The sequence below is a fragment of the Pelodiscus sinensis genome, chromosome 8, assembly GCF_049634645.1.
Source record: "Pelodiscus sinensis isolate JC-2024 chromosome 8, ASM4963464v1, whole genome shotgun sequence".
Classification (NCBI taxonomy): domain Eukaryota; kingdom Metazoa; phylum Chordata; order Testudines; family Trionychidae; genus Pelodiscus; species Pelodiscus sinensis.
Genome location: NC_134718.1, coordinates 58,313,008 through 58,438,704, shown reverse-complemented (window position 1 = coordinate 58,438,704; position 125,697 = coordinate 58,313,008). Strand labels below are relative to the sequence as shown.

The following is a 125,697-nucleotide window of genomic DNA, read 5'->3' as shown; positions in this document are numbered from 1 at the left end:
GTGTAACTGAAGTAATTATTAACTAAACCTGATTGTCTGAACTTTGATAAACAAATTCCATTTTGTTATTTATTTGTTTTATTACAGTGAAATGGTTTGTTTTTTGGCGTGTCTATATACATTTGTGACTATATTTAAAAATAAAACATCAATTGTATTTTACTGTGAGGGACGAACATGAGAAATATTTTAATTAAAAAAAATAAACTCAGAGGCTTTCTGCTTCTTCATGTTTGAATTAGGTTCTCAATTTTCAAACCAAAAGCAACATCTTCCCAATGTAGCTCAGGCTTTCATGCCTTCTTTGCATCCACTGTCCACTCCCTGGCTCCCAGGATTTAGCCCTATAAGAGCTTCCAGTAAGAGGTCTAAACAACCCTAAATCCTCCACCAAGGAGAAGGGCGGATTCTCTATCTCCTGGAAAATATGCTTGAGCCAAAGCAAGTTATTAGGTCCAACACAGGAGTAACTAGATAGTATTTTCTAGCCCAGAGGTGGGCAGTTTTTAATGGGGGGGGGGCACTCCAAGGTTTTGGCAAATGGTCCCAGACCACATTTCTACCGAGGAGGTTTGGGGTGTAGGATAGAAGTTGGGTGCAGAGGGAGCTTGGGGTAGGTGACTGGGGTAGAGGAGGGGGTGTGGTGTCATAGTATGATTAAGGGAGGGGGTTGTGGTCTGTGGCAGAGGCTTGGAGTGGGGAGTCCAGAAGGGAGTACAGGTGCAGGAGAGGATTCTGGCCTGAGGGAGGGGGCTCTAGGAGAGGGTGCAAGGTCTGGGAGGGTGTTGTGACCTGGGGGAAGGGAGTGAAGAGGGTTTGGGTGACTACTCTTAGGGCAAAGGAATGTAGTGCAGGGTCAGAGAAAGAGTATGGGTGCCAGAGAGGATCCTGGTCTGGGGGAAGGGTGGAGGAGGGAGTGCAGGATCTGGGAGGGGGTTGTGACCTGTAGGGGAGGGATACAGAGTTTGGGTGATGGCTTGGGGCAGGGAGGGTTCCAGAGGCAGACTCTGGCTGAGAGGGGCTTACCTAGACAGCTCCCAGCCAGCAGCCCTGCAGGAACATGAAGGCTTCCGTCACAAGTTGCTCTATGTGGCTCTGCTAGGAGCATGGTAGAGAAGGGGAGGGAGGGAGGAGGCTTATTTGGTTGTCTTTGCTGCCAGCAAAATATCTCAGCTCCTTTTGGCTGGAAACTGGCTAATGGGAGCTAGGAGAGTTTGCTGAGGTGGAGTGGGGGGTGAGTGAGAGAGCACAAAGCCTCCCTTCCTCACTCCTAGAATAGAGCAGCCACATTTAAAGGGCTGCAGCTGTGCTGTGGTTAAGGGCCTCAGCGAGGCAGCTGTGGGCTGGATCTGGCCTGCTGGAAGCCTCTTGCCCACCCTGCTCTAGCCTGTGTGGTACAGGTTAGGCTAGATGATCTGTTGGTCCTTTCTAGCCTTGAATCATCACTTACTAGGGTTTTAAAATCCCATTTAATTGGTTAACTGATTAAAGGGAGGGAGGGCTGCTCCAGCCGAACCAAAGCAGACCTTGCTTGCTATGTGCCCAGGGCTGCCACAGATAGGACAGGACGGACCAGAGCAGGCCCCAGTTAACCTTTCACATCTGTCACTTACTCTGCCTGCCAAAGTTTCCTGCAATATTTGGAAAAAAAAAATCAGACACTTCAAGGAATGCAGGCAGATGCTCCCTTCAGAATGCTATGGCATTGGTGCACAGTGAAGGAGGAATTAATTTACAAATAAGACACCTGATAATTTGTGTGCATTTTGCAGTTTTATTCCCCCCGTAGTAAGCTCCTAGGAACAGGGACATTTATGTCTAAAGCCTATGTACATACAATGTGGTGTAGATGTTTTGCAAATGACAATCGCAGAAGGAATGTGCTGGAAACCTATCACCTTTTGCGTGGGGCATTTGGCAGATTCATACTCCTCTGTCTAGCTTTTTGGTTATCTTTGGTAATTTAGGCACTGACTTGAAGAAAACTAATTTTTCTGCAATAGGATATCTTGCTTCAAAGCCTCCATTTTCAGGAGCCTGTCTGCTTCTGAGGTAGCAATGTGTGACTGGCTTAGTGATTACAGCCTGAGGGAGGTCTAGGCTTTGAGCATAATCAATAGCAAGATGCCATCCTAGGATGGGTTGTGCAGAGCAATGAGCGAGGGGAATCTGGAAACAAACTACTTAAGTAGACTGCAGAGTCTATGGCTTGACTTGACACTTGCACCTCTAGCCTAACACTCTGAAACTGGCAATAGAAGTGACGTTTTTCAGAGCTCAGTGGTCTGTTAGTGGTGGTTTTCATCATTAGAACTTGCACAGTAAAGAGAAGAAAACACTGAATGAGCTTAACTCATATCTTGCTTCATTGTACTTACCTCAGGCTACTTTTTTTCTCTTCAAATACAGTGTAAGGTGTATGTAAACACCTAAGTGGATTCATATTTTGTTTATCCTGTTCAGTTTAATTTTTTAAATATTGCAGAATGCTGGGTTTTTGTTCAATCCATGTTAGGTGGCAACTGTGTGTGTGTGTGTGTGTATAGTCTGCTACTGGGAATGCAGTAGTGTAAACAGATAAACGATGGCTCATTGGTTAACCTTCACAATTAAGTGCTGTCCCTTCCCTCTGTGCTGCTGCCTGGGGGGGGGGGGGAGGAGGGGGGAGGGACTGTATATAACTGAAGGTTAAAAGCTGGCTCCCTGAATACACCAACTCCTGCAGAGCCACCTCCCACCCATGCATGAAAATGAAATTTTCAGCAGGGTACATATTTACCAAGATAAATGCATTTTAACATCCCTAATAGCCACCCATGGTAGACAGTATTAGCTCTGGGAGACTTGGAGGGATCAGTAACCTTTTGGGTGTGTGTGTGTGTGTGCGTGTATGCAAAGAATACACATAGAACAGACACATACTGAGCTAGTAAGTGGCAGGGAAGGGAGAAGTGACAGTGACAATCTGTTGTCCTTTGGGGTTTTCCGCTTCTAGAAAACTTGTATAACTCACCGCTTAACTTTTCAAAGCGCTTTGTGCAAACAAGCTTTTGTCATGAAAACTTACAGAAACTTATTGTCTGCTACAAAACAGGAATCCTCTGATCTAGCAAGCCACTTTGAAGCTCAGTTTCAGACAAGGGTCTCAATGAACAGCATTACTTGGAAGGTGATATACAGGTGCTGTACAAACTTGTTCTCAGTGCTGAAAATGAACTTCATTTCAGACTTTCAGCACATGCAATTGTCTACAGCTAAGCAGAGAATTCAAGAAGGTTGTCTGACTACATGGTACATATATATGTAGTGTGGAGAAGTTTCTGAGCTATCCCTAACCAAACTGATTGTTTTAAGCCTTTTTGTGAAGACTGGAGTGAATCTATGTATTAGACCAGTAGAATAAATATGACCTCACTTTGTGTTGTCAGGAAAACTTTTGTCAAGTTAGTTATTTTTCCCTCCTCAGGTCTGCAAAATTTTGAACAAACCTTATCTAAAATATTTTTCATTAGACTGGCAAAAGCATCAGAACTACCATTATCACAACTTATTTAATTAGCCCCAGAAATAATATTTTTTTTCTCAGAAGTATAACACATGGCAGTATAAGCATAAAAAGGGAGTGCAGGTGGATGCTGGGTTTTTTCCCAAGAATTGAGTATCCAGAATAACTGAGCAAATGGTATTTCTACAATAGCAAGTTTCTTAGAAATCATTAATAGCTGAATAGAGACTGAAAATAGTAATAGTGAAAGAAAATGTAGAAGAAGCTTTTCCCCCCTCAAGAAAAAGGGCCTTGTTACCATTTACCTAATACTGTGTTTCAGAAAAGCTTGTTGCATATTTACTCTGAATAGCATCTCTCTGCTTCAAGAGTTGGCTTGAGTAAATTCTACCTTGTGCCATGGTTGACTCATGAAAAGCTCATACTGATGATGTATTGCTATATACAGGCAGTCTCCGGGTTACGTACAAGATAGGGACTGTAGGTTTGTTCTTAAGTTGAATCTGTATGTAAGTCGGAACTGGCGTCCAGATTCAGCCGCTGCTGAAACTGATCAGTTTCAACAGCGGCTGAATCTGGACGCCAGTTCCGACTTACATACAGATTCAACTTAAGAACCCCAGGCTCCGCGGCTTTGCTCTGCTTTGCTCCCCGTCCCCCTGGTCTGCAGACCACGGGGACGGGGAGCAAAGTGGCGGAACACACGGGCGTGTCTGGGCTGTCCGCTGCCCTTGTGCTCCATGGCTTTGCTTCCTCTCCCTGGTCTGCTGGAGACCAGGGAGAGGGAGGGCCCTGTTCCTAACTGCGGATCCAATGTAAGTCGGATCCGCGTAACTCGGGGACTGCCTGTATCTTTAAATGTACAGACTGAGAGCTTAGCCTATGTAGACTGTCCTTGAATAGCTGCTGCATGTTAAACTGGTTTCTGTTCAACAGTGACCTTTAACTGGATGCAGGTTGCATCATTGCTCTGCAAACTCCATGGATTATCTAAACTTAAAAGGCTGGGCCTGCAATTGAAACTCTTATTTGTCCCAGCTAAGGAGGATTAGCAGCTCTTTATAGATGGATGTGCTTTGACCACATGCCTTCAACAACTGAACCATTCATTGCATCTCTCTACAGGAGAGGTAGGGAACCTGTGCCCCTTGGCTTGCCTAGATCCAGTCGCCTAAGGCTCAAGCCTTCCCCTACTCCCCAGCATTTGGGCAGCCTCTGCTGGCACTCCAGACCCCCCCCCCCCCCACTATGAGGGATGGAGCATACAATCTGCTTGCCTAGGGGGCAGTAGCCCCTGACTCAAAGGTTCCCCCCCACACACACACACTCAACATTTTTCCAGCTGGGTGACAATGACCTCTCACTATGAACACTGCTGGGGGAGGTAGTGGAAGCGAATACAGACACTTAGTGCTTTAAGGAAAGATGTCTGTCACCTTAATTTTAAATTAGATCAACAATAAAGATGGGTGGGCTAGGAGTCACTCTTGAGAGTGCAATGAGTGAAAATTCATATTCAGGGTTATGTAGGTGAAATACACAATAGGCTCTATGTGTATCCTGTCTTTCCTACCCACTTACAGGAACCTGCAGTAAAGTCAAGTGATCTCATTCTTTTCCACAAAGTGTATTTACATCATTATAGTATCTACCCTTTAGGACAGTTATAAGTTAGGTATAAAGTTATGTGTATATACACTAGTAATAGCACTAGAATAAGCTGTCACTTTTATATTCAAAAGTAAATGGCTGATACAGCATATGCATGGTGGTCAATAACGGCCACAGCTCTTTAACTACATAAAATTTAGCCCTCACTCATGGCTGAGTAGTGCTTACAAGTTTAATTGATCCCCATTTAATCTTTCTCAAAGTGCCACAAGGGGATGTCAATTGCCAGGTGAACTTACAAGATAGACTTCATTTTGTAACTATCAATGAGAGGTTGTGAAGAAGCTACAGCAGTTTCTTAAACTACTGGATTGGTTGTACAAGAATAAAAAGTGCAACTTCTACCACTGTCTTGATGTTATGCATTGGAAATGCCATTTGCAAAAATCAAAAATTACTACTGGGCCTAGAGGGACTAAGGAATTTTGGCTTTGTTTGATCAGAAAGTAATACCCTTTGCCTTTTCTGCTGCTGAAGATGGCATATGGCTTATTCATTGCTGCATTCTGCCTTTTTTACACTTTGCACCTATGTCAGGAAGTTGTTGAAACATAAGGGTTACGTCTAGACTGGCAAGATTTAGTGCAGATACTCTAAATGCAAGAGTTTTTGCATTTAGAGTATTTGAGTAAAAGAACATCTATACTGGCATGTGCTTTTGTGCAAAAGCATCCATGCCAGTGTAGATGCTCTCTTGCACAAGAAAGCTTTGCTGGCCATTTTAGCCCCCGAGCGGGAGCATCAGCGTATTTGTGCAAGAAGCCTTGATTTCATACAGTAGAAGGTCAGTGTTCTTGCGCAAATACTCATGGCCAGTGTAGACAGGTGGCAAGATTTTGCGCAAAAGCACCTGCTTTTGAGCTAAATCTTGCCAATGTAGAGACAGCCCAGGTGGTGTTTTTACTCTTTGGAAGATGTTTTGAAGAGATTATCAAGTGAGCCTATTACTTCAGGAAGCAATTGTGGTAGTTAAACAGGTTTTCCTTCCCCCCACATGTAAGTCCACTTCCCTCACAAAAAACCCTTGTCACAGGATTTAAATACAGCTGCTGTGTTGCAAGAGCAAATGCCTGAGAGACAGCCAGCAGTTTAAGACTTTTACGCAAAGAGCTGCAACCTATATCAGTAAGGCAGTTGAGTTGACCTTTCCTAATGTAGAGTTTCTCCTGTGGCTCTGGAACCTGTGCCCACACTTGACTTCACAATTAAGTGCACTTACACAATGTCAGTATTAAACTTTTAATATCAAACAATTTGCTCATTGTTAATTCTCATTACAAAACAAGTTCCAAAATTTCATAAAATCAGTGAGTTTCAGCATAAAGACTAAATGGGTTCCGGTTTCAAGGGTAAGTGTCCATAATTTTTTTGGTATAAGTTATCTACAAGAAACTGGTATAAACAGTATCCTATTCTTAGTGCTGGCTTCACTTAGACAAACCTTTCATGTTCATAGTCACAAGTAAGCATAGTAGTAGGAGGGAATTAAAGTTCATTTCCGTTGACACATTTCTGTTGCTGGAGCCTGGCTTTACATAAGGCTTCCAGCTGTTTTGCTCTTAGCCACCGCTCCCTTGACAGTGTTGTCTGCCCAGCACTGAGAGAGAGAAACCTGAATGGGCAAAAGCAGAAGTTAATCAGAAATCAGAGCTACCTTCTCTTTCATTGCAAAGCTCAAAAGGAAATAGCCCTACTATCAAAGGAAGTTACAGGACTGTCAAGCAGCTGTCAGTCATCAATTGACAACATCTAACAATTCCAGCAGTAAACTAAAATTAGGAAATGGCATTTAATTGCTGTGACTGGCAGCAAAGCCTCCCACATTCTCACTTCAACCTTCCAGTGAGGTCCTAGGGGTAGGCTAGAATACTCAAGAAGCAAAGGCTCCCAGGGGTAAGCAAGCAGAAGTCTGACAGTGGAGTGGAGGACACAGTCTCTCACTGCAGTGGTCACGAAATAGTCTTGGTTCTACAACTAGCAGTTAATCAGCATATCTATGGGAATGACCTTAACTTAGCCCTATTCTTCCTGCTTGTGCACTTTTCTTTACTTCCACACTGAAAGTGTGTCAGTGGGAGGAAGTTATATCCAGCTGTCACTATTGAAAAAGCAGGTTCACTAGTTTGAAGGCTGCTCACCTTGCTACAAGCAGAGTTCTGTGAAGGTCATCCGCTGTTATGCTCTCAGGGTCATTCTTACGCATTTCTACGAAGTCTTCTTCTACGGCCTACATTAAAACAATACATTGGTGCTTCTTGCAGTGAACACAACATATTGCAATAAATGAGGAACTTGAAAAAAGCCACTGTGATAGGGCTACAAGAATAGTATTTCATGTTGCCCTGAAATTATAAAATTCCTACAAGACTCATACAACTTCAGGCAGGGAGGCTAGGTTGAGTCCTGTTTCCAGGGAAGTGAGTATTTCTGACTGAAAGGCAATAAAATAGTTACTTTCTACTTCAGAAGGTGTCTTAGATTCAAGACTCTGATCTTTCAAAGGATTTAAAGCTTTCACTATTATCTACTTTATAAACCATAGTCTTTGTGCCTTTTGCTGAAGTGCTTTAAGCAGCAGCAAACCTTCACAACAGAAACCCACCCAAAAAAACACCTCCCAGAGCGCTCAGAAGAGTCCAAGCCCACCCAAAAAACCACCTCCGAGCGCTCTCAGTAGAGTCCAATACTACACAGAGTTAAGTACAATTACTGATAGTCCACTGTTCCAAGTGCCACAGAATTACTTCTCCCTAGTAGAAATCAACGTTTTATATAGTAGGTGTAAGTGAAGCCTTCCATACCTTGGTAACTTCATCAGAGATGCTGTAATCCATCAGCCGCAGCAGGCTTAAATAGATGCGGAATTTGTTGAGCATGGATGGCAGCACTGCTGTGAGAAGGCTGTTCATATACTCCTCCATGTTTGGTGGAATTATTTGTGGCTGTAAATGGACCTGGCAGTCTGACTGAAAAACAAGAATTGCACATCATCCCTATCCCCACGCACAGCTGGCCTGTTGCAGTAGGATAATTATGATTTCAATACAATGGTGGAAGTTAGTGTCGCACACATTATCAATGAAGATCAGATAAAATCAATTTAATACCAAGCATAGCAAATGAAAAGCTCTTTCCTGAAGAACTCCCAGTCTGACATCTCACTGTTCATCTTCCTGCTTTGGAAGAGAACACTTTCTCTTTGAACAGACATCTATCACAATTTTAAGAGAGGAAAGGCTCAGTATATAAAGTAGGAAGGAGGTCGTCAGTACAACAGTGCTTACTCATACATAAATACAAGCCATTCATAGTTTTTTCGGTATGAATTTGAGATGGTTCTTTCTTCACTACAGCCAGGAAAGGCCTGTTATTGCATGGGAATGAGATTTCTACACACTAAATCTGCATCGACAATCTGCTTTCATTACCAATGCTATGCCTACACTCTAATTTTTCAGCCTCTTGCAGCCAAATATACAGCAGGCACCCCTAAGACAGAGAAATTTTGTTGTACCTGTCACCGGACAGTTCCTTTTTCAACCCACTGTCACCGAATACAGGTATTCTAGATGCATTGGCTGGAACACTGGAATCTGTGTCATTGCCTGCCCACACAGTTCAGTGCAACAGGATCATTTGCCTGACATCCCTCACTTTTGGGATTGCAATGCCCTGTTTTCATTAAGTAGCTATCAACTGTAATTATCCCCCAGTTCAAGAAGATCTTGCCATACCGGTAGGAGTGAGCGACCCTCTGACGTGATAAGTACATTAATGTTGCATGGGAATTCCATCTGGTGGTAACTGAAGTCATAATCCACCTTCTGCCAAGTTATCAGGTTACCCAGTGCTGTCACATTATGTACACCTAGAAAAGCAAGGAAACAGATGCAAATAATCACCAGAGTAGAAACTGACTTTTCATTCAGGGTTTAATTAGCAGTTGGCAGAACCTGTAACTTGGTCATAATGGAAACAGGTTTGTTACTTAAACTCAGAGGTGCTAACAAAATCAAGAGCCTCTGAAGGATTTCAGGCATAAGAGATGACCTGGTCTAATAATCATGTCATTTATGGGAAATATTTATGCAGAAAATTCACTAGAGGGAGTACACTGTGGTTATATGGGCAAGTGAGTAATTTAGGCCATCCCAAATTAATAGGGCTAATGCTTTATTCCAAATTGCACCATTGTGCATTCTGGATATTTCAGAAATGCACTTAATGTTGACTGACTGACATTTATGGCTATGAAGCAGTAGTGGTCAAACTGTGGCTCATAAACCCTACATAGCTCTTTTACAGTTAAAGTGTAGTTTTTGATGGCCCCATTCTCCACCTACTAGACTGTTAGGAGGAGTTTGGGATTTCTGCCAGCAGCCGGAGGTATTGGAACAGTTTTTTTTCAAGTGAGGGTGCTGAGAACCATTGAACCAGACTATAAACCCTGTATACAATGGAAACCACGTCAAGTGGGGCGGTATGGCAGCACTCTCCCACACCTCTAATTCCAGCCTCTGTGTCAGCAGGGACGGGGGACCTGGGACTTCAGCCCCATGGGAGGAATCTGCCGGGACTTAAGTGGGAGCAGAGCTGAGCTCCTGAGCCTGAAGCCCTGAACCTTGGCAGGTGTACTGTGGCTCTTGAACTTGTGAAGACAGTCGTATGTGGCTTGGAGGGTCAGTAATTTTGGCCATCCCTGCTATAAAGTCTAGGGACCACAGATAGCACTGGCTCAACTGGCTCTTCATACTATAATAAAAGGCTCAGAACCTTAACTCTTCTGTATCAACCTGCCCTTCCCCCAGACAAACAAATCACACATGCAAATATTTCAAGTCATATCCCAAGACTACACAAGATCAGGAGTCTTTATCCAGCACCACTAGCAAAGGCACAAAGCTTCTGTTTGTAGCCCAACTAGCAATCAGATACTGGACTCAAAGCTGACATTTTAATTCAATGAACTGGCTGAGGAAGATGCCCATTTTTCCTAGCTTCAAAAGGCCCTTTGCCGAGGCTACCTTCTCCAGCAAGTTTAGAAAGTTAGTTTTTTCCACCCTTTGTGACATTAGCCAGGCAGGAGAAACCTTTTAGCATGGAAGGAAATGCAGAGATTGCTGGGAGTGACATACCCTATAGCCTCAAGGATAACCCAGCAATATTTGGGACCCAGATCCTGATTATATGCATAGTAATGCACTGCACTGGCCCTCAACAGCTGGGCTGGTGAGTGAAATTTAACAAATATTTCCATACAACATTCATAAACCACAATCTGTTCTCTACAACTGGCTGCATAGCTGCAGCAAGCTAGATTGTGATAGTGTTACTTTGAAACAGCATTTGTAACAGCAGAATAATCACTGTTTTGCCAAATGTTACTCTATTACAAACCACTCTCTAAAATGAAGAAGTCCATCACAGAAGCCTAGTATGGTGTCACTATGCCTTGGTAAAGTCTTAAAGGCCACATAGCTTGGTGGTCTGGCGATGAGTTTGAGAGACTTTTTATTGTCACTGTTTAGATTTTACACCTGAAGGTCTCTAGTAAACAGAACATTAAAGATTGTCAAATACCACATTGCACTACACATGGTAACACAGATCTAATGGCTTATATGAAAAATGGTGGTTTTAGGGATGTAAGCAACTAGTCGACTAGTCCTTTGCTGCCTGAGGGGGCGGGGGGCAGAGAGGAGAGGGGAGAGCACGAGCCAGTACCCCTCAGCACTGTCTCCACAAGGGGTAGGGAAGTAGTGGTGACCAGGCACAAGCCAGGAATCAGCTGATTCCTGGCTTGTGCCCAGTACCAGACTCTGCTTTTTAAATGTATTAAGAGCCTGTTGGCTCTTAATAGATTTAAAAATCAGAAGTGCGGTGGTGGTGGTGGGGACCCAGCGCGAGCCAGGCCAGCTGATTCCTGGCTTACACTGTATCCACCCCACTGCACACTAGCTTTTTAAATGTATTAAGAGCTGATGGGCACCAGCAGCTAACCCTGATGCAGCTCCCCCACATATTGACCAATCAATGGAAAAATCCATTGACTAGTTAATTAACCTATATTTAACATCCCTAGGTGGTTTGAGATCCTAGCGAACTGATACAACATCCAACACATTACCACAACTCACCAAGAACGAATGGGCACGGGTACAACTATTCGCTCACACTAAAAAAGGATCTTGTTCTGGGTTCAGGTCCTTTTGTAGATGAGGGATAACTTCTATTGTGTTTGCCCCCCCCCCCCCCCCCACCCTCCCACTGCTCCCATTCTATGTAAAAACAGTACTTCACTGTGCACAGCTGGCAAACCAGCTTTGAACAAATTCTCTACATTGCTTCCCTCCATTTCTTTGCACATTACTTTTAGACTAATACACTGGTACTTTACTTTTGGATAAGAGATCAAATCACCTTCTAAAATGCAAATGGAGAAGAATGCCTCATTGCATAAAAGGTGCATTAGATTGGCCAACTCAAAGGAGGAACAGCAGAAAAATTAATCAGTTCCTCTCTTCTGTTTACCATCATTAGTTCTCAAATTATTGCTAGTTTTGATTGAAATCAAACCCTTTTATTTTAAAAATTTAGTAAGATGCTTAAAAATACAAACCAGAAAAGACCAAAAATTGAAACTTTTAATTTAGATTGTTGAAATAGTGAAATCCAGCTGATAAATCAGATTTCACTGAACAATAACATCTGTGCCAAATGCTTTGCATCTTATAGTCCAGCAGTCATTAACTATTCTTTAAAAGGATGGCAAATTGTGCTACATTTCTTTCTTTTGGCACTGTTTCCCTCCTCATTACCTTAGTTCTTAACCGTTATCAACTTGAAATCTAAACTTGGTTACTTCAGTTAGAAAAACAGACATTTAAAATGGTCTATATTCTGTCGGTCTCGTCTGTTCAAAATATGCAGATTAATACTTAAAGTTCCCTATTATTCCACTGTTAACGCTTGTAAAGATGATGACAAGTGATCAACAGCTACGGACTCACTAGACAAGTGGTTCCCAAACTTTCTGGCATCACGCCCTCCTTTTTGATTTTTGAAGAACCCTCACATCCCCCTTCCCAATAGCAGCAAAACTTATCACCTCGCACCCTCCCCCTGGAATTTCTTCACGACCCCCAGTTTGGGGACCCATGCACTAGAAACATATCTTAATGGTGCTACTTAAGATCATGAATCAGGACTGTTCTTGATGTCACAAGCTCCAGGAAAGATAAGGTACAGTTGATTAGAGTGCTTCTTTTAACACATTCACCTTTACTTACTATTCATCTGTATTCCAAATCAAAACTGCACCCGCTTGCTTTTACAGACACATTGCTTTTGGTCTCTTATCTGACCTTGTGCCCAATCTGATGTTCCCTACCTGAACTTGAAAGATGGGGATGGGAAGGAGAGAAAAGTGAATAACACCCCAATAGTATGTCCCAGCTACCTGCCTGTCTCCCAGCTATCAAATATCTTTTCTTCAAAGCTCACCTTAATCATCCCTCTTTTTGTAGGTTATGATTCATTGCTGCATATGTAGGACTACAAGCAAGATAAATAATTCTTCCACTCTACTCAACACTAATAAGGCCTCAACTGGAATACTGTGTCCAGCTGTGGGTACCACAGTTCAGGAAAGATGTGGAAAAAGTCCAGAGGAGAGCAACAAAAAGGATTAAAAGCCAAGAAAACATGACCTAGGAGGAAAGATTGAAAAAACTGGGTTGTTTAATCTTGAGAAGAGAAGATTGAAGGGGAGCATGATACATTGTTCTACAGGCAGTCCCCAGGTTACGTACAAGATAGGGACTGTAGGTTTGTTCTTAAGTTGAATCTGTATGTAAGTCGGAACTGGCGTCCAGATTCAGCCGCTGCTGAAACTGATCAGTTTCAACAGCGGCTGAATCTGGACGCCAGTTCTGACTTACATACAGATTCAACTTAAGAACCCCAGGCGTCCCCAAGTCAGCTGCTGCTGAAACTGATCAGCGGCTGATTCCAGGAAGCCCGGGGCAGGGGCTTCCTGTAGTCAGCCACTGGTCAGTTTCAGCAGCGGCTGACTTGGGGACGCCTGGGGCAGAGCAGCTGGGGTGCTGCTGGGTTGGTCCAGTAGCGCCGCCACTCCTCGGCACTACTGGACCAACCCAGCAGCACCCAAGCTGCTCTGCCCCAGGCGTCCTGATTCAGCCGCTGCTGAAACTGACCAGCAGTGGCTGAATCAGGATGCCTGGGGCAGAGCAGCTGGGGTGCTGCCGGGTTGGTCCATTGGCGCCCAGAGCGGCGCTACGGGACCAACCGGCAGCGCCCCTGCTGCTGTACCACGGGGGCAGCGGGACAGCCCAGACGTGCCGTGGCTGTCCTGCTGCCCTCGGGCTCCGTGGCTTTGCTCTGCTTTGCTCCCCGTCCCCCTGGTCTGCAGGCCAGGGGGACGGGGAGCAAAGCAGAGCAAAGCTGCGGAGCACGCGGTCAGCTGTCAGCTGGCCGCGTGCTCCGTGGCTTTGCTCTGCTTTGCCCCCCGTCCCCCTGCAGACCAGGGAGACGGGGGGCAAAGCAGAGCAAAGCCGCGGAGCACGCGGGCAGCGGACAGCCATGTCCGCTGCCCGCGTGTTCCGCCGCTTTGCTTCCTCTCGCTGGTCTGCTGGAGACCAGGGAGAGGAGGGCCCCGTTCGTAACTGCGGATCTGACATAAGTTGGATCCGCGTAACTCGGGGACTGCCTGTATATAGAACAGGACAAGTAGTAAGGGACTTAATGCAATTTAAGAGAGATTTAAGTTAGAGATTAGAATAGACTTCCTGTTAGGGATGGAAGGAACTAGTTGATTGGGTAGTTTGGTAGGAACTCGACTGGTCGCTTCCCCCCACACTTGCTGCCTCTATCAGAGAAAGGCAGCAGGGGGGGGACCACAAGCCAGTGCTGGGGGAAGCCAGCTTAAAAACCAGTTCCCACCCCCAGCACCATCTCCCCAGGGAGCAGGGGAGGCAGGGTATGTCTAGACTGCATCCCTCTGTCAGCAGAGGGATGCAGATTAGGCAGGTCAACATTGCAAATGAGGCAGGGATTTAAATATCCGGTGCCTAATTTGCATAAAAATGGCCACCACATTTTGCCGACTCAGCACTTTATCAGCAACAAGAAGCAGTCTAGAGGGGTATCTGTCAAGAAAGCAAGCCTTTTTCGACAGATCCCGTAAACCTCCTTGCAGGCCCCAACTGACAGATCCTGTAGGGATAACATATCAATGTATTGAAAATGATTCCCCCAAATGGAAGTGACTCCTCATAATTTGTTCCCCACAACTTAAAGTGTTTAGATTTATTATTAATTCTTCTTATTATTATTTGTTAAGATTGTTAAATGTTTAGATTTACTATTATTATTGCCCCTTTAGAATATAATGTATTAGGTCATGTGACTTAGAACTGTTAAGAATATAATCCTATGTAGCCAGAAACAGCCCCCCCTCTGTGTCCCAGGGCATGCTCAAGCTTGTGCAAGGGGCTGCTTGAAATTGACATTGCAGAGATACATTGTAACAATGCATTGTCAAGCCACTAACACTATGGTAGCCAAGCCCTGTAATTGACTAAGGGCATTGTTACATAATTGACACCCTTCTCTTTAAAACATTGTAACTTTACTCAGCACTCAGAGAATGTTTTAAGCAATACCACCCAGAAACTTTTGTAACTACAACTTTTATTATTATACAAAATACTGTATGGGAAACATTAATTAGGGAATGTATGTAAGAGAGAGAGTGTGCTTGGACGATGAATGAATGGTTCTGAGAGGTGCCAGCCTGAGAATACAGCAACAAAGGGCTGAAGAAGGCGTCAGGTGCCAGTGCAACCAAAAGGTGTCAAGTGGAGAAAACCAAGTACTGGAGATCCACCCGATGAGATCACTGATGAGCACCTGGCAGCCACCCTGGAGACATCAGCATGATGCAGCAATTTCCATAGACTGGCATGGGAAGAAATTCCTATAAGAACTGGACTAAAAAACTATGGAATCAGAGTCCAAGGTTCTGCTGCCAGCCTACCAGGAGCTTCAGATGCGCATCTGATCAGGACTTCGCTCCCCACTACCATCACTTGTGTACAGAGTACCTGGCCAGTATTCTGTCACAAGCAACTTCCAGGCTGGTAACTATAACAAATACACAGAACCTGAATGAATGGATGAATGAGTGTTTATATGTATATGGGTTAAGTAGTTAAACAACGTTGTTTGCTTCTATCTTCTCTTTATTTTTTTATTATTATCTTTACAATAAATGTGGCTTTTTGCCTTATCCCCCTCATAAGATCCTGCTTGCTTTTATTTGGTACAACAATCCCCCTCTAGACTGCTGCTTTTTGCCAACGAAGTGCTGAGTTAGCAAAACGTGGTGGCCATTTTTATGCAAATTAGGCACAGGATATTTAAATCCCTGCCTCATTTGCAATGTTGACCTGTCTAATCTGCATCCCTCTGCAGACAGAGGGATGCAGTCTAGACATACCGGCAGGGAGCAGCGGGGAAATAGCGCAAGCAGGGATTGAAACAGTCCCACTCACACTGGTCCCACTGCTGCACCTCTCCTTTTGGAATGTTCAAGAGCCGCCTGAGGCTATTGTACATTTCAAACGTAGAGGCACAGAGGAGAACCCGTGTGCAGTGGGATAGCAAGCGCCCCCCTTATTGACTAGTCATTAGCTGATTAATCAAAATTTAACATCTTTACTTCCTGTCAGGGTGGTTAAGCCTGGAATAAATTATGTGGGGAGCTTGTGGAATCTTAATCATTGGAGGTTTTTGAGAGCAGGTTAGACAAACACCTGTCAGGGATAGTAAGATAATACTTACTCCTATGCCAAAGGACTGGATTAGAAGGCTCAGAGTACCTTCCAGGCCTCCATTTCTTTGATACACAGAACAAGTCAATGTTTACAAGAAGAATTTTGGAAATCCATATATACACAAATGAAAACTTCTTGCTCCTACACAGTAATAGGGGTTTTGTTTTTTATTTTAAAAAAGCTAAGTGTTGTAGTGCTCAAAAGAGTCAGCTATGTAGCCAAGGCTTGTTCTGTCTTCTATTGAAAATGTATGATAGAGATGGTGGAAATACAGTTCCCCACACTGCTCCACTTATGATTCATCCAAGATCTGGAAAGACCACTTTTATGAGGCAATAAAGTAACTTAGGATATAGCTTCATTTAATTCCTGGCCTTTTCTAGTGAGTGCAAGAAAAGTCAGGTGTTCTTGCAATACAAAGGCCAGTGAACTAAGAAATCAGACAACAGTATGTACTATTTGCGCCCTCTCCTATATTTTAAATGCTCACGTAACGGGAAAAAGATTCCTAATTACCTACGTACTTCTTACCATCTATAGGAGCTCTACCAATTTCTACCTGAAACAGCATATATACGACTTTAAATCAAACAAAACTATCCAAATGTTTGTTTATAGTAAAGCAGTAGTAAGAGAAATAAAATGCAACCACCTCACTGAACAGTCAGCAGGCACCTCTCGATAAAAAGATCTAAGACTGAAAATCTAGTCTGAGACATGAACCAGTTGTGGTATCTGTGGTCAAGGTGGTTTCCCCCACATAACCTAATGATCTGTATCAACAAGTTTAACTATTACCACATAAACATCACCATATGTCTTAATACATCAGCTCAAAGTTCTATAGGCTGGACAGGAACACAATGCGTTGCCTACCTGTTGTGTCCAGCTGTCCTTGCTCAAGCAGGGTCTCATCTATCACAAGGGAAGTGTTACTGGCCAGTTGCAATACTCCGCTCACTAGGCGGTTAGCTGTGTAGTCCTTGTGTGGAATAAATCGTGAGTGATTCATGTTTTCTATGGTCATTTGCAGACGATAGGACTGGGAAGTGCAAGGAAAATTGTTAGCTAAGTAGACAAGTCTCCACCTGCCTTTGTATGTAAAAGTATCCTACTTTAACAGGATCAGTAAGTTTAGAATTCTGTACTATGTACAAAATTGGACAATTAAATGGAATACAGAGTGAACACATGTAATCAGAAGTTCCAAAACTATTAAAGGAAACCAGAATTTCAAGGGCAAAATAATTTTATGGCAAGTTAAATTTTTAAAAATTATATACAGCTATGGGAATAGCATTAATAATGTGCTGCTGTACTGCAAGTTACCAGTCAATATGGTCCCTGTTCAAATTATTGTTTTCACTGTGCAAAATACCAGAATATCTTCTAGAAATTTGTGGTTGCTGGAGAAAGAGGGGAGAGGGAAGAAAAGAAGGGGAAAAACCTAAGGTCTCTCTAGGATGAAAGTTGAATCTACATTTTAGTTGTTGGCCTAGAACTTTAACCAGGCAGAAGGAATCTGCCTCAAACTGAACTTTCAGCTTTGTTTGAAAAATACAACATTAGACCCAAAAATCACTGCACAATCATAAAGACATTAAAGCAGTGGTCCCCAACCTTTTGGGGCTGCCGGGTATCCGGGGGCAGGGCCGTGCATGCATCACGAGCCTGGGGCGCAAGAATGGCTTGCACCAGCCCTCACTCGGCGGGCGCACATAAATGCCCTGGTGGGCACCGCATTGGGGACCACTGCATTAAAGTATACTAATGTTATTCTTACTGCTGGAACAAGCTGCTGGATAATGCGGTATATGTGCTCTGTGAAGATGCTATTTCTTGGACAGCCACTCAAATTGACTGTGAATTTTCCCAGAGGAAGCACATCTCTTCTCGCATAGCTAGACCAAAAAAATAAAAAAATAAAAAAATAGATCAGCTGAACATTTAATACCTATTTATAATCAAAACACAACCATAAAAAGAGCCACAAGCTTGTGTGAACTATCACCCTGGTCACTTTCCTTATACAGTGTCCCTTTTCTCACATCCTTGTTCTCTTTCTTGGGGACAGTAACTGTTTTCCTGTGTGTCTACACAAAGCTAGAATATATTGGGTGCTACTGTCAACAGATGATGGCTGGCACATGTGAAAATGAATTTTACATCAAGATCAGTGACAGAACCATGAGAGATTTAGGAGAGATTATGACTAATGTAACGGGGTTTACAACTTTCCATGCAAGGCAGGAAAGGAATAAGGAGTTTAAACGGAGTCTTTTTCAGTTTGGAAGTGACAGAGTGCATATATAGGAACCGGGCTATTGGGGAGAAAGATGACTAGAGCAGCGTTCCCAAAAGAAAGGGGAAGATTTTACAGTTGGTTGCTTCATATATAGGACTGCGTGCACACCAGGACTGAGTGTGACCTAACTGGAAAAGATAAACAATTCAGAAGGCACTGCAGTCTGTAGAGACTATGAGAAGCCTGGCCAGAAAACTGAGGCTGAATGCCACAAAAGGGCAGATTGGTAAAATCTGACTATAACAACAATGAAAACAGAAATCCAGTTAGACTATAAAATGTCCTATTTACACAAGCATGCTTTATGCCACTGTGATTGCTTGGCCTACCATGTATTCATACTGAGTACTAGGGTAGAATAAGTTATTTGAAAAATGGCTATGTCATTGGGCAGGTATGACACCCACAACATTGTTGGTGTTCTGTGCTACACACAGTCTGTGGGTTAGAGGGGTACCCCACACTGAACAGGGCTCCCCATCTTTGCAGACAGGCTCCGCAATAGTGTGGAAGAGAAGGTGGCAATAGGTCACACCATCCTTACAGTAAATTAACTTTAACAATAAAGGTTTTGACATATGTTGCCAATCAAAAATGCTCTTGGGAGATATTTCCCGTGTTGAAATCAAAGGGGCTATATCAATTGGAATGGTAATATATAGGGGTGTTGAATTTAATTTAATCAACTAGTAGATGGAATTTCTGTTGATAAGCAGGGGAGCTGCAGTGGGGTGAGCCACAGTGGGGTTAGCCCCAGGAGCTAGCCCCGCTGCGGCTCTGCCTTTTAAATGTATTAAGAGCCTGCCAGCAGGCTCTTAATACATTTAAAAGGCTTCTGTGCGGGGAGAGGGGGGGGAGAAGAGAGAAGGGGTCCTGGAGTAAGCAGGGAATCAGCTGTCCTGGCTCACACCAAATCAGACACCCCCTCCCCCACTGAACTTCTGCTTTTTAAATGTATTAAGAGCCAGCAGGCTCTTAATACGTTAAAAAAGCTGAGGAGCAGCGTCTGGGACTGGGAATCAGGAATCAGCCGATTCCCAGCTCATGCCTGGTCCCCGTTACTCCCCTGCCACCTTCGGAGATGGTGCTGAGGGGAACTGGCTGTTAAGTCGGCTCTCCCCAGCACTGGCTCTAGCTCCCCCTCCTTGCTGCAGCAAGGAAGGAGGGGAAGTAACTAGTCAAGGGACTAGTTGACTATCCAATAAGCTTATGCTTATCGGATAGTCGACTAGTTGCTTACATCCCTAGTAATATAAAGACCATAGATCCCTATAATATTACATCCCTATAATATACAAATTAAATCTCTATAATATAAAAAAAAAATCATAAAGCTTTTGTCAATGTACAGAGAGCTCCATGTGCAGCCCAGAGAGATAAATAGGCTGAGAACTACTGCTCTAAACTCTTAATGGAAATGTAGCAATAGCATATCCTGCTCCCACACACAGATTAGATAGGAAACAGGACATCCTCATTGGTTAACTATGTATCACTTGAGGATTTTACTCTAATCCAAGGACATAATTAAAAAAAACAATGGTGAACAGAGAACAGAAGTGGGAGGGAATCTGTTAACTCAAATGCTCAAAAGGTATTAAGCTTTGAAATTAGCCTTGTTTTAAGATCTATTTGGACCTGTGGACAATCATCTCTGCACTTGTGCCTAAAATAAAAGGGGGTCCTCAATTGGAGCCCCTTTGGGCACTGTAGGAATATGAATAATATTTACACCAACTCTACTGAAAATGTTAGAGACTGGCAAAAAATAGTAAGTTAATATTTTTTTAAATGAGCATATTAAGTATTCTCAGCTGGCATCTACGTACTTACACTGTGGAGATGAGATGCAATATAAGGTATTCAGCAGCCAGGCTGTCTCCTAAGAGTGCATGAGTGAGGAATCCAAGCAGCTCTGCTCTAACTGGTGAAAGTTCCATCATAAAACTAGAAACAACTGACAAGAAATCAAAGACAAATGTCAGAAATGCCCCGCATCTCTTCACACTCCTCGAAATGAGGCTTACCTTCTGGCACCCCAATCTCCTGCCTGAGATCACAATCCCAAAACCCTGCACTCCAGTTCCCTGCCCTAGTTCACAACTGCCTCCTTCACCCAAACTCCTTCCCAGACTCTATTCTTCCTCCTGCACCCCATCCCTTACACCAAGCTCCCTTCTGCACTGAATTTCCATCCCAGATGTTGCACTCCTCTATTAATACCATGGAAGAGTGCGGCCCTTGACCACTTTCCAAAATCAAGTGCCCCCCCCCACCAGAACTAAAATGCCCACCTGTGGTCTAGACCCCGTGAAACCTGCTTAAACCAGCACTGCTAGGCCTGCCACAGAGCCTAGACCTGAGAACTCTCAAGGCTGCCAATGCTCATGTTTTAGTTTTAAACCATGAATCTGTTCACATTAATGAATTTTTTTTTTAAAATCATAGGAGTGGTCTTATAAAATAAAAATTCACTTGCCACTTTTCCTTATGTTAACAATGCTGGAAAAATCAGTAGACAAATCTCAAGACATTTACCAAAATTAGTAAGTGAATGTAGCAGCGGCAGAGATTCGTAGATCTCGGGGTGTGTGTGTGTGTGTGTGAATTCCACTCTGTATGTATTCTCAGGTGTGTGTGTGTGTGTGAATTCCACTCTGTATGTACTCCATTTATTCCTTGGCCTCTGCCACCTATGAGCTACCATAGCTCTTAAAATTACTATCAAGTTGAGTTCTATATAGACATACACATGGACACATCTTAAACTCTCGGGAAACCATATAAGTAAGAATGTGTATTTTTGGTTTTGAAGCCAAACACATAAACACCACTTTCAATTAAAAATCTGAAAGGGTTCCCAAGCTGATACTGAGCCGATCATACTGAGAGAGGCAGCATTTACTAACACGACAAACTGATTCATAACTGTATGCTGCTGCTACATTCATGTACTCATTTTAGTAAATGTAACTTGCAGATTTATGCATTTTTTCTTCCAGCCTAGTTCACAAATTGAGTGCCACTATGATCATAAAGAAAACCCTTCTCCAACACTGCCACAGGCTCCTAGGGGAGAAGATAATGAAAATAAGAACAGGAGCTATATTCTAACAAACTGAAATGTGGTAAGTCAAAGGATCATCAAATTTAGCTTCATACTTTTCTTTGCTCTAATCCTCAAACTGTTTTTCTGATATAATATTTAGTGTTCAATGTTAAGTAACTTATTTTGCATGTTCATTTCATGGAAAAAAAAATCAAGATTTTTAATGATAAAATAGAAAAGGTAGTGTATGTAGAAGAAAAATATAGTTAATGAAATTAGAAAAGTTCAGAAAAATATAGTTCAAATAATTAGCTCTGGCTAGAAATTAAGATTATTCTCAAACATTAATAATACAACTCTTATTTATTTCCCAATAATGATGTTTAAGGAGATGCCCTTCATCTCAGATGGAAGCAATGTAGCAGTCACCATAGCAAAAGCAGGATTTTTTAAAAATTAAAACAGGAATATGAGAAGGAATTGAATCCTAATAATCAATTTGCTGAATAACTGCTGACTTGAATAGACGATCATCTGCTCAACATTCTCTTAGAAACCCTTTCAGATTTTTAACTGAAAGTTTTATTATATACTGGGTTCCAAAACCTACGGCTTTCTAAATGCTTGAGATGAGTAGTACATACGTCTATATAGGTCTCCACTTAACAGTATTTTAAGAGCCCTGGAAGTTCACACACAGAGTTCAAGAAACTCATAGATGGAGAGGAAAAATTCTAATAAGAAAAAACAGAAACATGCCAGTTTGTGGTGAATGTTTAAGAACAATCAAATGGGCAACTAGCCACATACATTTTCTTTTAAACTTAGCTTCTTTCACGCTCCTTGAGAGTACAGACATTCACTGCATATTTTATATTCACAAGGTCATAGTTTAAGTACTTCAAATTTGCCTGCTTAGCTAACCAAAAAAAAAAGTACAAGCTTAAAAAAAAATAAAGCAGCAACTCATTTGAAAATGAATACATCTTGCAATTTGTGTTTTAGTAAGTTGAGTTTTCAGACTTACAGAATAAAGTCTCTGATGATGATTAAACACTTATTACCATGTCTGAGGCAACTCAGTATAAAGTAATGCAACTCCCCCATTCCTACCTACCATTGCTGCATTTTCCTGACAACAAACAGTTACTTGTTTATAGTAGGGAGGAGTACAGTGCAGTCCAGAGTGAACTAATCTGTGATAAAGCAAGGTTCCATTTAGCAGTTCAGATACTTACAGCTTTTACTCTCTTCTTCATTAAGGCAGGCAGGCAATAATGGATTAATGTGCTGTAATTTCTGTGCCAAAATCACATGGATTCTGGGAACTAACGAGGCAGGAGGACTACGTACTCTCTGTTCTTCTACTGTGTCCATACACTCCATAGGATCAAGTGGTGAGGAGTTCTCCCTAGTAAATGTCACAATTAAACTGAGCTTAAAAGACACTCTATGCAAATTCCACTCGTCAAAATGAATTTGGAATCTATGCTACTAATGTTACACAAACACAAGTGACATCCATTCCTTGCTTCAGTTTACTGTAGTCTACATTTATACTACTATAAATTAGTGTTGAATTATAAAATCTCAATTGAAAGATCTTAGATATTTATAAAAAGACCATAAATACCAAATACAGTAAACTTTCGATAATCTGGCACCTTTAGGACCCAGGGGGTGCTGGATTATCAGATATGGCAGAGTACCAGAAGGGGGGCTATGAGAGGTCTGGGGTGGGGTCAGCAGGGAACTGTACAGCATGGGAGAGGGCGGTGCTGCGGAACCAACCTAGCAGCACCCCAGCTGCTCTGCCCCCGGCTTCCCCAAGTCAGCCGCTGGTCAGTTTCAGCAGCAGTGGACTTGGGGAAGCCAGGGGTAGAGCAGCTGGGGTGCTCTGCTCCAGGGATTCCCCAAGTCCACCGCTGCTGAAACTGACCAGCGGTGGACTTGGGAAAGCTGGGGGCAGAGCAGCTCCAATTGTCCAGCTGGCCAGAGCACTTCCAGGTTCCAGTTGGTGCCGGACTATCAGGAGTGCTAGACCACTGGATGCTGGACAATTGGAGTTTTACTGTACATGAAAATCTTATGAACTGACAATAGTTTTGTAAAGGAAGCAAATTCCTAAATCTTTCCATCATTTAAATGAGCCCTGCCAAGTATTCTTCATGGTAACAGGTTTCTGTTCAGCAGGTATCTAATGTAGATATCAACATTTGAAAAAATAAAGCAACTGTGTCAAGTAAAGTCTATCTTGTGTAGCTACAGACTTCCACAAGACTGCCAGATTATCAGTCTTGGACACTTCAAAATTTTCTATGCAGCCACAGAACATGTAGTGCAGATGCAAACAAAAATTCCCATCAGCATGCCTCAACCTTACTTGGCAAAACCACCCTTTGAGAAAACAGGTGGTGAGAAAACAGTTCAGAGCTGCTGACTATTCAGTTTTCAGTCTGAGACGTTCCAAAAGTAGCTCCAATTTTTTATTTTAGTCTTTCAATGTAAACATTGGAATAAAGAGACATCAAATAGCAACAAATTTCAGTCACTACCATCTTGAATTGGATTTGCATCAGAGACAAAAGTGAAAGGCTCTATTAACCTACTACTTCACAATCCATTTGATCAATTTCATGGCCAGAGGGTTTTAAAACTGGTCAATTTAATATTTTCAGATGGCAGTATAATTGCAGGGGCCTGACATAAAAAGGAGCGGGAGGAGTGGGGTTCACAAAATTATTGTTGGGGTGGGAGCGGAAATTGCAGAATTACCACTCTCACTTCTGCTACCTGCAGAGCTGGACTCTGAAGGCAGAACAGCTGCAGAGCTTTCTGCAGCAGGAGGAGGTGGATCTGATCTCCCCTATGCTGCTGGGACTGCTTCAGCCAGGGCCAGGCAGGGGAGCAACTGGACTTTCTCCTCCCCAGAACAGCTGCTCTGGGAGGGAGGGGGAAGAGGGAGAAATCAGAACCACCTTCACCTGCAGAAAGCTCCATAGCAGTGCTGCCTTTAGCTGGAATGAGTGGGAGAAACTACGGGTCAGCCACAATCTACACGGGTGATGCTCCCAACTCCAACAATCCTTGCCTTCCCCCCACCATGGTACAAAACCCCATTCTATAATTCTGCTGCCCACACCCAACATCACTCACTATTCACACCTAGCAATTACTTCCCTCTCTCTCAGCTCCTCCCTTACCCATGAGACTCCCTTAAGCCATAGAGGTACTACTGAAGGGTGCAGAAATTCATTTCTGTATTGTAATTTAATAAATTATTACTCAAAGTTCTGTATTAAAAATGCCTAGTATGGAATCATAATTATATTGTGCAATTTGATGAATAATGTGTAGAATTTTGCAGAATTTTAAAATATTGTGCGCACAGTTTTAATTTTTTTAGTGCACAATTCCCCCAGGAGTAAATATCTTACTCTTCAAAAGTGGCTAATATAATTCAAAGAAAGAAACAAGGACTCCAAGTGGACAGTCATAAAATAACATGTCTTTTAGGGCAGTTTTCTCCCAAATCGCATCAGTTAGGCTACATCTAACCTACATCCCTCTGTCGTCAGAGGGATGTAAATTAGACATTTCAAAAGTGCAAATGAAGTGGGGGTTTAAATATCCCACACATCATTTGCATAATCGCGTCATGGCACTGTTTTGAACAAGCGCTATTTCGAATCTGAAACCACTGTTTGTTTGTTTTTTGACAATGGGGAGCTTTTTTGAAAGATCTTGTACTCCTCAGAATACAGGATCTTTCGAAAAAGCACCCCATTGTTGAACAAACACATCTAAACGCATTTCAGTTTCAAAATGACGCTTGTTCGAAACAGTGCCACAACACAACTATGCAAATGAAGCGCGAGATATTTAAAAACCTGCTTCATTTGTGCTTTTGAAAGGTCTAATTTACATCCCTCTGACAACAGAGGGATCTAGTTTAGATGTAGCCTTATCATGGTGTAAGCCAACCACTACCAGGCTTTATATTCTTTTTATTATTTTTTTTAATCTAATGTTACTTTAGACTTTTTCTATAGAGTTGTCTAATCATTTTTTTTCAGATTTTACTAACCTCTTGATTTGTCTACCTACCTAATCTGTGGCAGTGAGATGTACAGATTAATGGTGCACCACATTAAAAGAAAACATTTTCCTTTAACATTTTAAAATCTGTTGTCTTAATTTAATTGGAGGCTCCCTTGTCCTTGTATTCTGAAGGTAAATAAGAACATCTGATACAATTTCTTTATACCATTCAGTATTCTGTATAATTCTATTATGCTCCTACTTATTTCCTAAGTTAATGGTCTTAATTATTTCATATTCTCATATGGAAAGTTTTCCAGATCAACTCATTCTTATCTTACATTTGGCTATACTTTTATAGGTATTCTGTAACTATTTAAAAAAATTTTTTTTTCAGCCAATTTACTTGGTCTTGAAATAAGTTTCTGTAGTCAATTTCCAAGAATTATCTAGCACTCGGTGGAAAAAAAAAATACATTTGCAGTCCTCTCATGCTATGTCTAGACTGGCATGATTTTGCACAAATACTTTTAATGGAAAAGTTTTTCCGTTAAAAGTATTTGCGCAAGAGAGCGTCTATACTGGCATTTGCTTTTGCGCAAAAGCATCCGTGCCAGTGTAGACGCTCTCTTGCGCAAGAAAGCTCTGATGGCCATTTTAGCCATCAGGCTTTCTTGCGCAAGAAATTAATGTGGCTGTCTACACTGGCCCTCTAGCGCAAGAATACTTGTGGAAGAGGGCTTATTCCTGAGCGGGAGTGTCAGAGTATTTGCGCAAGAACCACTGATTTTGTACATTACAAAGTCAGTGTTCTTGCACAAATACTCGCGGCCAGTGTAGACAGGCGGCAAGATTTTTGCGCAAAATCATGACAGTCTAGATGCACCCTTAGAGAAACTAACTGTAATATTTCATTAACACTTGACTCCCACTTCATTCTGAAGTTCTTTCAAATCTCTTAGTGAATACCAGGTAGTCCTGTCCTCTTTATAGTTTTTTCAAGCACTAATATTTGATACCTCAGTTTGACAGTATCTCATCAGCATTACCCAACAACTACAGATATTTCCCCAACATCCTCTGTGATGAAAACTGATGCAAAGAAATAATGTAGCTTCTCTGAAATATCTTTATCCTCAATTTTTTCCTTTATGTAATGATTCTCTTGAAGGATTCTTGCTTCTGATATACTTAATAAAAGACTTTAAAAAACAGGAAATTCCTTAAATGTTTTTCAAATTATATTAGTCTTTTGAATATGCAACTTAATTTTATCTACCATGGTTTATTCTCCTAAAATCATGAACTGGTAAGTGTTCCAACACTGCCCCCTCAATGGCAGAGAATGAAACCCAGGCTTAGTTTAGAGATCTTGAGCACTAAAAGAACTGGTTACGCAATAAGGAGCCTTTCACCATTGATTGAATAGATATGAAAAATGAACAAACATTACTCTCCATGGTTTTGAGGCACATTGGGGCAGTCTGGAAAATATGAACAGCCATTGCTCATGCAGTACTTGTTCTGTGGACAAGGACTTCAATTTCTAGGGCTGTCAATTCACTACAAGCATTATATTCAATGTAGGCAAAAAGCATTTTTAGATTAATACCCAGACAAATGGTTAAGTACTTCCTTAATTTGAAGGGTGAAACCATTCAAGAGCACTTTGCTTTTTAACTTCATAAATCCCTACAGATTAGAATAAAAAGCCCAAGTCTTACCTCTCTTCATTGTTCATTACACTGAGTACTGGATCCACGGACAAAATACCATACACTTCAAGAATATCGTTGACTTTGAAACTATCCCATCTCTCATAGACCTGCCATGAAGACAGCATGATAAATCAAGGAGGCAGACAGAACAGAATGTATTACAAGAAGAAGGACAGCATGGATTGTCAATCAGACAAGAGCAGAAATTTCAGAAAACAACTGTAGAATAAAGAGATTCTGTGCAGTGAGGCTGTATCTTCTGGTCCACGTCAGTTTTTAAGAAGCTGAGATCAGAAAAAACTCTTTCAACTTTTGTAGGACTTATATTATCTAGTTTCTTCTGCCAAACCACCATATTCTGCACTTATTAAAGGATGAAATGCACTAACTTTAAAATAAGATTTCTGAATAATATGATATTAAATATAGAAATAACAGATGAGTTTTACTGCTTGCAGTTTTGTAGTCAACATTAGTTATTAATCAAAAAGAAACTTTCTGCTAGAGAGCATCTTCAACCTATTGAAGAGTTCATGAATTAATATCATCCTTACTGAACTGACAAACCTTTTTGCCAAGTGCAGCTATGATAATGTGCTTTAACACCTACTAGCACTGCTGTTATCAACTCTAATATCCCTTATAGGCAGTGAGGAGGAAAACAGGACAGTAGTTATTTGAGGAAAAATTCAAGATAATATAGGCTTCTTACTGAAACTGATCTGGATTCAGAGTTTTCTCTCCCACACCCTAATCTATCCCCTCAGTGAGAAAAACATACTTTGGTAATCACCGCTGTTGTCTGATTACCTTTACAAGACATGCAGGGCCCTTTTCTCCTGGCAGCGGAAAGTTTAGATCCAGTGGAGGGGAGCAGTTTGGGGAGATCAGCTGATGTCCTGCAGAAGCTTCCGTTTCTAATCGCTTTGGCTCTCCACACCCCTGGATATTCCCTAAATTCCCTGCAACATGAAGAAATGACAACCTTCTACAGCTTACTTAAGCATGACAGCAAAATCTAAACAATTTTTCTTCCTTCAGAAACTAATACAGAAGCATGCTGAATTGAAAAGGGATCCTGAAAGAATAACAAATCGGTAGTTTCTACCAGCTGTTACTCTACTGTCCCTCAAATATAAAAGATTTGTATATCTATCACCAAAAATTAACACCATTATGAATATGTAGGATTTTAGGCATGAAAATCTGTTAGTCAAATCAAATCTCCTTGTCTATCTTTAAGCATCATATTGTCACTTGCAAGGCAAGCTACCATTTGTGTAGAGCTGTGGAAATACTGCATTTTGCACCTTGATTTTCTAATGCAAAGATAAAATGACATTCTGTAACTGCTTACTTCAGACTACAAATATGAGTATTTATTTTGAAATCTATTACAGACATAAGAAAAAGGTTTATTTTAAGTTGTACACTATTAGAAAAATATTTAAAACCTTAAAATCTGACAGCTCAGCTGACAAATATAACACCAAACAAAAAACTTTAACAGATTCTGCAGTACTTTGGATTTTAGGCAAGGGCAACAAGTACTATACACCAGGGAAGGCACTGCCTTCCCCAAAAGACAGAGGTGGCCCAACATATACCCTGGTCACCAGGGAAAGTTGGGGCCATGGCATGGCTGCCCATCTGCTCCAAGGATCATATGGCTCCTCATCCTTCCAGGATTGGGGGGTGGAGGAAGGAAAAGCTGGCCACAATAGGCGCTGGGCTTCAGTGGGCATGGAAGGGGCAGGACCTTGGGCTTGCCTTTCCAGACCAGCCATTCACCCTGCACCCATAATTTTAGGACTTGTTTTTCAGGGAACTACAAATGCCTTATATTCCTTATTTTCCCTTTCAAGGTATGGTGGGCTCAAGATAGTTCCAGGTAATACCAATAAATTACATTCCTTTAAAAAGCTGAGTATAGGAGGACGCAGTTACAGGAGATAGAGAAGTAAGGTGGGCTAGATCTTGAGACTTAAATTGTTCTTCATAGTAAAGCTGTCCCCAACAGATATTTAGGCCCCCTTTTTGGTAAGTGTTTTCTGTACAAGTAATAAGAGACAATCCCTATTTCAAAGAGTTTACAATTTAAACTGACAATTCAATTGTTTTATCCACTTTCTACACATAGGGAAAAGCGACACTGAGATGAAGTGACTTTAGAAGTCTGACAGAACTGAAAATTAAACTGTGCCAGAAGCCTTTCCTTTCTTCACACAATAGTCACTCTACTACTGTTGCCACCAAAAAATACTAGTTTATTTTGTAAAGCAACAGAAAACAAATAATATAATATACAAGGTAACATTAGTCCTGGGCAAATTTACAAGTTAAACAGCTGGTTTTCCTATTTTTTTCCATTCACCGTTCAACCAGCACAATGATCAAGACAAAGACAACACTAGTAAACCACCATGATACATAAAAGTTCATAATGGTATTGAAATAATCAATCAATAGATCAATTACCACCCATATGCTGCTCTTTCTGTTTAGGTGGATGCAGCTCCATATCTTCATCTTCCTCATAACTCCTCTTGTGGCGACTTGGAGTGTAGGATGTTGAAGGGCTCACTCGAGCCTGACTTGCACTAATATATGCGTAAAATTAAGAATTAAGGACTTATCCTGCTAATATGAAAAAAGTCAACCAGCACAAGCTGCATTATCCCAGCTTTCTGGATAAGGTATTATTACAACAAGTGTATAAATTATGCCTCATCAGGGAACTGCACCGTAGAATCACAGAATACTAGGACTGGAAGGGACCTTGAGAGGTCATTGAGTCCAGTTCCCTGCCCTCATGGCAGGACCCAGTACTGTCTAGACCATCCCTGATAGACATTTATCTAACCCGCTCTTACAGATCTCTAGAGATGGAGATTCCACAACCTCTGTAGGCAACTTATTCCAGTGTTTAAGCACCTTGACAGTTAGGAAGTTTTTCCTAATGTCCAACCTAAACCTCCCTTGCTGCAGTTTGAGCCCATTGCTTCTTGTTCTATCCTCAGAGGCCAAGGAGAACAATTTTTCTCCCTCTTCCTTGTGACACCCATTTACCATAGCACATTTAAGTTAATAACTATCTTATCTTCTCAAAGTACAAGGCCCTTCAAACAAATTTATCATAATTCAGATAATTCAGGCTTGAATAAAGGATATTTCTTTCACCCACGCTGACTCTCCAGGCACTGGAACACAGTAGAAGGTCTGTCTTTCCAAAGTGACCATTTGTGAGGAGTTTAAATCAATTTCCTGTTGAGGCTAGGATATCAATAGATCATAAGGTTCAGATTTTTAACATTGACCATATTTGTTTTTAAGTCATTGCCTTACTCTGTCAGTAGAATTATGTACTTAGCTATGATGAGGTAGAATAAGTAGCTTCCTAATGAAAAAAATTACTATTTAAAGCACAAAAATTCAGACTATAAAAATGTAAATATAATCCAGTAGCACTGTTAAATTGCACTCTATACAAGTTTTCCATAGTGTTTCATCTTCCAGACCATATTTTTGGTGCAATAAGGAAACATTCTTCTGCAACTTTTGCATGAAGTTGAGTAGGATAGGACTTACTCCATTATTTGAATACATGAATAGAAAAATGTTGGTGCTTTCCACCCACTTTAACCCCTGTGGGAAGAAGCAACAATAATTGTTTAAAGGATTCCCTACTGTTGGTCAACAATTGACATGACTGATTCTATGGTCTCAAATGCAATCGCATGAAAAATGTTGAAAAAGTCACCTTTTAATTACTCTTTCAAGAATGTAGGGAAAGAAAGGGTGATTATTATTAGTTACTTGATCTCTACCACAAACTCACACTTGTGCACTACAACAGTAAGAATGGCTTAAGCCAGCAGAACCTGCTTATAACCACAAATTCAGATCCATTCTACATTACAAAATGTAAGCCTCAATTTGTTCTCAATACTTTCTAACTGCAACCCTAGTACTAATAACATTGTTCTATTAAAAAAAGTAAACTGACTTGACTATCAAAGTACTCAGAGTATATTCCTTTAAGGCAACATGCTTTGCCAGTAGTTTTAACTTCTTGATGGGATTACGGGCCAAAATTTTATTTCTTGGCCACAACTAATAACATTCGTATGCAAAACTAGTTTTAACTGACATGGAGATGGCTCAAGATCCATGAATAACAAGGAATGCTCCCCGGGATTCACTTTGAATCCACAGAACTATATATTTCCAGGAATTGAACTGAAGGATTGAAAAAAAATGATTAATCCAGCACATGTACAATACTTTTTATGAACTGCATTTTACAGACAATTTTTATAACACTCTTGGTTTCTACAACTTTGAAGACAGAAAAATGAAAATAAAAGATAATGACAAAGAAGTAGGTTCAAGTCTTATCTATATTGCTCTCTAAAAATAACACCAAGTGGCAGAGATGATATCTGGTTGACAAGGATTTATTTTAATTAATTAGAAAACTCATTGCATATTTTCTTGGAGGTCATTGTAGGGAGAAGGAGAAGAGAATGAAAAGCTTAAATATGTTAAATTAAGGGCTAGTTTTAGATTATACAGCATTTTCACAACTTACCCCACATTCTGCTACATCTCTGTATTTACCAAAATGTAAAACCTGCCAAATAAAACAGTATGATAATTTTGTTCCTTTCAACATTTTGAATCACATCAATTATTACTGATAACAGAAACTAAGTAAATAGGCTAAAGTCCATCCAAAACATCTGTGCAAACTTTTACCACCTGAAGATTTTAAACAGAGAAGTGATTCAGTTCCCACAGATCCCGCAACACACGTTATAATTGCCACAATTTTATCTACTTGTGGCAAATCATAACCTAAAATGTAGTAAAATGTCCCTCATGCTTCTTGAGTTTGTTGAAATTGAACTAATGTTGAGTAGCCTTTGAATACTCAAGAGGTTCAGTTCAGTAAGACAGAGAAGGATAGAGACATGAAAAGTTAGTCCACCCCAAACATTTACCCTAACAGTTTATCAATATTTTACTTACACGTGTTTTAGTATTTGGATCAACTGTTTCATAGACTCCCATGTAAAATTCGGGATCAAACATGTCTTGAACCATGCAACGGAATTTCACTAAACTATTGGGCTTCAGGTAATGGAGGGGGACATCATTCAGTGATGGTATCTTTAAAAGAAGTATGAACAAATATCAAATGAACAGGAAATTTTATTTTAAACATGCAATATAAAAGTTATAAGTACCATGAAGGAAATTATATAATGCAGAGAGACCATACCATATTTTATTTATTATCCTTAGATCACCTAGCACTCATTATTCATTTCTTTTCCTTCATGACTTCACCACTACGAATAAAATTATTCACTCTAGTCCACTCACCAAGTAGTCAATTACAAGAAATTTTTACTTTCCTAACCCAACTGTGTAAATTACATTTCCATCTGAATGTTTCGTACTATTGTTGTTACAGACCACAGTTGAGGTTACTGTAATTAAAAATGTATTTGTTATCTTGTTCCAGTTTGTTTATTTTGGCCACTTGACAGCTTTGTGTATAATTAGTTCACAAATTTGGTGATATAAGTTGTGCTTATATCCGGCTGCTGTTGCATCAAAGCCTGGGAAAGAGCAAAGTTGAAAGTGAAGCTGAACAAGAAGGAAGGAGGGAATGGAGGTGGGCCTATTTTTGGTAGTGCTGCTCTTGAAACTAGCAGGGGCGTAGGAAAAACACTGTGCAAACCCTTTACAGAATTTTACAGACATGCTGTTTAAAGGGCATTTTATCAGAAAGTTTTTTTAATTATCAAATTTAAAAATAAGTTAAAGTTGATAGTGTTTCTTGAACCAGATTTCACTTTCAACTGATGTCCCTTTTTGACAAACTTGACACCTGACCCTGTCCTATTTCAAATTGTTTTAAATTTAATTTAAATTTATTTTCTATACTTTGTAACATCTCTGAACCATCATACTTTTACAATTTTTAATTTTCTAATTGAATAAAATTCATAAAGTTATTCTCTCAGAGAGGCTGGCCCATTAGAAGGAAACAGGTAGGAGCCCTACCTATGACACAACTAACTCTTCTCCCTAGGTTGGGAAAATTAAGGCCATGTAACGTAACCAAACCAAGACTCTTAGACAAGGGAGCGGCCTCAGCAGTGAGATATCAGGAGAAGACTCAGAATTATGCAGAGGCTGAGAGATGTAGAAAGCAGAAGAATTCTGTAGGAGATCCTGAGACACCAAGGGAGAAAAGACTACAGCTAGCTAGGACTGGGAATGGCTTGCCAAGGCAGGAAAGACTCCACATAGAAAAACATAGGAATGGATTGATGAAGTAGGGGAAAGGGTGACTATATAAACTTTGATATATGAACATTCAGCATACTGACTCATAACTTTTGGACTTTGAGGACTTTAATTAATGATGATAAGAAGCCAGCCTGGTTAAGGGTTAACTGGATAAGGGTTAACTGGTTACCTGGTAAGCATGTGGTACGGTGTGCTCGGCCCAGCTTGAGCAGCCCTCCACCACAGGATCATGGTTAACCAGTTAACTTTTTAACTGGGATTTTACATACCTACTTATTAGCTGCAAAAAAGCCTTAGTAAAATTACTGAGGAGCCCTAAAAAGAGGTAAGCTAATGCAGAAAGACTCCAGAACCATCCCATGCCATGACACAGTGACTCACCAGGTCTGGCTACCTTTATCTGGCCAACACAAGGGTAAAGTTTCACATACTGCATACAACTCTTCTGATTATCAAAACATCCACAGTTCCAAACAGCCACGAAAAGGCAGTCAAAACACAGGGTTCCTTTAAGGTAAAGGAGGCTTTACCATATGGGATGACAAAACAGGAAGGAGAAAAATGTGGGTTGTCCAGGAAAACCAAATTCCACATTATATGAATGACACCAGCACAAGCTTTATCAGAAGTTTATTCAGTTTTGAAAAATCAAGTGTTGGTTGGATTGTCAGTTTTGGGGGGGAAATATCCATCTTAAAATATGAGTGGCATCAGAAATACCACCATGTAAAAGTGAAAACTTTTAACTAAACATCGAAACGGGTGTTTATTCTGAATCAGATCTGCTTAGTTTAAAATAAGTATATATGTAATATTTTATTACCTTCAATCCTTTTACTATTTTTAACTCTACAGGACTAATATACAGAGAGAGGAAATTCTATTCCAGCTTGTGTATTAACAAAATTGTTCACTAGTTTCCAGTTGCAGAAACTGTAGATGCACAAGGCAGTAAACTATTTTCAGATTCCAAGCTGGAAAAAAATATCTTTTTCTACCATTAGAATGGGCAGATCTGACCTGAAAGTTCCCAAAGGCCAATAAATATAGAACTCAGTGTCAGTTTTAGTCATCTTTCATAATAGAAACATACTATGAAGACTCAAATCATATTGCACCTTACACTTGCAGATAAGGAGAATGTAGTACAGGTTCAACCTCTCTAGTCTGGCGTACTCTTGTCCGGCAATATCCGTGGTCTGGCATGATTATACTTAGCCAGATATCCACTTATCATGGGTGCGGCCAAGTTTTACTACAATCCCATGCCTTTTTTATACTCACTAGTCTTGGCTCTCAGTGTTCTGTGCTGCTTTTTAGCTCTGCTTTCCCCCTAAATGTGTTCTAAGAACCCAGTAAGCAGTGGAAGTGTTGATAATGTTGCTCAACAATATTGATCTTCCATGGTCCAGCAAATTCTCTGGTTTGGCACTGGTCAGATCCTAAGAGTGATGGACTAAAGAAGGTTCAACCTATAATCAGATTTCCAAATACAGCACAGGAATTAGGATAGCATTAGAGGGTGCATGCAGTTAGTGGGAGGTGTGAATTGTTTTCTTCCACCACCAAACTGAAAGGCAGTAGTTATAACAGCTAGCTCTCCAATCAGTTGAAATGTCAAGTATTGCAATAATAGATCATGATGAGATACTAATGTTGCAGGCAACCATAAACATTTGCAGTACAAAAATCTATCTCCAATTTACAAGTCAGAGCAGGTTTTTATGCCTATACAAACGCAATAGAGAATAATATTTGTCAGCTACTGCCATCTAATGGAGCACATTTAGTTGGCATTCAGCAGTTTAGGTACTGATTCAAAGTGCACTGAAGTCACTTTCATTAATTTCAATACACTTTGGATCAGACCCTTATATGTTTTACTTTAGTTAGGTTTTCACATTTAAATATCTGTAAGATAAACCAAATTTTGGGCTTAGAATCTCAACAGTGTCCCTTTCAGATAAGTACGAGCAAGTTCCACACACAGATTTCTTTAGAAGAAACTTGCCGCTATAACAGAGAAGCAAGAAGGCAGGAGTTGGAAGAATGGAAAAAACTCCAAACAATTTAACCAATTTTACCCAGTTAGCTGCATTATTTTCTTTTAGCTTCTCTCTAAAGTATTCGGTCACTTTCTTCTCCCAGTCAGGACTTGGACCATTTTGAGCTAGAAAACAAACTGCATTAAGAATGGCAATAGTACAGTACATTCAACTTTTATTCAGCCTGATAGGCAATCTGCTGATGTGAACTGAATTTTAAGAGGACTTTACTCCTACACAACATGCATATTATAACAGCCTTGATACCATTTGTATTTTCTTATCTTTCTGTAAGAACCTTAACAGAGATAAAAGGCAAATATATCCACTGCATAGGTGGGGGGGGGGGGGGGAGGGAAAGCTCAGACGCCAGAGATTTAAAAAACACTGAAGACTGCAAGGAATATCGGGGACTGATTATGTGTTACTTTTCTTTATCACGTGAATTATGTAACCTTTTGTAAGTGTTATTTCTGCACAAGCTCCTATTCCAGTAATTAAGAAACTATGCATTATGTTTTGGTTAAAATTAAGAACTTTTTTTGGCATGTTCTTCAATAGTATTATTGGTAGTTGAGAACAATATACCCATCACTACAAGGGAGATATAACTTAAGTTTAAGGTCATTAGAGTGCTGGGCATCAAACAGAGCTGAATTTTTTTTTTAAAAGCAGTTTCAAATACTAATGGGCTGGTATTAGAATTCATTACAATGTTTATAAATCTAGACAAAAACATGTTTTAGAAACATCTAACATGCTATGGTTCTGTCCATACTAGCTCACCAAACTGTTACATATACCTCCTTAGCAAGGACAGAATTAAAAGTATAGCTTCTTAAGTTTCAGTCCAATGTAGACAGGAGCCCAAATTATACATGATGTACCTGTGTTTCAATAGGAAGTCCTTGAAATTACATCCTTTCTAATCCATCTCAGCTGCCTCTATTTTTTTTAGCTGCAGATACAGGGGAATCTAGCTGCCTTCACTCCTCATCTTGGTACACACTTTAAAAATCTCCTAGTGGTCATCTGAAGAAGTGGGTTGTGCCCACGAAAGCTCATGATACCATCTACATGTTTTGTTAGTCTATAAAGTGCTACCAGACCATTTGTTGTTTTTTTCTCTAACAGACTAACTCGGCTACCTCCTGAAGCTAGTGTTCAATGACTTCCTGAGTTGCTTCCTCAGCAAAGTTTTTTTGCATAGTGAGTCCTATTTTTCTGTATGGTGAAGGAGTCTTTCAACCTTCTTTCTATTTGAGCTCATGGGAGAGTTTGCAGAGTGATTCAACAGATTCAAATTCAGGAACTTTAGTCATCACTTTTTAACATCACCCATGAACGACTTGTCTTACTCTTGCAATGCTTTCTTTCCCCAACACTATAATCTTTCAAGACTTGTAAACAGGAAGAAACTGCATTCTGAACGCATATTTTTCAGGGGAAAAATTGACACTTTTGGAAAGAGGAGATATTGTTGCAAAGTGGAATTACTAATGCAAAAGGAATAGACTATTGTAAGTAACTGTGTATTCACACCCTGGGCACCAGCGAATGTGCATGTCTTGCCCTGTCAGGTCTCTCATCAGGAAGGAGACGTCTTCACTAAAGTATTATTTAAGAGATTTTGAGAGAGAATAATTTTGCGGTGTTTCGAGACTTTTTAGAAATTTATGTCTCGGCTGCCTGACAGCCCGGTTAGCTACAGGCAGCAACTCCCGCCCCCACATGTCCAGCACTTGTAGCCCCCCCAACTTCTGTTTCTGGCTATTTCAAGGCACAAATCAGCCCCCAGCACGGCGCTCCGCACCGCGGGGTAAGGATCGCTTCCAGGCTCCGGTCCTGCCCCAGGAGCACCCGACGCAGCAGCGGGCTTGGCCCCCCGCCCTGCGCGGGCTGTTACTCGACTCCTTCCACGCGCCAACCGAGCCCCGCCAAGCCGCCACAACCGCCCCACCGCGGCCACTTCTGCCTCAGCCCCGGCTCCCAGCCACCCACCGCCGCGCTCCCGAGCGTGGCCATGGGCACCCGCAGGGCCCGGCGCTCGCCCGCCCGCTGACTCCCCTCCCCGCCCCGGGCGCCCCATTATCCAGCTCCCGGCCCCGCGCCGCCTTCCCACAGGGCTGCTCCCCGCCAGCCACAGCCCCGCGCTCACCGAAGATGCCCTGCACGATGCTGAGGGGGCTGTTCAGCCAGTCGGCCACACACGGCATCTTGCGGGCGTTGGGCGGGAGCCGGGACTGGCCGAGCCTGCCGCTCCCGCAGATCGGGCCCTGCGCCCCACCGTCGCCACGCGCCCGCCCTCCCGCGAGCTCCCCGAGCTGGGTCCCGAACTTCCGGCTGAGGCGGCCTCCCTCCCGCGGCGGCCGGCGCGGCCCCTCCCCTCTCACCCTGACGCTGCGGCGTGAAGGGGCGGGTGGGCTGCGCCGCCGCCATCTTGGAGCCGGGCAGCGCTGAGGGCGGAAGGGGCCGGGCTGGCTGCTCCTCAGGGCTGGGGAGGAGACGTGGAAGAGCCACAGCTATGGCCGCCACGAAAGGGCCCGGGGCCGGTTCCGTCGGCGGCACCAACCTGCTCTTCTCCTCCTCCGCTACCGAGTTCAACTTCACTGTGCCCTTCATCCCGGTCAGCCAGGCGCCCGCCGCGCCCCCGGGGCCCGCTCTCCTCGGCACAGGTATGCGGGGCTGAGCTCCTGGGGGCGGCTGGCCGGGGATACTGGGGGGGGGGCGCGAATTGGGGGGAGGGGAGTGATGAGGGATTGTTGGGGAAGAGCTGAGGGGGTAGCTGGGGTGGTGGGAGCATGAGGGTCCTGGGGCGGGGGACACGGTGTTGGGGAGGTGTCGGGGGGGGGGGAGGGATGTGATGGGGGGCATGGTGTCGTGGGTGTCTTGGGGGGGGGGAGACATGAGATAAAGGCCGTGGTGTGGGGGACATGGGGTAGGGTGTGTCTGAGGGGCAGAGGGATGAGATGGGGCCTTTGTAGGAGAAATGGTGTTGAGGCGGTGGGGGGAGAAGGAGGAGATGGGGGAGGCATTGGTGCACGTTGGGGTGGTGAGGGAACGGTGTCGGGGATTAATAGGGGAGGGGGATGAGATGGGAGTCCTGGTAGGGGGGGACACAGTGCTAGAAGAAGCAGAGAAGAGACGAGGGGCCCTGATGAAGGGGACTCAGTGTTGGGGTAGTGGGAAGGAAGGGTCTATAAAATGGGGCCTCGTGGGAGAAATGGTATGGGGGGGGTGGAATGTTGCATGGGGCTTGATAGACTCAGAGTGGGGAGGTGACCGTTCAGCTCCCTTTATTTGTTGCCTGGTGGCGTGTTTGTACAGTTGCCTTTCCCCGTTTCAACAGTTATGATCTGCAGCATTCTGTGCTGACACACAGGTGTGACTTCTGTGCCATGAATAAAACCTCTGTGGACAAGCTGCCACCTAAAAATAAGTTTTTCCTCTAGATCTTTCGTTTGATGAACTTTTCTTTGAGATATGTGCTTACTTCGTTTGCTGTGATTAGTACCAGGAGCAAAAATTAAATACCAAGTGTGTAGCTTGATTGAAGGGGTCTCCCACTGATTACATCAATTCTAATCTGGAAGCCTTGCTGGATGATCTTGAACTGAGGGTAAATTTCACTGGTTCATATGTGGTCAGAGCGGAGACAACATTTCTCCTTTTGTGCTTCAAGCTTCTCTCTGGTGTTAGTTCTTAGAACTGTATGTCCTATTCGTTCCCCTCTTCCTGGAACTGTGTCCCCTACTTTTGCCTGAGGAGCAGCAAGAATGTAGGTTTCAATCACTGTATTTCATACCGGCTCAAAGAAAACTTTCATTGGTGTGAACTGAGTTGCAGTTTGACTTGAATCTCCTTCTTATAGTGGGCTTTTCTAATTGGTATAACAGAGCTAGCTTTCATTTCAAACCTCTTTTGTCAATTTCTTAAACAACAGTAGGGGAAAGTTATCTTTGGGCTGAAATGGACTCATCCATGAAGTGTGTGTAATTTTGCTGTAGCTTTGGGAGGGAACTGAGGGGGAAAAAACATTTTTGCCCCTTTTTCAGTTACCTACTTGAGAAATAATAGTGTTTGTTTCAGCTATTACAAATTATTTGGGTACTTTCATGCTCAAGAATAGCTAATGTTTTTACTTTAAAAGTTCCAGCTTGGCGCAATAAATAGTCCTCATGCAGTTGTCCCATATCTTCATTTTCTCCACAAGTGTGAGTTTAATCAGTTGAGAAATAAGCTAAACACCAGTAAAATAACACACTCAGCATGTGCAGCTTAATTTCCTCAAAAACTTAACTGCACAAGAGTCATATATTATTAGCAGTATTCCCAGACAAATATATGTACAATTAAGTTATCATTTATTTGATTTTTTTTAAAACTTGCATTCAAATAACTTCAGTAGTGTATAAAATTATCAGAGAGGTTGACATGTTAGTCTGTAATTTTTAAAAGAATAAGTAGTCCTGTGGCACCTTAGAGACCAACAGTGTATACAGGCAGTCCCCGAGTTACGTGGATCCGACTTACGTCAGATCCGCACTTACGAACTGGGCTTTCTCGCCCCGGAGCTCGCAGGCAGCGGGACCGCCCAGAGCGCAGCGGTCCCGCCACCTCGACCTCCGGGGCGAGAAAAGCTGCTCCGGGTGCCCCTGGTCTGCTGGGGACCGTCTCTAGCAGACTAGGGACACCCGGAGCAAAGCCAGAGCAAAGCCTCAGAGGTGCGGCACCCCGCCGCCGCTGCAGCTTTGCTCGCTGTGTTCCTGGTCTGCTGGGAGGGGGGCGCAGCTAGTGTCCCCCCCCCCCAGCAGACCAGGCTTTTGTTGTGGACCCTGAGGTAGAGCAGCTGGGGTGGTGCCGGGTTGGTCCTGCAGGGACCTACCTGGCAGCCCAGCTGTTCTGTCCCAGGCTCGAGATTCAGCCGCTGTTGAAACTGATCAGTGGCTGATTCCAGGAAGCTGGGGACAGAGCAATTCTGCCTCCAGATTTCTGTAGTCAGCCTCTGGTCAGTTTCAGCAGCAGCGGCTGAATCTGGAGCCAGTTCCGACTTACATAGAAATTCAACTTAAGAACAAACCTATAGTCCCTATCTTGTACGTAACCCGGGGACTGCCTGTATAATATATTTAAAATATTGTATGTATGAACTTTCGTGGCCAAAAGTGGCAAGTAGTGCATGGATCTGCTTCAAAACTCATTATTTTCTTTAGAAAATACCCAAGAAATCAATATTTTAAAATTAAATTCATGTAGTGTTGTGATTGGATTTAAGTGTACAGTACTTAGGTTAGAAAGTTAAGCTCCAACAATACTATAGGTCACTAGATCTATTAATGTATTAAAGTTAATAACATATGTTCAGGCACTATGAACGAAACCCCACTCTTTATGAAAGAGGGGTTTGTTCTAGATTTATTTTAGAAGAATTTATGTATGTGGCAGGTTTGGGCATACTTTAACAGATAACCTAGCACCCTCTCTTTTTGTTGAAGAGAAACTAAGTCAGGAAAGTAACTTCCCTGATAGATTGTCCCTTAGAAAATACAATTCATCCTAAATTCTCAATTATTTAGGAACAATCTTCACTCATTGCTTTATTTGCTTTCCATAAGCTACTCTTAATATAATCCTCTGAGTGAAGTACCTGAATAGTTAGATGCAGAGGCAGCAAGACAGGAGCGGTTACCTGCCCAGGATCTCACTTAATCAGTTAACTAGCTAAACCTAGCATTTAACTTGTTAACTAATTAAATGGGACTTTTTCATCCCTAATATGTATTTTATCACTTTCAAACCAATTTTGTACTACCCAGAAGTACAGACTCTTTTATTAACCTGTGTATTAACACAGTTATAACATTAGCTTTAATACAATGTTTATATTGAAGGAATCCACTCTCTCTCATTATAAGGAGTTGTGTGAACAAATCAAGGATACACAAAATTCTAAGGCCCTGATAAACCAATTGCATACATCTGGCCAGGCCCTTTCATCTGTGCAATACTTATCAACTTCAGTACAGCTACACAACATTTTTCCTTGAAGCACCAGCAAGTTTTGAGACCCAAGTCGTTCAAGTAAAATTACAGGTGGAGCACAGGCGGAAGCACTTTTCCTAAAAGATTATGATTTTCAAAGCTAGCCATCCAAGAATTTAACTGATAACATGTTTCCAATCCTACAAACTTGATAAAAAATGTACTTCGTATTTTGCTCTAAAAGTTGGTCAGGAACACGCTATCAGATTGGAATTAATTCTGGCTGGCTAAGCAAGGAGCTACTGGGAAGCGTTTCTGACTTCTGCATGCTGTACCGTGGGAACTGATGGATGCAGTATTACTGCCCGTCAACTTGGACCTTGAACTATGCATAGCCCTGTTGATATTATAGGGACCCACTTACACAGAACAGCTTGCCAAGTTCACAGCAAGTTACCTGAGAGAGGTAATGCTTGTCATCCTAAACATTCTAGGTTGTTATTGATGGTAAGCAATTACTGGAATTGCAATAAGTGAATTGACAGCTAATCCTAGAAGTAACATATTCTCTCAAATCTATCACATCCTCAAAAGTTTGCAATTGTGTTGTATTGTACGAATTTGTGAGGAAAGGCTACACAGTAGAAATGTATAATTGCATTTAAACAGTTAACTGGTTAAGTGGGATCCCAGATGGGGAACTGCTCCAGCCCCTGGAGCTCCTAACCCTGCCTGGGCCTCCTAACCCTGCCTGGGGCTCCTGGCCCCTGCCCCACCTGGTCTGGAACAGCCCTTCACCCGTAGCAGTTACCTGTTCACATCCCTACTATACACTAGAATCTTGTGAATGACCAGTTATGCAAACCATTTTTGCTGGCAGGAAAGATGTGGAGAAATCAGAGGAGGTCCAGAGAAGAGCAACACAAATGATTCAAGGTCTAGACTTATGGGGAAAATTGAAAGACTTGGGTTTGTTTAGTATGGTAGAGAGGGGACATCATAGCTTTCAGGTACCTAAAAGGGTGTTTCTAGGAGAAGGGAGAAAAATCATTCTACTTAACCTCTGAGGATAGAAGTAGCACTCAGCTTAAGTTTCCTAATTGTTAGAGTGGTTAATCACTGGAATAAATTGGTAAGGGAGATTTTTAAGAGTAGTTTAGAGCAAATGTCTAAGATGCTAGGAATGATTGGACTTGATGGCCTCTCAAGGTCAGTTCTAGCATTCTCTGATCTTATGAACTCAATTAGTTTATAAATAGGAATTTTGCTGAAGGCTCTTGTCTGAGATTGTTTAATCCAGAGATGGCCAAGAGATGAATGAGTTCAACAGGTTCTCTAGATGGGGTCTTAGGTCTTTTGATAATTGGTGAGCAAATGGCTTTGGTTGGGGCTGTTGCCATGGCTCTAGTTAAATAAGTACTGAAAAAGGAAAGGAAAAAGTAATTAATACACAATATAGTTCATATAAAATATGTGAACAAAATTGCATGAGTGGTCAGGCCTTTTTTTCTTTTAATATTAATTATACAAAATGTCTTTCTGTTTTTATGCTCCAATTTAGTAAAGCTAAATGAAAGCCACTTTTTGTTTTTGTTTTTAAACATAAACATCAACAACAACAACAAAATTCCATCAGGAACCTTTTTCCTGTCTTAGCTCTAGTATACAGCATTGTTTGCAAGGAATAATAGTTGGGTGTTTTAAATATAGATGTTTTATAAAAAGTTGTAAATGTCTTTACTCCAATGAAGGATGTTAAATCTTGATTGATTAATTGAATAGTCAATGGATTTTCATCGACTATTCGATTAGTTGATAACTTTGAAATGTACAAGAGCCCCAGCTTGGAACGCAGCGTGGAGCCTGGTGCCAGTGGGCAGTCCTGCTGACCCTGGGCTCCATGCAGGCGCTTCTGCTTTGAAATGCACAAGAACCCGCACTGGGCGTTCCAACTTTTAAATGTACAAGTGTCCCCAGCTGTGGCTCTTGTACATTTCAAAGGGGAAGCCCCCGCGTGATTGCCTGGAGTCAGTAGGGGACATTTCAGCTTTGAAATATACAAGAGCCCCAGCCCGGACTCTTGTATATTTCAAAGTTGGCTGTCACGGCATCCCTACCCCTTCCCACAGAGCTGGAGCTGGGGGGAACCGGCTTTTAAGTCAGCTCTCTCCAGCACTCTCTTCTCTCCCTCTTCCTCCCTGCTGCCTCTTACATCCCTATCTCCAGTATCTGTAATTATTATAGTTCATAATAGATTATATTTTAAATGTAAAAACAAGTTAAAATATAACTGAGATCAAAAAGGTAGCAGTCATGGGAGTTTTCAAAAACAAAGTTACACGTCTACAGGTAACACATAAATAGTTCTTATCTTGGTAGTCATATTTGAGTTCCTGGTTCCTTTTCTCTGGATTGGAAATTGAAATGTGGTGCTTCATTAACAATGCTTGTGAAGTGCCATGCAATTACAAGTGCAACTTCTCGTTTGCACTAGTTATTGGGGAAACTTACTGTGAATTGAGTTTAAGTTCACTTATATGCTTAAAATATCACAAAGGAAACAAATGTACAAATTCAGGCATAAGAGATGAAAAACAGAGAAAAAGGAGATGGAAATGATAGAAATACATACCTGATGGTGCCCTGCACTACTTTTTTCATTGAGATTTAATAATGCCAAACGTTGTGGTTAGTTTTAATAATTAAGAGCCTGGATTTTTGGGTAGACTTCATTTGGCATAAGTGGGCATTGTTTTATGGCTTGAGTGTATAGGTTGAACCTCTTTAGTCTGCACTCTCTGGGCAATATCTGTGGTCTGTCATGATTTTAGTTAGCCAGATGTCCACTTATCATTGGCATAGCCAAGTTTCCCATGTTCCCTTAAAGTTTGTTTACATCCACCTGTCCTGGTTCTCAGTATTCTGTGCTGCGGTTTAGCTCTAATTTATCCCTAAATGTCTTCTAAACAGTGGCAGTGTTGGTAATGCTGCTAGACAATATTGACTTACCACATTTCAACAATTTTTCTGGTTCGGCACTGGTCAGGTCATGAGGGTGTCAGCTAGAGAAGTTCAACCTGTGGTATAGAAGCAGAACCTCGTGCTCCAGGCCTTAATTAATAATGCAGTTTGACCTTTGCCACATAATGGTTCACATACTAGGCTGATTTTTAAATTCCATTTTGGAAGTGAATAATACAGGTTGAAATTCTCTAATCCAGCACCCTTGGGACCTGACTGGTCCTAAACCAGAGAATTTGCCAGATCATGGGATGTCAGTATTATGTAGCAGCGTTACCAACACTTCCTCTGCTTACTGGGCTCTTAGAAGACATTTAGGGGTAAATTAGAGCTAAATAACAGCACAGAATACTGAGCCAGGATTGGTGGTTGTTAACAAAGTTTAAGGGACTGCAGGAAAATTGGCCACATGCATGATAAGTGGACATCCGGCTAACTAAAATCATGTTGTACCAGAGAGTGCCAGACTAGAGAGGTTCAACCTGTATAATAGACACAGGTGAGAGGAAACTCACAATTGCAGAGGGAGAAGCCTGGAACCGCAATACATACCATTATAAAGGGAAGAAACTTGTTTCATTATAGCCTAGCTTAGGGCTCATCTTCACTATGCTAAAGTGTCAAAAGGGGATATGTAAATTCTGCAGGAATTTGCATATCTTCTTCGGATCTTACTTTCGAAAGCAGCTTTTCGAAAAAGGGGGGAGGTTGCCGAAAAAAAGCGTCTTGACTACTTTCACTTTTGAAAGCTCTGCTTTCGAAAATGAGATTGGAAGAAGATACGCAAGTTCCCGCAGAATTTGCATATCCCCTTCCGACACTTTAGTATAGTCTAGATGAGCCCTTAGTGATAACAATTATTAGTGTTTGCAGATTGCACATAGTATTTAAAAACATTATTAGGGCAGCTACCTGTGAGAACCAGTTTTCTTCCTCTTTGGGTTATCAGTAGACTACTCTCCATTCCGTCAGTGCTCTATTGTATGATCTTTCTTGGCTTCATATAGAATTGTGTTAGAGGTTGCAAACAGCTGTCAGTATGATCGTCGTTCTTGTCCATATTTGATCTGGATCTAAATATGATTAGAGCCAACCATGGCACTAATTGTTTAAAGTTTTCTCAAATCTATGGTGTTGACTTATGGAGGAGGTAGGGAGTGCTTTGGCCAAGGTGCTCTAAAATGTTCATGTACCTGGAACTTGCTTCTCCCTTACACATTGGTTTATATTGCCTTTTTTCTCAGAAGATGCAATTAGTTGAAAGGTTCCTCTTTTTGCAGGTGGAGAAATATAAAAGGGTGTGAAGTTCTTACAATGTCATTTATTTACTACATGATTAAAATTAATTTTTGTATTGTGCAAATGTGCCTGGTTTGGTGTGATAAACACATTGTAAATTAGAGGAATTGAAATCTAAGGCTAAACATCTAGGATTTTTAATTAACTCAAATTGTTTTGTCTTTGTGTTTCTAAAATCGACTATAAAATTATTCATATTTTTTGGTGCTTATTACCTTCTAGTGTGTACCATGTTTAATCTTCATGAATATGATCCTTAAATTCCGCCAAAGCACTTAAGTAGAAGTTTGGAAATAATTTCTGTCTACAGAGCAAATGATAAAAGTTTATTAGAACTACTCTATTAACATTGCTGTATGTTTCACTACAGATGATTCCACAGATGTTGGAGAAGAGGACAGCTTCTTGGGTCAGACTTCTGTTGGTCCTAGCCCACCACAGACTTTTAGCTATTTCTCCCAAGTACCTAGTAGCAGTGATCCATTTGGAAGCATTGGGCAGCCACCCTTAACTACAGTGACACCACCTGTTGGGCCATCAGCCTTCTCCAAGACTCCAACTTCTCTCCCGCTTCTGCCTGGATCACAAGAGGGGCAGAATGTTTTTTCAGCAAATGTTCCGAAATCACAATCATCTTATAATGCCCCACCTACTTCTCTGGTTGGAATCAGTGCTTATCAGACTCCTCCAGATAGTTGTCCCCCACCTGCAAACTTTGCTACTCCTCCCCATGGAACATCTCAGCAAGGATATAACCCATATCGCCATACTACCATAAGCAGTAGAGCTAATCCTTACCTAACTCCACCACAGCTGCAGCAGAGTCAGACGCCAAGCCAGTATGTCCAACCACCGCCCTCTGTGCCACCTGTTCACGTATATCAGACACCTCCAGGATCATTGTCACCGGTATGCAAATGACCTTTGATTTCTTGGTGTTAATATAGAATTATTTCAGATAGTTTTGTTTTCATTACATTTTTCCCTAACCATCATCTTAGTTTTCCTGTTTTATTTCTGCTTAATGTTACCCTTTTAAAAAAAGTGTAACATTAAGCAGAAATAAAACAGGAAAACTAAGATGATGGTTAGGGAAAAATGTAATGAAAACAAAACTAAGAGAATCTTGAGTTGTTTTTGACATCTGTTATCAAAACATCTTCATTAATCTTGCACCAGTGCTTTGGGAAAGTATACTGGTACGCTAACTGACATCTTCAAAGCCACATGATTTTAGCAGCAAGACTCTGTAACAAATAAAATCTTGAATTCCAGGGTTTCATAGGGTTGAAAAAAATTAGTTTACAGCTCTTATGATTTTCAAGATAGCTTTTAAAAAATGGTTTTGTTTGGAGGGCAAGCTGTTATCAAAATGATTTCAGTTTTAAAGAGAAAATATTAGATTAATTATATTTTCTTACATAAATGTTCCTGCCTCTGTTGCTTACTAGGGAAAGAGGAATAGAAAGGTATATGTCTGAGTGTGTGTAACATTGCCAAGTTAATGATCCCTGAGAAAACATAACTTTTGGAATCTGAAATATCTTGACTCTTTGGGTGCTTGATTTTGCTACCTTTTCTCACATGAGGTTGAAATGTCAGCAATTTGAATTGATTACTATGAGGAGAGAAAAATATCAGCTCTTCAGCTTGAAACAACATGGATTTTTAAAACATAATCAGGTGAAGCTCCTGCATAAAAAAAGTTGCTTAACATAATAATTCTGAGCTATTATCTTCTTCTAGAAAAGCTTTGATGTGCCTGGTTGAAACTGTATTCAAGAAAGGGGCTAAATTAGTGTTTTCTAATGCACAAAATAGGACTTTTTCAGATTCTTTAAGACTTCTGTCCTCTTGTGCTTTTGGCCTAAAATATAGTTTTTGGAAAGAGGAGAGCATGTAGGAATGAGGAGTGAGAATAAACTCCTACATTAGATATAAACTATATACCATAATCATAATTTGAGCTACTTGGATCATATGTAATAAAGCTTGTGTATTTTCAGTTTCCTCATTCACAGCCAGCATTATCATCGCCATCACAACCACTGCAAGCCTTCAGACCTGCAGGTCCACTGCTACAGACACCACCTGTTTTGCTTCAGAACCAATATGAGCCAGTTCAGCCTCACTGGTTTTACTGCAAAGAGGTGGAAACCAAGCAGATATGGATGCCATTCAGTGTACTAGATTCTGTGAAACTAGAGGAAGTTTATAATTCTGGTAAGTAATGAAACTGTTTTACATCTTATTTGTATATTGTGGCTGCTCACTTTAAATGAGAAAATCTATTCTATAGAAGTCTATTATATAAATGAGAAAATATTAGAGTTCATTATGAAGATAAGGAAGACGAAATGCTGTGAGAATAATGGGTGTTGAGAAGATAAAGTTGAAGCCAATCTATTTTTACTAATCTCAGAGATTTAGTTGGATGTCTGCTACTTGGCATCATTACTATTGATATTAACATGTCTAATTTGTAAATAATAAACTTGCTATGCTGCAATTTCTTTGATTGTATGACCTATATTTATTCTTAGGTCTGCCTATACACTAGAATGATGATGAAAGGCAAAATTTCAGTTTTTTGGGTTAAAGATGGTAGAGTAGTGTATTGGTCTTTCAGAAAATAGATGGTTGTTCTAACTTAACGCTATTTGCTTTGACAGCCACTTCTCTCTGATTTATTTTTGCTTGTAATTGGAGGTAAGAAATTGGTCAAGTTTATAACTTACATTCAACGATCTGAGGAAAAACAAATGTATAATGGCAAATATGACAAAACAGTTCACTGGCGCTAAAGACTTTTTAATTAGTAAGTAACAGTGTTAGAAGGGTGTGATTTTAAATGCGTTTACTTATCCTGTAAAGGCCAAGATATCAAGATCTTCATTAATGAAAGAATGGAAGTTATTAGCTGTTTCTAGATGTGTGTGGGTATAGATTAAAATGGCGTAAGAGTGCTGTTTCTGCAAATACAACTATGGAGGAGTGAGATCTGCTGCACATAATCAAGCAGTGAGAGTAAACTTTCAGCTGTCAATTTGTTACACCCTACACTAAAAAGGCAATTGAATCTGAGAGGTGGATACATAATTAGTATTTATACAGTGAACAACACGTAGAGAAAATGTCTAGCAACTACTTGACTGATTGAGAAACTTGCCTGTTCATTGCTGTTCTGAAGACTTCAGCTTTTCATGTTATTCCTCTTCCCCCTCCCGTTTGCCCTCCTTCCTTTTGTGGCTTGTTTTCATTTTCCTGTACTGTCCATCACGTGGTACTTGTGTTGTCCTTTTTCAGACTCCATTTACTTCCGGGTACTATCAGGCATCTGAAACGAATTAGGGTCCTTGTCTTCAAGGCACTTCACTTCATAGGGCAGGATAGTAACATATTTTACTCTGCTCTCAGCCTATTGAATTTCATAATGGAACGAAGTGGAGCAACTGGGGAAAGTGGCACACCACAGTATGTCCGAACAGGTCTTTCTCCACAAGTGTTTTGGTAACATCTTTTGTTCAACAGAAAAACTAAGTACCTCTAAGCTGTTAGATGGAGTGAAAACATTTTCAAAAGTGTAGAAAGTACATACATTATAAAGAGAGTGATAAAAGTAGGAGTTTTGAACTGAGTTCAAAACATCAAAGACTTACTGTTTTAATTGGTTAATGAGAGCCAGGATGCTAATCTCACACACAGTTTAAAAAAATACACAATACTGTTGTAACAAAGCATGAATTTTGTATTCTAGTCCAGCCTGATCCTGAGAGTGTGGTTTTGAGCACTGATGGGGGACGCTATGATATTTACTTGTATGACAGACTACGAAAAGCTGTATATTGGGAAGAAGAGCCATCTGAAGTTAGGCGATGTACATGGTTTTATAAGGGAGATAAAGACAGCAGATTTATTCCTTATACTGAGGATTTCAGTGAGAAGCTAGAGGTTGGTATTTCAAGTAAACATAATTACGAACTTAACAATTCTGATTTATTACTTCTTTTCTAGAAAAACTTTTACATGCCTGGTTGAAATTGTACTCAGGAAAGGGGCTAAACTAGTGTTTCCTAAAATATAGTCTAAAATATATTCATGCAGTTTCCATATTTCAAATTGAGTCACATTATAATGTTGTATATCCCTATGATTTTCTCTACTGTAAATAAAATAATGCGAGTCATGTCTTAACACGGTCTAAACTTTGTCAATCTGGTTCACTAGTGTAGTGCTTCTCAACTTTTTTGGTATCAGAGACCAGCGTTCTGCTTTCCTAAACTGTGTCAGGGTGATTTCAGGGACTGGCACTGTTCCACACACTGGTCATTGAGAAATATTGCATTAATGCACATCAGCTGGATTGTAAATTCGGATGGTGTACCAGCTTATCTGCACTAAAAGTTTCCTAGAGCACATTGACATAGTGCTGTTTGTAACAGCGTTGCATCACCTTATTCTAAAGAACTTTCAGTACATGCCAGAAGGGTTTACACAACTAGTTCTTGTGTGACACAGTAGTGCTCATGACAATATACACCCCAGCTGGAGTGATCTAGTGCATCATGTAGACAAGCTCTAACTTTTGACTCGTCATATTACATATAGTTAGTTTAAAAACTGTTTTACATAAGTTTGTCTGTTGTTGCAGGCAGAATATAAAAAAGCTGTAACTACAAATCAATGGCACCGGCGACTTGAATTCCCAAATGGGGAAACAATTGTTATGCATAATCCTAAGGTAATTCTAACTGTCTGGTTTGTTCTTTGCAATATAGCATGGACTCGAGTATATTTTTATATTAAACTAAAGCATAACTTGAATGCAAACTTAGAGTTATGTGGAGTTTTAAAAATTAATCCACTGCTGCTGTTATATGTACATTAAAAGTGTATAAACTCTTCTTACCCAACAGCCTATCAGAAATGAAACTCATCCTCTCTTCTAAAACCAGAGAGATTTTGCAGTGTAATCACAAAGTTGATACACTTTAATGTTCTTAGGCCACTTGGAGGTGGGACAGTTTTTTAAAGTCAAAGGCCTTTTGCTATGAATACCTGCCAGCAGATCCCAACTGGTTTAAAAAAACGGTTGTCAGCTCAGCTGACCATGGCTATTGTGGTATCATGGAAAGTAATATATATTAGATTTTAAGGCTAGAAGGGACTACTATGGTCATGTACTTTGAGCTTCTGCATAATACAAGCATGAGTAAGAGCTCTGTGTAAACTTGAAAGCTTGTCTCTCACCAACAAAAGTTGGCCCAATAAAAGATATTACATCATCTATCTTGTGTCTAATATTCTGGAACATAGCTACAACACTGCGTATAGCAAGATATGATTTTTCAGCTAGTAAACCCTTCAGGTAGGCAGCATTCAAATCATTATAGGCTGTTTAATTCAATACTTATATCATATTATAAGTATTGAATTAAACAGCCTATAATGATTTGAATGCTGCCTACCTGAATGATGCCTACTTAAATTGCATCAGTCCCATATAGCTTGTAGAATACAAGTATAACGTGCTTTCTGCTGAAAATTCAAGTGAGCAGGCAGGTATCTATATTCTGTATTATCTGAAGTTTCTGAACTGACTTAAGATATTTGCCACATGTGAAAAAGTGCCTCAGAATGTTATTTTGAGACTGGTTTATTTTAAGTAATTCTAGTGAGAAGTCTCTCCTGAAAGAAAAATATTTAACCTGCTAACCAGATATGGGGATGAAGAAGTATGAAAGGTCTTCTGGGAATTGCTGCCATGTAGGGGAATACAAAATGAAATGAAAATCATCCTCTCTTCTAAAACCAGAGAGATTTTGCAATGTAACCACAAAGTCAGTAAACTTCGAGTGTGCAAACCTGAATCAAATAATAGGCCAACTTCCCTCTGCTAATAATGACAACTTATTTTGTCTAGTTACTTTCCCCAAACCAACAAGCATTACTTAGAACAAAAGAACGGCCGTACTGGGTCAGACCAAAGGTCCATCTAGCCCAGTAGCCTTTCTGCCGACAGTGGCCAGCACCAGTTGCCCCAGAGAGGGTGGACCAAAGACAATGATCAAGCGATTTGTTGCCTGCCATTCTTCTCCAGCCTCTGACAAACAGAGGCCAGGGACACCACTTCTGTCCCCTGGCTAATAGCCTTTTATGGACCTAACCTCCATGAAATATCTAGCTTCTCTTTAAACTCTGTTATAGTCCTAGCCTTCACAGCCTCCTCTGGCAAGGAGTTCCACAGGTTGACTACATGCTCTGTGAAGAAGAACTTTCTTTTATTAGTTTTAAACCTGCTACCCATTAATTTCATTTGGTGTCCTCTAGTTCTTCTATTATGGGAACTAATAAATAACTTTTCTTTATCTGCCCTCTCCACACCACTCATGATTTTATATACCTCTATCATATCCCCCCTCAGAGTTAAGTCTTGTTTCAGTGTAGTTCAGTTGGCTAGCCTCTTACCTAGTAAAGTATAGGAACAGTAATAGCTAAAAGCAGAAATATGTTAGTCAGTCACAAGAGATGCATCTAATGAATAAGAAGAGGTATGTTAAAACACAGGACCTTCATAGATTTCAAGGCCAGAATTTTCAGGTAAACCGACTAGAAAATGAGTTTCCTTTGTTTAAAGTTACACAATATATTTCTTTTCAGGTTATAGTTCAGTTTCAACCTTCTGCAATACCAGATGAATGGGGGACCACTCAAGATGGTCAGACAAGACCAAGGGTAGTAAAGCGTGGAGTTGATGATGATCCTGATGAAATTCCCGATGGTATGTGACTTAGAGCACATGTGGACTGCAGTAGGAGAGACTTCCTGAGTCCCTATTTTTAGTCTGTGATTTGTAAATCAGATTGATCAAAGATTTGCACAACAATTGCTCTCTGCCTCAATGTATTTGTCAAGCGGACAGTGTTTCCTGGAGAGTGTCATTCTTACAACCAAGAGGAAAGCATTACCAGTACAACAATCATTGAATATAATTGGGGAACATTGTTTGATTTTGTAAGGGTCAAAGGATTGCCCTTTGCTCACAAATAAATGTAAGGATTACTTATTCTGTTCACTCCCTCTTGGGCATCTGGTATTGGCCATTGTCGGCAGACAGTATACTGGGCTAGACGGTTGGTCTGACCCAGTATGACCGTTCTTATGTTCTAATTTTTACAGTTAAATCTGTTCCTAAATCTGCCTCTGGGATTTCTAGATTACTGCATTCAATAGTTCTGAAAATTTTTGAAGAGTTAACAATGCTTAATTTTCTGCTGATATATGTGTACAGTGTGAGAGTTTAATATGGCTGATGGGAGTGTTGTGCTAATTGTATGAATGTTAGATTGCTTTGGCTGGAACAACAGCTTTTTCTTCACATTTGAACAGAAGACCAAACATAGTAATCAGTCAATTTAAAGCATGTACTTAGAACTTGATCTATACTTATGTTGAAGGGAAGGTTCTGAGGTATTTCGCTCTTACATGTGGAATGACCCTGGCATTGCAGCAAATAATGAAGACAGAAAAACTCAAAAGTTAAAGGAAAAGTTAAGTAAAATTTGCTGACTGGCAAGAAATGGATTTTCTTATAAAAAAAATTGTAGGTGAAGTTGTGTCCTGAGACACATTATTACAGTCCTGTCATAAACCCCTAAAAGTCTATTATATAAAATTACATGAATAAACTGCATCACTCTGAGCATAATCATATACAGGTTTGACCAGTCCTGGCTGAGGGACTGGATCAGCGGTGGTCATTTCTGAGAACCTCTGCCTCCAGCCCTGGCCCAGCCGCTGCCCTCTTAGCCCCTGCTGCCCTACCAGGCATCCTGCCACTTTGCTCACCGGGCTCCTGCTGTCGTGCCCAACTCTTGATGCCACGCTGGGCAGCCCTCTGCTCCCTGAGCTTCCACTGCTGCGCCAAGCAGTGTGCACACCAGACTCCGGCTGAAGCACCTGGCAGCCCTGCTGCCTTCGTGCACTGGGCTCTCAGTGCTGTTCTGTGCATCCCTGCTGCCTCTGTATGCCGGGTTCTTGCTGCAGAGTCTGGTTCCTACTGCTGCTCTGGGCAACCCTGTAGCCTCTGCGTTGGGCTTCTGCCAGACCACGGATGCTGCTGGATCATACAGTCCTGGTTAAGAGAGTTTCAACCTGTACTTAAGACTACTTGTTCTTTTGCTTTTTTTTTTTTATAGGGGAGATGTCCCAAATAGACCACTTAGTGTTCATGGTTCATGGCATAGGTCCTGTGTGTGATTTAAGATTTAGAAGCATCGTTGAATGTGGTAAGTCTTTGTCATAGCTTTATGCTTAAGTATTTACATTTGATTTTTAGTTTTCTTCATTAATTGAATTCTTTAATGTGGTGTAAACAATTTTTGTATTGCTTTTTGAAATGCTATTTGAACAATGTTAATTTAAGAACCACAGATATTTTCTTATTTTGAGAAAGGGGCCAAACATGGAAAATAGTCTTGATTTTTTTCAGTCAAAATCGTTATTGGTATTTTTAGCTATTGCTATTAGTCTCTCAACAGCAACTTGTACATTTAGGGTAAAAGTTTTACTAAATAAATTTATATTCCATATTCTAATAAAAACCCACCAGAATATATTTGGTTATGAAATTAAATATGGTTTATTTGGGGATACACCAAATACAACTTTGAACTAGATATTTAATAATTTCCTGAGTTTTTTCTTATACTTAAATAAGTAGTTTTTGTGAAATGCAGTAAATTTTTAAAAATAATTGATTAATTTGGCAGAGGACTTTAAAAATGCCCAGTATAGTTGAGAAACATGTTTGAAATTATGTTCTTATGTCTTTGTTTTATTTGACATTAATATCTGATTTCCACTTCTTCCCCTTGCTCCCTCCACGAAGTTGATGATTTTAGGACCGTGTCTCTGAAACTGTTGCATACTCACTTTAAGAAGTCTTTAGATGAACTTAAAGTGAGCAGAGTTGAATTCCTACCCGTTCACTGGCATAGCTCTCTGCATGGGGATGCGACAGGTGTAGACAGGTCTGTATACAGTACTACTATGCACAATGTCTGTCATGCAATCTGTCACGCATGTCATAATACAATACTTCATAAAGTTTAGGAAAATGAATGGGAGAGGTAAGGTAGATAAACATAGCCTGATTACAGAGAAATCATTCTATTGTTGTGTTTTGGTTTAGAAGTTTCTAAACAGTGGGTGATAGGACAAGTGGGATGATCACATGGTGCTTATTTCCAGGTGCTAACTTCATTAAAAGATACTTAAAAATAGATTAAATATTTTCCTAACATGTCTTTTCAGTATAACATCTCTAATGATGATTAACAAGATTGCTTAAGTAATCATTAATAGGAGGGAAGATAATGCATAAATACATGGTAATTATTTTCCTGATGGGTATTTCACTCATCCTTCTTTACAGCTAAGTGCAGTAAAAAGGTTAATACAGTGAAAGCCTTGTTATCCAGCACTCTGTTAATCGGAAAGTTTTGTTAACCGGTATAAAACAGCCATAAAACTGCCATATCTTCAGGTGCATACACCTGACTCCTGCCTGTCCAGCTGGCCATTATGGGCCTCTGACAGCTGATGCTGCTGGCTGATGACATTATCAGGCACCTCTTTCCCCCTCAGCCTGCCTTGAGCTGCCAGGAGCTAGATCTGCTGGTATGGAGAGGTACCAGAGCAATAAGCAGTGCTCTCCCGTCAGCTCAGGTATTCAATCAGAATGAGAAACATAGGTGGAATTGACGGGAGAGTGTCTGCCATGGAAACAGAAATTAGATCTAAGTACGTCAACTTCAGCTTTGTTATTTATGTAGCTGAAGTTGCATAACTTAGATCGATGTTCCACAGTGGTGTAGACTAGGCCACAATCTTTTCTTCCCATGCTCACATGCTTGGTAATAGGGCAAAACTATAATAAAATAATGCCACAGGTTTACCCTGAAAACTCAGCATAGGTTGGGAGAGATATTAGTACCATAACATAGAAATAAGAACACTAACAATTAAAGAGAAGGCATTAGCATTAATGTATGTGTGAGAAGACCAGAAAGTTTATATTGGTTTGAGGATTGTGGAGAACTTGACTGCTATGGTTATGGTATTCTGATGGTTATACCTTCAAAATTATGGAAATATGGACTTTAAAATAACCATTCTCCATCTAATGTTTTTGCACCATAGGAATATTAAAAAAATCACTTTGCCAAGCATTGGACGTCTGCGTCACTTCACCAACGAGACCTTGCTTGATATACTGTTTTACAACAGCCCAACCTACTGTCAGAACATTGTAGATAAAGTAGGCATGGAGATGAATCGCCTACATGCACTTTTCATGAGTCGCAACCCAGACTTTAAAGGAGGAGTCTCTGTTGCTGGGCACAGTTTAGGTAATCTACTAATATGTCTGTTTACTTTCTGGGACAAAATAGCATTCCTCGATAGAGGACAACACATACTGCACTTAAGCATGGGGAAAGCTGATCTGTTAGATGATGATGCTTTTCTAGAATGTTGCTGGCTCCTAATGGAATATGTAAATATAATCAGTTAATAATACTCTCTTCTTAAGAGGTATAATGATTAGGACTGTACCAACTTCATAGTCCGTTTTAGTCAATTTCATGATCATAGGATTTTAACAGTTGTACATGTCAGCTATTTAAATCTGAAATTTTATGTGTTGTAATTGAAGGGTTCCTGATTCTAAAGGAGTTAGATGGGTGGAGGGGCAGTTTCTCAAGTTTAATGTAGAGGGGTTTGTAGTACTGCTACCCTTATTTCTGCCCAGCTGCTTTTGGTGGAGCTGCCTTCAGAGCTGAGCAGATGGAGAGCATCAGCTGTTCAGGAGCCCAGTTCTGAAGGCAGAGATACCACAAGCAACAATATAGAGGTAAGGATGGAATGGTACGATATTGCCAGCTTTACAGACGTGCTGCTACTTGTAGTGCTGTGCCCTCAGTCAGCAGCTTCCAAGGCCCCATCACTCAGCTCTGAAGGCAGCAATATAGTAGTAGGGGTAGCATGGCATCATACTGCCACCCTTACTTCTGCTATCTTCAGAGCTGGACGCCTATTCAATAACTGACCCTCTCCAGCCTCCCAGCTCCGAAGGTGGCCCAGAAGTAAGGGTAGCAATATCATGATCTCCCCCCCCCCCAAGTAATCTTGTGATTCTCTCCCCCAACTCCCTTGGGGTCAGGACTTCTAATTTGAGAAATGCTGGTAGTTCCTGTGACTCTCTAGTACAGGGTAAAAACACAGAAAAGACCATATGTTCATGGTGGGACATCAGATTTCATGGTCCATGACATTTTTCACATTTGGTAAGGCCCTAATTATAATCTATAGATTATAGTTGGATGTGAAGAGATTTGGAGTCTAGTTTTAAAAAAACATCTTGACATGTAACCATGGGTTTGTCAGTTAAGTTCTGTGCCTGCTTTTCCCAGTTGTAAAATGGGGTAATACTATGCCTGCATGATGGTTATTATGAAACTTTGAATTCCTTGCTGTCGTGTCTGGGCTCTGCTTCTCCATTCCTGCTTCTAGGAAGCCTGAGATAATGAGTAAAGGTGATGTTGGCTGTTATAATTGCTGTTCAGGTGAACCAGCTTTGTACAAGTCCATTGTACTAGGAATTCTCATTTCAGTCTAGGTGTAGTATCTAAATATCTTGTTTCTTTTTGTTTTTTAATTTTTCTGTAAAATGATTGAAGTTAACCTTCTCTCATCCTATTTCCAGCCACTGCCATCATCATGAAGTCCTGTTTGTGAAGATTCTGCGTCAAGAAAATTGAAATATTTACTCAAAACAATTTACTTTATATCTTCAGGTGCCTTAATTTTATTTGACATATTATCCAACCAGAAGGACTTGACTTCTTCAGGGAACTCTGGGCCTGCTCCTTCTGCTACTAATGGGCTTGTGAATGATGTGGGTGTTCGTGACAAGCAGGTATTACTTGCATCCCTGAATTTTGAAATGATTCACTCTAGTGGTTTTTTTGGAGATATTTCTCAAACTGTCAGAACTGTTGCCAATTTATCCGTACCTGACGTGATTGTACATTTTAATTGACTAAAGGCAAAAATGCAATCTAAAAATAGTCAGTTTGTGTTTTTTGTAGGTTGTATACTTGAGGTTTATTGCACCTTATAAACATAAAGGTCAGTGGAGGCAATTCTTTCTTGTAGATTTGAACATGGGTCTGCGACCCAGAAATTCTAAGTTCTAGACATTGGCTCTGTCCCAGAATCTGTGGTATTGAGCAAGTAGGAAAGGTGTGGGAAAGGTGTGGGAAAGCTGTCTACAAAAGGGGTAAAATACTGGCTTGCAGAACTTTGTGGGAAATGATAAATATGTGAGAGGATGACTCTGTGTACTTAAGTTTTCAGCGTGAGAGTTATGAGGGCAGGTATGTATGTGTGGTGTGTTTTTGTTTTTAAACCTTAGGGGGGTATTTGAAGTGTAAATCATGGAACTACAGAACTCCTGGAACCCAATTGTCACTTTTAGTCTCCCTTTAACTGTTTTAAGCTTAGTCCATTGTTATTGGGAGAAGATTTGATGTTGCTGTTTGCTTTCTTTAAAGCCCTGAGGCTAGGATTATTAACAATGCTCAGATGATAGTGATATTTAAAAAATATGGTTAAGAATATATTTTTTCTGTAGATTTTTCTTTTAACACCTTGCTCTGTTTTTCAATCTCATTGTGCTGCTTTCATCTTCTTTTAAGATGATAGAGAATACAAACTCCTTGGCGCCCGTAATTACTCTTTCTGGTGATGAGCCCTGCGGTCCTGATGAGGAGCATGAAGTTCCAACCTTACAGAAGGCTCTTGAAATGCTTAGTGTCTCGGAGTATATCGACACATTTGAAAAGGAGAGAATTGATATGGAATCTCTGGTATAACTAACATTTCCTGTTGGCATCAGGAACCTGACCATCTTTTTTGCTTTAGAGTTTAGTCTGAAGAGTTTTTTTTGTTTCTGTTTTGTTTTTTTTTAAATATTGAAACCTGAATTGTACATAGCATTAAGATTAAATATTATGTGATTCCATAGCACTTTCAGTGAAGTAGCTTAATCTTCTGGTTATGTGCATTTATTTTTATCCTGTAGTCTGCTTGATCTTTCTTTAATTCTGTTTAAATCTGAAGCTGCACTATTTTGAGTTTACTGAGCTAATTTTTAAGCCATATTTTCTGTATGTCACTAAGAAGTGCTATATCTATTTTTTTTTCATCAGATGATGTGTACAGTTGACGACTTGAAGGAAATGGGTATACCTCTTGGACCCAGAAAGAAAATTGCCAACTTTGTAAAAGACAGAGCAGCCAAACAGGTAAATGCTCATTGTTTTAGAATACATTTATATTGGCATTTTAGTACTTATATATAATGTACATATAATTACCACATCAGAGGTTGTCAGAAGCTCTCTTGGGGGAGGAGGGTATGCAGCATGTAATTAAAAACAGTCTTCTGCTTCAATTATTGAAAGAGCACAATGTAGAAAACATCAAAAATATTTCAGTAGTGTTTTATTATTGTCTGACACTGGTTTATTGTGATGAATTTTGCTAATCACTTGACAGCCCTGTATATTACATTGTCAGAAAAGAATATGAAATGTTAGTCATCACAGAAGTGCCTAAATGACTTAATAGTCTATATCCAATTGAATGTCAATAGAACTCTGTTCCCAAGTCATTTAGGTACTTCAGAAAATCTTGCCCCACGTGTTTTGGGGTTTTTTACACAGAACTGATTCATTGTGGTGATAATCTTTTTAATCAAAGGAATAGGTAACCAGCAGATGTAGGCTGTTTATCTTGTAGGGGATTCACTGGCTAAGGTAAAGGGGAAGCTATTTTTAATATGATGATATGATTTGACTATTAGTATTACTGACTTTTGTACATGTGCCTAGCTGTTACATAGCAATTCAATCATCTAAAGGTTGCCAAACCTTTGGCTTTAAACATTAAAAAAGAGTAATGTGTGCTCTTCCCAGGAAATCATCTCTGACAGGGAGCAACACTATTTGATATGGTCTAAGATGCTCTGGGTAGGCCTGGGGAGAGGAATGGACTCAGATACCTAGTGGTGTTGGCATACAGGCTACGTCTACACTGCAGGCTTCTTGTGCAAGAACGAATGTTCTTGTGCAAAAACTTGTGGAGCGTCTACACTGCATGTGTGTTCTTGTGCCAGTAAATTTACAGTAAAGCATTGGAACAGCGGGCTTCTTGTGTAAGAGTTATTCCTCTCCCCACGAGGAATAAGCTCTCTTGCGCAAGAACTCTTGCGCAAAAAAGGCTAGTGTGGACGGGCAACAGGCTAAACGTCTAAAATGGCCATTGGAGCTTTCTTGCACAAGAGAGCATCCACACTGCCATGGATGCTCTTGTGCAAAAGCACATCTCTTGTGCAAAAGCACATGGCAGTGTGGGCGTGCTCTTGTGCAAGACTTTTTGCGCAGTTTTTCTTGCGCAAAACAGTTTTTGTGCAAAAAGCCTGCAGTGTAGACGAAGCCACAGTTTTGTAGACAATCAGCTGCTTGACTTTCACATGAGAATTTTTTTGAAATCGGCTGGGTTTTTTTCAATTTTAGCTTTTTTTCAACCTTTTTGCTGAGCTATTTGTTCTAGAAAAGTTTAATCTATAAAACTGTTCAGTCATCTATAAAACTGTTCAAAAATATCAACACAAACGTTTGCAAGTTTTCCATTCACAACTGAATTATTGATCAATGTTGTTAAATTCAAAATTCTGAAAAATTCAGACAATTCTAGTTGCAACCAACTGACGATACTGAAAAGATACAAAGCCTGCCACCATCATCTGAAAATCTAGAACAGGGGTCAGCAACCTATGGCACGTGTGCCGTAAGTGGCATGTGAGCCGATTTTTCAGTGGCACATGTGGCGGGAGCTCAGTCCCTTCCCCCATCCCCTTCCTCTGCAGCAGCTGGAGCCTTGCAGTTGCCATACAGCTGCAGACTGGAGAACCAGCTCTGGCTTCCTGCTGGAAGGGCAAGCGGGGGCACGGGAGCCTGGCAAGCAGAATGGGCAGCATGACCCCACACTGGGCTCTTCGTCCCTGGGGCTGCCCCTGCCCAGCCTGGGTGTGCAGCTCCCAGGAACTAAGGGGTTAACACCCTCCTCTAACCCTGCTACTGGCCCTGCTCTGGGAGGGGGTGGTAGGGCTGGAGTGGCTCTGCAGATCTGGGGCAACTGGTCACAAGTTGCTGCTGCCTCCGTGGGGTGCCGGGGCCTGGGCTGTGCTGCACTGCTCCCTGCGGGATGTGTCTGGCGGTGGGGGAGCCCCTTCCCCAGCAATCCGCTGCTCTCAGCCGGGCTAGAACTAGCCGCGAGCAACCCTGGCCTCTGGCTGCCGCAGCCTATGGGTGAGGGGTGAGCCCCAAACAGCTGGGCTGGGCAGGGAAGTGGCACGGTCCCCTCCTCACCCCAGCACTGCTCCCGGGCAGGGCTGCAAGGCCCAACACTGCTGCCCTGCCAGTGTACACACTGGGGATACAGGGATGTAGGAGTACAAAGGGGGGTGAAGGAGGATGCCGGGCATGGGACGATGCAGAGGATCAGGCTACCGGGAAGGATCATGGGGCTGAAGGGAGTGAGGCTGGAACAGAGGGAAGTTTGAAGTGCAGCACTTTAAACTGAAAGTTTTGCCATGGGAGTAGCTAACAGCACTAGGAGTGTGGCTCCTAGCACTGTAGCCTAGTTCACATTGGCATTTTACAATGCTGTAACTTGTGCTTGGGGAGAGGGGTGTTTTCACATCCCTTTGCCAGAAAGTTAAAGCGCTGTAAAGTGACAGTGTAGATTTAACCCTAGTCCCTCCTCTGACTAATGCTTGTATCTTTTTTTTTTTTTTTGTTTGCCATTGTTTTTTTTATACTAGTTATAAATATAACCTCATTTACTGGTTCTATTCTGTTCTGAAAAATGTGTTTCTTTTCAACAGCAATTCTAAGTGACTTCCTTCTTTAAATGGCTGCTTTCTAACTTTTGAGAATAGCTTTTGGTCATCAGAGTGAAAATCCATGTATAGTATAATATTCTAAATTGCTATCGGCCGCTAATTCTAGGTAGCTTGCACATTCCGTTAAGGTATCCGTTTTTACAGCACTTAATTTAGAATGAGGTGGCCTGCAGTTTAAGACTGATGTTTTCTATTACTCCTGTTAGGGATGTGAATGGGTAACTCTGTGTGTAGAGGGCTGGAGGGGGGAGAGTAGGGATGGAGGGGGAAAGTTGGGAGCAGCTCTAGCAGCCCCATACATGGCTAATTGATCAATCGGGATTTTGCATCCCTGTACCTATTATACCCTGATATTGTCATAGTTGTAGCTTCCTATGCTATTTGCAAAAGAGGATGAAGAAAACTGCTTCATTTGTTTATAAGGTGAAATTAGCTCAATATCTAAACAATACTTGTTAGGAAGATTGATGGATGTTAACTACTCTTAACATGAAATAAATGTTAACTGCATATAGTGTCATTAAATGTATTATTAACTAGAAGAATCAAAGAATGGGGTTGACAGGTTGGATCACAGAAGTCCCCTTGGGTTTGTCACCCAGTGTGCTGATCAAGCCACTGATGCCTGCCTTCCTGTCCTCTGGGACTCCCCACTACAGTGTACTTCTGAGCCAGAAGCTCTGGTCTTTTTCAGCCGAGGCGCAGAGTTGGCATTACTGCCCCCCTGCAGAGCAACACAGCTCAGCTATGAACCAGCTGAGCTCTAGGAGGGCTCAGCTATAAGGCCACTGATCGCACCCAGGAACATAGCCTCCCCCCAAAAGGAACCAAACCCCCAAATACATCAGTCTTACTCTTATAAGTTAGCCCTTTTTTATCAGTGAAAGATGCACAATAGTTGCTCCTTCCCCGGTAACAATTATTTACACTAGGCTTGATAAAAAACAAAAGTGTTTTTATTAAGTATAAAAATGGGATTTAAATGATTGCAAGTGAAAACTGACAGATCAACGTAAGTTACTAAGCCAAAATAAACAAAACACACCAGCTAATTCTAATACACTAAGAAACTTGTTACATGCACATTCTTATCTTAAAAGTTCTAATAATCTCTCACAAACTAGGCAACCTCCTAGCTTGAGTCTGATCCTTCTCATTTCAGGCTTAGCTGTTTCCAGGAAGTGTCTTAGGTGCTGGTGGTGGGGTGGAGAGTCTCCATAGGTCTGGCCTTTCATCTCTTTAGATGCCTTTTTCCCAAGGCAGTTCTTTGTGCTCAGTTTGGATTTTTCTCATCTTAAGTGGAAAAGTACAAGATCCAAAATGGGTTTCAGCACCAGGTGGCCTTGTCACATGTCTCTGTAGGGCCAGCCACAGTTTGGGCTTATAGGGAAAACAAAACTATTCACAGTTTATTTGAATTGATTACCCAGCCATCAAGTTCCTAAAGTATCACCAAAAGCTTTTGCTAGAATACATGGCTTCATAAAACAAGTTTCCACTTAATATTTTTAACGTCACATATAAAAATATATATTCACAGAAATAGGATATACAGATGCACTGGATTACAGCTTTTAAAATTGTGTCATCTATCTGGTTTTGCTAAAAGCATCTTCAAGTTATATTTATTCACGTTCATAACTCAATTTTCATAAAGGACGGTGGGGCTGTGACTGTGATGTTTACTTCATTGGGTAATATAGCGCAGATTCTCAGTTCTCATGCTGTAATACTTTGTTTGACTACCTGAAAGAGCTCATGCTAGTTGTGCCCTAGAATCCTTTGTGCAGGTTCCCACAGTGCTTCATAAGGAACACTTCATAAGGAGAAGGAAAATTGATAGACAAATTAACAAGAGATGGGGTGTAAGCAATGCTTTTTTTGTTATGGTACTGCCCGATACGCAGTACCGGCCCCTCCAGTCAGAGCTCAACAACTTTTCCCCTGGAGTACCGGCACTTTTTTTGTTTAAAAAAAAAAAAAAAAAAAAAAAAAGCAGCAGCAGCACTAGGTACAAGTACTTCTGGCATCTGAAGCAGAACAAATGTAAATGCATAAGGTGTGTCTGAAACCCAAGATAGGGACTGAGAAAAGTTGCCATAGCAATAAACTGTTTTTCTGGTTCTGGTAACTTCTTTTCAACAGGAAAAGAAAAAAGCATTAGCAGAGAAAAAAGCAATGATGGCGGCCTTGGTGCAAACTCAGGAAGCGGCACAAAAAGCAAAAGAGGCAGTTACTTCTGATGCCACTTCAGAATCTGGTGGCTTGCATGAACAGTCAAAGAGAAAACTTCCTGTTGGTGCCTTGGTTTCTTCTGTGAACATTGATTATCAGTATTTTGAAGTTGGTACTGGCCAGGTAAGGTTGTTAAAACATCTTGTATAAGAATAGAGCGATGTACTAAAACATATCAAAACAAACTTTTTTTTTAAAAAAATCCCACTTCATTCTAGTCACGCAAAAAAAGAACTCTCATACAGGGTAAACCTCTAAAATCTGTGACTCTCTGGTCTGGCAACTGGGCCGTGGTTATTGCTGGACCAGAGGCGAGGGGCATGAGCCAGCTAGGAATCCCACGGGAGCTGGGGAGTCCCCGGGCTGGCAGGGGCTGATCCTGTGCTGGGTTGGGAGTCCAACCCTGGGGGAGACCCATGGCGGCTGGGAAACCTGGCAGGAGTGAGGCTAGCAACACTCAGGGACCCCAGCGACAGAGGGGCTGCTGGCGTCTGGAGCTGGGGTGGGGGTGGGGGTGGGGGTGGAGAAGAGACCTGGCCCTGGCCAGAACCCTAGCAGCAGTGGGGCCAGCAGCAGCTAGAGAGTCCCAGCCTGAGGAGGCTGAACCTGGGAGTCTCGGTATGGGGCTGGCAGCAATGCAGAGAGCCCAAGTTCCGGAGCCCAGAGAGGAGCTTTGACCTTGCCTGGTCTTGAAAACTCCCTGGTTCAGGACCACTCAGGTCCCAAGTGTGCGGAACCAAGGAGATCCAATCTGTATTTCTTGTTTTTCGTTATGGAAATGTCCTGTTAAAGTTAGCACTAAAGAAGCCACCACAACAGATTTTGCCTCTTTAAAGTGTCTAGAGGTGGATCCATTCCCCAGTTTGTCACCCACATTGAATTACAGCACATGTTCTACCCTGGTATTGAATGGTCACTTTGAGTTTTCTTTGGATGGTTACAGGTTACCTTTGCTCTCTGCCATTGCAGATCTAAAATGTGAATGGTCTTTCCTTACTCTAAAGTTTTGTTTTTAAAAAAAGTACTCTGAAATATTTCCTGTTAATTTCACTTTAGCCTCATATACTTTCCTGTAAGGTGCTTTTGTGAGGATTTTCCAAGCCATATGGGCAGAATAGCCCAGCAAATATCTGGCACTGTGCTGTATAAACTAGCGGGTGGTTGGGTGTTTGTCAGTCTTTCCTTTTTTAATTAGGCTTAAAGTGAATTGCTTGACACTTGAGGTGGCTTTGATGTTGTTTGATTAATCTGTGCTGCTAGGTTTCTGTGGCTTACAGTGTGTTAGACTTCGAACCAGAGAATTTCTTTGCCCTGGGTTCTCCAATTGGTGTGTTCCTTTCTGTACGAGGAGTGGAGAAGATTGATGAGAACTATAGACTTCCTACCTGCAAGGGATTCTTCAATATTTACCATCCAGTGAGTGTGAAGTACCTGTGAGATTGGATTGCAACTAATTTAGATGAAGGGAAGGTGGGAAAGCTGCATTAAAACTTCTTACGACACCAAAAGTAATTTTAGAACAGTCATTATCTCCTGAAGGTTGCAATCACCTTCAGTTATTTCTGAACCTCTACAGAAAATAAGTAGTTGGTTGCAATTCATGTTCTTAATACCTATCCCAATTACCTCGTCACCTGCCCTCTTCACTTTCCAGAGCCAAAATAATAATTCACTTCTCATGTTCACATTGAGATTTCAAAACTCTTCATAGTGATTATAAAATACAATAGACTTATCCTCTTCTTCCCCATCTCATTATAGCACTAATTAATATACTAGCTACTACAACAAGGAGTCCTGTGGCGCCTTATAGACAGATGTATTGGAGCATAAGCTTTCGTGGGCAAAGACCCACTTCATCAGATGCATGTTAGAACACCCGCCCCTCCCCCCCCCCCGGAATTTCATCATGCCCCCCAGTTTGGGAACCCATGTTCTAGAGGCTCTGAATCTAAGGCTGTGTCTAGATTACATCCCTTATCTCGAAAAAGGGATGTAAATTAGACAGTTTGAAATTGCAAATGAAGCAAGGATTTAAATTTCCTGCACTTCATTTGCATAATGGCAGCTGCGTTTTTTTCCGAGAAGGGGCTTTTTGAAAGAAAAACTGTTTAGACAGGGATCTTTCGAAAATAAAACCTTTTTTCGAAAGTTCCTGTACTCCTCAGGAGTTTTATTTTCAAAAGATGCCCGTCTAAACAGCCGTTATTTTTTCGAAAAGCCCCTTTTCAGGGGGAAAAAAAATGCAGTTCCCATTATGTAAATGAAGTGCAGGAAATTTAAATCCCGGCTTCATTTGCAATTTCGAAGTGTCTAGTTTACATCCCTTTTTTGAGAAAAGGGATGTAGTCTAGACACCGCTTAAGTGAACAAAAACACTCATTTTGTTAATGAGCCAGCAGTGCTTTGCAGTTAACTAAACATTAGTTCATTTGAGTTAACTGATAATTTGTAGATTGTCTTTTTCAGTTATTAACTAGTTTCTTTAACTGAAATGTCACTAACATTTTGCTAGCTAACTATCAAATAAATTTAGTTATTGTGGCTTTCTCTTTATTTGCAGCTTGACCCAGTGGCTTACAGGTTAGAGCCTATGATTATTCCAGAGTTGGACATAAAACCAGTTCTCGTTCCACACCACAAAGGCAGAAAAAGACTGCATCTTGGTAAAAGATTTATTATATACAGTGAACCCTCGTTTATCGCGGTAGATAGGTTACAAACCCGACCGCGATAGTTGAAAATCCGCGAAGTAGGGACATGTATATTTAACATGTATACAGCGAGCCCTCGCTACTTCGCGGTTCGACCATTGCGGATTCACGTATATACATAATGTAATGAAAAAAGTCCGCGAAGTCGTGAATCCGCGATGGTCGAACCGCGAAGTAGCGAGGGCTCACTGTATATATCTTTCTCTCTCTCTCTCTGTGTGGGTGGGTGGGTGGGTGGAGGAGGGGGTGTTTTTAATGCAGGTCAGGATTTTCAAAAGGGAATATAGGTTGGACCTGCTTGGTCCAGAACTGTTGGGACCAGACCGGTTCTGAATGAGGGGATTTTCTGGGCCAGGAGAGATCCCCTCCCCCCCCTCCTTGGTCCTGCTGCTCCCTGGGCTCCAGCTCCAGACCTCTTGCTGCCTGCCCAGTTCTCCCTAAGCTGGAATGCCATGGCTGTCCTGATGGGGTCCTGGCCATCAGCTCTTCCTGTTCTTGGGCTCTGCCTGACCATGGATGTTACCAGAGTCCCAGTTTAGGGAGGTACAACTTGTAATGATTTTGGGTACTTTACTTCTTGGGGACCCAGCTTCAGATGCTTTAAAGAAAACTGAATTTCAAAGGGCAGATTCTCAGCACTTTCTGATATCTGGCTGTCTCAAATTGAGCATCTGCAATCTTAGTTCAGTTTTGAAAATATTAGTCCTTTTCTTAATTGAGACTGTAACTTCACTAATTCGAGGTGTATTTTTAACAGCTGTCGGTAATTCTCCTGTTCATATTAACTTCTTACAATTTAGAAGAGAAGAGGCAATAGCCAAGTTAACTAGATCCCGTATCTGTCTCCCCAGACCCTGCAATGCTGCCACTCTCATATATAGTTAAATTATGCACACAATAGGTGCACATTGATTTTCATACTACTGAGCTAGCCAGCCTTTCTGCTTGTGCCATTTTGGAGCAGTCAAGAAAAAATACTTAGGAAGACACTTAGTAATACCTGGGGTGTAACTGGGATTGGATTCTTGACTCTTGTGACTAAACTCACATGTTTCAGGATTGAAAGGATCTTTTTCTAAGTTAAGTTTGTCAGAAACCTGGAGGAAGTTCAGACTCCTCTAGAGCTCGAGGAACAAATCATCGGGTTAGGATGAAATGGCCATTTACAGCAGAATCAACACAAGGACACTAGTGCACAAGGGTTGTTTTCATGGTTATCTGTTTCTCTGTGTTCAAAAATTGCTTTATCAGAATCTGCTTCAGCTAAAACTATGTCCCAAAATTTGCTGCTTTATATATTCTCCCTCACACTCACTCTCATATATGCATACCAACATCTGGACAGGTAGCACTCTTAAATTTCACATACTAAAATAAGGGAATCCGTGTCACTGTTTGGATGGTGAGACAACCATTGCAAAAGTTCTCCAAACAGTTAGTAATTAAGATACTTTGAAGAGGGGATTCTGCAGAGTCAGGAGTTTAGAAGAGATCTCTATAGTGCATCATTAATTACTATAATTTCTTAAGGTAAACTAGACATGTCTGTCATTGGGAATTTTTTTTTATAATCAGAGTAAATGGGTGTTAAAGGGAAAATGTAGCAACATATTCATTCTTGAAGTCAAAGAAAAGCTAGTTGTCTGTAATGCACCTAATGGCTAAAGGATAAATGTTCCACAGAATAGCTGTAGATTCCATGGCAATTTATGCCCTTGTAATAGTTTTGCTTTTCAAACCCAACTTTTTTCACATCACAAATGTAAGTGTTAGAAATAAATAGCTGACACTTTAAGAGGGAGTAAGTGCGGGAGCAGGGGGGGGTCCTCATCTTTAGGTATCCACTCTTAGTTTAACTTGATCAGGTATATCTCTGTAACGTTATTTAAAAAAATAAACGAGTGGCAAAATACAGATTTCATAGTGAGATGCTGTGTTTTATGTCATCTTTTAATGAAAAGGAAAAAGAAGCCTGGGTTTATATGCACCAATAATTGGTACCTTTGGCGAGTACTTACTTTTTAAAAATTTGTGTTCACATAACATTTTCACTAATAATTATTCTGATATTGTGATCTTTTTAGAGTTGAAAGATTCTCTCTCCCGTATGGGATCAGATCTAAAACAGGGTTTTATCAGTTCTTTGAAGAATGCTTGGCAGACTCTTAATGAATTTGCACGTGCTCATACCTCTTCAACTCAGCTGCAAGCAGAATTGGAGAAGGTAGCTAATCAAATTAAAGAGGAGGAAGAAAAACAAGTGGTAGAAGGTAGGTGGACAGTTCATTAATGTTTTCTTAATAAACTAATATCAGATTTGTGTAAACATCAAAGCTCAAATGATCATTAGATATGTTAGATTTTAAGTTAATTACTATTTGATCTTGTCTAGGAAAACACACTTGTTCAGGTTCTTAATGTTACACTTCATATTTGCTATTGTATTAACAGCATCTACTTCAAAGGAGGCTTTCATTAGTGCAATATTACAGTTGAGCTTGATGTCAAGAGCAAGTTTCCAAATGTCTTGCCTTTACTCTTCTGTAAGAAAAATGAGTAAACATCTGTAGGATTTCTGCTTTTTAATTATGCTCCACTGCTTAGAAAGTACAAGATGAGCAATAAGACAAGAGTCAGAGTGGATGTGAACAAACTGAAATGAACATTAAGTAATACATGTTGCCTTCTACAAACATTGATCTCTTGAGAGGTTGGGGGTTTGATTCTTGCCTGCTCTCGTTTTTCTGGAAAGTGTTACTTAGCATTGTGTGCTTTGTTATTTCTGGGTAGAATGTGCTGCTGCAGAAACAAATTGAAACAATTCATTTTTGTGGTTATTAATCACATAGTACATGATAGTGAAGCCCCATGTATGATAGTGAGACATAGTTATTAATTATCCAATGTCTTGTAGAGACTGCTTCAAGGTTGCTCTATTATTTAAATTTGCAATAAAAAGAAACCGAGACCCATATTTGTAAGCCACACAGAGAACATTAGAAGACTTATTTTTGTTTAATTTCAATGTAACATAGTTCAGTTGAGGCTAGTAGTTTTTCCTAGATGAATGTGGAAAATGGTGACACACGTTCACAGTCAGTGAATAGAGCAGTAATAAAGAATAGAGCTTGTGACTGATTTAAATGTTAAAACTATCCATTCTAGCTGAAAAGATTGTTGAAAGTCCGGATCTTTCGAAGGATGAGGATGTCTTAGTAAAGGTTGGGATGCTGAACGGAGGACGCCGTATTGACTATGTTCTACAGGAAAAACCAATAGAAAGCTTCAATGAATACCTTTTTGCTCTACAGAGTCACTTGTGTTACTGGTAAGAATGCTATATTTTTTTCTGTAATATCATGATGTTTGCTTTTCCAGTGTAGTTATATTTAATTACCAGTCCTCTTACTGTTATTTTGTATAGCGTCTGTGGCCAATGTGACTATAAAAAGAATGCTGCTGCTTGTTTCTAGCATTTTCATTATGAAAAGTGAAAGGATCACTCTGAGAAATATAATATTATAGACCAGGGGTTCTCAAACTTTTTGACACGGGGACCAGTAAATCCATTCACGAACTTTTGGAGGACCGATAATGTTCGTTTGCATATTTGCCTATTCATTAATCAGATGATTAATATTCAAATAAGTTGTTTCTGGTCCTCCCAAAACCCCCAGTGCCAGCTTTAGCAAAGCTTTTGATATGGTTGCCCACAATATTCTTGCCAGCAAGTTAAGGAATATGGATTGGATAAATGGACTGTAAGACAGACAGACAAAGCTGCTTAGATCAGGGTTTTCCAAACTTTTTACTTTAGTTGGAACCCTTTTTTTTCAGTACTGCTTTTTGCAGCCCAAAAATATAAACACATAAAAAACAAACTGAGAAAATACCAGACATATAACATGTCTGGTATTTTCTCATTAGGTAAGTTGTATTATTACTAGATGTATCAGTTCGTAGTTTTGAACTGCCTGGCTGGTAAATGTGCTCAGGCTGCATGAGTGTGTCTACCAGCCAGACAGTTCGCAACTACTCGAGGGGGAGTGTGTGTGGGGGGGGACAATAGAATCCCCAGGCTGGACTAACTCATGCGGGGAGCAAGGGGGGAACAGGGGCAGTGTCCCAAGGTCTACATATGGCCAGGTCAGTCCCACTCCCCGCAGGCCGATTCATTCCTCCCCTCTGCTCCCCCCGCTGTGCCACTGGCCAGCCCCACTTCCCTTAACCCCCTCCCGGGCAGCCAGGTCCACTTCTCCTCCCAATCTCCCTTGGCCAGCCCCACTGCCTGCATCCAGCCTTCCTTCCAGTGGCCGCTTCTTCTCCCCGCCCCCATCTTCCCCGGCCAGCTCCCTGCCCCCAACCTCGCACCCCCCCGGCAGCCCTGCTTCCACCGGCCTCCCAGTCTCCCCAGCCTGCCCCGATTCCCCCATCCAGTGCTGTTTCTGATGGCCAGCTCTCCCCTCCTCCTCACCCCAGAATCCCCTGGCACCTGCACCTTCCTTTAGCCCTGCACCCTCCTGGTGCCTCCCCCTTCTCGTACTGCCTCTGCCCCCTTTGCCCTCTTTCCCTGATATCCACCCCCTCAGCACTCTCTGCCCCATCCCCTCCTGCTCCTCTGTGCCCTCACACATCACTTGCCTCCATCCCCACCCCTTCTTTCAAGCCTTCTCCCAGCACCTCCCCCTCCAGCCCCCAATGCCCTTCGTCTCTCCTCTCCCAGCATAACCCTGTCCCCCCTCCCACTGACACCTCCCCTCCTGCCCTTTCCCTCATTGTCTGCACTTGGCCCCCTACCATTTGTCTCTCTCTCCTGCACCCTGTCCCTTGGTGCCTTCCCCTCCCAAGCCCCTTCTCCTTCCACTCCTCCCCCTCCGCGCAAGCCTGCCGCTGCCGCCTCTGCCCAAGCCCGTTCCCTACCTTCTGCCTTCCACATTGCGGGGCCGGAGGCCGCCAGACCCAGCGTGGCCCCGCCACGTGCCTCCGAAGACTTTTAAAATCTCGGGCCGTGACGTCACGTCAAGCCTGGGCGTCCTCCCCGCCCATGTGCAACGCCGCACATGGGCAGCAGCAGGCGGTGAGGAGGAGCCGCTCATGGCGGGGACGCTCTGGGGGCGGGGTGGGAGGATACGCGGGGGGGCCCGCGCCAGGCAGAACCGGGGGAGAGACCCAGCTGGCACTTCCGGGTTCAGGGGTGCGGAATCGGCCTGAGGGCCGGCCCTGCCAGCAGTCACCAGCCACGCTGAGGCCCGGTATTTTTTTCCCGGGGCCCAGTACCGGGCCGCGACCCATAGTTTGGGAAACGCTGTTATAGACCTTAAATTTTCCAGATCCCTCCCCCCCCCCTTTTTTTTAACACACATAATTTTCTACACGGGATCTTTCCTCAGTATGTTACTGACCAGGTGTGGAGGGAAGTGAGCTAGAAACAATCCAAGCTATGGTGGATTTTTACTGAAGTGTATACACCTTTAGTTTTGGCATGGGTTTGCTGATGCACAGTGGTAAAATAATGGTTGTCTTTAATACAAAGAGGAAGAATGGTTCAGTGGTTGAGAGTCTAAACAGGTACTTCTGAAATTGGGGTTTGGTGTTTCTATACAGGCTTCTATGAACTTGGATGAGTTCCAAGCCAAAACTCAAAGGGATTCTTCCTAGGGTTGCAGATGGTTTAACCAAAAATACCGCTCTCCCTCCCTCCCTCCCCCCTTCCTCCCCAAAAAAAGAAACACCCTGACAGGAAGTTTTTCCTAATGTCCAACCTACACCTCCCTTGCTGCAATCTAAGATCTTTGCTTCTTGTCCATCTGCAGAGGTTAAGGAGACTAATTTTCTTACCTCCCTGTGACAGCCTTTTATATATTTGAGAACTGTGATAGCCTTTCCTTCTTTTCTGCTACAAACAAAGAAATCTTTCCTAGTAGGTCATATTTTCTAGATCTTAAATCCTTTCCAGGAAGTCATTTTCCATTTTGTATTTGTACAGTTGATTAGTCCTTCCTAAATTGTAGTGTTTACATGTGTCCTTATTGAATTTCATTCTGTGTACTTCAGGTCATTTTTCTAGTTTGTCCTGATCGTTTTGAATTTTAAACCTATCCCCTAAAGCACAAAGCTGTGCGATCTCTCTCAGCTTGATATCAATGTTCCCTCTAATCTTTTCCATCCATTACAGTAAGCTTTGCTTGTTATGTGAAGGAGGCAGGGTTTATCATGTGTTTGGGGAATTAGCATTGAGAAATGATATTCCTGAGCAGCACTAACGCTTTCTAAGTTAGACTTGGAACCGCCACCATACACTCTCTTGGAAGTATAAGATGAGCTGGTCATACTCATAGTATTCCACACTTTATAAGAACTTCTGCTAATATGTCTTGTTATGATTAGCAAGATCTTTTGTATCAACCTCAATAATAAAAGGTCCTTTGGCTTTAGATAAAAGCTGAATAAATCTCAGTTGAGCTTTCTTGTTTCTTTTGACACTGGCATGTTAAATTAAGCTACCTGCAAGAGAGCCATGTCTAAATGCTGCTTCTTGGCTGACCCACAGTTTCAAGGTCCTGTTAATGAGCACCCTAGTAGAAGTACAGGCAGTCCCCGGGTTACGTACAAGATAGGGACTGTAGGTTTGTTCTTAAGTTGAATTTGTATGTAAGTTGGAACTGGTACATCTTGTAGGGGAAACTCTAGCCAAACTTTCCTCCAGAGCTCAGTTTTATTCTCCCACACCTCACTTCCCTCAGTCCTTTATTCTCAAGCTGAGGTGTCTGCTGAGAGAAGCCACTCCGCGTCTCCCTGGTCTGCTGGGGGGGGTGCTAGCTTTGCGTCTCCCTGGTCTGCTGGGGGGAAGCAGCTAGTGCGGGGTTGCCTTACCCCGTTTGTAAGTAGGGATCCGATGTAAGTCGGATCCATGTAACCCGGGGACTGCCTATACACGAGCTTCTGTTTAAAGCCTCAGACTCTTCTCATTTAGAATATTGACTGTGTTGAACCACTTGGAGTTCTATGTACGTGGCTCATAGATGTTCTACTGAGGTTATCCGGCTAGGTCATCTAGTTCAGGAGTTAACCTTTTTCTTTGGGAGCCCCCCACATCTCCTTGCAACATGCTGTAAAAACTCCACAGCCCACTTATGCCATGATCATCAGTTTTCTGTGAATAAAAGCCAATGCTGGCATTAAGAGGTAGCAAGCAGGGTGGTTGCCCTGGGCCCCATGCCGCAGGGCACCCCACAAAGCTAAGTTGCGCAGACTTTTGCTTTAGTCCTGGATAGCAGAACTCAGGGCTGTGAGCTTGAGTGCTGCTTGTCAGGGCTTAGGCTTTCCTCTCTGGGCCCCAGCGAGTCCAGTGCTAGTCCTGCTTAATGGACCCCCTGAAACTTGCTTGTGGCTCCCCAGGGGCCATGGATACGTGATTGAGGATCACCAATCTAGGTAGTCTGAAGACATTGCTACTGCAGTTGAACCTTGTAGTATGAATGTAGCTTCAACCTTTTATGGCAGCATCCTTCTTCATCTGCAATCACAGGCCCTCACTCATCTCTGCTCCTGTACAAGTTAAGAATTGTTTTCCCTGTTGTTTAAATGGCCAACATTTCTTTTTCTTCCTGTTGTACATGGATGAATAAGTACTTTTTCTAGTGTGGCTTCTTTTTCAGGTGACATGTTTTGCATTACTGGCATCTGAAGTTTTCACTGTGATGTTTCAGAAAATGTGGGAGATCCCTGGTATTCTGAAATTCTCCAACAAATGGTCTGGTAGCACTTTATAGACTAACAAAACATGTAGATGGTATAAGCTCATGATACCATCTACATGTTTTGTTAGTCTATAAAGTGCTACCAGAAAATGTGTTGTTTTTTTCTGTAACAGACTAACTTGGCTACCCCCTGAAGCTCCTGAAATCCTCCAGTTGTTTAGAAATCAGTTTGTTTGGGCATGCCCAAAGGTCAGGAGACCTTTGAGAGAGCTCAGATCTTAACATTCCTACAAGGAGCGTGGATAGTAAAGTGGGCTAAGAGAATGGAAGTGGAGGGCTATGTCTAGACTGCAGGCTTCTTTCGAAAGAGGCTCTTTCGAAAGCATCTTTCGAAAGAGCCTCTTTCGAAAGATCGCGTCTAGACGGCAGGCGGATCTTTCGATAGAGAAATCCACTTTTTCGAAAGAGAGCACCCAGCGAGTCTGGATGCTCTCTTTTGAAGACGGCCTCTTTACATTGTAGAACGCCTTCTTTCGAAAGAGGAACTTTCGAAAGAAGGCGTTCTTCCTCGTGAAACGAGGTTTACCGCCATCGAAAGAAAAGCCGCGTTCTTTCGAAATAATTTCGAAAGAACGCGGCTTGAGTCTGGACGCAGGGGAAGTTTTTTCGGGAAAAGGCTACTTTTCCCGAAAAAACCCCTGAGTCTGGACACGGCCTGTGTGAAGAGAGGAGGTTGGCACCTTGCCATACCAGTCATGGGAATCCCCAACCCCACTCCACTATTCTGTTCCTTATCCAGCACTTCCTTTTTAAGTCTTTGACCAGCCTATTTATCTGATCACTGTATGCCTTCCTTGTGGACTGGGCATCTATCCCACACTTATAAAATAATTCGTTGCATATGGCCTATCCCATTTTCTTAGCAAAAATGGTCATCCCAGACACTTGCTCTGGGAAAGGCAACACCAAAAAAACCTCACTCCACCAAAGCCAATCTGGTGGTGGATTCTAACCCAATCTGATATCTGCTCCCACTAAGGAAGGGTGCTGCCTATGGCCTTCAGACCTCTCATTCCTGTGAGTGAACACCACAAAGCTGACAACTGTTTATCTTTTGCAGCAGTCTCTGACCTCATTTTTCCTTCCCTTCCCCAGCCATAATGCACAGCTGCCCTCTTTCTGCAAGTCCAGCCAAAGATTTCCGTCATTAAGTGTGTTGCAGTCATTTTCTCTGGGGGTTATCTTAGAATGTCACCCTCAAAAGTGCATGCAGCTATCTAAGTAGCATTATCACTTTGTTCTGAAATAAGAGCTGATCTGTTATTGCAGAGAAACAAATTTATTTTCTTATCTCATGTATGATTCTTTGCCTTGACTTTATCCCTATTCTGAACTTGGTACTCAAAACAGATAAATATAAAAAAGATCATTTTCAAGGCTAGGCAAGGGCACCATATTTGTTTTGACAGCTGCATCAAATGAAACGTTCCTGAAAAGAGATTAGAGCACAGTAAAAGTAGCAAAACTTTATGGCTACTTTGTGTGGGAATGAAACTGTAGGATATTATTGCTCTGTCATTAGATTTTTTTTTTAAACCAAGTAAAGAAATAGGCTTGTCACAAATGGATTTTTCTTCAAAGTTTGGTATATTATGATTTTTACTACTGATATAAATGATGATATCACAGCTGGGGTTTAGGACATAAAAAGGGAAATTTCAATTCCATCATGTAAATGGCCATGCAAAACACCATTAATTAATATACTTTATCTGGATTTTGAACTTAAAACAGTAGTACTTTAAAAACACACACCCTAATTTCATGTATTTAACATGGTATAAGATAGAGTGACTTTCACGAGCAGCAATAATCTGTTGAAAGAAATGTTGCCAATCTGTTTCTTCCTATGCATGGTTAATTTCTCAATTTTGTGTATTTTAGATGAGTGCATTTTGAACTGTACTGTGTAAATCGTATGTGACAGCTGACATGACTTGTGTACAACATGAACAACAACTGATCCTTAAACATCCAAATGATTAGTCAACTGTATCTTTTTCTCTTGTTGCAAAGACCAGTTGATATATTTAGAAAAACAAAAGTAAACTAAAGTTGTTCCTTCAAAGCAAGGGTTGGCAAGAGGCTGCCAGCGGGCCAGATCCGGCCCACCAAGCCACCAGATCCGGCCTGCGGCCCCCTCGCTGGAACCCTTAGGCAGAGATCAGTTCACATTTTAGAAAGCCAGCTGTTCTCCGCTCCTGAGGGCTGGGGAGGGAGAAGGGGGACTTCTCATGATCTTCACACCCCCCAGCAAAATCTCTTAGCTCCCATTGGCCAATCTCTCAGTTTCTGGGCCTTTATGAGCCAAGAATTTTTGCTGGGAGCGGAGGCCTCTTCTCCTTCCCCCTCCTCCCCTTCCTCTCATACCCGAGCAGAGCCACATGGAGCAGTGAGCTACCTTCACCCAGAGCCTGCTTCTGGCACCCGAGCCCCACCCTTCCCCAACCCTCTGCTCCTAGGGTTGCCAGGTGTCCGGTTTTGAACTGGACAGTCCAGTATCTGAGCTTGCTGTTCAGGAAACAAATTGAGAAAATAGAAATGTCCGGTATTTCTAACTCAGATGGAATGTATATTGTGATGTCATGTATCGTGTGTCCAGTATTTTTGTTGAAACCATCTGGCAACCCTATCTGCTCCCCCCCATATACCCAAACCTTCTGCCCCCTCCTGCACCCACACCCCCTCCCAGATCTGGCATACCAATCCCCTGCCCCAGATCACAAGCCCCTCCTAGCCTAGATCACATCCCAAAATCCTGCATCCCAGTCTCCTGCCCTAGGTCACAACTACAGGAGGCCTCCAAGATGCAACCGCCTGAGTTCCAACCCCTCCCCTTCTCCCCCAATTACAACCATTTTTGTAAGAGCGGAAGGGGTCGGAAACCCCCGAATTATGTCCTCAGCCCGCATTCACGATGCATGGTGCCTACCGTAAATGTGCGTTTGAGTTATAATGCCCCCAACTTGTGACACTTCCTCCAGAACGAATCACATCACAAGTTGGGGGCCTCCTGTACCTCCTTCACCCAAACTCCCTCCCAACCCCAGTCTCTTACCCCAAGCTCCCTTCTGTACCCAACCTCCATTCCAGACCCCTCACCTCTTCCATTAATATCCTGGAAAAGTGTGGCCCTCGACCACATTCCAAAATCTTGGAGTGGGCCCCCTCCCATCAAAATTTATTGCCCACCCCTGCTTCAGAGCAATGTCCCTCCCCTCTTTTTCCCCTGAGTGAAACTGGTACTGTGTGGTTTTACTGTTAGTTTCATAACAGAGACACAAGTAGCTTATTGCACTTGTCATCGGGTGCTACTGAAATGTCTTCTGCCATTGGACAATAAAAACTCAATAGAAATAATCTAAATTATGTTTGGGTATAGGCAATGTTGTTTAGTGGTTAAACCACCGAACTTGAAGTTGTATCTCTTTTTAATGTTGATAATGTTTACATGGTGATAAATTGATAGTTTATTATATAGGGGGTGTTCTTATCTAGGCTCCATTCCTGAGGTATGCCAGTTTTATCAACAGTTTGCTCTAGTGGTTGGGTTTCCCTATTTAATCCATAAATTCCACTGATGGTAATTTGTTCTGCATAAGCCTTCATTGTCTGGATTTATCTTTCTGATTAACAGTATTTGTGTAGTTTGCATTCTCCACAAGGTGGCAGTCTGTAGTTATTCTTTTCTGTCAATAGATTGGTTACTCTGAGACAAAAGCATATTAAAGTAGCTTCAGCGTAAGTAAGAGCAACATAGCAGGTAATGACCAAAGAATTCAAATTGTCCTTTTAGTGGAAATAGGTGGTAATGGTATGTACATGCTGTTGTCATGGTCCTTATTGCCATTAGTAGATAATGGTATGATAGTGCCTTTGCCATTCACAGTACTGTATAAGATTGTGTGATGAGCATCAAACATTAAAAGGTTTCTTAAGAAGGAATCAGTGAAATGAGCCAAACCTTCAGGAGGAGGAAACATTGGTGTTGATCCTTCTGCCTGAAAGTTTGTTGCTTATTTTAACATATATGGTCCAAGTATATAGTGAGGTATGACGTTATAATGTGGTTCCAGTCAGTATGCTGAATCTTATTGTAAATAAATATATGCATGCAATCGCATCATTTCTGTTGCATTTTAACTGTGTATTGGCATTCTATAAACAGCATTCCTTAGCGGGTAATAGCCTTTTAATATAGATCATCATCATAGTTGTAATTCCACCTCTTTCTCACTTAGCTGCTTTCTAGTGTATTTGGAAGGATATGAGAAGGGCTTGCACAATATTTGAACAATTCTTAGGACTTGCTTCAAGCAATAGAATGTTGGTTATAAAAACACTGACGGACCCTTCTTATTCACAGGGAATCTGAAGACACAGCTTTGCTTCTTCTCAAAGAAATATATAGGACTATGAATATCAGCCCAGAACAGCCGCAGCACTGATGTGTGTATACCTGAATTCGTAAGTGATGTCCTCATATGGTCTTACATCCCAGCATAATTTTGGACATGATTTTGGAGACCCATTTTTTTCTTTTCCCATGAAAGCTTACAGTATGAAACAGGCAGTTACAAAGGTTATAATGTTAAAATGTGCAAATTGTAGTTCTGGCTATAACGATCCTCCATTTACTTTGTCACTGTTTAGAAGCAGACTCTCTGGAGGAGCAGTTTGTAGGTTCCTGGGTTCATGAATGGGGAAAAATAAATATCATCAATAGCCCTGAGTTCCCCTTCCTCTTCTTTCCTTACCGCTTGGGATGAAGGCTTACACTCCTTCCTGTTTTGCTGTCTTAAGCTGCATCATACCTCAAGCAAAACAGGAAGGAAACAATGCTATTGTGGCAACAGTGGGTGAATGAATAGGATCCTCCAGCTTTTCCACGAAGTTGTGATCATGGAACAACCAGAAGTCCTTGCCTTCAGAAAAAGAGTAGAAGTGTAATTAGGAAAGTGTGCTGAGGCAGCTTTGAGAAGCCTGAGGGGCTGAGATGACCAATATAGTCATAAAAAATTTCTGCTTGAGTGACAGTAGATTTGGGAAACTGAATGGGAGGGAGGAATTTAGGGAACATGGAGAGAGAAAAGAGTGATGAATTAAGTGTAATGATGTTCACTGAGTAGAATGGTGAATGGGGGTGAGCTAAGGATATTGATGATTGAGGTAAGAGGTGATTACTAAGTGAATTGTGAAGTGATCAGTTTGAGACAAGCTGGCGTGAAGTGTGTGATAGTAAAGAGAGTTTGGTGTGAAATATCAGAGGAGGTGTAAGTGTATGAGTGTGCACTGTTATTTAACAAGGCTGGGTGGATGTGTTCCTTTTCATCTGGACTGTTGATTAAAAAAAAATCCGCTTTAATTGAGATTATTATGGCAACCAATCAGTGAATAGCTCCCAAGATCTGACAGTCAGCTGTGACCAAAGTAATCTAAACCCTGGGAAAAAAATCTTCCAGCCCTCTCATCTAAATGAGGATTCTGCATTGTTTTCTTGAAGTTATTCTTTGATAACAATATTGTGAAGTTCACAGGATTATTTGTGATGTTTGCATACTTACAATCATATTAAATGAGTTGTTATGCTGTTTTGAAAATATATTGCATTGGCACACATTTTCACTTTCTCTGTGCATCATCCCTAAAAGCTATCTTATGAATTCCTGCCGTAAGTATCAATTGGTAGTAATGTATAGGGTAGACTAGTCTGAGCAAGGGGTGCATCTAGAATAATTGTGGAGATACGGTGGGAACAAAAAATGTAGATTTTTCTGTCCTTTAGAACCTACACTATGTAAAAATAGTATACCCAATATAGCCTGGTCAAATAGAAATGTGTTAGATTAAGATTTCATCATTTGTATATAATTTACTTTGTATGATTTGCTGTTTATTTGCACTTGTCATTTTTGTGTCCCCTAAATATCTCTAGTTCTTCCGTGCCACTTTATGCCCTACTTATATTTTTAGTTCTTTCATAGTGGGTCTTCCAAAGTGCATGACACTTAAGTTAATATAATTTCATAAAAAGCCAAAGCTATTAAATTCTGTGTTCAGCTGCCTCTGCATATCCTATAAAATGACGTAAAGGGTATACTTAGACACATGCACACAGTAGCTATCCCAAATGCACAGTGATCCCATGATCAGAAATGAAGACCGAGGACTCAATTTCTTTGATATTTAGGAATGTTTTCAGTTTTCGTTGTGGGGGATGAACATAAATTGCCCATTAGTGCAATTTACATTGCACTATTCTCATCACTCTAGTTTGTAATCATAACTTACATCACCACAATGGATCCTCCTTGTGTTGTTGGAAGGGGAAAATAGATCGGGTGTTTCGTTTTAATAAAACGATGAGAAATTTGTGGGGGGTTTTAATATTTTTTTCTCTTTGAAAATGAACATTTGTTTTAATGTGGTAATGCTGCAAGATGAGAATGTTCACAGTTTCACCTTTCCTGTTTTTGTTTTTCTCTGCACAGCATATCTAATGTTCCAACTGGCTTGCTGACAAAACATTTTGAGGAACCTCCAGTATTTCTCTAGTCACACATGACAAGAATCAGAATTACAACAGCATTTTTTTCTTCAGTCCAGAACTCTTTGATTTAGATACTGCCTTCTTGTTTCACTCAAAAGAATTTTAAAATTGTGAAACAATCAACACTGCAGTTTGGGAACCATAATTGGAATGACACAATTAAACCTTCTTTTTGAAATTTAATTGTACAGTTGCCAAACGTGACCAATGAAATATATTTGTGGCATCCAAATTTATTTTCTTCTAGCTATCTTGTCTCATTTAGGTGTCAAACATGTATTTTCTACGAAGGCAGTATGTTCTTATTAAAGAAAGGACTTGAGACACAGCAATAATCTGCTCTTTTTAAAACAAGTGTTTCCATTTCTAAAAACAAAATGTGAATTTTATTTATAAGCTGCTTTACATCAAGTCATTTGTATTTGCTAAAACTAGCAGCCAGAATGATTTTCTTCCTACTGTGAGCCTACTGCTGAGATTTTACAAGCTCTTAAACCCTACGACTTCTTTGCAAGGGAAGTGAAATGATCTTTTGCTATAGAAAATATAGAGATTTGTTATAGCTAGTTCAGCATTCACATCTCTTGGCCTGTAACTGATGTAGAGAACAAAGAGGGATGAGACACATAACATTTCATTTTGGTAATTAACTGTTTGTGTGGCCTGTTGGCTGTTCTACCTGAGAACTAAAATCATAACATTAATCTCATAAAATTTGTTTCTCACCAATGTGAATGTTGAGCCTCTTTCAAGCATATGGGAGCTAGATGTAACAACCAGGGCTGAGATCGGGTTGTGATCCATATTCTGTTTTCATTTAGTGAAATCATAGTGTTGGATGGGGTGAGAGCTTCTGGATTAGAGTCCCTGTGAACTCTCTGGCTGCATCTTTAATGCTAATTGCCTCACCTATAATGTTGACAATATTTGCTTCTGTTGCTGCAGCAAGGACATTTTGCTAATGTTTGCATATAGTGAGTTCTTATGGAACACAGTGACTTTTTTGAGTATATCTAAAATACACATTTTTGTGTGTATATTTTGGTTAGTATAATTAAAACATACTGTAATGAATCTTTAAAGCAAGCTTTTGTACTTATCTCAATAGTGAATGATTACTTCTTCTCCCACTTCATGAGAAGGCCCTTAGATGGTTTTGATATCACCTCTCCCGTTCTGAATATTCAGGATTACATTTAATACAGTAATTTCTCTTCAATTATTTTTAAATTAGAATAATTTTTGCCAGATATATGTGGCTGATGGTACAATGAGTGGAAAAGCCCAAAACCTTCAGTAAATCCTTAAAGATAAGTTTCCCAACAGATTTCAGACCCATATAATTGGTAGTCAGATCATGTAGCCTATAGAACCGGATAAAATACCAAAGAATGAAAGATGTAACAGTTTTCAAGAATCTACAACAGTGTTGAATGTGTACAGTGTGCTGAAGTGAATACATAAAGGCAAACCAAATAAATGTAATGAAAAAACTTTCCAGAGGTTGTTTAATATAACTTACCACTTTTAATCTAAAGTAGGGTGCTGTTGGGAATTCAGCTTGCTTTTTGCTAGTATATTATTCATAACTGTGAAAGGAAATTACGGTTGAAAACAGATTTAAGCATTTAGTCACTTAAAATAGATACATTATTTTTTATCCTGAAAATTTTAAATCCACGAACAATTTTTAATTCCAAGGAATTTAAACTTTAATATTTTTTTGTCTTGATAGTGTAAGGTAAACAATTATTTCAGAGGAAAAAATTCTCACTGGGATCTTAGCCTTATGGTGAATCTCCACTGTTTGAGCTGTCTAAAATGTGTAGTATATTCTGAAAAGTGACTGTTCGAAAAGTTGCACATTAATCACCTTGTATCTATGCTTTCTTTTATATGTATTCAGTCACTTTTTGCTTACTGCAGTGACAGAAGTTTCTGCTTTTAAATCACGTTGGCTCTGCTGAAATAGCAAGCTGGTGATGCACAGCAGTACAGACCTTTGGGGAGAGTGGGATATAATTTGATCAGTATAAATTTTAATCATGTAGAAGAAGGGGGGAAACCCAGCTTGATTTTTCTAATCCAATTTCAGAGTTATTCTCTAGAGGCAAAAATATCCTTTCTAGTAAACCAAGGACACTGATCTGGATGCCGGAGACAATGAACATGGAATCCTGTACTATTAGAATAGGAAAGGAGGACTACAAAGTGCACTTTGGGAAACAAAGTGCATTGGCAAGAGAATACATTATATTACCTTAAAACTGATTCCTGTGATATTTGTTTTCGTTTCAGAACTCTGGATTATTAGCTATTTACATTGTAAGGACTGTGTGTAGTGCCTAGCACAATGGGAGACTTGCTCCTGCCTGAGGGTCTAGGTGTTGCTGAAATAGAATATCTTTCATAATAATAGTAATAAATAATCATAACTTAAGATTTTATATGAATACAGCCGCTCTCCAAGTTATGAATGAGTTACGGACCAACACTTGGTCCGTAACTCGAACTGTTTGTAACTCAGATCCCATAGAGTTACATGGCGACTGCACCGTTCGTAAGCGCGGATCGCCGTTAGTAACTCGGATCCGCATTTATGACTGCTTTGGTCATAAGTGCGGATGGTCGTAAGCGGAGGTGGCCGTAAGTCAGGGAGCAGCTGTATTAGAAGAGTGTTATTCTCAAGACAATATATTTGGTACATCCTGTGATACGGGTCTCACCTAGCTCCCATTTATATCAAAGGCAAAACTCGATAGACTTAAATGGAAATAGGGATTGTGTGTCTCTTCACATACAAATCCATTTGCTTTTCCACTGCTGCTGTTCCAAACTATTTTACACAATGGCATTAAATTAATCTTAATTTAATACTTTTTCTTTCATGCACCCTAGTGCAGTGTTACTATACCGCTCTACTGCTTCTTTACATAGTGAGCTCACACACACATCTGCCATTTCATAATCCATTTCTGATATTTTCCAGTTCAGCATATTACATCACTTGTCTTGTAATCATGAACTAGATTCCTGTTCTCATTTCCTCAAATACTATTATTGGCTTTTTCATTGAATAGCCCATGTAATAATTCTAAGGATGTCGTATTCTGAAAGTATTATTTATCATAATAATCTATTTCAGTAACATTCCCCTAATTCTGTGTCTGTCATCTTATGAAGGCGCCATTTCCATCTGACAAATGATACAGAAATCACACTCGCTTCTAAATTGGTCATCAGTAAAGTATCTGGGCAACATTACTTTAAATTTAGAAATAATTTAGCAATACCAAGAAAGGGCACGAAAGCATGTAATATTGAAACTTTAATATTAGAATACTGGGTAGTTATCCGTAAGCCTTTTAATTATTTTCACTGGTGTCTGTTTCCTATCTTTTAGTTCATTAAGGTACTATGGCTGTATGTGTCTGAAATTTACTAAGTAACATATGCCATCCACCCTTCTAAATTGTTTTTTCCCCCTCCTTCTGCCTCTGCCCTTGTTACAGCATTTAATGATGTCAGAGTTTGAGACTGTAATTAGTTGGGCTTTAATTTCTTGACACTCCTCTGGGGTCATATGAAGCCTTTTGGTCTCTGAGTCTACTATTTTCAGCTATCTCATCTGACCTGTGAGAACTTCCCTGTTGCAATTTTCTTTAGAAATAACTTTAATGCTGGTAAGAGATTTGGATGTATGTGGTCTGGTTTTGGTGACTTGCTGACTTTTGAAGCTTTTCTAGCTGTAAGACTATACACTTTTTTTTTTGCTAGTTTCACTTGGAAGCAGGAACTGTAAAGTTCCCCCCCCCCCTCCTTCCCCCTTACTTTGTATCCATATATGTTCTGGAAATTGGTCCTGGGTGTGTTCACAAGGGGAGAATGAAAATAGAGGGTAGATTGAAGATCATTGAGGTACTTGTCTAAAAATACAAAAGATGGCATGGACTTTTGCAAAGAGATACGGGAGGGAAAAATACTAAAATTCAAATTATTAAAGCTATCAGGCATATGAGCCCTAATATTGAAATGATACCATTGTAACTTTCTAATCTCCAAAGATGTTGAAAAATGGAGCAAAAAGGTAAAAATTACTAGTTTTACATTATATTTTTTAAATCCACAATTTTTACTCTGCAAATACCAAGGAAAGAATACAAGGACTGCTAAGAAAAGACTCGTCCTCAGCATTTTTTCCAATTTCCAGGTTATGCATACCGCTTCTCTGATACTGTCTTTGCTGAACAGCTCTGCTCTTTATTCAGATATACTTCTTTAAATAACCTGTTTTTACACAGATTTTGTGGAAAATAAGTCAATTCTACTCAATTTCCTTTTCATGCACCTTACGTACCGTGTTTTTGTCTGCTATGTGTATTCACCATTTCTTGCTATTGTAAAGGTACCTGAAAAGTTCCATTTGTGATATACCCTGTTCACAGATTCCACTGTCAGAGGAAATAGTAGATGGAGCTAACATTGTGATGTGGATAAATGTCCATACAGCTAACTTCTTAACAGAGAATTACTACTGTGTCTCACATGTAATGTACTCATTTCTTCCTGTTCTTTCTTGAGTTGAAACCTAAAACATCTCCTGACCTTGGGTGTTGATCAACAGATGAAGAAACCCAGCTCTCTGCTACTCTCAGGTGGTTTCTTCTTTAAAAACCCCATCCATTTTTATTGCACTACATGTCATTGCTACACTCTTGCTGGCAGGGCTCCCACCTGGCAGCTGCACTCTAGCTGCTGGGGTTCCCTGCCCTCGGCCAGTAGCCCTGCTGCAGCTGTTGTGGGCTCCGTTGTCCCTGGTGACAGGGATCCAGCTAGCGGGGTGCTAGCAGCTGACCATGCTCCAGCCGCTGGGGCTCTGCAGTCTCTGGTTCCACTCTGGTCACCAGCCTCTCTTGGCCCTGTAGGCAGCCAGCTTCCATGGCTCTGCTGGGCCTATGGGTGGCCAGCTGACCTCTAGACTGGCTCTGCTCCCAGCCCCTGGCAACCTCTGTTGCTGGTGCTCTCTTCTCCAGAGTCTCTCTGGTCCTGCAATATCTGTGGTCAATGTTGCTGAACCAGACTGTCCTAGATCAGAGAGGTTCAACCTGTACTGTGATCAATCTGTTTCTTTTGGACCTCTCTTATTTACAAAAATGCTTCTTGATTAACTCGTTCCTCATAATACACAAATATTCAGCTTTCCATTGTCAATGACTTCCACTCCATTTCTCTGTCGTGGATTTCTTCAATTGTAGTTCTTTCCTATCACTTCATTTTTTTTTTTTTTGATTTTTATATAACTTTCAATCTCTCGCTAACAAACTCTCAGGAATAAACATGCCAATCTGTGTAGCCGTAGGTTCTAAATCATAAGGGTTTACAATGCTAAAATCATGTCCAAAACAATAAAGCGGGCTCCTTGCTGTGCTAAACTTAGTTAGAATTTTTAGTTTGGCTTTTCCAATAAATAAGGCTCTCAATTTTGTATGCAAATTATACAGTACTCTCACTGCCACTCCCGGTCACGATAACTTGTCCATGCAAATGTGACAAAATTACATACTGGATTTCTTGGAAAATCTGGCCTTTATGACCCTAGATTCCTTTATTTTAAATTTGTCCATTGCCAATGTCATGGATCAAAGTATGAAACCTAATATCTAGCCCTTTTAATGTGCTTTTCATCGGAAGATTTCAGAGTTCTTTACAATGGGGTCAGTTATTATAAATGGGGAAACTGAGGCAAAAGTAGTGATGTGTCTTTCCCAAGATCACCTAGCAGGTTGGCAGAGCGAGGCAGAGAGTCAGGGTGTCCTGAGTTCCAGTAAGTGTGTTCTTTATTAGGCAACACTCTCATGGCTCTTTATTTTTTAAATGCTGTCAAAGTTCTGGAAGAATTGAATTCTGGAGGCGTGCATCTTCTATGATGAATATCTGGTCACCAATGCCTAGACTTTTTAAAAGGTGGGCTTAAGCATTTCATCTGCCCTCCATAATTTGCCCAACGCCTTCTATTGCACCTAAAAGTGTACAGGAAACCACTACCCTAATGAACTGGTGTAATATGTTTTCAATGACTTGTACCAGTGGTTCCCAACCTTTTTTATACTACGGACCGGCAAACCCATTCACAAACTTTTGGTGGCCTGGTAACTTATTTGCATATTTTCATATTTATTATGAAAATAATGAATATGCAAATAAAATGTTACCAGTCCATAACTGATAAGAGTTTGTAGATATCTACAACACTAAAAAAAATTAACAGAATTCCTCTCTGGCTGCTGTGTGGGGCAGCCCCTCTCCCAGGGGTGACTAGTGCTTGCAGAGGGAGGGGTGCAGACGGGCACCCACAGAAGCAGCGGACATTTGGGACACCCTATTTAGCTGCTTTAGAAATTGTCAGGAGCATAGGAGCTGGTGCCCCAAATGTTAGCACCAGTCACCTCTGCTCTCTTTCCTCCTGCCCCATGGGTGTGGGAGCTGCCACTGTATCTCGCCCTCTCCTGCACAATCCCTGCCCTGTGTCTTTCTCTTCTCCAGCCATCCTCCCCTCCCTGCATCCCCCCCTTTCCATCCCTGTGACCCACTCTGTTTCCCTCCATTGAACCCCTGCTCCTATCCGCTCAATTACAGGCAGTTCCCGGGTTATGTACAAGATAGGGACTGTAGGTTTGTTCTTAAGTTGAATTTGTATCTAAGTCGGAGCTAGCATCCAGATTCAGCCGCTGCTGAAACTGACCAGTGGCTGACTACAGGAAGCCCGAGGCAGAGTTGCTCTGTCCTGGGCTTCCTGGAATCAGCAGCTGATCAGTTTCAGCAGTGGCTGACTTGGGGACGCCTGGGGCAGAGCAGCTGGGGTGCTGCCGGGTTGGCCCCAGCTGCTTTACACCAGGCGTCGGGAGAAAAGCCTGGTCTGCTGGGGGGGTGGGGGGGTACACCAGCTGCGCAGCCCCCCCCCAAACAGACCAGGGAGACGCGCGTGGCGGGACCACCGAGACGCACCGCGGTCCAGCCCGCATCCTCCGAGGCTTTGCTCCTCGTCTCCCTGGTCTGCTGGGGGGGCTCCAGGGAGACGCGGAGCAGCTTTTGTCGCCCCAGCGGACGTGGGCGGCTGGACCGCGGCGCATCTGGGCGTCGCACCGCTCACATCCTCCGGGGTGAGAAAAGCCCCGTTCGTAACTGCGGATCCGACATAAGTTGGATCCACGTAAGTCGGACTGCCTGTAGTCTTCCCTTGAATGTTCCCAATCCCTTCAGCGCCTGCTGTATTCTTCTCCCACCCCACCTTGCACATCCCTGTTCCCCTCACCCCCCTTATTTGCCCCCACCCCTCTTCACCCCACCAGGGCTGTCAAGTCCAATACCGGGACACCTGGCAACCCTAAATATCACATGTACTATTCCAAGCTAGAATTTTGGGTGTTGTGCCGGAATAACAAATAAGGCAAGTATGAGATGAATTTTAAAAAAAATAGATTACTTGTTAGCAAAGTTTCGTGAAGTGCTATAGGCATGCCTTCTCTTTGTTCTGCATCAGAAAATTCCTAAAGTAAATACATACGTCTAAGTCTATTCATTAACTGGGTTTTTTCTTCACCCAAATTAGGGTGGTGGTAGGTTTTTTTGTGAGTAATAAAAATGTTTACTTTAAAAACAGTATAGTTAAAAATAATGTTGTGAAACATAGAAATAACTCACTTTATGGCAAAAAATCTGAGGGATAGCTGGGTTAGTCTATAATTTAAAAAACAGTGAGTAGTCCTGTGGTAGCTTAGAGACTAACCAAAATATATAGAATCATGAGCTTTTGTGGGCAAAACCTACTTCATCAGATGAATTGGAGTGGAAATAACAGAAACCAATATTTATATATAAAACAGCAGAAGTACCTGTCAATTGTAGGACCTGTGTTAACGGGGATAATTAAGTGAGCTGGATGTGTCCCATTCATAGCTTTTGTAGTTGTTAAAGGCAGGAGTAATTGGCTTTGTAATATGCCAGCCAGTTAATGTCTTTGTTCAAGCCCAAGGTAATGGTGTCAAATCTGTAGATGAATTCCAGTTCTTCAGACTCTGTCATTGGTTAATGAAATTCCTTTGTAGAAGAATGGCTACTTTTAAATCCACAGGGCTGTGTGTGGTTTTTAATTTTATGGTACGTTTCCAGACAAATTTTAAGACTTGTAAAAATATTGTTATAGGGTTTTTATTACCATTGCTTACCATAACTAAGAATATTATGTGTGTAACTAAGAATATTATAGTTTACTTTTAAAACAAACCTTTGAATTCTAGGGAAGGCATATGTAAAGTTCCACAGACAACTTCAATGTTTGCAGTAATGAATAGGCTATCCACCACCAATTTTACTATGTCAAACCACCTGTGATGTTTCTAGTATAAAAATCTCAAACCATAAGTCTGACTTTACAAAACCCACCCAAACACATACTTAATGGATTGAACCATCAGCACATGAATCTGTGCCTGATCAGAAAAAGTGTTGAAATCTGAAGAATGAGAAGACCTTTTAAAAAATACCTGCCAAGAAAAAAGAGTTTTTGTTGAGAGTGTTGACTAATACATTTATTGAACTGCTGACACATATTCTTAAGGCAAGTCTCTGACAACTAGACAAGAAACCAGAAGACTGAGGTGAAACAAAAATGAAGATCGGCCTTATCAATAACCATGAAAATTGCACTGCTTTTTCTGATTGACTTGCAAAAGTAGTGGTTGTGATTAATACAGTGGCTGTATTAAATGGGGATTTAATTGTGTATCACAATCCTGACCGCGGAAAATTCAGATTTAGTAGAGCAACAATGTGTGTGGTAGTTTGTTTTGTTTCCCTCAAGGGGACCGGAAGGAAGGATGCTCTGTGAAGTGGGATGAAGCCTTTAACTATTAAGCGTGTATTTTTCTTCAGGCATTTGAGGAAGAAGGTGAGTTTAAGGGTAAGTGGATAGCAAAGTATCTGGATTTGAAGATTAATATCCAAATTCAAGGCAGCTGCACCCATTTTCTCTCTGTGGTCCAGTAAGGGTACCCATTCTCAGGCTTGCAGCTTCCTAGCCGGTGCCTGTGTTGGGTGGAAACCCGTTTTGTTCCCTTGTGACAGATACTTCCAGACTGCACAGTGTGTTGCATCACTATGTTGTTCCCAGCAGAGAGAGGTTATTGAAGCACACCTGCTTGCTTTCCCTTCAGAAATTGTCAACAATAATTCACAGGTCTTTCTGTGCAAGCCAGTTTTATTCGTATGATAAAAGCCCTACAAAGAAAACATTAAATATTAAATAACCACACACATGCTACTTAGCAGAGATCATCCCAAATCTAACATGAGCTCCCTGATGGGAGAACTCCTTGAACTCCCGACCCTTTGGGTTTCTTTTGTGGTGGTCACAAGTTCATTACCACGGCAGCTCACTACAAGCACCCACTCTTACGGGGCCTGAATGTGGATGATTCATTATATTATTAGTTTGATTTCTTTTATATTCTATGTTTTTAATCATGAAATTACCCAGAGAAATAGATTTGTACTTTAAATATAGTAAGACTCATAAGCTGTTACTTTTTATCAACACTATATTCTGAAATGCTGAGTCTAAAATGCATACTTTATTTCAAATGATTTATGAGCTCATGTTTTAAAAAAACTAATCTGGCTGGATGTTAATGGCTCTGATCATGTACAACAAGCATGGAGCTAACTGCAAATGCATTCATGGGGTTTAAATCTGCATAGTTCCATTGGTATTAACAGCAAATGAATATCTGGCAATTGGTCTTAAAAGGTATTTTCACCGATAACAAGTAAAGTTGGGTGAAATGCTACTTTGACATAGTTTTGCATCTATATGGACAAACTAGGGTTAACAGAAAAGTGGGGGGGGGAGCTAATGAGAAGGAAATATATTAGGCAAGGAAAAGGGTGAGAAAGTGAAGATGTATTAATGGTGCAAGATCTATCGTGCAGAGTTGAAAGTCAGATGGTAAAAAGACAATTAGAGAATTCAATGTAAAAAACTTAGTACTGAAATAAAGGGATGATCATCCCAGACAGCTGGCATATGGGTGGTATTGGCATTCAGCACTACAGGAATGTAAATGGGGAAGGTGAGAGAAAATTTTAAAAAGGAATGAAATATAGAAGACTAACCAAAAAAAATTCAGCCTGAACTGAATGGAGAAATTGCTAGAAATATTAACTAGAGGTATAACCAACCTTAATTTCAGCTCCAAAACAGAGACAACTTCAGCAATTTAATTGGCAAATAATTAGATGAAATGACAGTGCTGAGGAGAAAGTAACAAAAAAACCAACCAGCTCTGAAACAGCTGGTAACCTGTAGTGATAAGCATGTAAATGATGCTTTACAGAGAGAAGTTTGTGAAAAGTCCCTGACCTAAGAAGTTTACAAACTAAACACTTTTAATGACCTAAGAAACTATTAGAGCTGGGAATTCAGTTTAACAAAACCACTCTCTAATTTCATCTTTTCCAGTTCTTAAAATGCTTGTGAACAGCCTGTAAAATTCTGGAGTCTATTCATTAACATTTTCTAGCTTTTAGAATGGCTTCCTCCCCTTGATCCCACCTTCAGTAAAAAGAGTTTTTTGAGTGCTTGCTATATCCATTCAGCATAGGTGTGTGTGCCTGCCACGTGCACCGGTGCCGGAAGCTTTTTCCTAAGCAGTACCTGTAGGGGCCAGGGTTCCCAGTGTTCCCTGGAGTGGCACATGCATGCTGCACTATATAGAGCACTCTCTGCCCTCCCCCCCAGGTCCTTTTTACCGCCAGTGATGGCTCTTGGAACGGCGTGCTCCAGCCTTGGCTGTAGCAAGCACTCTCTTTGCATCGTTGATAGTTCTAAACAAACTAAGAACCTGTACATTGTCGGAATTTCATGTCTTCTGAAGAGACGCTACTTGGGAGGCCCAGTCCCTCTGGGTCCAAAGCCTGCGCAGGCCCATGTCAATCAGCGATCCGCATGCTGCCTGCCTGCACTGGCTGGGGGGAAGGACACATCTTGGACAAGTGTCTCATTTGCAGCTCGTTCCATCCCAGAGCTATTAAAGAGCAAAACATTCATCTTAGAGTGCTCTTAATGGAGTCAGCACAGCCCCACAGGATCAGCGGTCAGACTCGACTCCGAGTATGGGTGCGTTGGTGTGAAGTGCATGGCTAGCGATGATGGCTTTACACTGGTCATTGCCCATGGCTCTGGCTAGACATGCGAGGAAGGCAGGCAGAGACAAGTCCCCTCGTAAGGATAGGGGAAGAAGAGTGACTAGCCAGCAGACAGGCTGGAAAAGCCTCAGAATGCACCAAGCCCTGCATCCAGGTCACCTTCATTTGTGTTGGAGGTTTGTCTTCCCCTCCATGCCAGAGGCCTTCCAACTCATGCAGGACATAAGTGCCATGGCAGTACTGCCGATGGGGCCCCAGCAGAGGGGTAACTGCCATTAGGCCCCTGATCTCCTGGCACGGTCCGATCATGCTCTCCTCCAGAGTTTGAGAAGAGAGTGCTCTGAAGTCCCCATAGTCTGCATGAGAGAGAACAGGGCACGATGCGCGATATCCCATGTCACTGGAGTCAGTGTCCAGACTGTGCAGGCACATGCCCCCCCCAGTGCAAAAGCCATTGAAGGGATAGTGATTCTCCCTACTCACCACACTGATGTAGGGACTCCTCTCCATGGCACCGGCACTGTTTGCTGCACTGTAGATACTCACCGGCACCGAGCCTTCCTGGCCCCAGAGGCATATCCTGCTTTTTCCTGTCCTGGCACTGTGGATCTTCTCTCTGGCAGCATTCTCTGGACTTGAGAATGGCTCTTCGGGGTGTTGTAGCTCCCACAGACACTCTTGCAGTAGCCATTCCTGCTCCTCATTGTGGGCATCAGCAAGCATCCACTCCTGCAGCGTGGCTTCAGAGGTGGCCTCCATCCCTCTGGTGAGGCAGTCGGCACAACCCTCAGTGCCATCAACGTTGGCACCACTGATGCTGTCCTAAGGCACACCATGGCCACCATCTCGGTGGCAGGCACAATGGTGCCCATGAACTCCCTAGGGCTTCCTGGTACAACCCCAGCTTATGCACTCAGTCACCAGACTGTCCCAGGCCCCCTCAGTACCAACAGAGTCTTGTGGGCTTCAAGAGGATGTGGGAACACTAGCCACCCCTCAACAGATGGCAGGGGTGAGTGACCAACCCCCACCTCATGAAGAAAGCCAACCGACCCTGGCTGCCTCCTCTTAAGGAGGGTGGCTAATGGCTTGGGACTCTATTCTGAAGAGGTGCAAGTGACCTTGGACTCGTTGTTTGGGGTTGTGGGGCAAGCAGGACTTGGCAAGGTACCCTTGCCTGTGCATGAGGCGGTTGCCAAGACCATCTGACAGTCCCCCTCTTATATCCTGCCTATAGCCAAGAGGGCTGAGTGGAAGTACTTTGTGCCAGTGGGGGACCATAACTACCTATACACCCACCCACTACCCAACTCCCTTGTGGTGGAATTGGTTAACCACAGGGAGTACCAGAACCATCCACTTCCCAGCCCCAAGAATGACTCCAACTGCTTGGACTTGTTTGGTAAAAAGATTTATTCTTCAGACAGCTGTCAGTTAAGGGTGATAATCCATCAAGCTTTGTTCACCAGGGATGAAGTGAATACCTGGCAGGCACTGGCCAGATTTGAGACCTCTTTGCCCGAAGCCTCCGACAAGGAGCATAAGGCTCTAAATGAGGAGGGGTCCTTTGTTGGGCTGGTGGTCTTGCAGGCGGCATCTGATGCCTTGCTCTATGGCTCTATGGCTTTCGCCATCTTCATGAAGCGTGTGGCCTGGGTTCTTCTGTCAGGTTTGTCTCCAGAGGCACAGAACTCCATTTAGGACCTCACTATTGACACTGGGGCCCTGTCCACAGAACAGATGGACACTGTTGCACAGGCTCAAGAACTCCCATACAACCTTGAAAACCCTAGGCTAGAGGTGGCCAACCAGTTAAGACACAGAGCCAAAAAAACCGTGGATAGTAGTGCAAAGAGCCACACATTCCTCCCCCAGAGCCAGCCCCCTCCGAACCCAAAGCCCTTCTTCCCTTCCCCCCCACTCCAGAGCCAGGTACCCCCAGGTCCCTCCCATTCTAACCCAATGCCTGGGTCTCACCAGAGCTGCCACAGCCACACACTTCTTCCTCCAGAAACTGGGGCATGTGCAAAAAGCGGGCATGCGGCTCCGAATGAGCTGTAACCCTGAGAGCCGCATTTCTGTGAGCAAAGAGCCACAGGCTGGCCACCCCTGCCCTAGGCCTCTACGTCCTGGGTAGAGGTTTAAGGTTTGAGCCCCAATTCTCCCAACCAAAGGGCCAGTATTCCTGTTCACACCCACAGCCCTCGCTAGTGGAGACAGGTCTGCCGTCCTCCACCTGGTCAGCAATTGACCAGTCAGGCAAAACTCCAGGGCAAGCGTTCTCTGACAGTGCAGCCAGGGTGGCGAGACCGAGCTACCAAGATTCTGCCAGCCTCTTCTCCTTCAGGCTTTGTCCCTTCCTCCCGGCATGGAGGAACATTACGTCAATATAGCATGGCTATACCCTTCATCTGTCATTCATGCCATCCTTCCACCCTCCAGCCCTGTCCCTCTTCAGGGACCCTTCTCATGACCATCTTCTCAAGCAGGAGCTATCCCAGTTGCTCCAGATGGGAGCAGTGGAGAGGTTACCACCAGAGATGGAGAACAAAGGTTTCTACTCCCACTACTTTTTGATCCCCAAGGTGAAAGGGGGCCTACAGCCTATATTGGAGTTGAAGGCCTTTTGATGGGGATACCAACCCTACACTGGGCCTGCAGGACTTAACCAGGCCTATCTGGCTGAGAGAGCTCCTTTCCTACAGCCCTGCTGGGTATGCTCCAATTGGAGGACCGGTATAAAGGCCAGTTGAGCAGCTCAGTCAGGGCTGACCACCACAGGGGAAGGAGCTGCTGCCAGAGCTCCAGAGAAGGAGCAGCAGTCGGATGCTGCAGAAGAGGTGATGGTATTTGTCTTTCTTTTGGGATTGGAGCACAGCATACATTTCAAGTATCTCAAATGAACACACCCTTCAACCTTTATTTTTATGGAATGTTTGAGACAGTGTTAAATCCACATTTCATGATAGTTTACTCTTGTAAAATTTGATTATTCACCTTAGGAAGCAACAAATAAGGGTTATGCACAAAGTCAAATTGAAATTCATTGAGTCTCAAAATATCTTTTTCCCCGATGGGATGTGCTGCTGTACTGCCTCAGCAATAGCTGTTGATATTTTTTCACTTGAATTAGGAATATAGTTCTAATCCTCTCAATCAGTGCAAAATATTGTTAATGGCTGTCATGCTTTCTCTAATGTTGTTGATGCAATAGCCTTTTGGGAAACCATCATGAAAGATCCCATCAAAATTTACAGTAGATGCCAAAATACTATGCATCAATTATTTGTCTGTTCTATCTGATGAAGTCTTGGCTACACTGGAATCATCAAAATATCCAGATTTAGGTGGCTGGTAGAAAGTAATCTATAAACAGCCCTTCTTCAGTATTTTTGTTTCATATTTCAGTGGGTTTAAAATAGTTTTTCTCACTGGAAATCTTGCCAATTTGTTTGTCTAGCTTTCGGTATTTTTTTCTATCTAGCTTACAATTTTGCTATTGGTCCTGGGGATGTGAATGTTTAACCAGTAAGCATTACCCTTACCAGTTGATGCTTACTGGCTACGGTTAACCAGTGAGGGCTGAAGAAGCCCCCCACCTGCTCCGGAGCATGTCTCAGTTGGAACCCGGAGCCACATGGGTGGGCTGGATCAGCCCTCTGTGTCTCTCCCCACTTCCCCCCATGTACCCCTATTTAAGAGGTTAATCAGTTAAACATAACACTATCAAGTGAACTGAGTAAATGGAATTTTACATCCCTAATTGGCATATTTAATATTGGGATGCATAAGTAGCCAGAAAATGGAAATTGCATTGATGATATGCGATCCGTTCATATTTCAGGTGATGTCAGCCCTACGCTTTTTTTGTATTCTAACAAAGAACTTTTGCTTACAGTGAATGTTTTTCATTTTATTTGTTTAGTAATCAGTTCCTCAGGCCAACATTGTGTGAATAATTATCCGTGAGTGTCTGAATAGGATACAAAGCTTAGGTTTATCTATGAGCTCTACTGTTATGTCAGAAACCTGTACCATGCACAAGGAAATGTATTTGTCCTTCTGATAAGGAGTTTATCCCCAGTAACATTTCTGGAGGTGGAGGACAGCTTGGGAAAGCTTATTCAGAACCCCACAAAAGTACCCTGTCGTAGACTTGTCTGTCACACATGCCTTACCACACAGGGTGCGAACCTCTGGCATCAAATGTTCTGGTGAAATGCCAGTTGTGATGCCTGTTTTCTTTACCATTTAAAGTCAGGGAGTGCTTGCACGAGTTCCTAAAATGAGATTAACCATTGCAGCTAAAACATGCTCATATACTTACTTCCTGGTTAATTCACAGTATTATCATCACTTGGTGATCCTTTTTTGTCCTAGAATGCTTTTTGTGGTAGAAAAGGCTGATCCCTTATGCCAGTGTCAAAGCAAACACTAATAGATGAAACTCGATAAAGATACAATGAAATTTTAGCAGTGCTTATAGATTTATGCAAATAATTAGAGAACCAAGAGCAGAAATGTTCTCTTAGCCACGTCCACGCTCCAAGCCACTTTATCTTTAGCAAAACTAATAGCTTGCATTAAAGAGGATGGTGCCAGGGGTTTTCTACATGACTAGATAACATGAACAGCTCTCACTGTAAGAACAAAAGGAATCATTACAATGCTTTTTAAAGAGGAGTTGATTCGGTGACGGGTTTAACACCACTACTAGGAGAAGGCTATTACTTAATCCTGCATTGCAAACATTCTAGTACTGGGGAAATAGAAAACAAAGTAGCATTTCAGTGGCATTGGAATATGGGAGGTGTTAGAAAGCTGTGTAACACCGCTGAGCACAGCGATATGTAATATAGACAAGTGCCAAGAAAGGTGCAGCGTGTTGTGCATATCCATCCTGCACTGTAGCACACCTCTGAGATCATTCAGAGCTTCACCAAAAACAAAGGCAGATAAGCTAAACGCTTGTACCTGTTTGCCAGTATAACTTGTGCCATCAACACCTCTCTGCTGTGTATTTTGGCCAAAATGGACAGTCACTACAACAAAGGATAAATGGATACAAGTCCACTATCAGAAATGGAACAAACAGAAACTTGTAGGGGAAAATTTTAACCTACCTGGGCACTCCTTAATGGACTTAAGTACCCATTCTTCTACAAAGCAATTTCAAAAGCCAACAACAGAGTGAGTGGAATTGGCCTTCATATACAAATTTGACACCATCTCTTGTGGCTTAAACAAAGACCTGAACTGGATGGCCCATTATAAAACCTGCCTTCCTTACTTACATTCAACACCCATTTGACATCAAAAGCTAAGTTTATGACACTTCCAGCTCACTCAATTAGCTTCACTGGCACCAGCACTACACTTGACAGGTGCTTTCCCCCCCCCCCCTTCTTTTTCTGTTATAAATTGTGAGGGTCCCCCCTTCTCTCTCCACTCTGTTCAGCTGAGGAAGTAGGTTTTACCCATGAAATTTCATCATACCATATATATTTTTGTTAGTGTCTAAGGTGCTACAAGACTACTCATTTTTATGCCACTCCTGAGAGATGTACATTACACTGACCTAAGTACTAGTGTGGGCTGCATTGCGTTGGCGGGATAGTTTATTTCACCATTGTTAACACCTCCTGGAGTTGGTTTTATTATGCTGCTGGTAGAGCTTGCCTGTCTGCATAGTTTTTCACCACCTTAGTACTTCTAGTGTAGACTAGCCCTAATTGTGGCTAATAATCTATCAACTTCCCTGCTTTCTGTTTGTGAAGTAAGCCAGACTTGAAGTCTCTCCTTGTCCACCCAAAAAACCCCCACAATTGGAGTCAAATTTAGCAAGAATAACAGGGGATAGAGATGGGATCTTCAATAGGTGTTTAATAGTTGCTTCTTCAAGAGATGCCATTTGAACAGGGAGCTCCCGCAATTCACAGACACGGATATGTGCCACCATCCCATAGAAATTGTTGCTTCATTATTTTTGAATCATGAATGAATTTCCTGTCAACTAGTGGCTATTTAATGCTTCCTTGCCCCACTTAACAGGCATGTATAGTGGAAACAAAGATTGTTGTGCACAGCCATGCTGTTTTCAACTTACAGGTTTGGGATTGGCTGAAAAGTGAGCCAAATCATTCCAAATCCTCTCTGATTCCTAACACGGAGTCCATGTGATAAACTTGAAGTGAAAGAATTGATAAATATCTGAGATGTTCTTTCTATAAGAGCTTCCCCCACCCTCTCAAAATGCCCTTACACTCAAGATTGAATAAAAGACGACAGTTCCAGCCTTTTTTAAAGACCATCTGTATCAGGATAAGTTAAAGCTGTCTTGACTAGGACAGCAGGTCAAGAGTGATAAGAAAATAACCTGGCTCCGAGCCAGAGTCATCCCAGATTGTCACTGCAAAGACTTGCCTCTGCAGGTTCCACTTGACTGACAGCTGTCTCCTCCATCTGTCATTCTATTGAGCCTGCTTATTCCAATACCTATGTCTCTTTCCACCGAGCTCTGTGGAGGGAAGGGCTACACAAGTGAATACAAATAAATAATGTACTGGAGTAAGGACACAATTTGTATTATTATTCTGGCACATAATCCAACAATCACAAAATGAAATGTGTTCATACAGCTGGGAAAGCACTTTAACAGGTGTTGAGCTCAGCCTGACCTGTGACTTAGCACTTAATTGGCAGCCAGTCCTATTCTGGACTCAGTTACAATTAGTGAGCCCCAGCTGGGGAAGGGTTACTGATGGTAACAGCAAACATCAGGATCAGATGAGGGTAGCTGGTACATCACAGGCAAAACTGAGTCCTACTCCTCTCAGAGCTCTCACCAGTCTGTGAAAGGGTCCTGTTCTGTTCCTTTTTTGACTCTACGAATGGGGCTTTTTCTGCTACCTGGAATGAGCATAAGTTTCCCATTATGTTTCAAAAAGCACCCGAGGTATTGTGAGCATACATCCCCTCTTGTAAAGCTTTTAGGATGATAGTACATTTCTTTCTTAGGGAGTGTGTTCCCAGCGGAAGTTTCAGATGGTGCAGTCTTGCAGTCCAGTATTAAATTAGCTCCAATTTATAAAACAAATAAAATTCCTACCAACTAGCCTGCCAGAGACAGTCAGGGCCAGCCTACAACATTTTGACACCTGAGATAGGGAGCTCAACTGATGTCCCTTGCCCCCTCGCTTGGGCCAAAACTTTGAAAGGTCTCAATTCTGCCTTCTTCCTGTTCTACTCTTCTCATGGTACTGCAGAGAGGATACATAGGTACCAACAGCTGCACAATTTTCTACACTCTGGGTCCTAGTGGCACCCCCTCCCCCTCCCACACACACAGTCTGACATCTGAGGCGGCCACCTCAGTTCACCTCATGGTAAGGTCAGCCCTGGAGACAGTTGTACAATATCCTTACCCTTCTTTCTCTGCATCGCACAGATTGGAAGTGTCAAGAGAGTTGGTATTGCTCATGCACTTTGCCACTGCAACATTATTGGTGTGCAGCTGATGCATTGAGCTAGCATAACTCAATTTTCCTCCATTCAGTATAGTCTACTTTTGCCATTCCTCCAAGGAAAAAATAGTAAATTAGAAAGATAGGTACGCAGACAAAAGAGAGAGCTGATTAGTAACTTAATACTTTCAGTGCACAATAAAATTGTACATAAAATGTCATGCTAATAAAACCAGATTTTAAAACACAAATAACCATATTGTTGAAGTCCATACCAGATTTGCTGGCATCACATTTTGAGAGTTGCCTTCTTAAAGCTCCATGTCATCTGATATACAGATATAAATGTAGTGTTGGCATTGTGTTACTACTTTGCACTGCTATCATGTATTTAGAAAGAGGAGCTTAAAACAGGGTTATGCTGTTTTAATATTTATTGTTTCTCTTTTAATAGTGCCTAATGGCCCAGACATAATCAGGGCCCTGAGATGCTGGGCACTGCACGAATCCAGAACGAGAGACCTCCCCTGCCCGAAAGAGCTTACAAGTCTGAATAAACAAGACAGAGAATAGAGGAGAGGAAATGGGCACAGAGAGGGAAGTGATGAGAATAGAACCCAGCAATCCTATCTCCTGGTCCAGGACTTACTTGGTCATGTCGATTCTTGAAGCTTTAACTGAATAATTGCAGTAAGGCTGGGATTGCAGTTCTGCCTACCCTGTTGGTGTTATAAAAACTTACTAATTTTTTCCCTCTCTCCCGCCCTGCTCTGTTGTTCATTGCTGTGACCAGATAGCATCTATGACATTCTCTACCCATTCTGGCTTTTGTGGAGGATGGTCTCTAAATTAGCAACACCGCTCTTGATTGGCAGGTAAATTTTAGAGGGAAAATGGGCTGATTAGTGAGTGTCATTCCCAATTTTTCTTGTGGCTTTTTCGTAGCCACTGTGTAATTGCTATTTGGAAAAGAGAACAGGTACAGCGCTCCTCATGGTACTCTCGAGTGATCAGGGAGGCAGTTTTAAGTTCTCTTTGTTGCCTTTTTGAAGCTGATGAGGCAGCTGAATGAGACTTTTTTTTAGGTTATTAACAATGGATATGTTTGTTTTCTTATTTAGTTCCATTAGGGAAAAGTGTCCTTCAACAGAACAGTAGCCACAATATCGCGATCAGCATTTGATTTAGGTGAAGAGAGCAATACAATGCAGAGTATGTTTGGCTGAGTTTTTTACTGAGACCTCAGTGGTGCAGGAGCCAAATGAACAATCCACATTAGCCCACGGAGCCACAGTAGTGTTAATTGATTGTTTCACTTACTACAGCACTACATATTCATACTTAAACAATAGGACAGGGAAAATATTTGGAGTGTATAAATTATTTTCACAGCAAAATGACTGCCCAAGCATTATTATTATTTTATCAATGACCATTGATAATACAGGAAAAGTATCCAGATTGGTAGTTAATTTACGTTGTTGGTTAATCAAATCACACTGCAGTTTAATATCAAATGCTGCAAAGAGCTGCAGGAGGCACATTAAAGAGCCACTTGCAGGTCCACCGATAAGGGAGGGAAAAGGGGAGACTGGAGGCAACTGTCCCAGGACCTAGCGATTCAAAAGGGCCAGGGCTTCCCAGCTGTCACTGCAGCTATTGTGGCACGATGGGAGCCAAAGCCCCAGGCCCTTTAAATAGCTACCGGAGCCCTGGGAGATACTTAAGAGCTGGTAGGGGCAGGCTAGCCCTCAGTGCCACCCCTTCTGCCCAAGGCCCCGTCCCTTCCAAGAGCACAGAGCTACCCTCCATCTTGCGCAGGGGCCCAACAATTTGGTTGCCCACCCACCCCCCTCGCCACTTGTGGCTCATGAGCTGCAGTCTGAGTGTCAGCGTTTTAGATGAATACAAGGTTTCTAAAGCTTATGTAACTAAATATAACTATTTTGTTCTGGACCTCCAAATGCAGAATGTGGTGATCCACAAAGACCTTAAATACCTGTGCCTCTGGGCCCTGCTTCTAAAAACTCCCAGAGTTACAGATGCCCTGGCACTGGGGGGAGGGGGGGAACTAAAGCTGCCACCATCAGGTGATTGACCCTAAAAAAGGGGGGGCAATATTTGAATTCCTCTCCCACAGGTACCCCAAGCTCTTTTGCTACAAAGAATTTGAAAAAAGAAAAGAGAGAAACAAGCTGCTGTCTCTGGTAGCTAACTGCCCAGTCTCAGGCAAGCAATTACACACACATGGTATATCTAGACTGCATCCCCTCTGTTGGCAGAGGGTTGCAGATTAGGCAGGTGGACATTGCAAATAAAGTGGAGATTTAAATATCTGCTTAATTTGCATAAAATGGCCGCCATGTTTGCCGACTCAGCATTTGTTGGCCAAAAGAGGCAGTCTAGAGGGAGATCTGTTGAGAAAGAAAGCCTTTTTTGACAGATCCCTTATGCCTCCTGCAAGGAGGTTTACAGGATCTGTCGAAAAAGGCTTTCTTTCTCGACAGATCCCCCTCTAGACTGCCTCTTTTGGCCGACAAAGTGCTGAGTTGGCAAAAAATGGCGGCTATTTTATGCAAATTAAGCATGGAATATTTAAATCCCTGCTTCATTTGCAATGTTGACCTGCCTAACCTGCATCCCTCTGCCAACAGAGGGCTGTAGTCTAGACATACCCCCAGAGCTCTGCTATTTTCCAGGACACAAGAATCAAATCATCACTTTAAAAAATTTTTTATTAACAAAACAAAAGAGATACTTGATAAAGCATACTTGGTTGCTAGATTTTACAGAGCAACTAGGAAAGAACAAATCAAAACTCAAAGGACCAAAGTCCTTTGGGCAGTAACTTAAATGGTGAATGGGGGGAAGGGAAGACATGGATTCACACAGAGAAGTTTAAACCAAACAACCCAAAATAAAGAAAAATACCCTGATCGCAACTAGATACATATTTTTCCCCTTTATTTACTCACGATCCTGAATGGGTTTAAATCATTCTGTGTGTCTCAACTCCTGGTTTAATTCTCCCCCCACAAAGAAAGCAGGCAAGCTATCTTATACAATTAAAATTTCAGTACTATATCCCTGTTGGTTCTTCTGGCCCCCCTGCCAACACTTTTGCTAGTTACCTGAGTTTAACACTTTAGGAGACCAGCACCCCTCCTATCCATCACATGCTCTCTTCAAATTGCAGAGTTCAGGTGATGGGAACATTGTTACTTTACACTTGGTCTAAAACTTAAGGTTTTACAAAACCATAGATCAATAGAAATGTGGTGTTGCATTTAAATTCTAGATGGGCTTCTCCTTGTTGGACCTATACTTTACAGGTTGTGGGATGTAAACCGTGAGTAACGTCAAAAATGAAGTTGACTTTAATTTTTCCTGTCTAAGATGAGAGAAATGAAAGAGGTAACGATGACAGAAATAGTGCCAAGATCCCAGTTTCCCAGGAGCCTAAATTCGTTTTATTTTCAGGGATATCAGTGGAAGTAGGGAGCCTACCTTTTTTTTCCATTTCAAAACTAATTTCTAACCTTCCTAGGTGATGAGAAGAGCACAATATAACATGATACAACTCACAAATACAAATAAAGATATTATTTATATTACCAAAGGGTGTAGGAACCCCATGTCATGCACAATGTCCCCTCTCTAATTTTTTCCATTCATATGCAGAATAAATTTTATGTACACTGAGGCATGTATGGATGTGCTGCCTATGGTGCCCTTCTGAACCTAGGTGGCCACTCAAGCGCTCAGCTTACAGGGAACACTGGACCCCTTTGGGGGAAGCACTGTACAAAGACTTAACAAATAGCGTGTTTTGTCTTGAATTACTATTAAGTTGACAATTAATACACGTGATGGAGAAGACAAGCACTCTTACTGGGGATTCACCAGGAGTTGGCTATATTCTTGACTCTGCCACAGACTAGGTAATGTTTTTATATCACCCAAAGCTCCAACCTCAATTTTTTCACCTGTAAAATGTGGATAACAACTTAACCACACATACGTATTCTGAGCTTAATTCATAAATGTTAAGTTTGACACTCTCAGAATGGGCTATTAGAATTTATTGTATTGCTGGATAAGTGAAATTTATACCTTCTCTTTAAAATCCCAAGGGAGTTTTACGTTTAGCCACTAATCACAACCAGTTTGTAAAACATAATAAGATCAGCGGGAACATGATAATAATGAGTTAATCCTACCTCCTGAATAACATTGGCCATTGAATTTCCTGAAATAATTCTAATGGTTAATTACCTTCACTGTTTTAAAAAAAAATAGTTATAGAGATGTAGCCGAGTTAGTCTGGTCTAGCTGAAATGAAAGACAGAACTATGTAGCACTTTAAAGACTAACAAGATGGTTTATTAGGTGATGAGCTTTCATGGGCCAGACCCATGAAAACTCATCACCTAATAAACCATCTTTTTAGTCTTTAAAGTGCTACATAGTTCTGTCTTTTGTTTCTGTTTAAAAAAAAATCTGTGCCTTATTGAAGGTCTAATTTGTCTACTTTGAACTTATTGAATCTTGCTGTACCTTTGTTTGCTAGTTGAAGGCCTTCTATCCTCAATTTTCTGTCCCTATGTAGGGTACTTATTGACTGTGATCAGGGCACTGCAATGTTATCTTTGTTAAGCCAGATAGATTCAGGGAGCTGAAGCTGTCAGTATGAGGCATATTTTCTAATCCTTTAATCATTCTTGTGGTTCTTCTCTGAACTCTTTCATTTTTAAATATATTTTTTGGGACATTAAAAGTAGAAATGTTATTCCAGCAGAGGCTGCACCAGTGCCAAGTACAGACGTAAAACAACTTTTCTACTCCTACTTAAGATTTTCCTAAGTACTCCCTGTTGCCTTCACAGCCTCATGTCGACATCGGATATAAGTAGCTTTCTGTTGTTGGCTTAGAGGGTCTATTTTACATGTGAACCAAGGCAGAGATGTGACTGTGCCTCCTCTGCTTGGGAAAAACCTGCTTAGCAATCCTGCTTTAATTCAGATTTCCAAACCTATTTTCCAGGTTATTCACAGAACTCCTTAAGTGTCACCCATCCATACACCTCACAACGATTATGAGGTTCAGTGGGACATTGGAACCCCTGAACTTGGCATTCCTGTGTGCACTCCAGAATTTGACTGTACTGCATTTAGCTCTTTTGTATGTTCTCTCACAGCCAGATGAAAGCCAAACATCACACAGCTAGAAATCTTTGTAGGGTTCTGAAAAAGCAAGGTTCAGGTTGGCAGTGCAGCTGTCAGGATAGGAGGTTAGGACATGGAGTTAAGGTTTCACGGAAATAGAAGCAATGTTTGGCCACTATTGGGGTCAATCTAGACTGCAGAGCTTTTCTGGGATACTGCGTCCAAGGAAAGGGTTCAGAAAAAAATGTTGGAAAAGCAGACGCCTTTTATTGGCATCCCTGTAAACCTTGTTTCACAAGGAAGAAGAGATGTTCTGAAAGAGGGTTTTTTTCCAGACATTTGGGCTCGTATAGATGGGCCATATTTTGGAAAAGCCTCTTTCGGAAGTAAATCAGAAAAATATACGCAATTTGCATACTGCAAATTGCGTTTCTTTTTCCAATTGTAGTCTAGACATAGCCTTGGTTTTAGGTGCTTTGACGTATATTTTTCTGTTATGACTAAAAATGAATTGCTACTAAGGAGAATATATGTATTGGCTGTTAGCTTATTAGGGGATTTGATGTGTTATGTGCTTTTATCATAAAAAGTGTTGTTAGGTTGCTTTGGAGCAGTCCAAGGAAGCTCTCTTTGGGCAAGGATTTGACTCCTAAGTTCCCCAGCAGCTAGATGGAAGGAGGGGTCTCCTAGAGCCCTGCCTTACCATCTAAACTTTGGTAAATATAAAGATATAAGGCAGTGGTTCCCAATCTGTGGTCTGTGGATTCCTGGTGGTCTGTGCCAGTACTGCAGGAAAGTTTAAAAATAAGGACGGGCTCACAGTGGTGGGCCCCATCCTCACTTTTTTTCTTTTCTTTTCTTTTTTTTTTTCTCCCCAGGGAAGGGGATCAGTGAAATGTTAATATATAGAAAAGGGGCCTGCATGCTCGAAAAAGGTTGGGAACCACTGGTGTAAGGAACTCTCAACCTACTGCAATAGTGTGTGCACGCGCGTGTGCATGCACTTAAGATCTAATAAAAAGTAGTTTTAGATAAAAGCACTGTGGTTTGTATCAATCACATATCAGACAGAGGAACTGTTCCTCCCACTGACTTAGTCTTGACACCACCTGGAGAAAGTCAGTTAAGTTACCACTTGCTTTGGGTTCTGAAAATTCTGGGTAACAATATAGACTTTCATGAGCGACTTCACTTGACCTTCTTTGGATAAATACTATGAATGCAATATATTGGGAATAGCGAGTTTGTCAGGATTGTAAGGAGTTACTGTTACAGGAGAGTAAACCCATTCCTAGTACTCTTGTGCAGCCATTCAAGAAAAATTTAAATGACTAGCAGAGCATTCATAGCTAGTTTGTTTCTACTGGTTGTGCACATTCACACATGCCTCAGTGCACATAAAATTATTCCACACATGGATGGAAAAAAGTCTGCGCAGAGATGAAAAATATTAGAGGGAACGTTGTTTAGGGGCCCATAAATTTTTTTAAACTATGCAAAGCTATAGTGCAGGGCTACTTAACTTTGGAAGCCACGGGGGCCACGATGATACTCACAGCACATGCCAAGGGCTACAACTTAAGTGTGGTTGCATGTACATGCAAAAGTATATGCAAATAACTTCTTTCACATTGACGGGCATGAATACAAAGATTAAAGCAAGACTTTACAACATGCAGGTCCCATTTAAGTCAGTTCTGCTGATATTAATAAAATGCAATATTTACCCGATTTCCACCCATATGGCAGCACTTTTAATGAGCAATCACAGTCCAGGAATTTAACTACGAAAACGCATATAAACAGAATATTATATTGACTTGCCATTAGAGTGGAGACCATGTTCAAAGGATCCCACCTGTGGGCCGCGTGTTCAGCCCTGCATAAACCCAAACCAATTAAACCCAACCCAGGGAGAGTAACTCAGAGAAAAGTCTGGGCTTTTGTGTTAGGAAGGTCACAACTGCATATGAATCTTGTCTACTAGAGTTGGAAAGCTCCCAAGTATGAACCTGACACACAGTTACTGAAATCTGACAAGGCAATCGAACAATTCCTTGTAGAGACAAGATACAGTCACGATTGATTATTTATGAAGAAAAGCAAAGCACCATGGGATGAATAAGAAGACATTGTTTCAAAATTCGGCAGTGAAATAAGCTTTATTATAAGCTCATCCATGCAATAAATAGCTAAATAGAATTTCTAACCCATAAGCTGAGGTCAGCCCGAGATTAGCATGGTGAGAAGAAAAAATGAGCTGCAGCAAGTGCCCATGGTGATATTAGTGCCCTTTAAAGCCTAAGGAGATACTAAAAGCCTTCTGGAAATGAGATGAATTCAAACTGAATTCAGCAGAACTGCCTGTCAACTAAGATTCAGGATTAGTACCTTTTCCATCTTACACTGTCAGCTGGATCTTAGGGCTGCTTATCTCTGTAAAGTGAGTTACACCCCATTGCTTGGTAAAGCAGCACTGAGGCCAGGTCTACACTACAGCAGAAGGTCAAATTAAGATACACAACTCCCGCTATGTTAATTGCATAGCTGGAGTCAACATATCTTAAATCGAGTTTCTGTGCCATCAACACAGCGGGAGGCTGATGGGAGCAAACGCTCCCATCAGCTTAGCTTCCTCAGAGTTCAATTTAGCGGGTCTTTACTAGACCCGCTAAATTGAATTCCAGAAGATTGACTGGGTCAGCATCTATCTTCTGCGTAGTGTAGTCCTGACTTGAGAGATTCCAGGTGAAGAGAAACTAAACATTTCCATGGTCCCAGAAGAAACTGTTTATATAGGCATTACTTGTAAATTTTGTACTAGCCTCTGCTCCGTAAGGACACACAAGATGTGCAAGTATTGAAGCTTTCATAGAATTTTGCCTTCTCTCTCAGGTCTGCTTAGTTGCTTTCTCAATGAGATCTGTGTTGCAGTGTGATTCTCACTGGCCTTAAGGAGAATTAAGGATTGCGTTTGAATCAGAAATCCACAATGGATTGAGAGATCTTTGATGGTGTCTTTCTTCTTGGTACTCCTGCATCTTGAAGAGAGAAGGGAAACCTTAGACATAAATCTAGCTGCTCACCTTCTCTAAGGCACTGGAGCACTTAGTGAAGACACTACATATGCTGACTAGGGAAATGCTTTCTGTCATAAATGAGAGGTGGTAGCTATGCCAACTGGAGAAGCCCTCCTGACAGCGCTGTCTACTCTGGGAGTTCAGTCAGTATAACTGCATCAGTCAGGGTGTGGATTTTCCAGATCCCGAGTGGAAGAGTTATGTCAACATAAGTTTGTAGAGCAAGGCTAAGACTTTAAGTTGGTGGTGCTTGCAACTCATTCCACTTTATTAGTGCAGTCCACTGCTGCATTGTGTGACCACTGTGTTCACCTTGTGCATCATCTAAAGGGCTGAGTTTCTCCTTCACCTCCTTTGTTAATTGGCAATGAAATTACTTATGAGAGGCAGTGTGGATTAATGGGTAGAGCACTACACTGGGACTTAGGAATATGGGTTGTATTCCTGACTCAGCAATTGCCTTGCTGTCTGATTCTGGCTAAAATACTTCACCTCTCTGTGAGTCTGTCTCCCCTCCTAGCCTTTGCCTCCTTTATTTACATTGTAAAATTACTGGGGCCAGGTATTGTCTCCTCCTGTGTGTTTGTGATGTGCAGTGGGGCTCCACTCTCGGCAGGGAGCGAGAGGGGGAGAAGCTATGGATGCTACTCTAAGACAAATAAATTATCACTGTTGTTCAGAAGGGATAGGGAAACAAGAAAGCACCTGTCAGTTGGAAATGGAGATGCAGTTGCTGATATGTGTTTGAGGCCTGCTACTATTGTTATATAAGGATGGAGGGAGCAGCTTCAGAGGCCAAAGATCACTCTTCATTTTGTAAGCCAGGCTTCTGAACTAGAGAGATTATGGAGCTGCAGTGTATATAAGACCCTGGTTACTATTGTGTTAGTTATGTAAACATTACGTAAAAATGGCTTAGTTGCTAAATACCAGCTTTCCCTGCTATAATAAGAACAATAACGTACATCCTTCATCTCTTGATTCTTTTCAGTTCAGCTTCAGGGTCTCTGGTAGTTATTTTCTTGTCATCTTTGAGTGGTTTTCTATTTCCCTATTAGTCATTTTCCTAGTCTGTGACTGTTTTGTCTCTACTCTCCATTCACTTGTTTTTCTCTCCTGACCCAGTAGCCAGACAAGACTTGCATAAGAGTCTTGTGGCCAAGACCATAATGCAAAGTGTGCACCAAAGTTTTCCTCCATTTTACATGGGATGCTTCAGTATACAGGATCCCATTTGTCTTTCTAGTAGGAGATCTTTGGAACTAAGTGAGGTAACTTTAGAACAGAGGGATTGAAATTTAAATTGCTACAACAGACCCTTTCTTTAAGTATCTGAACAAAAAATAAGCATAGAGCTTGCCTGATTCTGATCCCACTAATGCTGAGGTAAATCTGGAGTAACTCCACTGGTGACAATGGAGTAAAGTCAGTGCAAATAAGATCAGGATCATGCCCTTTAAATAACACTACAAAGCTCTACCCAGCAAGATATTGCCCACCCTCAATGCAGACTAAAGAGTTGCAGGAAATCAACAGCACCTGGAAAAAGTCATCCTGTAGTGCTTTGCAAATAGCTAACATTGAATGTGCCCACAGAGAAAAAGAGGAGGAATATGTAGTATTTATGACACACAGTTGTTAATTTTTTAATGAGTGAAAAATATGCAGCCACAATCCCCTTCCAAGATCTCCATCAGACAGATATGTTAAAAAAATGTATTTTTAGTCAAGACGTCCAAAAGTTAAAGGGTACAAATCAACACCCTAGACCTGAACATTATCAGTTCTGGTTCCGGATCTGAGCTTTGCAAAGTGGGCCCATCTCTAATAACCTGAGCTAGCAGTTCAAAGGAAAATGACTTTTTTATGCACCTTTTATAAAATAGGGATTCTTAAAATTGTGTACAATAAAGATTCTTTCCCTCCTCCTAGCAAAGTTGCCTTTCAGAAATAAAGCTCAGGTGTGTAGTGTTGTTAAAAATGTCACCGTACCTTTAAAAAGTCTAACTTTCTAGTGCCATAAATGAATGTCTAAGTAGATTTGTTCTGAAAGCAAAACAAAACAAATCAATACAGCAATTGCAAAAGACCATACTAATAAAGGGCATTTTAAAATAGATGGAAATTGACTATAATCAACGTAGTCTGCTACACAACTTTCAATTAGCTCTGCATTTAAAGTGCATGCATGAGCAGATACTTTAAATGTTTATTGAAAGTAGCTGTCTTTCAGGGCCAATAAATAAGAAGCCATGCTGGCAGGAATTTCCTCAGTTCTCCTGAGAGAAATCATAGGAAGACACAACTCAGATACAACACTTCTATTTCTGTCCTCTGCTCTGCTTTTGTTCTAGCCCATCAGCAGAGGACACAGCATAGCATATTCATTTTTAATGTATAGTACATCTAGATGTTGAAGAAAGACCAAGATATTGGTTTGTTATGTTCAATCTTTTGATTAGGTTTGTTATGTGCTTTGATGTTTTATACGGGTAGGTCTCTGCATGTGAGTAAGTTCCACACACACACAAGAATTTAATTAAGACAATGACAGCCTCTCAATTTAAAAGGGAAAATTAGACAAGGGATGTCAGAACAAACACTGCCTGAATTACAAACCTCTCATTGAAGTTAATGGGCTTTGGATCAGGCTCTCTAAACTGAAGGAAACTCGGAAGATCCAGATGAGCATCCCTACCCTTTTTTTAAGAATAAACAGCATTTTCACCCTGCTTTCTCCATTAAATATGTATATCCAGCTTCTTGGATACTTCTATTAGTTTCTCTGTGGGTGCACCCCTCTATATTAACTAAGAAATAAGTAGAAAAAGTTCTGTCTAGATTTTATGAGTATTTGTGCTGCCCCAGGTGAAATTCTTGGCTCCTGGACTTTTACTAGATGCTAATTTAAATAACAGCTGCTCTCCCCCTTCCCCTCAATCATATTTACCTTAATGGAGCTCATGCTCTTTTTCCTCAACCAACATGTAAGAATTTTCTTCCTGGTCAAGTGAGAGCTGGTTTTTGCAAGTTGCTGAGCAGCTCCTGACTTCAGCGGCCCTTGAGGGCCCCTGGAACCTTGTACAGTGAAGTACCTGGAAATGCTGACAACTCGACTGTTAGTTCCACCACTACCCTGTTCTCACCTTGTAAAATGGCAGCACACAGAGCTGCTTGTATAGTGGGGCATGTGATGGCCCCTTCCAGAGTATGCACATGCAGAAACTAATACTTTAGTCTCATGTTTCTGTCACCTGCTCTGCTTCTGTTCTTTTGGAAGTGCCATTATTATTTATTTGTATTGCCACAGTGCATAGGAGTCCTTGCTAGGTGTCATACCAACACAGAACAACAATCCCTGCCACCAGTTTCAATTCAAATCTAAGATGAGACAACCAAAGGATGCAGACAGAAAGATGGGGAAAACAAGGAAACAATGAGACATTAGTGGTCAGAACGATAGGCAATAGTCTCCGGGCATGGTCGGTCTCACCCTTGTCAAGGTTTTTTTGTAGGAATAATGGCAGAGGAGAGTTTTTCAAGCAGGATATTGATGTAGCTCTGCAGATGTTTTGGGGGAGCTCCTCCCAAGCATCATCAGTGGTCTTATTTCCTTTCCCACCTTCATTCCTGTAGATCCATGCTGTGCTTCTTGTTCTAGAATCTTGGCACTTTTCTGGTCTCAGAATTCTTCAGCAAGATGGAGGCCCCCTGAACTAAGGGAAATTGATGCAACGCAGAGTCATCACTAACATCCCAGCTACAACGTATCAGCTTTTGATACTCACACCTGAGCGCAAGTAGCTGAGGTGTCTTGAATGTAGTCAGGAGAGATTAGTTCCATTTGATGATGAGTGTTTTATGCTCTGTGGTTAGAAAGATTAATAGTTAAGGCTCATATCTGAGCAAAACGAGGACTTATCTACCTGGAGGCCAGTGTACTTCCATCCATTGTACTGTCATTCGTAGGCTGGTAATTATAAACTCACAGAGTTAAATCCACTTTTTTTCCTCCTGCAGCAGGGGTCACCTGAGTGTACGGCTGGCATAACGAGGAATGTAATGGAAAGGAAATTGGAAGTTAATAAGAAAATGTAAAAAAGCAGAGGAATGTGGGGGGATCACATAACAGTATCTTGCCCTGGGATTTAGGATACAGGATTTAAAATGGTAAAATGTCTGTCTTGTTCCTCACAAATTGGACACAAGTGCATAGTAATTACTTTTGTAATTGGGTGCAGCCTCCGAAACAGAATTTTAAGTTTGCTATATTCACTTTTATACAGTCATAAGATTGAGTTGTTTGTGAATTTTGGTTCCTGGGTCTTGATAAGGTAATAGAAGTAATTTGCAGAAGAATTCTGTAAATTACAAAAATAAATATAAATAAATAAATAAAATTGTAAGTTAGGGACAAGATTCTGATCTCACCTATAGGAGAGTACATTTATAGTAGCTCCAATGACTAAAAAAGCAGATGCTCTTCATTTACATCAAAACACATCCTTTTGTGCACTAGCCTTGGAATAACACGATATTGTGACAGGGGCAACATTACAGGAGCAGCCCTAAATGAGCTGCTGGCAACTGGTGCCCTAGGCTAAGCGCACGATTGGTACCCCCGCCTCCAAACCCCTCAATGCCATTTAACTTTGGCGCTCTAGTCAACTACCTAGTTCGCCTCTATGGATGGGCCGCCACTGGGCAGCAACAGTAACTTAACTATTAAAGCAGTTATAGTTATTTATATACAATTTAGAAATAATACTAGAAATTTGGGTTTTGGCTGATTTCCCAACTAATACCTCAATGATCGGGTAAATACAACATTCAGCTTTAGGTCCATAAGTCTGTATAACTATAATAAGGGATATTATTCCTGTTTTAGAGGAAAACAGGGTAGAAAGGGATTTCAGTACAAAATAGAGAAATTCATTACAGTCAAAATTCAGGACTGAACTTCTAACCTATTTTGTTGGTGGAGTTATAGTGTTAGGTGTCAGCACTTTTTTCATTTGCTCCATTTATACTTGATTTTTGGCACTTCTTTGCAAACAATGGAGATTATAACTTTATACTGAGCAGTTTCTGCTGTGTGTTTCTTATGAGCAAAGTCAATTTTCCACATCCACACTTATTTCTGAGTTACTTGTGCTGTTGAACCAAATGGCCCAATGACCATATTTCTGGAAAACAAAGATGTATCATATTTTTAAAAAACAACTGTTGTAGTGGTTGCTATAAATATCAGTGTTTACCAAGACTATATTTGTGGTATTATCCATTCTCAATATAAGGACTATCACAAATATTATGTTAAAATTAAGTATGGCAATGCTGATATTTTAATGAGGCCCACTGTATCTGCAATCTAGAGGTCAGGAAGGAAGATCTAATTGAGCCAACACGGAGATCGGGTATTTAACTTGAGAAATTGGCTTGAGCTGCAAACTCACATCCATACACAAACTTTCTCTAAGGTCAGGGGGCCATAGATTTGAAGATACATTCTAGATCTTGGAAATGGGTTTGGTTTCTGGTTACGCCAGGCTTTTCCCACTGCATGAAATGAAAATACAGTAATTTGGCATTTGAACACTTCGTATTTGATCAAGGAAAGTTGAATGAAGATGCATGGATGTTGTTTTCCAGTAACACACACACACAAGCAAACAGTATATACAATTATTTAGCCAGGATTTTACCTATATGCCCCTTAATTTTTTAAGCCCCAGTATTCACAAATTCTCTCTTATGAAAGTATTGGCTCAGGGTGCAAGGTGGGAAATGACTGCAGTGAGAACATTTTCCATCTACCTCCTAACAACAAAGATGAGTCCATGAAGATGTGCTCGGAGGCTTTTGCAGAACCATGGGATGAAAATGTGCTGAGTAAACAGCAGGTTATCATGGGAAACGATTTCTTCCCTACTCATTTCATTGTGGTGGGATGCACACATGGAACTGCTCCCTTTTAGATGCCACATTCAAGGGATTATTACAGTAGGTCTTGGAGGAGTGCAAGGATTGCATCCTCCACTAGGGTTGCCAGGTGTCCGGTATTGACCCAGACAGTCCAGTATTTTCACCTCCTGTCCAGTAAAAAAAATTCAGAAAATACCAGACACCTGAAATGTCTGGTATTTTGTGGTGGTTTTCCCTGCCAGGAGACGAAAATACCAGACATCTGGCAACCCTAAGACATACTCGGCAACTTGACCTAGCACCCAGTCCCCTCCCAGCCCCCCTATCCCTGGACCCTCTGCTTACCTGAGCGGGGGAGGGGAGCCTTGATCAAGAAAACAAGATGGCTGCTGGCAAAAAGACCTGAAGCAATGCCTTCCCTGGGTCTTAGTGCTCAACCTCTCCCATCTCGCACTTAAAGAGGCAATGCTGTTTTAATGCAGTTTTGTTTTGTTTTGTTTTGTTCTATTTTAATTTTTTTTGCTTAATTTTCAGGGTCCTTTTTTTTCTCAACAACTTTGGTCTTCTCCCTTCTCTCCCCCCCTCTCCACAGAATTTTCCCCCAGTGATTTTTTTGGGTGTGGGGCGGTGTTTGGTATTTTTGGTTATACCATCTGGCAACCCTATCCTCCACATCCCCAAAAGGGATGGTGAAGAAGCATGGTCTCATGTCCTTGCTGCTGTGATGTATGCTACATCTTGAGCTCTTCCTGTAGTGGTTAGCACTAAACAACCCCCCTTTTTGGACTGGCCCTACATGGCACAACAGAAACCCATGTATATATTTTGTTTAAGCAATGCATAGCTCCCACCAGACCCTGTATTCGTTTCAGCTGTTAAGGAATGTTAGATTTGTTTTAGGTAGTTAATTGTTGCAAATGAGACATTGTATTTGTGGACTTGGAAGAGACTTAGAAACCACCAGATCATGAAATTACACTGTAATGAGGTGTACTAGGCTTGAGGCCAAAAAGGACCATGGACAAGTCCTCCAGGAGACTAGAGCAGCAACAGAAGAAACCAACCAATAGGGGGCCCGGGAGGCCTACAAAAGGAGCTGAACACCTCAGCAGCGGTTTAGATTCAGTGGAGCCCTGAAGGAGAGACTGGGGTAACTGGCTGTCTGAGGAAGCGGTAGTGGACAGCTCCCAGTAGAGAGCTGCTGAGAGATTGACAGATTTAAAGATAAAGCCCTAAGAAAAAGGCAAGGGAGTTGTCTCCAAGAGGAGGACCCCTGAAATCATCACTCTTGATTGGAGCATGGAGAATGAGCTGAGAGAATGGACAGTGAACTGAGACACACTGAAGAGGGCACTGGGATGGGTCCCTATAAGAAGTGTACCCCGGGAGGGTTTGTGATCCTCAGGAGTGTGACTTGGCTGGAGGGCTGTGTTGCTGAAGAGACTTTTGGCTAACAAACTAAGGGAGTGCAGGCACATGTACTCGGCCAGAGTGGGGCGCTTATGTGAGGTGAGTTCCACCCGATTACATACACATGCATGGCAAAGCAGGCAGAGCTGTATGTAGGACTGCCAATAAATGAGTCATATCAACTAACTGGAGATTCTGATTCCAATCCTCTGCTGCTGTAAATTGGTGTTGCTGCTTTGACTTCCCTGGAATTATGCTGATTCATGCTAGCTGAGAATCTGGCCCGATCTGTTTTTATCGTGTATTATTTTCCTAACAGCCAATTTTGTTAAAGGAAGCCATACAAGAAAAAACACAGAATGATTTTGGAGCTGAGCCACCATACAAGTTGTTCCTCAGTGCTAGTAATCAATTGCTATATTCTTCTCTCAATACAGGTTGGCAAAGCAGCTATTATAGCAGTGTTGTTTCTCTTGCTAAATGTACAGAAGCTTTAAAGCTGGTACTGGAAATGTGTGTCTTTTCCTGGGCTTATTAGTATGCTGCTCTGGTTTAAATGTCAGCAGCAGAGCATATAGTATACGATGAGTTTAGAAGGAATCTTAGAGATTTAACTTAAAATGAGCCATCACTGATGGCATGTGCGTTGCTCCGGAGGTGACAAACATGCATTTTAGCAATTTGCTAGCCTCCTACATTTTTTCCCCCAGTTTTTATTGACATGATGATGCATCAACATATTTACCCAGGCTGTTCTGCTCTGACTCCTGCTTGGTTTTAATCTCTTCTGGTATCACCCAGGCGTTGGAGCTGCTTTATGGTTTTTGACACTTTTTCTAGTGCTCACCATTCTGATGACACCTGGGGGAATTGTATCTAAAGTAGCTGTACTCTGTGCAAGATCAGGTACAGCAGCATACTAGGGCTATTGGAAATGAGAGGTGGAAGACAGTTTCCACCACTGGGGCTAATGCTACCCCTACCCAAGTTGATGGGAGTTTTTGCCACGGAATGAACTGGGAGCCAGTTTTGGGCAAGGTGCTACCAATGTTTCCTCTAATATATTTCCATCTCTGTGCAGAATAATTTTTGTGTGCACTGAGGCACACGAGAATGTATACCACCAGTAGAAATGCATGCTGCTGTCTGGGAGGGCTCTGCTAATCAGCTGGGTGGCATTTGAATCTTTCCTAAGTGGCTACCCAAGCACTCAGCTTAGTGGATGCTACACAGATTGAAGAAATGGCTGAAGTGCTATTGCTTATACATTTTTGTGCATAATGCTCATTACCCTGACACTGCCCTGTTGTGATATTTTTCGATGCTTCCTTGCAAGGATGCCAGGTTTAGGAAGCAAAGGGAGCACAAGAAAAATACACTAACAGGACCAGGCTTTGAACCTCCCTTGGGCTTGTGTAAGCAGAGGGAATCTTAGCTAGGCAGAATCCTCTGAGGAGGACTTTACCTCTTCAGCTGCATCATTCCCACAGATGGAGCCCCTGCACTGGTGCTCCATGGACTTGTTCTGTGTAGGGCTGGGGCAGAAACAGAGCATCGGGGTTCTCCAGGGCATTGCGTCTTGCCAACCCCATGAAGACTAGGAGGCTCCATAGATCTGCACCATTACTTTCAGGCTCTCTGAGGAGGGAGTTTGGGGACTTGTAGATCCCAAAAGAGCCTAAACGATGGCAGGTGACTCTCATGGACTTTCCTGCTTTTGACAGTGTGCTCCCCTGTGGCTAGGCATAGCTCCTGGTTATTATTTGTGTTGGACTTAGGCTAGGAGTAATTTGTCAGTAAAATGTAGGATTTAGGCATCTTATTTTGTGGTGAATGAGGAGATTGTGCCAATACCTCATTCATTAGTGAGGTTTTAATTGCCAAGCAGATATTTTCAAATGGTAGGGCTATTAAGCTGATCTTTCCTGAGTCAAAGGTTTGGAGAATAACAGTAAAAATGCCTACCTCTCCTATAGTGTTCATCACTCACAGATCTCAAAGTCCTTTACAGAGGAAGCTAGGGTTTTATTGGCTTTATACAGATATGGAAACAGAGGCTGGGGGAGGTGAAGTGACATGTCAAGTACATCTAGCAATCCAGTAGCAGAATTCAGATTAGAATGAAGCATACTGAGTGCTAGTGCAGTGCTATCCACTAGTCCTTTCAACCAGTGGTAAGAGTACCCTTAGGAGTACTTGAAAGAAGTCTGGAGGGTACATCAACAAAATGAAATTTGGAGAACATTGAATTTTTGTTTTAAGTTTTACAGCGCTTTATTATTTGTGTACTTTTGACACCCAAACATTTCATCACCCACCCAGCTATGATTAAGTTGTTTAAAGAAATGTGTTGCAATGCTAGAAAAATATTGTGTGTCTGAAAGCTGTAGATTCTGGGGGTACTTTTTTTTTAAAGGGGTACTTTATAAAAAAAAAAAGATTGAGAAACACTGGCCATATTGCCTTCGTACGTGGGCCTTGTGTAAATACACTTAGGGGTAACAACTGTGCTAAAATGTTCACTCTGCCAAGTGAAATAAAGGTTTATTTTCACAGCATCTGCATGAACAGTGCAGTACTGGAAAAATAATATACTGCTGGTTACAGGACCTTAGACTGCATTAGCTGAGTGAAATGGAAACTTACTGTAAGAATGCAGGTGGAGTTAGAAGGTTTGCTTTCCTCTTACTAGTTGGGTCAGGACCCTCCATCTGATGTAAATCAGTGTAACTGTGAGTGATAGTGATTTACACCAGCAGACTATTTGGTCCATTAGATTAGTTTGCTTCCTCTTGGGAAGCAGAGATGAGGATATATTTGTATTATTAGAACTTCAGTATATTTCAGCCTGTCTTTGAATACGGGGCATAGGTTCAAGCTCATAGGTATGAGCCAGCCAGTAGTAGAGCAAACATTTAGTGAACTTGTTGGTACAGGTTGAACCTCTCTAGTCCAGCACTTTCTAGTCCAGCACCGTCCATGGTCTGTCATGATTTTAGTTAGCCAAATGTCCACTTATCATGGCTGTGGCCAAGTTTTCTGAGGTCCCATAAAGTTTGTTTACAGCCACCCATCCTGATTCTCAGTATTTTATGCTATTATTAACCCCTAAATGTCTTTTGAGAGCCCAGTAAGCAATGGACGTGTTGGTTACGCTGCTAGACAATATTGACTTCCCATGGTCTGGCAGATTCTCTGGTTCAGCATTGGTCATTCCCAAGGGTGCTGGACTAGAGAGGTTCATCCTATACTTGTAGAATCTGTGGTTGGCCCTTTGCACCAATTGCATATTGGTGAACAGTTTGGCTGGCTTGAGAATTCTGCTCAAGATTTTTAGTTAAAATCTAGCAAATGTAACAAAATATATTCAACATATCTAATTTTAAGATTAATTCAGTTTGCTGTCTTAATTAGGTCAGCTACATTTTCCCATATAAGGGTCTAGAAGAAAGCTGGATTTAGCTGTATTGTTCCTGCAAGAATATGTAGCAAGTACTGTACTGTAAGCCTTACAAGATAATAGAAATTTCACATTTTTATGTAACATATCGGATATAAATGGAACTGTCATGCAATATTCCCATCCAGCAAGAAACCAATAACCCTGGAGAAGGTGAGGGGGAATCGAGAATGAAAAGAATCAGTGATTGATGGGCACGTAACTGTGCTGATTTTTCAGTGAATAATAGCAGTTATACAACATGACAAAAGAATCATGAAAGATAAATGTTTTATGGTTAATTGATAAGTTGTAATCAAGACAAGAATGTTTGTTTGAATTAAGCATTGCTAGGGATGAATAACGAATGAAATCTGTGTTAGCATTTCAAACAGATAAGTTAATGTCCTGTCTGTAAATTGTTTTTTTAATTATCAGGTATAAAAACTCATTAAAACAAAATCCTTACCTACTACTACCCAATATTATTAATTCCGAATGAATTTTAAAAATCTCATTTACTTTTCACCCACCACTTTTATATTATGCTGTCAGTTTACTGTTGACACATTCTTTGTCTTGGACAAAAATAATAACCCTAATGTATTTCACTTTCTGCATTAGCAGAGTATTGCAATATTTGAGTTGCCCAAGTAGAAAGGCATGGCATTTAAACTTCAATCAGAAAAGAGTTTTCAGTGAAATAAAAAAAATCAAATGAAAGGTGCAAATCAATATCGGATATTGTAAAGTGCTATTTTCAGACAATTTAAATGAGCTGTTAGGGCCCCTTTAAGGAAAGGTCAGTAGAGTTGGTTGGAAAAATTTTAGAGGACAATGCTTGAAAATTGGGTTTATAGCAGGGGTGGGCAAGATACCGTTTGTGGGCCAGATTTGGCCTGCAGACACCTCTGCCAGGACCCTCAGGCACACAGCACCTGCTGGTTTAAGCACAGGGCTGCTCCGTGTGACTCTACTGTGGAGGGAGGGGGAAGCTTTGGGTGATCTCCCTGCCCCCAGCCCAATCCTCAGCTCCTATTGGATGGAAACAATCAGCCAATAGGAACTGACCCCAGCCAATCTCTCAGCTCTGATTGGCCAGAAACAACCAGCCAATAGGAGTGAAGAGCTTGGCCTGGGGGACGAGGCGGCACAAGCCTCTGCCCCCTCCTGGAGAGGAGAGCCACATGGAGGGAGCAGCCTGCATTTTCAAGCTATCTGGGGCAGCAGCAGGCAGGGAGCCCATCTTTGCCTGGGCGCTGCAAAGTTTCTGGCTGGGAGACACTTAGGTAAGTGCCTCCCAGCCGGAGCCTGTCTCTGGCACCCCTGCCCCCTCCTGAAACCCAACTCCCTCCCCGAGGTCACCATCCAAATCCTCTGGACCCCCGCCGACCCAGCTCACAACTCCCTCCCAGACTCTATACCCCCTTCTATACATCTCCCCCAGGCTAGAATCCTCTCCTGCACCCCAATCTCCCGACATAGGTCATAACCCTCTCCTTCACCCAAATTCCCTCTTAGACCTCACACCATCTCCTACACCCCCAGTCTCTTACCCCGTCTGCCCTTTTGCCCCCCAACCTCCATCCTAGACCCTGCACCTCCTCCGCACAAAAGTGAGGTTGTTGACCACTTTCCAGAATCTTGGAGTGGCCCCGCATCAAAAATTATTGCCCACCCCTGGTTTACAGGAAGGTCCAATGGCCTTAAAAGCATAATATTATAATATCTTATCACACACTATACTAGAACTTTGGATGAGCCTGAAAGAAAAAGTTAACATGCCATTGCAGAGGTAAACCCTTCCAAGCACCTGTGCCTATGTGTCTCTAAACCAGTTATTTCTTACCTCCTAAAACTTGACACTTATCCAATCCATCACTGTAAGTAACTTACAGCAGTGTGGTGCCCACAACAGGCACATAATATTGACATCTGCTGGCCTAATTTATATTCCAAACCATAGCAATCTAATTGATCTCTAACAAAACCGAAACCAACAGTATATAGTAAAGGTATGTCAAACAGAGAAACACACCAGTAAAATTAGATGGCTGTAATTGTTTGCATATAAATCCCCACATGGGCACTCTTATTTTGCAGTCTAAATGTCCACATAGGGAAGTTTACATCAGTATAATTATGACAGTAAATTTATTTGTGTAAACAAACTCTCAGTATGTCCAAATGTCAAACTGCCATATGTTTTATATCCTCCATGCATGTTATATACATGCATCACGTGTTTATATATATATATAAAAATAACATTTAAAAAATCATACATAGTTTTAGCATCAATTGCTTTTAATTATTTAAGTAAGCAATGTTCCTAAATCAAGAAAATTGGTGAATTGTAGGCAAAAATATTTTTAAATCATTATTTCAGTACCAGGATTTTAGTTAACCAAATGGCCCTTATACTAGGTCAAATGATCACAGTTTAGCATCACAAGTGTAATAATATGCCCATTCCTCTGCATGTGCTTATATGATGTGTGAAAATATATAATCTACATGATATTTGTGGCGCACACAGTAAGATAGACCTTGATTTTGGAATAAGAGCTAAATGGGTGAACCTATAACTTAAATGTCTGGCCATGTGAGTCTGTCCAAGTGAATCAAACTGCAGAATTGAGGCCTTAATCCTCAAACTAGTCACATGCAGTGGTTTGAACTATGTGGGCACACCTGGTATTTATATTTGATGAGGACACCCACAAAATTGAATTATTATGGCTAACAAATTAGGGATGGGATTTTCAGTGGAGTTGGTAGGTTTGAGGTACTCGACTCTTATTGAATTTGTGGGAACCTAAATTATGGTTGCTAATTATATTATTGCCGTGGTGTCTCGGAAATGACCAAGAAAGGGGACCCATTACATTGAGCACTATACAAATAGAGCAGTAGATAACACAGACACAAGGTAGGGAAGGGGGGTTTAACAGACAAACAATATGATGGTAGAAAAAGTCAATTAGTGCCACAATATTTTTTAAGTCACATTTAAAGGTCACACTTAATTTTCTTAGCATTAATTCAGGCCTATTTCCTTGCAAAATGTTAATCACTGTGTGGTAAGTGGTACTCAAAAGATACTCCTAAAGAGGCCATATTTTCCTCCCCATTTTATTCGATTCTGATTTGGCAGCTCTTTCCTTTTCGGAGTTAAAAGTGAAGTGGGAAAATATCAATGACATTTTTCTTCTCTCTCTCTCGCACATGCACACGCACATACAATTGGACTGCAAGAACCACATCACATCATTGTTCTCCCATGGATTGGCTGCACTTGCTTATGATTCATCCATTTTCTGGCTCATCACTTTTTTCTTTCAAGGGATTAAATGGCTCTTCTGCCTCCTAAAAAAATGAGAGAACCTGATTGCATGGGGTTGACAAGAAAGGTGGGTGAATTGCATTTCGACATGGCTCTTGCTTTTCCTTCTCTTGTTTCCGTGCAGCTTAATGGGAACAGAAATATGGTCTCATGTTCATTTAGATGGGTGCATGGACAGACCCAAGGGGACATTTTACTCTCCAGAACTGACGGTGTGTGTTCAGGGCGATATTGCACTACAAAATAGATTCTTATAGGTGAAAGATTTCTGTGAATGGACCTTTCTCTTTACAAGAAGAGGTTCGTGCAGGGCTGCAGGAAGTCTTAGAAGAGTTCTTGACTTGAAATCTCACAAACGCCTCACACTCCATGCCCTGAAAAAAGTCTGAGTTTAGTCTGGTCCACCCACATTTATTCGGTTTAAAAATATATTCTATTTCCTTAGGGAGCTTATGGCAGTGTCACTCACTCACTGAAAATGAAAACTCATAACACAAACACAATCAGTTTCAACAGTGACACCTCACTGGCCCCATCCAGGTGCAACAATACCATAGACTTAGGACCCTTTCCACTCAATCTACCCCATTAGAAAAAGTCTGAATGAACATGCAGGCATCATACTTGCCCGGTAAATCAAGCTCCGTTGGGCCGGGAGGTTGCATAGCTTATTTCCCTGTCCCAGGGAAGATAGTGTCAAGTGGTGGCGTTATGGCCAAGGCCATCATGTTCTTCACACAGTCGCTAGAAAAAGGAACAAAAAGCTAGTTGAGACCTTATTGGGGCTCTTCCTGGCAACTCTGCGTAGTAGATTAATAGAACCAGATCCCCAGAGAGCTGCATGTGGAGAGGACCTTTTGCATGGTGACCTTGCCCTGTCTCATGGATGTTTATGTGAGGAGGGGTGGGAAGCTGTCAGCTACTTCTTTAGGACCAATCTTGGATTGCCCTCTGAGGCTGTCTTGACTGCAGCCTTCTTTTGGAAGAAGCTTTTCCAGAAGAGATTTTTCCGAAAAAACTTCTTCCAAAAATAAGCATCTACACAGCAAAATCGCATAGGAAAAGTGATCTGCTTTTTTGAAAGATTGCGTCCACACTGAATGGACGCGCTCTCGCATTTAAACTGTGATTACTATGGACGGAGTGGCCACCAGGGCACCTATGCTTTTTCCTATTTCCTCTTCTTTCAAAAGACGTTCTTCTTCCCCATCCCCATCTCCAAAAGAGCTCTTTCAGAAAAAGGCTTCTTCCTCATAGAGGTTTACCAATGTCAGAAAAACCCATCTGTTCTTTTCATTTTTTTCAAAAGAACATGATTGCAGTGTGGACGTAAGCTCTGAGCACCCCAAAACATTGGATTTTTGGTTTGTGCCCATTACACATGAAATGGGGCCACTCGAGCAATACGGGAATGAACAGAAAAGGAGGATTTCACTCTCAACCCAACATGTTTGTAATTCGTTAAAAAGGTCTTTGCCTGAAAGTTCTTATTTTTGTCTACTATTTTCCAAAGGAAAAACAAGAACAGTACAGCAGCTCTCAGATATAACTTTTGTGGTGACAGAGATATGGTTGATGTTATGACTTTATGCATTTAATAAGTAAATTTCTTTGTTGTTGGTGTTGTTTTATATTAAGTTACTGCCTTTCATTACATTCTGCCAATAAATATTGGTATATCACACAAACCCTTTCCCCATTTATTTATGAGATGTCCTAAAGAAGAGCCTAAGGATGTCACTCATAATTATTTCTGAATGTCGGCATAGATCTTGCTGGCAATGGGGAACTACATGCCCAATAAAGTAACCCGAGTGGTGAGCGAGAGCTGAACTGTGTTTTTGGATCCCAGAAAACTTATGAAGTGTTTTCCCAGAACTTCACAGGGTGTTCTGGATAAGCAGAGTGGGAAAGGTCTACACTACATTCACCAACCCTTCCCCTTCCCCCCACCCTCCCAAAAAAAGCATGATAGAAATCACACAAAAACGCTATCGGCCTGTTTCCATTCATCTTTTCACAGTTGTACTAAAAGGCACCTAATCGGATAGATGATGGTGGAGTGCATACACCATGGAAGCAGCCTTATACTCTCATCCCTAGAAATGGCCCCTGCAGGACGTGGTAGGCCTAAAATGTATCAAATAACAAATGTCTCACCCATCCAACAACAAGGACCCCTTTTCCACTAACAGTACCCAGCATTTATTTTGCATGTGTCATCTTCAAAGCATCGTAGGGAGACTAGCTAATTAATCTTAACCCTCCTACTCACCAAAACCTGGGAAAACAACTCATTTGGCCTCACATCAACAAATCTCACCACGGTTCTTGCCCCGTTCTACCATTTATAAGCGCTGTAAGGGTATAACAGGGTCCTATATCCAGCTAGGGAAACAGTCTCGTGGTACAAGTACAGCAGAACGGAGACAACAGGTTACCTTCTGAAGATCTCCTCCTCCTCCTCTTCCTCCTCCTCCTCCTAAGGCTGGGTGCAGGTAGTGTGTAAGGAGGGGGGTCTGAGAGAGAAGGAGCAATCCTGCCCCATGCAGCATTATGGAAAGTACACCTGGAACTACAGCCCACAGGGCAACCTGGGGAGACTGTGACCATTTAGACAGACCCCTAGAATAACTAAGTGATGTCGAAAGCTCTAGAGCAACTCAGGATCACAGTGGAGTAAAGGTCACTTAGGGTGCGTCTACACAGCACAGTTATTTCAAAATAACTGACATTGTTTCAAAATAACAATGTGCGTGTCTACACAGCAGTACTGTTGTTTCGAAATAAATGTGAAATAACGGCCGGCTTATTCTGACTTCTGTAAACCTCATTCCTTGAGGAATAATACCTATTCCAAAATAGCTATTTCGAAATAGCTGTAGTGTGGACATTCCGTTGCTATTTTGAAATAGTTCCTCCCCAAGGCCATTCAAAGTAATTAATTCCCAACACCTCCTGAGGCTCTAATTCAACATAGTACATCTACATTAGGGGAGCTCACCTCGGACTAATTTTGAAGCTTCCCTGTAGTGTAGATGCACTATTGCAGAATAAACTATTTCAAAATATTTCTTCAGGAATAGCTTATTCCGAAATAAGTGTGCAGTGTAGATGTACCCTTAAAGCTGCTCTATCCTGCCCCGGGGCTGTGAGATTCATGTGGTACTTCTTTGAGGCACAGCCCAGAATCTCACCTTCAAACTCTGTCAGGCCAAGTACCACAGCCCCTCCCTGGCATACCTGCTTAAGCAGGTCTCTCATTCAAACTTGGCTTTTATCAGCTGGAACACCACAGCTGTCCTTAATTACAACAGTATCACACAAGCAGGGACATCCTTAGGATTTAGGGGGCTGTACACAGTACTGTTAAACTGGTGCCTTATGCCCAACCACAGCCTGATGAGTTTTTAGAGATGTGACTATTATAGTCTTTAGCAACACATTAATGAAGTATTTAAAAAAAAAATTTAAACAAAGGTCCTAGAGACTAACACAGTAAATTCAGAAACTGACAGTATATGCCTGGGGTTGGCAAACTCCTATTAAATGGTTTAAT

The 125,697-nt window shown here is 41.6% G+C and overlaps 2 protein-coding genes across 3 annotated transcripts; one reads left to right on the top strand and one right to left on the bottom strand.

Annotated features, from left to right (window-relative positions):
- Window positions 1-6,401: 6,401 nt before the first annotated feature.
- Window positions 6,402-37,883, bottom strand: MCMBP (minichromosome maintenance complex binding protein). 2 transcript variants are annotated; one of them, XM_075935357.1, is made up of 16 exons: window positions 37,673-37,883; window positions 35,554-35,651; window positions 32,177-32,317; window positions 31,737-31,778; window positions 30,317-30,418; window positions 29,624-29,756; window positions 27,956-28,107; window positions 27,152-27,252; window positions 22,625-22,797; window positions 20,171-20,294; window positions 17,816-17,933; window positions 16,909-17,074; window positions 8,911-9,044; window positions 7,978-8,142; window positions 7,315-7,403; window positions 6,402-6,788 (listed from the first exon to the last, which is right to left on the bottom strand). In XM_075935357.1, the coding sequence occupies exons 1-16, from the start codon at window positions 37,728-37,730 to the stop codon at window positions 6,662-6,664; spliced, it is 1,923 nt and encodes a 640-aa protein (XP_075791472.1). In that variant the 5' UTR covers window positions 37,731-37,883; the 3' UTR covers window positions 6,402-6,661. The 2 variants fall into 2 exon arrangements, with proteins under 2 accessions (XP_075791472.1, XP_075791473.1); XM_075935358.1 differs by having other exon boundaries at window positions 35,554-35,639.
- Window positions 37,884-37,959: 76 nt separating this feature from the next.
- Window positions 37,960-83,375, top strand: SEC23IP (SEC23 interacting protein). Its single transcript, XM_075935356.1, has 19 exons — window positions 37,960-38,189; window positions 46,187-46,725; window positions 47,823-48,039; window positions 49,574-49,767; window positions 50,468-50,557; window positions 52,477-52,597; window positions 54,015-54,104; window positions 54,707-54,848; window positions 56,020-56,228; window positions 57,675-57,796; window positions 58,578-58,748; window positions 59,091-59,186; window positions 63,995-64,207; window positions 65,345-65,500; window positions 66,648-66,750; window positions 68,883-69,068; window positions 69,964-70,126; window positions 78,925-79,025; window positions 81,050-83,375. Exons 1-18 carry the CDS (start codon window positions 38,039-38,041, stop codon window positions 79,004-79,006), a joined length of 3,045 nt encoding a protein of 1,014 aa, XP_075791471.1. The 5' UTR covers window positions 37,960-38,038; the 3' UTR covers window positions 79,007-79,025; window positions 81,050-83,375.
- The last annotated feature ends 42,322 nt before the right edge of the window (window positions 83,376-125,697 follow it).

Bases quoted from the DNA above. Each gene is read 5' to 3' on its own strand.
- SEC23IP (XM_075935356.1), top strand. From the start codon at position 38,039: ATGGCCGCCACGAAAGGGCCCGGGGCCGGTTCCGTCGGCGGCACCAAC. The intron at 64,208-65,344 runs GTAAGGTTGTTA...CTGTGCTGCTAG, and splicing joins TTGAAGTTGGTACTGGCCAG to GTTTCTGTGGCTTACAGTGT. The intron at 70,127-78,924 runs GTAAGAATGCTA...TCTTATTCACAG, and splicing joins CAGAGTCACTTGTGTTACTG to GGAATCTGAAGACACAGCTT.
- MCMBP (XM_075935357.1), bottom strand. From the start codon at position 37,730: ATGCCGTGTGTGGCCGACTGGCTGAACAGCCCCCTCAGCATCGTGCAG. The intron at 35,652-37,672 runs GTGAGCGCGGGG...TTCTTAATGCAG, and splicing joins CATCGTGCAGGGCATCTTCG to TTTGTTTTCTAGCTCAAAAT. The intron at 17,075-17,815 runs GTAAGAATAACA...TGCACTTCCCAG, and splicing joins TCCAGCAGCTTGTTCCAGCA to TCCTATCGTCTGCAAATGAC.